Below are 115,215 nucleotides of genomic sequence, written 5' to 3' on the forward strand. Positions count from 1 at the left end.
ATTTACTCAATGCTTAATAAAAATATACATATTAATGATAAAAATATACATATTAATAATACAAATATACATATTAATAATACAAATATACATATTAATAATAAAAATATACATATTAATAATACAAATATACATATTAAATATAAAAATATACATATTAAATATAAAAATATATGTAATTCATAAATACAGCCAAGTTTTGGCACTCAAAATGAATATTAACCTTCAATTTTGTTAAGTGCTATTTTGTGATAAATCCAAGGTTCTGTAGTGTTTGAACTCTCAGAAGCTCGTGTGAATACAATTCTATATAGTTTATAATTAGCAGTGAATAGCATCACTGAACCAATCTCTTTGTGTAATAAAAAGAACTTTGATATTCCAAGAATACTCTTTTTATCCTCAAGGGGTCCTTTTTGCTTACAGATGCAAATACATAAAGGTATATGTGTATATATAGACAATCTATGATTTTTATGAATATATGAAGGTATGTGCATATATAGAAAATCTATGATTTTTATTAATACAAGAAGGTATTTGTATATATAAAAAATTTATGATTTTTATGAATATATGAAGGTATGTGTATATACAGATAATCTATAATTTTCAGGCATGCTGTATGATGTAACTGGAAACTATGATGCTACTTTCTACATGGGAGGAAGCTTCTACCTCCTCAGTGCACTATTTCACTGCACCTTGTGGAGCAGGAAACTCCAAACTTCACCAGTCTGAGGGTAGCAATAAACACGACGATACCAGTAGAAACAAACATACTAACTTTGAATTTTTTAGCTACATGTAGATTGGCTGTAATAATGGTGACGGGTGACTGTAGCAGATTTTAATTTCTATAATGCAATTTCGTTTTACAAAGTATGTGTCTAAAAACATATGAGGTACAATTCTTTGATTGTCAATTATTTTTACTGTGAATTGCTTCTAGGAAGCTGAGTCATGAATCAAACTATAGCTTGTGAATATTTTGAAATGCAGAATTCATATGCAAAATGTTTAGCATTCCTAAATGCAAGTGAAATGATCCTTGTTAAAAAACAATGGGAAATAGCGCCCAAGGATATAAAACTCAGATGCTACAATTTGTTTATCATATACAATTTATCTGTTTGTATTTAATACATGCACCTTCTTTTGCAACCATTATGTCTCTAGAAGCTAGCTACCAAACAAATTCATCTAGGACCTTGACAACAAAGCAATGATAAACTCCATTAAACTATGCATGCAGATGTACAAGGATGGGATTTGGCCTGACGATTTCTGTAAATGCACGCTAGCACCTTTTGAGAAAAAGAAAAATACACTCGATGAGAAGACCACTAAACCATCAGTTGGATTTGTATGTATCAAAGGTTATACGACAAATTCTCATACCTTGAGTGAAAAAAAGGCCAAATATCGGACGAGAAAAGATCAGTTTAGATTTAAAAGCGGCTGTGAAACCAAAGGTGCATTGAGTTTCAGCAGGCTATGTATGTGTGCTTTGTAGACTTCAAAACAGGCTCTGTTAGAGTCGATAGGACCAATTTGATGAAAGTATTGAAAGAAAGAGGAATAAACTAGAGGGACAGATGTCTCATAGCAGGGCTTCACCTGAAACAGACAGCATCTATGAAACAGAATGAAAAATAATGGAAGTCATATTTGAAAGAGAAAACTGATAAGGATGTCTCGTCTCACCCATTCTATTTAACATCTATGCAGAAGTAATGTTTAGAGAGGTTTCAGAGGAAGTGGAGGAAGGAGTAAATGTAGGAGTTCAGCTTGTCAAGTCAGTACGATTCACCGATGACCAGGCAATGAAAGCGAGTGTGGAGTGTTCTACAGCATATGATAGAATACACCAACGAAATTGTAAACAACTACAGGGTGAGACTCAATACTACTAAGACCAAGGTAATGAAGATTGACAAAAAACAAGGTAAAATTCACTTGATGATTCAAGGAAAATAACTAACTAGTGCACAGCTTCAAGTACTTAGCAAGTCTAATTGCTGAACATGGCTGTGAGAAAGAAACAAGAACAAGAAATGGCGAAGGCAGCATTTGTAAAGCATAACACACAGTTCAACAGAGGTCATTGCTTAGAACTGAAGAAAAGCTGGTCAAGTGCTCTGTATGGTCAAGTGTCCACAATAGACTGTCGTTTTGTTCATAGGGATGGACGAACAAGAAATGAGTAGATGCATTTAAAGTATGGGCCTGGAGAAAAATGAAAACTACCACTTAGAAGGATAAGATAAAAAATGAAGGTGTCCTACTTAGAGCTAATGGAGCACAGCTAAACCTTGCAGGTATAGTCAGGATGAAAAAAAGAGGTGGCTTGGACACATTTTACGACGCTAGAGCCTTATGGATGATGTGATAGAATAAAGAATTGGAGGAAGAGAACCAAGATAAAGGTAGAGAATGAAATGATGGATAAAATACAGAGTAGACGCTTCTACTATCTAATGAAGAGTGATGCAGTAAACCAAGGTTATTGGAAGTTATCATGAAATGTAGAGCTTGCCTAAGCAGAAGGCTCTAATGAATGTCTCCAGTAAGTAAAGCAAAGCTTAATCGTGTAGAGTGCTTGCAGGTAGAAAAAACCTTGTGCACTATCAATATAAAGATTGTGTGTAACTCATACACACAACTAATACAAAGTTTGGCACAAAGGTAAAATATTCAATAGTGTTGCCAGAGAAAACAAAACATTAATATATAAGAAAAATGTTGGTAAAAGATTGGAGCTTGATGTCAAAATCTTCACAAATCTTTTTTGCAATTTATTTAATCCCACTCTTGCAGGTATTCTATATATAAATCCCATATTTATACCTACAAAATTTATCAACAATTATATAATATTTGAGAGTCTGGTGGAAGAAATAACTTTGCCACTGCTTTTACTATACAGAATTCAACAAAGATCACCTGACTAAGCATACAAAAAGGCTATTTGAAAATGTAATGATGTAGAACGATCATTCAAATGATGACATACATAGAGTTTGCAAATGTAATGAAGCCTACATGACCAGCTGTAAGTCATGAATAAATAGCATGGCTAGCATATGTCATAATTTGTACATATCAAGGTTGAATGCAACTGAAGCAGCGTACTGAGTAGCCTAGCCTTCAAGTCTGAGTCATAGTATTGACATGATTCTGAAACAGGTTGCTGGCATGAAGCATAGGAACAGGTTGCTGGCATGAAGCATAGAAACAGGTTGCTGGCATGAAGCATAGGAACAGGTTGCTGGCATGAAGCATAGGAACAGGTTGCTGGCATGAAGTATAGGAACAAGTTGCTGGCATGAAGCAAAGGATAGGTGAAAGTTAGATAGTTCTTTTGAATTAATGTCTTAATAAAATAATATAATTATAACAGAAGTAAATGCTTTAACAGTTTATTGCCTTTACATAATGTGTATCATTTTACAGCCATGATAGCTTCTTGTTTTTTCCAATAAAAACCCTTGTAGGAGTGTAAGACAATATAGTTTTTACAAGAGTAAGTATTTAAGCAATGTACTGATTTTACTTACTTGTGTACTAATTTACAGCAATGATGGTTTATTTTATATTACTTGTTATTGCTTTGCAAATTTTAATAAAATCTAAAAGCTAAACTAAAATATGAAATTGGCAATAGAGAGTAAGAAAATTCTATATTAAATATATATTAAACTTTAAAGACTTGAAAAAATTTTGTTTTAAACTTAAAACTTAAACAAACTTAGGTTAACTAACAGTTGTGCAGAGCTTACAGGATAGCAACAATTTTTTTAATAACAATATTGCTTCAATTGTGACATTTTTGCAGTAAAAGTATGGAGTGGAAAAGGAGGCTTGTTAGATAGCTAGCTCCGCCCATGTAGTAAGTTGCATCATAGTTTCTTGTGATGTCATACAGCAGCCCTATCGTTAAATACAATGATACTTTGTTAAGTTCTAGCTAGTTTCTCAGTAATAAGACATAATTACAAATTAATTTCTCTATGAGTTATGCAATTGTAAAAAGAATAGTGGTATACCTGCTATTGTAGGCCCCACTATGGCAGCGATTCCACGGGTTAGGCAGATCAATCCAATTCCATTGTTTAATTTTCTCAAGCCCACAAGAACACAGATAATCAAAGGAGCTAATGAGTGGAAACCCACGAAAAACACAAGTATACATGTACGTAATCTTCTATGCTACGTTTAACGTGATCAGTATTATAACTGTCTGTAGTAGTTATTACTGTTATAGACTGTTATTACATTGCACTCATCATAACGGATGATGATGAATGTTATTATGTAACAACGGATGATGATGAAATATAACTGCTATCAGCATGTACATGAGTGGATATCTAAATAACTGAAGATGAAAGTTAGATACTAACTTTTAGATTAATTTCTCTGAGACAAACATTATTGATACAAAATACATAATTGTTTTTTTTTTAAATCAGCAAAACAGTTCATTTGTTTTTGACTTGGAGATTTTTTATACACACCTCCTGCTATATTGAATGGTTGACTGACCTACAGTGAGAGAAATTCTAGTAGCAGCAATAAATGGTATTGATTGTGTGGCACTCAGACATGGCAATCAAGGACACTCCTGCTACCAGAAGACATCCGTTATTCCACATCAAAGCACTGATTTTGGGTATTGCCACTATTGCTATTCCAGGAAGGATTCGTCCCACTATACCAATAGCTCCTACATAATAACTATTTTTCAATAATCATAATAAAAAGAGAAACAAAACAGCAGGTATATGTACTAGTTGACAAAAGCGAAAGCACAGGAGCCACTATTTTGGTACGCAGTATGATGGTGTATTAGTTAACCTTCTCACGTTCTTCATGAGAACATGTTAGTCGGTCTTTCCATACTTATTGTATTGAAAGTTTGTCAGGCTTTCTTACTCGGTGTGAAAGCATTTTAGTTGGTCTTCTTTTGCCTAGTGTATAACTCTTAATGACTCTCCCCTCAACCAGTACAGTGGCACGCTAGTTAGCCTTTCTCTGATTAGTTTAATGGCATGTTGGTTATTTATTTCATAACTATTGAAATGACATGTTAGGCAGTCTACCTATACCTATTTTAATGGCATGACTGTCAGCTTTTTCCCTAACAAGTTTAATGACATGTTAGTCGACACTTTTTCATGATAAAAAGAACAGCCAGACTGGTCGCAGCCTGCAATTACTTACTCTGAAAAATAAGGTCTATAAATAAGCCGTCAAATACAGTCATTACTGTGGCATGGTTCAAACAAGAGTTAGTTCACTGAAAGAAAGATGGCTGTAGTGATTTACTGCCAGTATGCATTAGAAAAAGTATCAAATAGTACCAGCTATTGTAATCCCTCAGCTGGCTCATATGTAAGTAAAATTAGCTACTTAAAACTTGTATCAATATTATCCTTAGAGGTTTTCAAAATCTCCTTCATTTGTTGTAAACAAGTAAACTCTAATAGTACGAAAAGTTGCAGCAAAAATGAGATGCTTATGCTATAGAACTTTGTACATAATTATGAGCATGTTAGGCCAACTTAAGTATTTAACTGTACTAACCTAAGAGTCTGCAATTTAAATGTAGCATTGATGGTATTATAAATTTGGTGTTATAACCCTATTTAAATATTATGCATTTTGGTACAAATTACCGTTTGAAAAACAAGTATTTGTCATATTATTCTGATAAATAAGGCAAAATATGTATTTGCGCTGTATGACTGGTCGGGCTATTAATTGATATGATTGCTTGCCATAGAAGCTGCCACTTACCCAGGTATGATACCAGCAGTGCTGCTTCCTTTTCACAGATACCCAGTCTTTTAGCCCTGTCTGCTGTGTACATATGATGTACATAAAAGCCCACAATTCCAAAGAGGTTGCCAATGCATAAGATTATCATTGACTTGTTTTGAAGTATCTCTATGTCTATGACATCAGCTAGAATGTTTGCTAAAGGTTTAGGACAGAAACTGAGGCATTGTAATCTCTTTCTGGGTTCCTGAAAATCACAAACAAAGATTTCATTACTAACATTCTAATTTAGCATTTATGAGACAGCACAGCAACTCCAGAGTTTGTACATCTATTTACTGAATATCTTTTTACCTCTATTTGTAATGGTAAACTAGTAGATGACTTTATCTCCACTTCTGTCGGTAAGCTTACCAATGATCCAGTGTTTGAAACAGGATATCTGTAAAGCAAATAATAACTAGCTATTTATCACACATCTCTTGCTTATGCTATATTGACTACTGAATAACTTACCGTAAAACCTCTAATTGAATGCCATGGCACTCTATGTTTCAACCCTTCTTTTATAGTGGCAGTCAGTTGGAGATGGCATTCAAAAATAGATTAGCGTGGTATTTTTCCAATGGCGCCGTCAGAATTTTGAGAAGATAAATTTAGCTCTTTTATGGGCACAGCTAATGTTGCCTATAATTTGCTATTTTTTCCGGTGGAGCGATGGTAATCATTTTGGATGCAATAAATTTGCTAACTTACCTCCAAGTTGTCAAAGATCTCTAAATAAAGTATGCATTGGAAAGCCGAGAAATATCTCTTTCATTTGATATCAATTGCTTGCAATTAACCTACATTGATATCATAGTCTGGGTCCTGCTTTGCAATTTGTTGGAGCTTTAAATTTTTATTTCATTCTAAATTTGAAGACATTTATATTTTACATCTATATTTACCAATGCTATATCTATATCTACCAATGCTATATCTATATTTACCAATGCTATATCTATATTCACTAATGCTATATCTATATTTACCAATGCTATATCTATATTTACCCCTTATGTTGCATGAAAGATCATTGCACTCATTGACATGTTTACTACAGTTTGCAGCCAAAACTAGTTTTTTATGTGCAATAGAAAAGTTACGAGCGTCGATCAATTGTAAAATCAGATTACTGCAATTATGCTATTAAATAATATGCTATAAATTTGCAAATTTATAAGTTATAGAATGATAGTCTAAAATATAAAAACATTTCTATCGTTAGCTCGGTTAACTGCGTTTTGATTGTTGCATTCGTTGGAATGAACATCTTCTGGTTGTCCAATATTTCCCGCAATGTTTTCTGACCTCAACTTTTCTTATGCACTCCATAACTAGTCAATATCAGCGCCCAAACATTTCTTTGGCAAAGAAAAACCTTTAGCACTTTTAGTTGCATTTAGCACAAGTGCAACGCATAAAAGTTTTGCTCGCTAAACGTAACTTTTGTACCATGTAGACCGTTTATTTAACATGTACCTCTTAAACAAGAAGCTACTATTAATCTGAGACAGATATTAATTATTTCTATGGTGTTGCTTTCAAAGCTTTAATGAAAAAAGCTAACAGCTTTAGAGTTGAACAATGAGAAAATTGTTTGTTTTTGATGTAAACGATTCATTATTAATACGATTTTGTGGACACTTTTCTACTGATCTTTGATATTATGGGTTCAAAAAGATCAACGATTGTCAAAGTGATGTTCAAATGGAGGTGGTGTTCAAATAGAGGGTGGGGCTCTATTTTTCAATGCTTCTCTCGTTCAATTTGAGGTTTTACGGTAACTGTGTACAAACTAGATAAATATTACAGCCAAAGTTAATACCTGATATTTAGTCTATCAAGTTTCAAGAATTCGGAGTTGTCTTCTTCATCCTCACCTTTTTCCTCTCCAGTATCATCTAACTCAATTAACTTGATGTTTTTCGATTTTGGAATTGCTCTCCATTTGGCTGGGAGAGGTCTGATTAATGCTGAGAATACACAGCCCTGCAGCAGTAAACCAGCTGAAATGGAACAGAGATTTGTCTCATTTTGTTGTTTGAGCTCATTTATTAAATGTAATACTCCATTTACTAAAATAGCTTCACATAAAAATCTCATGTCAGAAGTATTCAACCGAGTATTTTAACTCAAGCCTGCTTAGCACGTGCTTTCTTACAATACAACCAGTGCTTTGTAAGAGTAATTCAGTGCTTCTAACCTAAATTATTTTTACAACTTTTATAAGTTCTGCTTTAGCAACAATTGAACAAGTTGAACAGCAGAAACTAGCTGTTTGACAGCCTGCTGCTGTCTGCTACAGCCATAGCATGCTCTAACCACTGCTGTTGTGTCCAAGTCAAGCTTCTAACATCAAATCAAATAAGGTTTTGCAAGACTAAAAGCCAACGATTACCCAGTATGAAATGGGTGCCTCTCCAGCCATATGTGGCAAGCAGAAAGTCAGCGAAAGGTGCTACCTCCATCATTCCAAGTCCACCTCCGCACTGAGCAAGTCCATTTGCCAAAGCCCTTCTCTTATTAAAGTAATGACCAATGGAAGCGATAGCTGGTAGGTACATCATACCAAAACCAAGACCTGCCAAAGACAAAAGTTAATGATTGCTAGAGAGCTTCTGTGGTCTAATAAACTGTGTGTTACTTTTAAAATGGTGATTTAGAACATTGCCATTACAGATAAGTTATGAGATTCTTAGTAAAACTTTGTATGTCAGCCGTTTTTAATAGTTTTAATATTTTAATAAATGTATAGGGATGTTAGAATTGATTATTAGAATAGGGTTTAATTTTTAAAATTTTAAAGTCTTTTACAGATTTCAAACTCACAACCAAGTCAATTGCTTATGCAAAAGTTTTAATTTTCTTCAATTAACCCAATTCTAATAAAAGCAAAGCATTAGCATCGATTTAGTGACTAAATCCCTGAGTAAGGGTCAAAAGGTCAATATTTTTTATGAGTAGTCAATCACTAGCTGGTTTACATTCTCTCTGCATATTAGATGCTTTGAGAAGTCCTCACCTCCCAGTATACCGTATACAATATGAAACACTGCAACATTTGGTGAGAAAGAGCTGATGATGAAGGAGGCTGCTGCTGTTAGGCTGCCAATGATTCCCATGGCTCGACAGCCCCACTTGTTTATTAGAGCAGAAACAAAAGGACCTGAAATATGTAGATATATTCAAACATACATGTACATCATGGGCTGTATCACACCACAAAATTAACAATTTCTCTGACTCTTGAAAATGATATTATCATATTCTCTGCCAGCCTAATTTTTCACCTCTGCTAGTTTATTCCCTTCAACTCCGAGTTTGTTTACAACAGCAAACAGGTGCTCACTTTAGAATAGTGACAAACTCAACAAGTGATATATGGCATCCTGGTGGCCTTCAAAGAAAAGAAGTTTTTCCTATAAGATTTTTAAGTGAAATTAGGCTAACATGTGTCTTATTTCTAAACTGAAAGGGGTACATTTTTACCTTCACAGCTATAGAAAGGTAGATAGTATAAGCTTTGCTTTAAAATGCTATAACCAAAGTATGCAGTTGTGTATAGACATATACAGTTTTAATAAGCACCATTTACATACTCTGTTGTGGTTATTTACAGTTATTTATAGAAGTTAATGATGAAGTTAGCCTAAGGTACTACATCATATCAAGCTCATTCTCTTACGGACAGCTCTACAGGCACCGTTGTAGCGGCACAGGAACTCACTTTATACAAAACACTGCTTTCAAACACAAGCTAACTCCTTATACCAACATATCTAAATTATTCCTAAAGTCTCACAGTTGAAAGAAAATTGTCATACTTATCTATGCTTTTCATTGTTCAATTTTAAACCATAGATTAAACCATAGATTAAACCATAGATTAAACCATAGATTGTTGCCTGGAGTATAATTTGCTGTTATTTAATGTTGAAATACAAAAATATTAAGTTAAGGAAACAAAAATACATTCAAATGTACACACCTGTGTAAGCATATTAGAAATTCCCGTCATACATCCCACGACCAAAGTGATATTGGAAAAAAGAAAGGGTACTGATAGTTGAGAAATGCAATATTAGCAGTCAAATGGCATTGCAGTGCAATAGGATAACTGTAATGGTAGCTGTAATGTACTGGGTGTGATTATGTACAACAACCAGCAATAATGAAAGGAAAAGATTATATGTTTACATCTTCACCCTGCAATAGGAGACATGCAATATTAGAAGTAAAATGCAATATTATTATTAGAATAACCAATATTATTAATATAGTAATACAGTAATAATAGAAAACCAATGCACAATTTTGTTTACATTTCAAAACGTCATAGCAACCAATATCAAGAAGTTGTGATATTTATCTAGATTTTTAAAAAATCTATTTAATAAAATTATTTAGAAAAAATAATAACAGTAACATATTGCCCAACATCGGTCACTATATACTTCGATCTTGTAAATTCCAATGACTATTCTTATAATTAAATCTTATAAAATCGAATAATTATTCTTATAATTAAACAATGTTATAATCTTATAAGAATCGTTAAAAAAATATCATCGTCATTCCCTTTACTTTCACTGCTTTGGACATCAGTTGGAATACCAAAGTACTCATTATAAGTGTCCAAAATGTCAGTTACTTTGAAATTGGCAAAAAAGAAACGATTACTTTTCAGTACTTTTACATTTGTTACAGAAACCTTCGGCAATTGGACAATGCCATAGACTGGTGAAATGTGCACGTTTTTCTCGTGAAATTTGCACAACTTAATGTTTCTACTTTCTGTCACACGGCCTTGTCGGCGTTTCGTTGGCCGGTCTTAATTTTAATTAAAAAAGGCTTGTCAAAGTTTTAATAGCAATTTTAGGTCAAATTAATCTGGCTATTTATGTATAATCCGATCAGATGGGTAAGGTTTAGAATAATGTCGACAAATTTCAAAGACTTGGTAACATATTTAAGTAGTTTTATATGTGTTTTGTATCATTATTATACTTAAACGACTCCATTTAGAAATAGTTAAATTTGTTGATGAGATTTAAGTACAAGGGTGTGCGACGGCCGTTGATGAATAATTTTCGTGAGTTGTGTGCACATATGCATTTATCACAAAGCTCCCAAACAATCGTTTCGCTCGTGTTTGGTCATGGGATAAGTGAAGTTGAAGTTTGTGTCAATTCACTATATTAATCAATTTGTATTAATTATGGTTTCTTGCTTGCAACCTGCAGTCAGCTTGAAAAAGCTATAAAGCTTAATCAATTTAGTTTAAATTGTATTTCTTAAATTATAATAGGCTATGAATGTGCTGCCATCTCCAGTTTACAGGCATTTTCAAGAAAGGAAGCAAGGGCTTCCGGGCTTCAGGGCAAGGTATCAAGAAATGTAATAGTCAGGAACTTACCAATTATTTGCAGGATTCCAACCTGCACTGAGTTAGCAAGGACTACAGGTGCCACCCCTGACTTGAATGCAATGGTATAGTCTTCTATATAGAGGGTGAAAGTCTGGGACATACCCAAAACCAAAAAGTTCAGGAAGCATTTTGAAAAGACAACCACCCATCCCCATCCACCATCTGGTGGCCCAAGAATCCTGTTTTCACAGGCAGCTAAAACATGCAGAAACAGCTCTACATTTCTAACTGACAGCGCTGTTGATGAATAAGAATCATGCATAATGGTCGGTGCATTTGCTCAGTTCGCTATATTCTGATTCTTGATTAGTCAACGTTTAGCTGGTTAACCATGAGATATTTTATTGTTGAAATAATTTGATTTGTTTCAGAGAGGAACATGAAAAACGATTTTTCAGTTGCGAAGCTAAGGTCTTGCTGATACAAACAAGAAGTTAATATTCTATACAGTACTGAATATACTACTTGTGTGTACTCATAAGTGAATATCATATCTGAACCAATCTTGTAAATATGACTATTAGTATTTCAGATACTAATCCAGACAGTTACAACAAGGGAGAGTTTAAAACTAGAGAAGTCCTTTGAGAGGTCTTCAACAAATGACTCTTCAGTTCCTCTACTCACTCTGCCATCCGAATGCTATACCTACCTATGTGTACATTACTGCTATTTGGGTAAAGTTAATCAATTGACGCATGGCGAGGGCAAGAAAAACATCGTGTTTCACATCGCAAGGCAAAAAAATGTATAACAGAGTCATTGTAACCCGAGGGCGCACAGCTAAATTTAAAAAAAGGCAATTTTTAATACCATGCAATCTAAAAAGGATATATGGTATATGGTAAAAGCAATGGGAAGGATAAGAATGTCTTAGCCTTGTGATTTTGTGAGCTCGTTAGCAGACTTGTGAATTTAATGTTGTGAGTTCAAAACCAGTACAAAGGTTATTTTTCGTTGCTATAACTTTATCGTTTTAACTTGACAGACAAATGACAGACAAACCCTGAGATTTATATATATATATATATATATATATATATATATATATATATATATATATATATATATATATATATATATATATATATATATATATATATATATATAGATACAATGCATACCAACATACACCAGATAGGAGTATTTACATGTATGTTGTAAATTGACAATTTTTTGCTGCCTTCATACCTTCATCTGCTGGTGAAGATTCTTCAGTATTGAACTTGGAAAATGATCGGTTTGGCACTGGAGTGTCTCCATTTAAACTTTCTGTATCAAGGGTTTGAGATGCTCTCCTGTCCATTTATTTTAAGAAACAATGCCATAACATAATGCATCACATCTCCAAGCAATAAAACTTCTATAGATGATGAAAGTAGAAAGGCTTTACGTGAGCGTTCACATGAGCCAATATACATAGATATCACAACTTGACTTATCTATCTACATTAATGGTTAACAAATTGCACAAACTTAAACTGGTGAACGGAGTTTGAAAATTTCATGTGTAAGTCTACATAATCTCATATACTTCAATTTCACAACTTGACTTACCTATCTGTATGGAAGGAAAGAAGACAGATGTGTATGTAGCACTTAACCATAAGCAGATACACTAGTAGATGGATTAACAAATTGCTCAGATTTAGAAATACAGATCAGATATCAATCAGCAGTAAGAAATACAATGCTGACAGATAAGATACGGTTCAGGTTTGTGTACAAACACTGTTTATAGCCTTGTGCCCGTATGTTTGATAGCCAGTCAGAGTCAGCTAAGAACTTGTAGAAATGCAGTTGCGCTTCATAAACACTGTGGGCTGTACATGTACAGGCTGCTGGCTATTTGCTATAAGTAAACTGTGCACCTACCCTGTCTCAAGTCGTACCACTTTGTTTGGTTTTATGGGATGATCTGATCAGTTGTCAGTTGACTGTTATGGGATTGGCTGACGGCTCAATCAGAAACACAGCTAGCCACAACATTTGCTATGTTTGCTAATAAGCCAATGAGTGTTACGATTGTAGGCATTTACTTCTATCAATAGGCGCTATATCCAGGCCATTGCAAAAGGATTTCATGCGCTTGCTTGTATAACATTAATTTAAATTATCCGATGATATGAGCTAACAGTGCGTAAAAAACCAGTAACACATAGTTTTAATATTATTACCATACTTTGTATTTTTGTGTGAATACTTACTACAGATGCATTTAGTATATAGTTTTCACATGATGTATAGTAAGAATTTATCATATATAAACTGCTTGTCTCACACGTTCTACATGGCCAGCTTTCTGTTACTAATAATTCTGTTTTGGTCCTATCAAATCACTAACTAAAAACGAATACTTACATATTAATGTAAGAGTATGATTATGTGTATATACATTATAAGTATATAAGTATGTAGGCTATATATGCATACATATATATGCATGATGTGTATAAATACATACGCATGTATTTTTGACACTACAAAAATTAATGGATACCAAAAATGTGTAGCTGTCGTTCACAGTAAACAACTAAAACATCAATCATTATGATATGACCACTAACTGAAACCAATTGCTTACCTAAAGAATGCCATAAGTAGATGCATACAATCTGTGGCATTCATTTAGTACTGACGAAAGAAGTACTTACTATATATTCTGGCAAGAGGTATGAGGGAACACTCACTGCTTAACTTATTTTGAGCCATCACCATTGTCATCACCTACAGTAAGAAAAAATACATCAGTGTCAACACTTGTTCTTCATACTGTTGACACTTGCTATCGGTGTCTATTTAGTTGCTATCAGCATCATAACTAGTATAATTAAGTTATTATTGCTGCTAATATTACTCATAGTTACTATCATCATTACTTTGCATTAATAGAATTGACAGCAAGTAGTTGAGCTTTTGACTGAAAACGGTTTTAGATCTCATGTTAAAAACAGCTATCCTGAAAATCCTAAGTACTTTTTCTAAGTATTTTCACCAACTGCAGAGATGCAGAAAATTGCCCTTAGAAAATTTCCTTCTCTTTTGCATTTAAATTCATCAGTTTTACATAGATGGAAAGAATAGATTTGCAATGACTTCATCAAAACAAGCTCGGAACACAATATTTGAATGCATTTATGAAAAAACGCTCCACTGCTTCGTGGGTGTAACAGTAAAACAAAAGCGTTGAGAAAGATTACTCCTGCAAAACTGATCCTCAACCATGATAAACCGCAACAGAAAACAATCACTTGGTTTTGAGAGCAAAAACTTCTCAGGTCAGGCACTGCCACCAGTTGATAGAAATCAAGGCGGATGGAAGTTTCTCAACATATGTTAATGAAAACAACATAGGGAACTGAGTAGAAATACTGTAAAACCTCTATTTTAATGCCACCTTTATTTGAACGCTACCTCTAATAGAATGCCACTAGAATGCCACTAATAGAACGCCACCTTTCAACCTGTAGAAAAGTTGAAAAATACGGCACCATCCTTTAATTGAACGCCACTTCTTTTCACTACAATTTTGACATTCTTTGATCTTTATGAACCCATAATAGAAAGTGCTCGGTGGAAAAGTGTTCACAAATTGTATTAATTATGACTCGGTTATATCACTAACAGTTCATTCTTTCGCTGTTGCTGTTATGGTTGCCATAGTTTTAGTTACAGCATACCTGAGCAGATCAATTGTCACAATCATCAGAACTACAATCTGATTCGAAGTCACTAAGGTCGAAATCAAATTCATTGTCTTTAGATTTTTCCATAATGTGGTTCACAATCTTATCTGAAAACTTGAAAGTTTTTGATGAATGATGAGAATAGTCTCCAGGAACACAGTACGACTTAATAGCAGTCATTGTTATGGTATAGCAGAGTCTGTTTATATATATATATATATATATATATATATATATATATATATAGGGCAAATCGAAGATATTTATTTAGTTGTTACTCTTCTATTGGTCCCACTCGACTTGGAACCATACTCCGGTTCAATGACAGTATGGGCCACCCGGAAGAAATGTGACAATAACGAGGTCAGCAACAATAAAACTGGCAAGGTCAGCAAAACAGCTTAGTGTAACCAACAGGAAACCGGTTTTGCAGGAAACCGGTTTGACCACCACATATTTGTGTTTTATTGCTGAAATGACCATACAAACAGATGAAGTCATTTTGTTGTCAGGTAAATGATTCTATGAGTGAGAGAGTTTATGTGCAGCATACATCTACAATTGTCCTGAAAGTATACAACCTTTACAATAAATATTGCAAATAATTGCACACAGCAGAATAAAAAGGCGTTACATAAATCCATGAAAAAGCTGAATACAAAAAAGTGAATCATACAAAAAAAGTATATTGTAATGAATTTGCTAAGCCCAGATTTCCTAATCTTATTCGCCATATGCGGTCAGTTATTTTCGAATTAGCCCTGGATTGCAGAAGTCAGCTGGCATGGAAAACCAATGAACTAATTGTCAGCACTTGTTATATAAGCAACTGTGATCCTGTGCTGAAGGAACAACAAAGAGAACAGAACAAGGAACTACAAGGCAAAGAACTACGCTCTATATTAGCATAAAGAACAGCTTGGTAATGTTAATTAACCTCTGCACAGCGTAGGATATATCCCAATAAGAATATACTGTAGGCTACGTAATGGATTAATGTTAATATATGTTAACATATATAACATTATATATATATATATATATATATATATATATATATATATATATATATATATATATATATATATATAACTAAAAATTCCCCTGCCATACAGCCCACGACCAAATTGTTATTGGAAAAAAGAAAGGGTACTGATGGTTGAGAAATGCAATATTAGCAGTCAAATGGCACTGCAGTGCAATAGGATAACTGCAATGGTAGCTATAATGTACTGGGGATGGGTGTTATTATATACAACAAACAGCAATAATGGAAGGAAAATATTATATGTTTATATCTCTCCACTGCAATAGGAGAAATGCAATCTTGGCCAATATTAGAAGTAAAATGCACTGATATTATTAGAATAACCAATATTATTAATATAGTAATAATAGAAAACTAATGCACAATTTTGTTTACATTTCAAAAGGTCATAGCTAACAATATCAAGAAGTTGTGATATTTATGTAGTTTTTTAGAAAATCTATCTAATAAAACTATTTACAAAAAATAATAACAGTAACATATTACCCATCATCGATGTTGTTAGTGTGACTATTACACTTCAATAGTCTTCCAAACTTATAATTAAATATTGTAATAATCTCAAAAGAATCGTTAGATAAAATATCATCGTCATTTCCTTTACTTTCACTGCTTTGGACATCAGTTAGAATACCAAAGTACTCAAAAGTGTCCAAAATGTCAGTTACTTTGAAATCGGCAAAAAAGAAACATTTATATTTCAGTACTTATACGTTAATAACAAAAACCTTCGACAATTCGACAATGCTATAGACTGGTGAAATGTGCACATTATTTTTTCGTGAAATACGCACGACTTGATGGCTCTATTCTTTGTCGCTCAGCGTTTCATTTGCCGGTCTTAATTTTGATAAAAGTAAGGCTTGGCAAGTTTTAATAACGATTTTTGGCCAAATTAATCTGTCTATTTGTGTATAATCCAATCAGATGGGTAAGTTTCAAGATATTGTCGACAATTTACAAAGACTCGGTAACATATTTAAATAGGTTTTTATGTGTTTTTTGTATCGTTATTATACTTAAACCACTCCATTGAAAATTGGTTAAATTTGTTGATGAGATTTCAGTACAAGGGTTTGTGACGGTATTGATGAATAATTTTCGTGAGTTGTGTGCACGCGCATTTATCATAAAACTCTCAACCAATCGCTCCGCTCGTGTTTGGTCGTGGGAAAATGTTTCCTCACCCCGGTTAACCCATGTGGGTGGTAATTTCTGCTCTAACTCGGGTCTCCTACCAGAGACCTGGGAGTTTGAACACTCGCCTCAAGATCTTAGCTGTTCCCAATAGCGCACCTTTCTGCAACTCACTTGAGCTTATTGCTGTCGGTATCTGGGTGTAGTGAAAATGCCACGAATCGAGATGACAGCAGGTTTTGCAGTGGTTTAAACTGAACTGATCGTATTCTGGTAGATATGACTGTTTATTTTACTAATAGCCAGAATAGACCGTGAAGTCTACAAAAGTACATGTCACAATAAAACTACAGTGTAAAGCATAATAACGTAAAACAAACATTATATACTTGACTTGAAAGTCACATTAAAACAAAAGCATTCAATTTAGTCAAATAAAGTACATATAAGTATATAATAAAACTGACCTTTTGCCTCCGTAGGCCTGCTAGTCTCTCACTTATAATTTTGTCACTTATTGATAATAAAACTTTCTGTGCTGGGTTACATGCTGCCCACAGCACTAAAACTGCTACTGTGTGGCTAATCTGAAACTGGCGTATATATATGTAAAGGCAAATGTGGGTCAGCAAACAATGTCACCATTAAGGAAACCAGTGGAAGTCGTTTAGAAAAACCGTTCCCAGTACACGCAGCATGAGTATGTTTTAATAAGCAGTGTAATTATGGCATAACTGCAATTTTAATGTGTTTCGGCAAGATTAATGAGTTTCATGCATGGCCCAGCGGTGGCAGCGAACTATAGACATTACAATGAACTGTAATTTGCGAGTACATAGGCAATGGTACTAGCTGACTTTACACTTCACACTGGGCAAGCCACATTTTGCCACAGGTGTGCCAAAGTGTTGCACAAGCAAGGCACGCTACAGATGTTATTGCACTCAGTACCCCAATGACTACTGGAATTACAGTTGTTCTTACATCCCAGCATTTTTCAATCTCTTCTGCAAGAGGGTGATATTTCTTTACTTTTTCTTTTTCTTTGCTGGCTATATTTTAATCATTGGGTACTTTTATATCTGTTATAGTAGCCCTCTTGTTCTCCTTGCCCACCACCACTATATCTGGTTGGTTTGCTAAGACATACTTGTCAGTCCAGATGTAGAAGTCCCAGAGGATCTTAGCACGGTAATTTTCATTGATCTTACCAGGAGCTTCCCACCAGTGTTGTGGTTTATTAAGGCCATACTCATCAAATAAACTACTGTACTTGATCGTTATATATATATGCTTGTTGTTTATATACAGTATATATATAAAAAATTGGTCTAACACAGCGGTTAACCCATATGGGTAGTAGTTTCTGCTCTAATAGGGCCGTACCTTTTACAGAGAGCTCAACCAAACAGAAGTAAGGGAGCATATACTTATGCTACAGACAGTACTGTTTCGGCTATTGAAGCCTCATCAGTGCAGCTCAGAGCAGTCAAGGTGGACAAATCTCATTGCCAATGAAAGTTGACTTCCTGTCATGAAACAACTAAGTTGTCTCACAGACTTTAAGAATTTCGATGTACTGACACCAGAGTGATCAAATCACAAACCTGATGAGCTATGCACGAAGGCTAATAGCGCCGCCCCTCCCACAGAGTGCTCAACCAAACTGAAGTAAGGGAGCATAATTATAATCATGCTACAGACAGTATACTGTTACCGCTATTGAAGCCTCATCAATGCAGCTCAGAGCAGGCAAGGAAAACATATCCCATTGCCAATAAAAGTTGACTTTCGGCCATGAAACAACTCAGTTGCCTCACAGACTAAAAGAAAGTCGATGTGGTCAAAAGTCAAAACAAAACATTAATGTATAATAAACAGGTTGGAAAAAGATTGGCGCTCGATGTCAAAATCTGCACACATCTTTTTGCAATTTAGTTCATCACACTCCTGCTGTATCCTATATGTATTGTCCATATTTATATATCAAAAATTTATAAACCATTATATAACATTTGATAGAAAAAATAACTTTAGTCACTGCTTTTACTGTATGAAATTCAACAGTAATCATCTAAGCATACAACAAAGCTATTTGAAAATGAAATGATGTAGAACGATCATTCAAAGGATGACATACATAGAATTTGTAAATGTAATGAAGTCTACAAGACCAGCTGTAAACCATGGATCAATAGCACGGTGAGAACATGCCTTAATTTGTACATGTCAAGGTTGAATGTCATTGAAGCATGAGATGAGTAGCCTAGCCTTCAAGCCTGAGTCATGGTGTTGACGTGACTCTGAAACATATTGTCAGCCTGAAGCAAAGGCTAAGTAAAGACCAGATTGTTCTTTTCAATAAAAACCCTTGTAGAACTGTAAGACAATATAGTTTTTACAAGAGTAAGTATTTAAGCAGTGTACTGATTTTACTTACTTGTGTACTAATTTACAACCATGATGGTTTATTTTATATTACTTAGTTATTACTTTGCAAGTTTTAGTAAATTCTAAAAGCTAAATTAAGATATGAAATTGACAAAGGAGAGAAGAGAAATTTTACATTTGTTTAAGTAAACTTAGGCTAACCAACAGTTGTGTAGAGTTTACAGAAAAGAAACAATATTTTTAATAACAATATTGCTTCAATTGTGACACTTTTGCAGTAAAAGAATGGAGTGGAGTAGGAGGCTTATTAGATAGCTAGCTCCGCCCATGTAGTAAGTTGCATCATAGTCTCCTGTGATGTCATACAGCAGCCCTGTCAGTAAATAAAATGATATTTTATTAAGTCCTAGTTACTTGCTCAGTAATAAGACATAATTATTAACTGATTTCTCTATGAACCATGCAGCCATAACAATGGCGATATACCTGCTATTGTAGGCCCCACTATGGCAGCGACTCCACGAGTTAGGCAGATTAATCCAATTCCATTGTTTAGTTTTCTCAAGCCCACAAGATCACAGATGATCACAGGAGCTAATGAGTGGAAACCCACTATAAGAAACAAAGAGAGGTATACGTAATCTTTTACGCTATGCTTAATATGATCACTATAATAGCTGTCTGTCGTAGCTATGAATTTTAGATTAATATCTCTGATACAAACATTGTTGATTTAAAATAATTAGTTGTTTTTTTTTCAAACTAGCAAAACAATGCATTTGTTTTTGATTTTGAGACTTTTTATACAAACTTGTTGCTATAATGAATGGTTGACTGACCTGCAGTGAAAGAAATGCCAGTAGTAGCAATAAATATAGTACTGATTGTGTGGCACTGAGACATTGCAATCATAGAGACTCCAGCTACCAGAAGACACCCGTTATTCCACATCAAAGCACTGATTTTGGGTATTGCCACTATTACTATTCCAGGAAGGATTCGTCCCACTATACCCATAGCTCCTACATACATGTAATAACTACATTTCAATAATCTTCATATACTATACAAAATAAAACCACAACAGCAGGTATTGGTACTATTTGATAAGGGCACAGACAGTAGCCACTACTTCGGTGCACAAAATGATGGCGTATTAGTTAACCTTCTCACACTCTTCAGACTCATTGTTTTAACATGTTAGTCAGTTTTATTAGAATACTGAATTGAAAACGACAATACTTTTGTTACTCAAAAGCCGATAGCACGGTGAAAGGAAGCGAAAATTATAGTGAATTATGGGAAGGTATCGATGACAAGATAAGGTAAGGCAATTCCAAAACAAAAAAACAAAGCCATGTATAAACAAAATTCAAAACCTATTATTGACAACACTCCCCCTTAGTTGTAAAATTTTAATCAGGGAATACAAATTGATAACAATGTAAGATCCTGCTAACTAACCTACCTAACCGGCCAAACGTCTAACGACCTACGCTACACCTAGCATATCTCTGAGTTTCTCGAATCGATCACGACAAAGTGGTTTTGTGAAAATGTCAGCCACCATATGATCAGTGTAGCAGTGCTTGGTTCAAACGTGGTTGTTCATGATTTCCTGGCATATGTAGTGATACTTAGTGTCTATATGTTTGGAGCGTTTGCTTGTTTTGGTTTGCAATGTTTATAGCAGACAGATTGTCGATGTTGAGCTCGATTGGTTGTATTGGTGTGCTGTTGATGCACAGGTAAAGTTGGTGTAGCCAGGCGGCTCCTTTCGTTGCTTCATGAGTTACAATGTACTCGGCCTCTACCGTTGATAAGGCAACAACATTTTGCTGTTTGCTGATCCAACTAATGGGGCCACCACAATGCATAAACAGTACACCTGAAGTAGAGTGCCGACCCTCACTTTCTCCCCACTAGCATCAGAGTAGGCGATTGGCTGCTGATCTGCTTTCTTGTAACAGATGCCAAGATCTGGCGTTGCCTTGAGGTAGCGTAGAACTCTTTTCACCGCTGTAAGGTGCGTTTCAGTTGGGGCAGTGTTAAATTTAGACAACACTCCCACTGCGTATTGTATGTCTGGCCTGGTGAAAGTGGCAGCATAGAGAAGACTACCGATTATGGATTGATACAAGGCTTGGTTTACAGGTTTACTTCTATTGTTCTTCACTAGCTTGACGTCTGCAGCCATGGGGTAGCGGTAGTTTTGCAGTCCGCCATATTGTATTTGTGCAGAATTTGTCGAATGTATTGTTTTTGAAGCAGTTTCAGAGAACTCGGAATAAATTCTGCTTGAATGCCCAAGCAGAACTTAAGCTTTCCCAAGTCCTTCATCTGAAATCGAGCGCTGAGGGCCAATTTAATTTTATCTAGGACTAACTGATTGTCACAGATTAGAACTAAGTCATCTACATACACTTCTATAATGGCCTGGATATTATCATACTGGCGTATATACACACGTTGATCTGTGCTTGACTGGGTGAAGAATGTGGATTTAAGAGACTGGTCCAACACTTGGTTCCAGCAGCATGAAGCTTGTTTGAGTCCGTATAGAGACAGTTGCAAATTACACACAAGGTTTTCTTTATCAGGGAGGACAAATTCTTCAGGTTGTCTCATTTAAATTTGTATGTATGTATGTAATTTGGATGTAACAACATCCATTTGGTGAACAATCATGTCACGGCTTACTCCATATGAGAGCAGAGAACAAAGAGATGATCGCTGAATGACTGGAGCAAAAGTCTCATCGTAGTCTACTCCGTGCTGATGAGCAAAACCCTTCGCGACGAGTCTAGCTTTGTATTTTGTAATGTTGCCATCAGTATCGTACTTCACTTTAAAGACCCATCTGCAACCAATGGCTTGTCGATTTAGCGATAACTCTACCAGCGTCCACGTTTTATTCTTCATTTGAGCCTCATACTCTCTCTGGGCCGATTTCAACCACTCATCAGACTGAGGGCTAGACTGGGCTTCCTTGAAGGATTTTGGTTCAATCAGATCGGTTACATAGTTGGCGGCATGTCCCTTACCCGTGTAATCATGTATACCATATCTCTTGGGCTCGGTAGAATTGCGAGCACTTCAACGCAATGCTAATTCGAGTTGGTGATCGTGACTTTGGTTATCTACTGGTTCGATCTCGACTTGACCGCTGGAGTTGTGTGCTCTCACACAATCAATGTGTTTCTGTGGAAGGACCAGTTTTGATTCATCAAAAATAACATCTCTGCTCACAACAACCTTCTGGTTTACAGGGTCGTATAAGCAATATGCTTTGGATCTGAGGCTATATCCGACATGGATCATCGTTTCAGCTTTATCATCCAGTTTCTGCCTCAATTCATCTGGAACATGGGCGTAAGTGATGCAGCCAAAGGTATGAAGTTGGTTTAAATCTGGTTTATCACCATTCCACATTTCGTATGGAGTTGTGCACTCTTTGTGAGCATTGTTCGGAACTCGGTTGCATACATATACGGCTGTACTAATGGATTCGGTCCAAAACGACTTTGGCAGCTCCGATTCAATGATCATTGCTCGAGCGGCTTCACATGCCGTCCGTTTGAATCATTCTGCTAAGTCATTTTGTTGGGGTGAGTAACGAGTTGTCAGCTGATGCTGAATACTATGAGAACGAAGGTGTTGTTCAAGCTGTTTGGATATATATTCTCCACCTCCGTCAGTACGTAACGTTCCGATTGTTTGGCCAGTTTGATTTGTAACTAAGGCTTCATAATCTTGAAAAACTGAAAACACATCAGATTTATCTCGAATGAAATACACATGCACAAACCTACTGTAATCATCAATAAAGGTGACAAAATATTTACTGTTACCAATAGACTGATTTTGCATGGGGCCGCAAACCTCACTATGTACAAGCTCTAATACCCTCTTAGATTTGATATCACCGGTAGACTTGAACGGTTTACGCGCTATTTTACCCTTGATACATGACTCGCATTGACCTACTGATACGTTGGATAAATCGGCACCAGTTACTAATGATTCTCGGTTCATCTGATGGATAGTTGACTAGTTTAAATGAGCTAGGTGTTGATGCCATAAAGTGTTACATGATGCCAGACTCGTGCGATGATTTGATGATTCAAGATCTACATGTATATAGTATAGTTTACCAACACGTGTGCCCATAGCGTGTGTTTGACCAATATTATTCTTCACCTAGGCTCTGCTATGGCCGAATTGAATAATCATACCTATATCTGTTGTAGACTTGACCGAGATTAAATTTTGCTTCAGATCAGGCATGTGAAGTACGTCATAGAGGGCGGCTTTTCTAGTCAAACGCTTATTTACTCGCACTGTGATGTGTACATTACCGATAGCTATACCATCAACGGCGCGTTCATCAGCAATCATCACCCTTTTCGGTTCGTTTAGTAGTGTATAGGACTTGAAGGACGACTTGTTTAGTGTCACGTAACGCGTTGCTCCTGAGTTCATTAGCCGTTCTTGTACAAGATCACTACTGTAGCAAGCTGGGAAAGCAGATTCATCACTGTGATGGTTGTTATCAACTTCTGCTACATACTTTGCTCTGTGTGAGCATTGTGGGACGCGTCCACAACTCATTCCCCGTCGACCATAACTCATTCTAGATTTCGGACAGTCTCGGATGATGCTGAGTAGAGTTACAGTTATAACATTCACGTTTGGTGTATTCTCTGTTAGCGGAGAGAACAGTGGCAGAACTCGCTGAGTGTTTGACGTTACTTGAGACAGCTGTCTTGTCAGGTGCTCTTTGTTCACCATGCTTTTGTTCTTCATTCAATAACGCGTTTTGGACAAATTCGAAAGTGAGGCCTTCACCTCGAGCTTTTAGCGCTGTTACCACTGTGCTGTAACTGTCGGGCAAGCTGTCAAAAAGAGTTATGACCTGATCCTCCTCGGAGACCGGAGCTCTGATAGCAGCTAATTTGTCAGTGATGTTTTTCATGTGTTTTAGATGGGTTTCTATCGATGTATCCTATGACATCACCGAACGAAAATAACGGTTTTTTAAGAAATAGACGATTAGCCAGCGAGTCACGCCCCAAAATGTGATTGTAATCTGTCCTAGGCTGCTTTGAGAGTTTTGCATTCGGAAACTTGATATAGCACTTCATCACTTACCGATAGAATAATGTTACTGAGGGCTTTAGACTACTTAGATTTATACTCTGCTTTGACAGGGGCTTCAGCTGTGTTTGTTGGAACAGCGATACTTATATCTGTATAGCCATAAAGCTTTTTAGCTATGAGAAAATGCTTCATCTTTAATTTTCACGTTGTATAATTTGTTGTGTCCAGCTTAGATACAGTCCCTCTTTCTTCCATGATGGTAGGTTGGCTGATATTAATTTAAGAAGAGTGTCCTGGGCCCATAACCTATTAGAATACTGAATTGAAAGCGACAATACTTTTATTACTCAAAAGCCAATAGCACAGTGAAGGGAAGCGAACATTATAGTGAATTATGAGAAGGTATCAATGACAAGATCAGGTAAGGCAATTCCAAAACAAAACAAAGCCATGTATAAACAAAATTCAAAAACTATTATTGACAATAAGTCTTTCCTTACTGAGTGTAAAAAGCATGTTAGTCAGTCTTTTCTGGCACATTATACAAACATTAGCGAATCTTCCCTCACTCAGTATTGTAATTGTAGAAATGTGTTTATACATTTGTTGATAAACAAACCAACTCTAATAGTATGAAAGGTTGCAGCGAAAATGAGACGCTTATGCTCCACACATATTTATATTATTTAACTTCGTACATATTTATAAGCATATTAAGCTAACTTAAGTATATAACTGAATTAACCTTGAATCCTGCAATTTAGATACAATATTTATGGTATTATAAATTTGGCATTAAAACCATATTTGAATATTATGCAATTTTGGTATAAATTACTGTCTGACAAAGAAACAAGTATTTGTCATGTTATTCTGATAAATAAGGCAAAATATGTATTTGCGCTGTTATGAAAGATCAGGCAGTTATGTGTACTTGTTATAAAAGCTGACACTTACCCATATACGATACCAGCAGTGCTGCTTCTCTTTCACCAATACCCAGTCTTTTAGCCCTGTCTGCTGTGTACATTGGATGTACATAATAGCCCACAATTCCAAAAAGGTTGCCAATGCATAATATTATCATTGACTTGTTTTGAAGTATCTCTATGTCTATGACATCAGCTAGAATATTTGCTAAAGGTTTAGGACAGAAACTGAGACACTGTAATCTCTTTCTGGGTTCCTGAAAATCATAAACAAAGATTTCATTACTAAAACTTTACTTTAACATTTTACGAAACAGTACAGCAATTCTAGAGTTTGTACATCTACTTGCTGAATATCTTTTTACCTCTATTTGTGATGGTAAACTAGTTGATGACTTTACCTCCACTTCTGTTGGTAAACTTACTAATGATCCAGTGTTTGAAACAGGATATCTGTAACATAAATAATAACCAGCAATGCATTATATATCACTTGTTTATGCTATACTGACCAGCTGAGTGACCTAATGGCTTACAAACTAACTAACTGTACCAGCCACATTTGATACCTGTTATTTTGTCTATTGTCAAGTTTCAAGAACTCAAAGTTGTCTTCTTCATCCTCATCTTTTCTCTTTCCGTTATCATCCAACTCAATTAATTTGACAGTTTCAGGTTTTGGAATTGCGTTTCGTTTAGCTGAGAGAGGTCTGATTAATGCTGAGAATACACAGCCCTGCAGCAGTAAACCAGCTAAAATGAAGAGAGAGTTGTCTCATCTTGTTGGTTTCCATCAATGCTCAGGCTTATGTGTAGTATGTGAGAATACAAGTTTTTATTCCTGTTACTTTTGACTGATTGCTTGAGCACAGTCATTAGAATACTAATTTCCATTTACTAAAATGGCTTCACATAAAAATCTCATGGTAGGAATATTCAACCCAATATTCTAATTAAAGCCTGCTTAGCAGGTGCTTTCTTATTTTACAACTTTCATAAATTCTGCTTTAGCAACAATTGAACAGAGCAAGTTGGACAGTTGAAATTAGCTGTGTGGCTACCGGCTGCTGTCTGCTACAGCTGTAGCAAGCTTCAACTATTGTTAATGCATATAAGTCAAGCTTCTAACATCAGCTCAAATGAGGTTTTGCAAGACTAATACCCAACGATTACCCAGTATGAAATGGGTGCCTCTCCAGCCATATGAGGCAAGCAGAAAGTCAGCGAAAGGTGCTACTCCCATCATTCCAAGTCCACCTCCGCACTGAGCAATTCCATTTGCCAAAGCCCTTCTCTTATCAAAGTAATGACCAACGGAAGTGATAGCTGGTAGGTACATCATACCAAAACCAAGACCTGCCAAAGACAAGAGTTAATGACTACTAGAGAGCTTCTGTGGTCTAATAAACTGTGTGTTACTTTTAAAATGATGCTTCTAGAACATTGCCATTACAGAAACATTATGAAATCCTTTCTAAAATGTTGTACGTCAACTATTTTTGATAGTTTCCATATTTTAATGAAAGCTTAAAAGTGTTAGAATTGAACAGAGTTTTATACTGAGTTCCGACAGCTAAATTATTTAGGTCTAGTTTTAAACTTTAAACGTTTTTACAGGTTTGAAACTCACATGCCATATGTTTGAAACTCACATGCCATATGTTTGAAACTCACATGCCATATGTTTGAAACTCACATGCCATATGTTTGAAACTCACAACCATGCCATATGCTTCTGCTAACTTTTCTATTTCTTTTTTCAAGTGAAAGCAATACATTACATTCAATTTGGTGACTGACATTGAAACAGGGTCAAAAGGTCAATCCTTTTTTTATGGGTAGTACATTACTGACTGCTCTACATTCTCTCTGTATATTAGATGCTTTAAGAAGTCCTCACCTCCTAGTATACCGTATACAATCTGAAACACAGCAACATTTGGTGAGAAAGAGCTGATGATAAAGGAAGCTGCTGCTGTCAGGCTGCCAATAAGTCCCATGGCTCGGCAGCCCCACTTGTTTATAAGAGCAGAAACAAAAGGGCCTGAAATATGTAGATATATTCAAACATACACGTACATCATGGGCTGGATCATACAGCTAAATTGACAATCTCTCTGCCTCTGGTAAATAATATTATCATATTTACTGCCAGTCTAATTTTTCACCTCTGCTAGTTTATACCTTCCTACTCTGACTTTGTTTACAACAGCAAACAGGTGCTCACTTTAGAATAGTGACAATCTTAGCAAGTGACATATGGCATCCTGGTGACCTTCAAAGAGAAGCAGTTTGTTTATATATGCTTTCTAAGTGAAAGTAGGCCAACATACCATTTATTTCTAAACTGAAAGAGGTACGGACATTTTTTACCTTCCCAGCTATATAGTAGTAGATAGTATAAGTTCTGCTCTAAGATGCTATAACTAAAGTATGCAGTTATTTATAGACCATTTACAGTTTCAATAAGCACCATTTATACACTCTGACTCTGTTGTGGTTATTTACAGTTATTTATAGAAGTTAATGTTGAGGATAACCTAAGGTACCACATCATACAACACATCCTCTTACTGACAGTGCTACATGCATCATTGTAACAGCACAGGAACTCACTTTATACCAAAAAACTGTTTTCAAACACAAGCTAACTTGTTCTACTAACGTATCTAAATTATTCCTGAAGTCTCACAGATAAAAGATAATTGTCATACTTTTCTACAGCAATCAAATGTATTTCTTGCGCAATGCTTTTCATTATTTTATTTTAGACGATATACTGTTGCCCGGAGTATAATTTACTGTTGTTTAATGTTGACATACAAAAATATCAAGTTTCAGCTAGTTAAGGAGACAAAAATACAATATCGAAATACATTCAAATGTACAAACCCGTGTAAGTGCTATAGAAGTGAGGCTAAAGTTTTGGTCAGTTAGTCAATTCACTATAATAGTAATCTATATGTATTAGTTATGGTTTCTTACCGGCAACCTTCAGTCAGCTTGAAAAAGCTATAAAGTTCAATCAATGAAGTTTAAATTGTATTTTTTAAATTATAATAGGCTAGGAATGTGCTGCCATATCTAGTTTACAGGCATCTTCAAGAAAGGAAGCTATTAGCATTAGGGCAAGGTATCAAGAAATATAATAGTGAGGAACTTACCAATTATTTGCAGGATTCCAACCAGCAACGAGTTAGCGAAAACTACAGGTGCCACCCCTGACTTGAATGCAATGGTATAGTCTTCTATATACAGGGAGAAAGTCTGAGATATACCCAAAACCAAAAAGTTCAGGAAGCAGCTTGAAAAGACAACTACCCATCCCCACCCACCGTCTGGTGGCTCAAGAATCCTGTTTTCACAGGCAACTAAAACATGCAGAAACAGCTTTACATTTCTAACTGACAGCGCTGTTGATGAATAAGGATCACGCATAATGGTTTGCTCAGTTTGCTATATTCTGATTTTTGATTAGTCAACGTTTAGCTGGTTAATCATGAGACATTTTAATGTTGAAATAATTTGATTTGTTTCAGAAAGGAACATGAAAAACAATTTTTCAGTTGCAAAGCTAAGATCTCCGCTGATACAAACAACAGGTTAATTATTCTATGCAATACAGAATATACTCCTTGTATATGTTCATAAGTGAATATCAGTCATCTGAACCAATCTTGTAAATATGACTATTAGTATTTCAGATACTAATCCATATAGTTACAACAAGGGAGAGTTTAAAACTAGAGAAGTCCTTTGAGAGGTCTTCAACAAATGACTTTCTAGTTCCTCTACTCACTCTGCCATTCCAATGCTATACCTACCTATGTGTACACTACTGCCTTTTGGGTAAAGTTAATCAATTGACGCATGGCGAGGGCAAGAAAAACATCGTGTTTCACATCGCAAGACAAAAAGTTGTATTACAGAGTCATTGTAACCCGAGGGTACACCGTTAAATTAGAAAAAGGCAATTTTTAATACCATGCAATCCAAAACAGATATACAGTATATGGTAAAAGCTATGGGAAGGATAAGAATGTCTTAGCGTTGTGGTTATGTGAGCTCTTTAGCAGACTTGTGAATTTAATGTAGTGACTTCAAAACCAGTACAAAGGTTGTTTTTCATTGCTATAACTTTATCTCTTTAACTTGGTGAGCCAATGGCAGACAAACCCTGAGATTTATATATATATATATATATAGATACAATGCATACCAACATACACCAGATAGGAGTATTTACACGTATGTTGTAAATTGAAAATTTTTTGCTGTCTTCATACCTTCATTTGCTGATAAAGGTTCTTCAGTATTGAACTTGGAGAATGACCCGTTTGGCACTAGAGTGTCTTTATTTAAATTTTCTGTATCAAGGGTTTGAGATGCTCTCCTGTCCATTTATCTTAAGAAACAATGCCATAACATAATGCATCACATCTGGCTATCTCCAAGCAATAAAACTTCTATAGATGATGAAAGCTGAAAGGTTTGACGTTGACGTTTACATGAGCCAATGTACATAAATCTCACAACTTGACTTACCTACCTGTATGGAAAGAAAGAAGGCGGATGTGTATGTAGCATTTAATCATAAACAGATTCAATAGTAATGGATTAACAACTTGTTCAGATTTAGAAATACAGATCAGATATCAATCAGCAGTAAGAAATGCAGTGCTGACAGATAAGATACTGATCAGGTTTGTGTACAAGCATTGTTTATAGTCTTGTACCTGTATGTTTGATAGTCGCTCAGAGTCAGCTAAGAACTTGTAGAAATGCAGTAGCGCTTGATAAGCACAATGGGCTACATATACAGGCTATTTGCTATAAGTAAACTTTGCACTTACCCTGAGTGTCTCAAGTCGTACCACTGTGTTTGGTGTTATGGGATGACCTGATCAGTTCAGTTGTCAGTTGACTGTTATGGGATTGGCTGACAGCTCAATCAAAAACACAGCTAGCCGCAACTTTTGCTATGTTTACTAATGAGCCCATGAGTGTAATAATATAAGTGGATCTGCAGTGCTCTGTTGTTTACCATTCTAGGAGTTTACTTCTATCAATAGGCGCTATATCCAGGCCATTGCAAAAGGATTTCATGCGCTTGCTTGTGTAACATTAATTTAAATTGTCCCCTGATATGAGCTAACAATACCTAACAAACCAGTAACACATAATTTTAATATTATTCCCATACTTTGTATTTTCGTGTAGACATTTACTACAGATACATTTAGTATATAGTTTTCACATGATGTATAGTAAGGGTGTTTCATATATAATGTAAATTGCTTGTCTCACACTTTCCACATGTCGAGCCTTCTGTTAATAATAATGCTGTTTTGGTCCTATCAAATCACTAACTAAAAACAAATACTTACATATGTATGTAAGAGTATGAGTATGTGTATATATAAGTATAGGAGTATGTATACAAGCAAACATATGTATGTATGAAGTGTATAAATACACATCTATGTATTTTTGACGATAAAAAAATTGATGGTTACCAAAAAATGTGTAGCTGTGGTTCACAGTAAACAACTAAAACATCAATCATTATGATATGACCACTAACTGAAACCAATTGCTTACCTAAAGAATGCCATAAGTAGATGCATACAATCTGTGACATTCATTTAGTACTGACGAAAGAAGTACTTATTATATATTCTGGCAAGAAGTATGAGGTAGCGCTTACTGCTGAGGTTATTTTGAGCCATCACCATTGTCATCACTAGCCTGTCTTGACAAACTGTTGTTTTTTGAAATTTAGATGTTGAAAAATGTTGAAATAAACGTTCTTATCTAAATTTTTCTACATAAATTTTTGTGCGAAATCCGTTATGATTACCAATGGAGCGACCGACATAACATCGCAACCAAGCCGCGTAGACGGGAGATAACAACTCCTTATAAGTGCAGCTGATGTATCAGGTGCAGTACATCTTGTGACAAGCTGTTGTTGCTCGCCCACTCGACGAGGGACAAATCCGCAAAAAAACAACAGTTTGTCAAGACAGGCTATGTCATCACCTACAGTAAGAAAAAATACATCAGTGACAACACTATTTCTCTTCATACTGTTGACACTATAGCTATCGGTGTCTGCTTAGTTGATATCAGCATCATTACTAATATTATTAAAGCATCATCGCAGCTAATATTACTCATAGTTACTATCATCATTTCTTTGCATTGATAGAATTGACAGCCAGTAGTTGAGCTTTTGACTGAAAATGGTTTTAGATCTCACGCTAGAAACAGCTATGCTAAAAATTCCTAAGTATTTTTTCTGAGTATTTTCACTAACTGCAGAGATGCAGAGAATTGCCTTAGAAAATTTCCTTCTCATTTGTATTTAAGTTGATCAGTTCTCCAAAGATGGTAAGATAAATTTGCAATGACTTCATCAATACAATCTTGGTGCCCAATACTTGAACGCATCTATGAAAAAAACTGTCCATTGCATCGTGGGTGTAACAGCTAAAAAAAAGTGCTGAGAAAGATTACACCTGCAAAACTGATCCCCAACCATGATAAACCGCAACAGAAAACAACACTTGGTTTTGAGAGCAATAGCGTTTCAGGTCTGGCACTGCCACCAGTTGATGGAATTCAAGGCAGATGGAGTTGGTAAGTTTGTTAATGAAACCAAAATAAAAAACTGAGTAGAAAATATCGTATTCTTCTAATTAAAAATCTTCTAATTAATTGCACACAGCGGAATAAAAATGTGTTACATAAATCTAGGAAAAAACTGAATACTTAAAACTAAATCATTCATAAAAAAAGTATACTGTGATGGATTTGCTAAGCCCAGTTTTCCTAATCTTCTTTGCCATATGCGTTCAGTTATTCTCTGAGTAGCCCAGGATTGCAAAAGTCAGCTCGCATAGAAAATCTGAAGCTCGCATGAACTAACTTCCAGCACTTGCTATATAAGCAACTGTGATCCAATGTTGGGGAGACAACAAAGAAAACAGAACAAGGAACTGTGAACTATGAAGTCGAGAACTACGTTCCAATATAATAAAGAACAGCATGGTAACGCTCTTACATTTACAAGTGTAACCGTTTGAGTATTTATTATTTAAACTCATTTCGGCATTACGCCTGATCGCATTGAATTGCACTTAAAAAATGTTCTGTCTTTTCGTACTTGTAAAGCTTGCGTAATAAAGAGTTGTACTTATTCGCCAGTCACATTACTTACAACAATTACACTTGTGTATGAGAGCTATTACTCGCTCAGTATAAAAAAACTTGTATGCAGAACCCACTCGAACATGGCTAGTCAGCTTTGATTTCCACAACAGTATTTTTGATTTGATTTTGATTTGAGTTTATTTTCGTCATAAAAACAGATAATAATATTATATAAATATAATGTATTATAATGCACGCTCTATAATATAAAAACAATATTAATACAGCATGCATGCAGAAAGTTAACTAGACTAGCTTAGACATGGTAAATGCAGCTAATCTAGGCTGTTTAGAATCATCGTCTACACCTGCACATTGTGCAGTGTTCTAAAAGAATTCTGAAACTTGTAGTTGGTGCTACCCTGAGCACTGTATTTATATATGCAACTGATAACTGATAACTGATGGGTTATCAGTTATATTCAGTTAATTGCTGGTCTACTAGTTCAGGTCACCAGTTAATAAGTTCATTTTGTCAACACCGCTTCTCTCGGGTTTTTGGCTTTCAAAAAAAAAATGATGTAGGAAGAATAAGTCAGCTTACAAAGTGGTGAAATAGTTAAGCCAATACCAAGAGGGAACAACTCTAACAGACAAAGGTTAATTTTTGGCAATAAACCTGTAGAGTGCCCGTAGTTCGAGTGCTCCCACTGACTTATTGTCCTAGAGTAGTTATGACGTAAAAATGTGAAAACTACAAAACAAGATAAAATAACTCATTGTATGTAATTACAAAAAGGATGAAAAGAATGACAAACACATAACTTATAAATTAAAAGAGAGAAAGAGATATCCAATTAATATTTTCACCTTGTACTAGCTTCAAGGATCACTAGAAGGTGCAATATTCTGTAGTGTGAATTTAATGATACATATAGGGATGTTCGTCAAGATAGAGGCATAGGCTACAGCCTCGAAAAGAGAAACTAAATTAGATGAGTAATAAGAGTTCAGCGCAGTATTTTTCTTAGCATGAGTACCTATTAATGTTTTGTATGTATATACAGCATCGCAGGAGTATTTAAATATATGATAAGTCCCATAATGAATGATATTAGGCTAAAACAACAACAAAAAATAAAACCATCGGTGGTGTGCATCTGTAACAAACCTACTTAGGTGATTAAATTGCTGCCAGCTGTCCAAGATGTAGTAACATGTACTTTAGAGTTATCTTCCCACTATTGTACCAGTTTATTAATCGCTTGCTTTATCAGAAGTATCCACCAACAATACCACACAAGATAGACTGTTATTGCTAAAGGGTTAAAGGTCAAATAGATAACTAATTAAACATGTACTATTTTTTTCTAACAAAGACAGCACATTTGGTACCTTATTAGGAAACAACAACCTATTATTGATAATACATTACTAGAAAAACCCTCCCACCTTACGACTACAAAATGCTGTTACTCATGAGTTCCACCAAAATTTTGAACGAGGCATGACATTCACTTTAACAAATCTCGCACCTATGTTTTCTAACCAAAAAGCATAAAGCAACATGAATATCTTATCATAATCATGTTAACATGAATAGGCAATATTTGTAACAGTGTCTTCATTAATCCAGTCGCTGTGAGACATTTCAATAGCAGTTATCCTCTCATTGTTATTTTATTGGTCCTCATCGACGAAAGTTTACTTCAATGAAAGCTTCAGGTTCCTGAAAAAATGAATTTTTTGGCTGACTTTTTTTCTGCCCAATAAGCTGCTGAAATTTGTTTGAGTTGATATCATTTCTCCTCCCATTGCTTAAAATCATGCTGAATACCTTATTACTCATTGATTAGTGGTTGCTTCTGATTGGTTGACTAGTACTGAAAGTGGATGATTACTCATGAGTGGAGATTGTCTCTGATTGGTTGACTAGTAATCAAAGTTGATAATTACTCATGAGTGATGGTTGTCTGCTTGGTTGACTAGTACTCATAGCTGATGATTACTCATGAGTGATGGTTGTCTCTGATTGGTTGACTAGTACTCAAAGCTGATAATTACTCATGAGTGGTGGTTGTCTCTGATTGGTTGACTAGAAATCAAAGCTGATAATCACTCATGAGTAATGGTTGTCTCTGACATGCATTCAAAGCTGATTAGCCTCTCTGAGGACTCAACTTCACTGTCTTTAACGACAGTGAGTAAATTCTAAATGGTCATGTCAACTTGATGATAGCAGAAAGAAAACCAGTTTTTAAAAGCTTGTTACTTTTACCAAATAAAATGAACTGTTCGCAAAAAATAGGGTAACCAACTATTTTATACATTTTTGGGTTGTATTAGACCCTTTGAGGTATTCTATATTTAATGCACATATTTATATAAGCAAGATTTATTAATCATTATATATAGCATTTTATAGTTTGGTAGAAGTTATGAATCAAGAACTTTAGCACTTCAGCAGCTGTTTTTACTGTATGAAATTCAACAGTGACCACCTGTCAAAAAACGGTCATTCAAATGATTACATACATAGAGCATGCTAATATAGTGGCATCTACGTAAACAGGTGTAAGCTATGGATATATAGCATTGTTAAAATATGCTATAATTTTTATAGGTGAAGGCTGAATGTCATTGAAGCAATGGTACTGAGTAGCCTAACCTTCACACCTGAGCCATAATGTTGTCGTAACTCTGAAACAAGTAGCTAGCTTGAAGCAAAGGCTAGGTAAAGACCAGATTGTTGCTTCCAATAAGAACTCTTGTGGGCAAATATATTCTTTACAAGTGTAAGAGTTTTAGAAGTGTATTGTTTTCACTTACATAGCAGAAAACTCCTGGATCACTTCTATGAAATGAAATTCGCATCTAGTTAATTTTTCAACTTTATACATCAAGTACATCATATTCTACAATAGTTTCTAATACAATCAACAATTTAATATGACTATAAAATCATAATTTTAATAGCCTAACCCTTAAAATAGTATTTCAAAATGTGAATCTAAGACTACTTCTTTATGGACAACATTCTTTGTTTTTTTTTCTCGATGATTAAATTAATAGATTCTTTAGCTTTTTAACTCTTGAGCATCTGACTTGTAACTGACCTTGAAAGAAGCGTGGATCTTCTAAATGTAGTAGAGTGATAAAGAGGATTTGTCTTTGAGACCTATTTCTGGACAAAACACAACTGATCCTAATACAAATTATAGTTTTTTGAACTTGAAAAACACCTGAAGGAATATGAGGAACTCTTGGAATAAATACATCTCTCCTTTTTCAACATCCAGTGTAAATAATGATGTATCAGATGTAAATATTGGACAGTTTTGTTTATTACCATTTGCCTATGTTGTAGGTTCAAGATACATACATTACTGCTGAATTTTTTATTTGAATCAGACAATTATGATATAAGTTATAATGATTATTATGGATTAATAGGTTCTAAATCCAGTACTATAACCCAAAGATCAATATGTTTAAACCTTCCTTACATATATAGCAATTTCCTTTCAAAGGTTTGATTTAAATGTTACAAATATGACTTAAGTTGTAGTGGTGACTTTGAATTAATATAGTTTAGCCACCAAAGAGCCTTCAACTCAGTCATACTTCAGTTTTTATTCAGAATGTCAACATCTTAACAACATGTTTAAATTCACAGATTTTTAACTGCAAGTTTCATTCATATCTAAAACTTGAGGTTATGTTATAGCGGTAACAGTTGAATACATCTTAAAATGATGCAGTTGCTGATCCTGAGGTAGCCTCTAGCCTCAGCCCATTACAACTATATAGCTCAAAACCATCTCCGCATCCATAGAAGTTGTTACGCAAAAGTTTGTTCCCAATTCATTCACTGGCTTCAAAATGCTTAAAGGACAAACGAACAGACAAACAAAGACAAACTATATATAGATGAGTATCGTTTTACGGAAACGATGATTCAATTTGTACATGTATTGCTTAGTTATTGCTGTGCAAATTTCAGTAAACCCTAAAAGCCAAATTAAGATATGAAATTGACAAGAAAAATTAGAAAAGTTCTATATTTGTGAAAATAAACCTTATGCTAACTAACAGTATGGTAAAGCTGCTCACTGAATAAAAATAAATTTATTAGTAACGATGTCGCTTCAAGTTCGAAACTTTTGCAGCAAAAGAATGGAGTGGAATAAGAGGCTTGTTAAATAGCTAGCTCCGCCCATGTAGTAAGTTGCATCATAGTTTCCTGTGATGTCATACAGCAGCCCTGTCATTAAATAAAATGATACTTTATTAGGTTCTAGATAGTTTCTCAGTAATAAGACATAATTATGAACTAATTTTTCTATTAATTATGCAACTGTAAAAAATAGTGGTATACCTGCTATTGTAGGCCCCACTATGGCAGCGACTCCACGAGTTAAACAGATCAATCCAATTCCGTTGTTTAGTTTTCTCAAGCCCACAAGATCACAGATGATCACCGGAACTAATGAGTGGAAACCCACTATAAAACACACGTATACATGTACGTAATCTTCTACGCTACGTTTAACATGATCAGTATAATAACTGCCTGTAGTAGTTATTACTGTCATAGAAAGTTATTACATTACACTCATCATAACAACAGATGAGAATGAAATATAAATGCTTTCAGCATGTACATGAGTGGATATCTAAATAACTGAAGACAAAAGTTAGATACTAAATTTTAGATTAATTTCTCTGGTACAAACATTATTGATACAAAATACTTAATTGTTTTTTGTTTTTACACCAGCAAAATAATACATTTGCTTTTGACTTGGAGACTTTAATACAAACTTTTTACAAAATAGATGGTTGACTGACCTGCAGTGGAAGAAATGCCAGTAGCAGCAATCAATATAGTATTAATTGTGTGGCACTGAGACATGGCAATCAAGGACACTCCAGCTACCAGAAGACACCCGTTATTCCACATCAAAGCACTGATTTTGGGTATTGCCACTATTATTATTCCAGGAAGGATTCGTCCCACTATACCCATAGCTCCTACATAATTACTATATTTCAATAATCATAATAAAAATAGAAACACAACCGCAAGTATTGATACTATTTGACAAGAACAAAAGAGAACAAGCCACTGTGTTGGTACACAATAAGATGGCATATTAGTTAACCTTCTTGTAATTTTCATGAAAACATGCTAGTCAGTCTCTCCGTATTTATTGTATTGACATGTTTGTCAAACTTCTCTGACTGGGTGTGAAAGCATGGTCTTCTTTTGCCTAGTGTGTATAAACTCTTAGTGACTCTTCCCTCAACCAGTACAGTAATACGTTAGTCAGCCTTCCTCTGATTAGTTTAATGGCATGTCAGTTATTTATCTTGTAACCATTGAAATGTCATGTTAGTCAGTCTACCCATACTTATTTTAATGGCATGGCTGTCAGTTTTTTCCTTAACTGGTTTCATGGCATGTTAGTCAGCTTACAGCAAAAAACAGTCAGATTAGCTGTAGCCTGAAATTATTTACTGTAAGAAATAAATAAGCCTTCAAACACGCTCATTACAGTGGTATGATTCAAACAACAGTTAGTTTGCCAAAATGAAAGATGGCTGCAGTGTTTTACTGCCATTAAACCGTTTACAAAATATCAACCAGTACCAGTGATCATAATCTTTCAGTTGATTGATATGTAAGTAAAATTAGCTATTACAAACCTCTATCAATATTATCCTTACAGGTTCTCAAAATCTCATTCATTTGTTGGTAAACAAGTCAACTCCAGTAGTATGAAAGGTTGCAGCATTAATCATGAAACCCGCATGCTCCATAACTTTGTACATACAGTAGAAGCTTTTACAATGTAAGTTATTTGTTCAAGGAATGTTTAGGTTATGGCGATGTAACGCTGTACGAAGAGTAACATACATGTAAATAGTTTATTCCATTTCAAGATTTTCCCAAAATCACTCTTTTGATTCTTCAGAATAGAAAAAGCTAATCATAACTTGTTAATTTAATGACTGGACAATAACTGCAGTAATGTTGGCTTGTTTTGACCTTTCACCTCTTTTCATACAACTTACACTTACTCTCTTCATATCAAATACCCATGATTTATAGTCTATGATTTATAGTCTATGATTTATAGTCTATGATTTATAGTCTATGATTTATAGTCTATGATTTATAGTCTATGATTTATAGTCTATGATTTATAGTCTATGATTTATAGTCTATGATTTATAGTCTATGATTTATAGTCTATGATTTATAGTCTATGATTTATAGTCTATGATTTATAGTCTATGATTTATAGTCTATGATTTATAGTCTATGATTTATAGTCTATGATTTATAGTCTATGATTTATAGTCTATGATTTATAGTCTATGATTTATAGTCTATGATTTATAGTCTATGATTTATAGTCTATGATTTATAGTCTATGATTAAGGCAACTTTAACGTTAGATTAACAGAGTGCATACCTTTGATGCCAAAGTAGATGTTTAAATAGTGATATTTTGACTTTTTTTCTCTACAGCAAGGTGTACAGTGCAAAAAAGGAAAAAAAATTGTATATGTTTAAAATAAAGTAAACAAAATTTAATAAACACTTCAAATACCCTTATACAATGTACATTGTTTTGTCTCCCAAATGCAGCAAAACAAAAAAATTATACTTTTACTGCTAACTATAGAACTCTTGTTATTCAAATTGAATTTGAAAACTTACACCGACTTGATAACACATTATATAAAACCTCTCAAATAACGTGCTGCAAAAGATTCACACAAATTTCTTATGTGCCATGAATTTTATGTAAAAGGAGGTGTGCCTTACATGTGTACTGTATTTATAAGTATGTTAGGCTACACTAACTTAAATATTCAATACTAGTCAGCTGTGCTAACCTTGGAGCCTGCATATAGATGTATATAGTATTGATGATATGATAAATCTAGTATTACAACCATATTTACATGTGAATATTAGGAATTTTTGGTATAAATCTATCATCATGTCGGATGATAGTGACAAGGATTTATTACATTTATTACAAGCAGAGCTTAGGTTCTACCTTAGCTCTGTTTGGTGAGCATTAGTGTTTACGCCTTATGCTGTCGACTTGGGCCTGCGACCGGTTTAGCTCTGCTATTTTGCACTAGCCCCATCATCTCTGCTTTTGTTTGATTGTTGATATACAATTGTATGAAACTTTTCTTGGTTTTCTTTTTTGTATGTGTGCAATTGTATGTACTATGTATTTGATAAAATAAATTACACAAGCACGCGCACACACATTCTGATTAATAAGGCAGAATATATATTTGTGCTGTATGACAGATCAGGCAGTTATGTGTAATTTCCAGAGAAGCTGACACTTACCCATGTACGATATCAGCAGTGCTGCTTCCCTTTCACCAATACCCAGCCTTTTAGCCCTGTCTGCCGTGTACATCAAATGTACATAATAACCCACAATTCCAAAAAGGTTGCCAATACATAAGATTATCATTGACTTGTTTTGAAGTATCTCTATGTCTATGACATCAGCTAAAATATTTGCTAAAGGTTTTGGACAGAAACTGAGACATTGTAATCTCTTTCTGGGTTCCTGAAAATAACAAACATAGATTTCATTACTAACATTCTAATTTAGCATTTTATGAAACAGAACAGCAACTCCAAAGTTTGTACATCTATGTACTGAATATCTGTTTACCTCTATTTGTGATGGTAAGCTAGTTGATGATTTTATCTCCACTTCTGTCGGTAAGCTTACCAATGATCCAGTGTTTGAAACAGGATATCTGTAACATATATAATCACCAGCTATGCATCATTTATCACTTGCTTATGTTATACTGACCAGTAGAGTGACCTAATTGTTTACAAACTAGATAAATATACCAACCACGTTCAATACCTGATATTTGATCTATCAAGTTTTAAGAATTCGGAGTTGTCTTCTTCATCCTCATCTTTTCCCTCTCCATCATCACACAGCTCAACTAACTTGATAGTTTCAGGTTCTGGAATTGCTTTCCGTTTGACTGAGAGAGGTCTGATTAATGCTGAGAATACACAGCCCTGCAGCAGTAAACCAGCTAAAATGAAGAGAGAGTTGTCTCATCTTGTTGGTTTCCATCAATGCTCAGGTTTATGTGTACTATGTGAGATTACAAGTTTTTATTCCTGTTAATTTGAATGGTTGCTTGGAATCAGTTATCAAAATATTAGATTTTATTTACTAAAGTAGCTTCACATGTAAATCTCATGTCAGGAATATTCAACCCAGTATTCTAACTCAAGCCGGCTGAGTATTTCATACAGTGCATGAAATGCTTTGTAACGATCATATTGCAGCTGTTGAGGTTTATGCAACTGAAGAGATTGAGAAGAAAGAAAGGTAAAGGAAAAAACCAGAATGATAGAGAAATTTATTTTGTTTTTTAAAATTTGCGATATGCTTAGAGAGTCTCTTGCTGTTATAAAACCTGCATGATCAACAATTGAACCAGTTGAACAACTAAAATTAGCTGTGTCACTAAATGAATGCTTCATGTTTTCTGCCTACTGCAGTTTTAGCATGTTCCAATCACTGTTATTGTGTCCAAGTCATGCTTCTAACATCAGCTCCTTTCAAGGTTGACTTGCAATAAAATTCACAGTACAGTTATTTAGTATCAAAAGATTCACCATGTCTTACTCTGTTGTGTTGTAGGTGCAAAATATGTGGAAAGGTGATTACAAGCTCTTAAAATCTAAAAATCGAACAGTTAATTGCAGCCACACGAGACCGCCGTAGTTTGGATTCTCTTTTCAAAACGGTTCAAATGTGACGTAGCTGTGGTAGATGGTTTCTGTTTACACTTTCATGCAAACTTATTCGTCGAAATATTTTCACAAATATACTTCATGCATTCAATAAAACCATGTCTATTGTTCTTCCGCGTCTGTTTTATCGTCATTGTAATGCTGTCACTTTTAGCAGTGATATCTTATAACTTACCATAAAGATTCGTTTAGATTTTTAGCCTTACCTTGAATGAGTACATATCATTGTCTGATAATCATGCCAAGCCTGTTGGTCACTTGTGATAATCGAAAAGTGCTGCAGAAATTATTTGCGAAGTATTGGGTCACATGATCAGATTACGACTTGCCGATTTGACCAAACCGAAACAAAACTGTAAAGTAGCGAGCATCTATATTTGATACGTGGTCTTTGGTAAAACCCGAAGTGTTTGTCATAAACTAGTGCTACGATAAAATTTATATTGAGCTTTTTATTGGCCTTTCAACTCACGTGATAACATCACGTGACAAGACAATAAATAAATTTCATGACTACGTCAGATAAATAAAGAGATTCCAATCTACGGCGGTTTTTCGTTTTTGAGCTTTTAAGAGCTTGTAATCACATTTCCACATATTTGGCACCTACAACACAACAGAGTAATACATGGTGAATCTTTTGATACCAAATAACTGTAATGTGAATTTTGTTGCAAGTCAACCTTTAAGGTTTTCATGATTAATACCCAACAATTACCCATTATAAAATGAGTGCCTCTCCAGCCATATGAGGCAAGCAGGAAGTCAACGAAAGGTGCTACTCCCATCATTCCAAGTCCACCTCCGCACTGAGCAATTCCATTTGCCAAAGCCCTCCTCTTATTAAAGTAATGACCAACGGAAGCGATAGCTGGTAGGTACATCATACCAAAACCAAAACCTGCCAAAGACAAGAGTGAATGATTACTGAGAGCTTCCGTGGTCTAATAAACTGTATTACTTTTAAAATGATGCTTTTAGAACATTGCAATTACAGATATGTTATGAAATCTTTTCTAAAATTGTGTATATCAACATCTTTGATAGTTGTAATATTTTAATAAATGTGTAAGGATGTTAGAATTGAACAGATTTTCATATTGAGTTCAGGCAGCTAAAGTATTTGGGTTTAACTTTTAAATTTTTACCTTTAAAAATTTTCTACAGGTTTGAAACTTATAACCATGTCAATTGCTGATGCAAAAATGATAATTTTTTTTAATGCTCGCAACCAAACCAATCCTCGTGCGTGCGCGCAAGCAACACCAATGCAAGCAACAGTTTGGTGACTAAATCATAGAATAAGGTTCAAAAGGTCAATCTTTTTCCTACGAGTAGTCAATCACTGACTGGTCTACATTCTCTCTGCATATTAAATGCTTTAAGAAGTCCTCACCTCCTAGTATACCGTAAACAATCTGAAACACTGCAACATTTGGTGAGAAAGAGCTGATGATAAAGGAGGCTGCTGCTATCAGGCTGCCAATAATTCCCATGAGTCGGCATCCCCACTTGTTTATAAGCGCAGAAACAAAAGGACCTGAAATATGTATATTCAAACATACATGTACATCATAGGCTTTAGCATACCACTAAAGTGGTAATGCCACGTCCTCTTGTAAATAATATCATAATAATATCATATGCCAGCCTGATTTGTCACCTCTGCTGGTTTATTCCCTTCTATTCTCTCTTGTAAACAATATTATCTTGTTTACTGCCAGCCTAATTTGTCACCCCTGCTAGTTTGTACCCTTCTATTATCTCTTGTAAGCAACATTATCTTGTTTACTGCCAGCCTACTCTGTCCCCCTGCTAGTTTATACCCTTTTATTTTGACTGTTTGCAACAGCAAACAGGTGCTCGCTTTAGTATAGTGACAACCTCAGCAAGTCATATATGGCATCCTGGTGGCCTTTAAAGAGAAGAAGTTTTTCATATATAATACAAAGCGAAATTCTGCCAACATGTTTTTTAGTTTTAAACAGAAAGGGTACATTTTCTAAATTTACAGCTATGTAGAATTAGCAAGTATAAGGTCTGCTCTAAAATACTATAATTAAAGTCTGCAGATATTTATACACAGCTTACATAAAGTTCTAACAAGGATCATTCGTACAATATGGCCTAGTTGTGGTTATTCACAGTTATTCACAAGAGTTACTGTAGAGGATAGCCTAAGGTACTACATCATGCAACACATCTTCTTACCGACACTGCTATATGCGCCATTGTAACAGCACAAGAATTCACTTTATGCAAAAACTGCTTTCAGACATAAGCTAACTTGTTATACCAACATATCTAAATTATTCCTGAAGTTTCAGAAATAAAAGAGAATTGTCATACTTGTCTACTGTAATCAGATGTCTTGCTTGCGCATTGCTTTTCATTATTTTATTTTAGATGATAGATTGTTGCCTGGAGTGTATCTCAATGTTATAATAGACTATGAATGTGCTGCCATATCTAGTTTACAGGCATCTTCAAGAAAGGAAGCTATTAGCATTAGGGCAAGATATGTGAAAATGTATTGGTTTGAAACTTACCAATTATTTGCAGGATTCCAACCAGCACCGAGTTAGCGAGGACTACAGGTGCCACCCCTGACTTGAATGCAATGGTATAGTCTTCTATATACAGGGCGAAAGTCTGAGATATACCCAAAATCAAAAAGTTCAGGAAGCAGCTTGAAAAGACAACTACCCATCCCCACCCACCGTCTGGCGGCTCAAGAATCCCATTTTCTTTGACAACTAAAACATGCAGAACTTTATCGAATCTGTCACAATTTACTGCGTTTGTCATGAAGGACTCACGATCAACAGCAGTGGAAGTGCTGCTAGTTAGAATAGCACTCTGGCAAGTCAGGAACAGTTCTATATTTCTAACTTACAGATCTGGTGTTGTATAAAGATCACACGTGGTGGTCGGTGCATTTGCTAAATTTGATATATTTTAATCCTTGATAAGTCAATGTTTAGGTAGCCATTAGAGCTTTTAATCTTTTAGCAATTCGGTTTGTTCCAGAGAGGAACATGAAAAACACTATTGTAGTTGCACAAACACGAAAAACAATTTCCCTATAGCACAGCTAAGGTCTTCGCTGATACAAGCAACAGTTTAATACTCTATAGTGTACAGAATATACTACTTGTATATATATGATCATAAGTGAATATCAGTCATCTGATCAAATACAGTTTAATTGAGCCTTAAAAACCTGCTACTCTTCGTGTTTAAACTAAGTGTGGGTTATTCAGCACTAGAATAAAATGATGGTCATATTTACTACTTGTAAATATGACCATCAGTATTTCAGAGCCTGATCCACACAGTTATCCTAAGTTTAAAACTAGAGAAGGCCTTTGTGAGGTCTTCAACAAATAGCTTTTCAGTTCCTCTTCTCTATCTGGCATCCTATTGATATATCTACTTGTACACTACTGCTTTTTGACAAAAATAGTAAATTGGCGATACATGAAAACTAGCTTTGCTTTTTTATAATTCTACTTGACCTGACACAAATAGTAGCTAACCAATCAACAATCATGAGATCATAAACTTCTAGACCATTAATTTTTTTAAGTGTCAAGATTATTTTCTACATAATACTTTTTTAAAATGTTCTGATTATAAGTGGATGTCCAGCAATTCATCACAGATGTTTTAGCATTGAGGAGTGGTAAAAATAGCAGATTTATGGTGGGATGACACGATGAAAACTGCTACATGCATATAAGCTTATACAATGCCTAGCCAGCACTACACAAACTAAATGAAATACATGTTATATTGGCAGGAAAAATACTTTATTAATAATTCAATGTTGTCTTTTTACCTTCATTTGCTGATGAAGATTCTTCAGTAGTGAACTTGGAGAATGATCTGTTTGGAACTGGAGTATCTCCATTTAAACTTTCTGTATCAAAGGTTTGAGATACTCTCTTGGCCATTTTTCTTAAGAAACAATGCCATAACATAATGCATCACATCTACACTAGCTATATACGAGCAATAAAACTTCTATAGATGATGAAAGTTAGAAAGTTTTTTATGGAGATCTACATGTGCCCATACACATTGATTGCCCGACTTGGTTTGGAAGGAAGGATACATTAGTAGATGGTTTAACAACTTGCTCAGACTTTTAAATACAAATCAAATATGAACCAGCAATAAGAAATGCAAAGCTGACAGATAAGGTACTGATCAAGTTTGTGTACGAAAACTGTTTATAGTCTTGTACCTGTATGTTTGATAGTCACTCAGAGTCAGCTAAGAACTTGTAGAAACGTGTCAGCATGTTTATAGCCTTGTGCCTGTAAAAATGAAGCTTCATAAACACAGTGGGCTATATAGAGACCACCCATATTGTGCTAATAGTGAACAATGAGAAGGTTCTCTCTGCCTCATATACATTGCTGTAGATCCTACCTTTTTTCTGTTTCAGTTCATGCCACTGTGTTTGGTGTTTTGCAGTGCTTTGATGGCTGACTGTACAATCAATGGAGCAGCAAGTCGCTACTAGTAGCACATTTACTAATACGCCAATGAGTGTGAGCGAGTCTGCGCGCTCTATTGTTTACGATTCTAGGCTTTTACTGTGTCAATAGTTCAGGCCAACACAAAAGGACTTAATATCCTTGCTTGTGCAGCAATGACTTAAGGATATGAGCTACTAATATATGACAAAGCAGTAACACATTGTTTGTATTTTTGTGTGAACATTTGCTACAGATTTACTTAGAATGTAGTCTTTACCTGATCTGTAAGGCCTTCGATATATAATAATGATAACCTCACACTTTGATAAAATAGTCAGCCTTCTATGATGCTGCTCTGGTCAAATAACATTATTTTCATTTCAAATACTATTATTTCATTTGCTTGTTGTAAATCTCAAAAACTATTTCTATTACAAAAACTCAAACTTATACATGTTTTTGCTAGTTTATAGGTTCATCTAAAGACACTGTTGCCTTCTGTTGTACTTGTGCAGGTCTGTCAAATATAAGAGAGGTTGAGTTTTGCTAGTTTATAGGTTCATCTAAAGACACTGTTGCCTTCTGTTGTACTTGTGCAGGTCTGTCAAATATAAGAGAGGTTGAGTTTTGCTAGTTTATAGGTTTATCTAAAGACACTGTTGCCTTCTGTTGTACTTGTGCAGGTCTGTCAAATATAAGAGAGGTTGAGTTTTGCTAGTTTATAGGTTCATCTAAAGACACTGTTGCCTTCTGTTGTACTTGTGCAGGTCTGTCAAATATAAGAGAGGTTGAGTCACTAAATCTGGCAGATCAATCAGTTATTACGGTGTCAAAGAATTTCATTTTGTAGTCAGAGCTTATATAAAGTTCCAAAACTTAGAAATTTATTTAGCATTAATCGCTTCTTGACTTCAGCTACCAGTTGCAATTTAACTGTTGCTTCCATTTTGGCATTTCAGCTTCATTTCATTTCCCAAATTTTTCTTAACTTTTTCTACCATAAAAAAATCTTTTTCACTGCTGTGCTAATTAATATCAGCATTCAAATGAACTTTTTAGGAGAGCAGGAAATTTTTTAGTAGATTTTATGAACACTTTTCACTAAACGGAAGAGGTTTTATCAAGCTGCAGAGCTTGTGTATGTGTTCTAAGACAAATATTAGCTTTAAAATAGCAGTATAGATTGTGTAGTGGTTGTTGAAATCGATGGTTAGCTGCTTATCACACAAGTTTATATATGAATTAAATGATCTTAAAAAGGAAGATTGAAGAGTGTGTGCTGGCAGGCTGTGTTAGAATTGGTCTGTTAAGGGTTAAAAATAGAGGCACCCATTCACATCAAACCTCAATTCTATACCAATCTTTGCAGGCTGGATTGAAAAGAAAAACTAGCCATATCTGGTCCACTGGCCATAGTTTGCCAACCTATGCTCTAAAAGAAACCCACCTAGTTTCTATGGGAACCTAGGTGTGCAAAGGATCAGTGAATCTTCAGTGACTACAGGGAACCTACAGACTATTAGGCTGCAAAGGAGAACTAGTCCTCCCGGGATCTACCAAAATTCAAATGTGGGCACCATCAAATGAAAAAGCTGCTACTGTTAAAAAAAGAGAGATGGGATATACATGTAATCGACTTGTTGTAACTCTGCCCTTGACTTTGACAAAAAGCAAAAAAACAAGATCAAAAAAGCAGGATTTTTAACTCGCTCTCTTACATCTTCTAGCTCGGTAAATACGATAAGTACGGGCGGGTTTATTTTGTCTTTTGACAGTAGCGGCTTGTAAAAGACTCACTGAACTAAAACCCTTTGAGTTCAAATGGTACCATGAGTGTTTACTTTCAGAAAAATAGTTGTACAGTGATGTAGTGTTAAGTAATAAAGGCTGGTTTACAAACAGATACACAACACACCTTATTCTCTGTTAAAGTACGTAGTCGCACCAAGTTATGATGTGGTGGCTGTTTTTATTGGCACTCTAGTTGGTAGCTAGTGTTGAATTAATGTTAAGTTTGTAGTTATATTCACTGTTGTTTAATGCTGAGTGGTACGGGAGTTTGATTTTATCAAGCAAAGGAACATTTTAAATGAGGATTAAATTTGGCTTTTTTTATATAAGCTTACCTATTCACCTGTTCAATTTAATATGAGTCCTTTCTTTAACATCTATTATGTCTCTGGTGAGTTAAGCGATGTTTAACCATGTTGATTGCTTGTACATAAAACTAAACTTGCACACCATCAATGGGAAGATTACTCCCAAATCTTATACACAACAACTAACAAAAGTCTGACATGAAGGAAAACTATTCATGAAAAAGTTATGTCAAAATGCAAAACAAAATGTTTATGTTCACATCAACAAATCTCACAACCACTCTTTTAAACAAAAGACATACAACAACATATTTATCTAACCACAGCTATGTTAAGACGAATACATGGATAAAAATGGATTTATTGATAAAAATGATGCTTCAATTGCGACACTTTTGTAAAAAAAGCAGAGAGTGAAATAAAAGGCTTATTAGAAAACTAGCTCCACCGAAGTAGTAAGTTGCATCATCGTTTCCTGTGATGTCATACAGCAGACCTGTCATTAAATAAAATAATACTTTATTACATCATAAATAATTTTTAGTAAGAAGATATAATTGCAAATTACGGTAATTTATCTGTGAAATCCACAGCTGAAAACATAGTGGTATACCTGTTATTTTAGCCTCCACTATGACAGCGATTCTACGAGTAAGGCAGATCAATCTAATTCCATTGTTTAGTTTTTCAAGCCCACAAGATTACATATAATCACAGGAGCTAATGAGTCGAAGCCTATAAAACACTGAGATAGGTGTAAAAAATCTGCTATGCTATATTTAATTTACATCTAGTTGTATAAATTAAAGTAGTTGTCTGTAATATTATTATTTGCATGTATTATACTCATCATAACAACACACTGATGAAATGTAACTGCTCTCAGCATGTGCATGAGTCAATATCTAAATAGATGAACACAAAAGTTAGATCCGAGGTTTTAGATTGATTTCATTCATACAAGCGTTATTAATATAGAAATACAGAGTAACCTATTTACTGTAAACAAAATATGTAAGCTTTTTACTATATTGACTGGTTGAATGACCTGCAATAAAAAAATGGCCAGTAGCAGCAATTAATACTGTGCTAATTGTGTGGTACTGAGACACTGCAATCAAGGACACTCCAGCTACCAGAAGACACCCGTTATTTCACATCAAAGCAGTGAACATGGGTATTACCATTATTAAAATTCCAGGAAGGATTCGTCCCACTATATCCATAGTTTCTACATAATTACTATATTTCAATAATCTTCATATTCTATACAAAATTGAAACACAACAGCAAGTATTGGTACTATTTGACAAGAGCAAACGTGCAGGGACCACTAGATTAGTACACAATATGATGGCGTATTAGTTAATATTTTCGTATTTTTCATGAAATATGTTAGTCAGTTTTTCCTGTACTCACTGTATTAACATTTTAGTCAGCTTTTCCGTACTTATTGTATTAACATGTTAGTCAGTCTTTCCATACTTATTGTATTAAAATGTTAGTTAGCCTTTCCATACTTATTGTATTAAAATGTTAGTCAGCCTTTCCATACTTATTGTATTAACATGTTAGTCAGTCTTTCCATACTTATTGTATTAACATGTTAGTCAGTCTTTCCAAACTTATTGTATTAACATGCTAGTCAATCTTTCCATACTTATTGTAGTAGCATGTTAGTCAGTCTTTCCATACTTATTGTATTAACATTTTACTCAGTCATGTCAGTCAATCTACCTGTATATTGTAAAATCATCAAAGATCCTTGAAGTTGTCTTCTGATATTTTTGCTTTGTTATAATCACTGTACATTAAAGCTGTGATGAATCTTCTTATAATTGCGTAATCTCAGTGCGTATTTACTTACTGCGTGTAGACATCTGGGGGTGTCGCTTTTTGCTCTTGTAAAAAATTAAAAGTACTAGATAATATGTAAAAGAAGTCAAGAAGCCAAGACCAAGTGATTGTGTGCTTTTAATGTTTGCTTTTTATTTATCATTTTTGCTTGAATATCAACGTATTTCTTTGAACACGTAATTTACCGTAGGGACTGCAAGTAAGCAATTATATTTTTAAAATTTTGTTGTTTCTTCGTTTTGGACAAACACTAGTTTGTACAAATACACTACATATAACTAAGAAAACAGTAAACCATAGATGAGGTCGTAATCACAATTATATGATATTTTATAACTTGATGGTAAAATTATGAATAATGGTCTTTAATACATTAGGAGTGGTTTTTATTATATGTAATTTAACAGAGGTCATTTGTCTGTGTATACAAAAAGACTACTTGAAAATAACATAATGTAGAACGCTCATTCAAATGGTGACATACATAGAGTTTGCGAATGTAATGAAGTCTACAAGACCAGCTGTGAGTCATGAATATAAATGTATAGCATGGTTAGAATATGTCATAATTTGTACATGTCAAGGTTAAACGCCATTGAAGCAGTGTACTGAGTAGCCTAGCCTTCAAGTCTGAGTTATGGTGTTGACGTGACTCTGAAACAGGTTGCTGGCAGGAAACATAGGAACAGGTTGCTGGCATGAAGCATAGGAACAGGTTGCTGGCATGAACATAGGAACAGGTTGCTGGCAAGAAGCATAGGAACAGGTTGCTGGGAAGAAGCATAGGATAGGTAAAAACCAGATTGTTCTTTTGAATTAAAGTCTTTTTAAAATAATATAATTATAACAGAAGTAAATGCTTTAACAGTTTGTTGTCTATTCATAATGTGTATCACTTTACAGCCACGATAGCTTCTTTTATATAACTTAGTTATTGTTAAGCAAATTTTGTAAATTCTAAAAGCCAAGGTAAAGTATGAAATTGACAATAGAGAGTAAAACAATTTTATATTTGATAAAGTGAAATTAGGCTAACCAAGTGTTGAGCTCAAAGGAGGAAAATCAGTTTTTTAATAAAAATGATGCCTTAATTGCGACACTTTTGCAGCAAAAGCATAGAATGGAATAGGAAACTTGTTAAATAGCTAGCTCCCCCCATGTAGTAAGTTGCATCATAGTTCCCTGTGATGTCATACAGCAGCCCTGTCATTAAATAAAATGATACTTTATTAGGCTCTAGATAGTTTCTCAGTAATAAGACATAATAACAAACTAATTTATCTATGAATAATGCAAATGTAAAAAGAATAGTGATATACCTGCTATTGTAGGCCCCACTATAGCAGCGACTCCACGAGTTAGGCAGATAAATCCAATTCCATTATTTAGTTTTCTCAAGCCCACAAGATCACAGATGATCACAGGAGCTAATGAGTGGAAGCCAACTATAAAACACCAAAATAGGTGCATAGAATCTACTATGCTATATGTAATATAATTGTATAATTTATAGTAATTGCCTGTAATATTATTATATGCAGGTATTACACTCATCATAACAACACACTGATACAATGTAACTGCTTCAGGATGTGCATCAGTTAATATCTAAATAGTCAAACACAAAAGTTCGATTCTAAGTTTAGTTTGATTTACTTGATACAAACATTATTGATAGGGAGATACAACGTAATCCATTTGTTGTCACCACAAACTTCACTGTAAACAACAACTTTAAAAACCTTTTACAAAATGAATGGTTGACTGACCTGCAGTGAGAGAAATACCAGTAACAGCAATCAATATGGTGCTGATTGTGTGGCACTGAGACATTGCAACCATAGACACTCCAGCTACCAGAAGACACCCGTTATTCCACATCAAAGCACTGATTTTGGGTATTGCCACTATTACTATTCCAGGCAGGATTCGTCCCACTATACCCATAGCTCCTACACAATAACTAATTTTCAATAATCTTTACACTCTAGAAAAAATTGGAACACAGCAGTGAGTATTGGTACTATGTGATAAAAGCAAAAGCATAGGAGCCACTATATTGGTACACAATATGATGGTGTATTATGTAACCTTCTCATACTCTTTGTGAAAACATGTTAGTCAGTCTTTCCATACTTATTGTATTAACATGTTTGTCAGGCTCCCCTTACCAGGTGTGAAAGCATGTTAGTCGGTCTTCTGATGCGCTATGTACAACTCTTAGTGATTCTTCTTTATCCAGTATAATGGCATGTTAGTCAGCCTTCCTCTCGTTAGTTCAATTGCTAGCTATTTGGTTAATTATCCGTTACTTATTGAAATGGTATGTTAGTCGATCGTTCCATATCTATTGCATTAACATGCTAGTCAGTCTTTCCTTACTTATTTCAATGAAATATTAGTTGATTTATTTATAATTGTTGCATTAATAAGTCAATCTTCTCTTACTCAATGTGAAAGCATGCTAATTAATCATCTATTACTAGTGTGAAAACCTTAGTAACTCTTCTCTTACCCAATATGTCGGTTACATACTATTTCAATGGGTATCCTTTACTCATTGAAATAGAATGTGAGTCAGCTTACTCATACCCATTTCAATGCCATGTATGTCTGCCTGGTCTTAATCAATTTAATGGCATGTTAGTCAGTGGTGTTTAGATAGTAAAAAACAACCAGACTGGCTGCAGCCTGAAATGATTAACTGTGAGAAATAAGTTTTGTACATAAGCCTTCAAACACATTTATTACAGTGGCATGTGATAAGATAAAAAATGACTGCAGTTTGACTGCAGCTTGTGTTTTATTGCCACAGCATCAGTTATTGTAACTTTTCAGTTGGCTCCTTATGTATTGTTAAACAAAACAAGTTGCCTAAATTTTTTTTCACATATTATTTATAGCAGTTTTCAAAATTTTATTCATTCGTTGATAAACAAACTAACTTTAACCGTATGAAAGGTTAAAGCATAAATGAAACACTCATATGTTACGCACTCATATGTTACGCACTCATATGTTACGCACTCATATGTTACGCACTCATATGTTATACACTCATATGTTAAGCTAACTTGAACATTTAATGCACATTTTTCCTAGCCTTAGAGCATGCAATTTAAATATACTATGGAGGGGGTTATAAATCTAGTACAATAATCTGGTAAAATATGTTTTCTCAATTAAATTTTTATCTGATGCTAATAAACAAAAATGACTTCATTGTATTATTTGGTCAAATAAGGCAAAATATATACGCGTAGCTGTGCTGTAAGTCTGTGCAAGTATGCACAGTCTACACAGTCTATGCAGGTAACTGCCGTGTGTATTCACCATAGAAGCTGCCACTCACCTATGTATGATACCAGCAGTGCAGCGTCTCTTTCACGAATACCAAGCCTCTTAGCCCTGTCTGCGGTGTACATCACATTTACATAATAGCCCACAATTCCAAAGAGGTTGCCAATGCATAAGATTATCATTGATTTGTTTTGAAGTATTTTTACGTCTATGACATCAGCTAGGATGATTACTAAAGGTTTTGGACAGAAACGGAAACATTGTAATCTCTTTCTGGGTTCCTGAAAATCACAAACAAAGATTTCATTACTGAAATTCTGGTATGGTGTTTTATGAGACAGCACTGTAACTCCAGAGTTTGTACATCTATTTACTGAATATCTGTTTACCTCTATTTGTGATGGTAAACTAGTTGATGACTTTATCTCCACCTCTGTCGGTAAGCTTACTAATGATCCAGTGTTTGAAACAGGATATCTGTAACATAAATAATCCCCAGCTATGCATCATATATTACTTGCTTATGTTATACTGACCAGCTGAGTGACCCAACTGTTTATAAACTAGATAAATATACAGCCACATTTAATACCTGATATTTAGTCTATCTGATAGGCTCTGAGTTTTTGAAACTTGATAGACTGTATCAAGTTTCAAGAATTCGGAGTTGTCTTCTTCATCCTTATCTTTTTCCTCTCCATTATCATCCAACTCAACTAACTTGATAGTTTCAGGTTTTGAAATTGATTTTCGTTTAGCTGAGAGAGGTCTGATTAATGCTGAGAATACACAGCCCTGCAGCAGTAAACCAGCTAAAATGAAAAGAGAGTTGTCTCATCTTGTTGGTTTTCATCAATGCTCAGGCTTACACGTACTATATGAAAATACAAGCATTTATTCCTGTTACTTTTGAGTGGCTGATTTGGCTTATTTTTTAGAATATTAAATTTAATTTACTAAAAAGGCTTCACATAAAAACTTCGTGTCAGGATTATTCAACCAAGTATTTTAACTCAAGCCTGCTTAGCAAGTGCCTTTAACATATAAGCGCTATGCAGTGTAGTTGTCAAATTGCATCTGTTATGGTGTTAATAAAAAGAGCAAAATGAAGGAGAGGGAATGAGATAATGGAAGAACAAATGAAGGAAAGAAAAGGGGCGAAAGAGGGAAGAAGCGGAATAAAGAAGGAAAAGGAGGTAAAAAAGAGAGGGTCAAAGGTCAAGAGAGGGTCAAAGGAAAAAGAAATAAAAGAGGTTAATGAGGGAGAGGGATTGAATGAGCGAAAAGTTGGCAAAAGAAGGAGGGAAAAAGAGAGAGGATAAAAGGAAAAGGTTTAAAATAAATAAAAAGTAAAGGAAGAAAAGAATATGACAAAAGGAGAAGGTGTGAAGAAGGCGTCACGAAGTTTCGTACATACATTTTAAACACTTATTTTCCTTTTTCAAACGTGTGATACGCTTAGAGATTCTCATGTTTGCATAACTTCTGCATCATCAACAATTGAATAAGTTGGACAACATAAATTAGCTGTGTGACTAAATGCTTCATGTCTTCTGCTTACTACAGCCTTTAGCTTGCTCTAATTACTGTCATGGTGACAAAGTCATGCTTCTAACACCTCCTGTAGATTTTTCCAAACTCATGCCTGAAGATTACCCAGTATAAAATGGGTGCCTCTCCAGCCATATGTGGCAAGGAGAAAATCAGCGAAAGGTGCTATCCCCATCACTCCAAGTCCACCTCCGCACTGAGCAATTCCATTTGCCAAAGCCCTCCTCTTATCAAAGTAATGACCAACGGAAGTGATAGCTGGTAGGTACATCATGCCAAAACCAAAGCCTATGAAAGCAACAGTGGTTTCTTGTTAAAGAGCTAACATTAAAAATATCTTTTTAGAGCATGGAAATTACCTTAATGTATAAAACATATGACATTCTTACATTACTATGTCATTTATTTTTGAATAGCTTTAACATTTTAATAAATGTTTGTGAGTGTTACAACGGTGCATATTTTATATTGAGTTCAAGCAGCTAAATTATTTGAGTCTAGTTTCAAACTTTAAAATTTTTTAAAGGCTTTAAACTTATAACCATGTCAATTGTTTTTCATAAATGTCAATTTTTTCTGTAATGCTTGCACCCAAAACAATCCTTGTACATGTGAAATGCAAGCAGCAATTTAGTGACTAAATCACTAAATAAGGGTCAAAAAGCCAATATTTTTTATGAGTAGTCAATCACTAACTGGTCTACATTCTCTCTGCACATTAGATGCTTTAAGAAGTCCTCACCTCCCAGTATACCGTATACAATCTGAAACAGTGCAACATTTGGTGAGAAAGAGCTGATGATGAAGGAGGCAGCTGCTATCAGGCTGCCAATAATTCCAATGACTCGGCAGCCCCACTTGTTTATTAGAGCAGAAACAAAAGGACCTGAAACATTTGTACATCATAGAACTTTGCATTCAACTTAGGTGGCAATGCCACTTATAGATTTTGCAACAAGTATATTTTACTTCTATTTAATGTTGAAATAATTATATGAATATGAGTGGACAAAAATGTAATTTTATAAATACATTCGAATGTACAAAGTTTTGTAAGCGCTATAAAAGTGGTGCTTAAAATGGGGTTAGTTCAATCAACTCCCTATAGTAATCAGTAGTTCAGTCAACTCGCTTTAGTAATCAGTAGTTCAGTCAGCTCACTATAGTAATCAGTAGTTCAGTCAACTCACTATAGTAATCAGTAGTTCAGTCAGCTCACTATAGTAATCAGTAGTTCAGTCAGCTCACTATAGTAATCAGTAGTTCAATCAACTCACTATAGTAATCAGTAGTTCAGTCAACTCGCTTTAGTAATCAGTAGTTCAGTCAACTCACTATAGTAATCAGTAGTTCAGTCAACTCACAATAGTAATCAGTAGGTCAGTTAACTCACTATAATAATCAGTAGTTCAGTCAACTCACTGTATAGTAGTAGTCAGTAGTTCAGTCAACTCACTATAGTACTCAGTTTTTAGTACTGTAACTCTGTTCTTTTCTCCCCTGAAACATCTAGCCAACTCAAAGCAATCAATTGCTGTTTAGTTCTTTATAGTATTTCATAAGTTGTATTAATTTCTTCTAATGTGTATCAGTTGTACATTAGCAGAGGCTATGAATGTGCTGCTATCTCCAGTTTACAGGCATCTTCAAGAAAGGAAGCTATTAGCATTAGAACAATGTATTTGGAAATGATGTGATAGTCAGGAACTTACCAATTATTTGCAGGATGCCAACCAGCATCGAGTTAGCAAGAATTACAGGAGCCACCCCTGACTTGAATGCAATGGTATAGTCTTTTATATACAGGGCGAAGGTCTGGGACATACCGAAAACCAATAAGTTCAGGAAGCAGCTTGAAAAGACAACCACCCACCCCCATCCACCATCTGGTGGCATGAGAATCCCCTTTTCGCTGACAACTAAAACATGCAAAAATTTATTGAATTGGCTGTGACTAAAGATTCATGATCATAGATCTGAAAGTGCTGGTTCCACAATCAAACACGAGTGAAGCAATTGTTTGGGAGCTTTATAATAAATGCATATGCGCACACAATTCCTGAAAAATTATCCATCAACGGACGTAACCAAACCCTTGTACAAAAATCCCATCAAAAAATTTAACCATTTTTGTCTAGAGCCGTATAAGTATAATAATGATACAGAACACATATAAATCTTTTTAAATATATTACCAAGTCATTGAAAAGTTAAGACAATATCCTAAAACTTACCCATCTGATCGGATAATACATAACTAGACAGATTAATTTGGCCTAAAATCGCCATTAAAACCTGACAAGCCTTTTTTAATCAAAATTAAGACCGGCAAACAAGAAACCAATAAAGCCGTGCGACAGATAGTAGAACTATTAAGTCGTGTGCATTTCACAAGAAAAACGTGCACATTTCACCAGTCTATGGCATTGTCCAATTGCCGAAGGTTTTTGTAATAAACGTAGAAGTACTGAAAAGTAATCGTTTCTTTTTTGCCAATTCTACCGGACTCTGACATTTTGGACACATATAATGAGTACTTTGGTATTCCAACTGTTGTCTAAAGCAGTGAAAGTAAAGGAAATGATGTTGATATTTTTCTAACAACTCTTATAAGATTATTACAATATTTAATTGTAAGAATAATTATTTGATTTTATAGGATTATTATAAGATTTAGTTATAAGAATAATCATTCGAATTTACAAGACCGAAGTATATAGTGACTGATGGTGTGCAATATGTTACTGTTATTATTTTTCTAAAGATTTTGTTGATTTTGCTGTGCCCAATATCGAGGTACTGCCAAGCCGTTTTTAATATCTGAAAAATTAAGTAATAGGCCTACATTTTTTTATAGATATACATCTATTTCTATGACAACAAGCTAAAATCTGTTTAGGTTTTTAAATTCAGCATAATTTTTTAGATATAACATCAGAAATCTAGATAAATATTACAACTTCTTTATATTGGTTGCTATGACCAATGATATACACCCCCCTCCCCAGCCTGTGTATATTACACAGCAGCTGGCCATTTTACTTCTAATATTGCATTTCTCCTATTGCAGGGGAGAGATAAACATATAATCTTTCCTTTTATTATTGCTGTTTGTTGTACATATTAACACCCGGTACATTACAGCTACCATTGCAGCTACCATTGCAGTTCTCCTATTGCACTGCAGTGCCATTTGACTGCTAATATTGCATTTCTCAACCAGCAGTACCCTTTCTTTTTCCATTATCACTTTGGTCGTGGGCTGTATGACAGGGGAATTTTTAGTAATAAGAACAGCACTCTGGAAAATCAGAAACATTTCTACAATTCTAACTGACAGATCTGGCGCTGGATATAGATTAGGCATAATGGTTGGTGCATTTGCTCGAGTCTCTATATATCATACAGTTACAACAAGTGAGATTTTGAAGCTTGGGAAAGGCCTTTGAGAGGTCTTCAACAAATGACTTTTTAGTTTTTCTACTCACTCTGCCATCCTAATGCTATACCTATGCGTACACTACTGCCTTTTTTGCAAAGTTAATCAATAGACAATATATGAAACTAGCGAAGTGCTTTTTAAGTCTACTTGACGCGACACAAATATTAGCTAGCCAATCAAAAATCGAGAGACATTGCACTCCTAGACTAAATTTACTAGTGTTAAAAGTTGACTTGCAACAAAATTTACATTACAGCTATTTGGTTTCAAAAGGTTCACCATGTCTTACTCTGCTGTGTTGTAGGTTCAAAATATGTAGAAATATGATTGCAAGCTCTTAAAAGCTCAAAAACAAACAGTTAAAAAAACGGCAGTAGGTTGGAATCACTTTATTTTGATAACGTACTCAACTCGATGTGGTTATTGTTTTGACACGTGATGTTATCACCTGAAATGAAAGGCCAAAAAAGGCTCAATATTATACGTCTCACAGCAATAGTTTATAACAAACACTTTAGGTTCTACCGGAAAGCCCTTATCAAATATAGGTGCTCGCTACTTTACAGTTTTGTTTCAGCTTGGTCTAATCATCTAGTCATAATATGATCATGTGACCCATATTTTTTGCCAAATAACACGACAAATTTTTGCAGCATTTTTTGACCATTACAAGTGACCAGCAGGCTCTTCATGTTTATTAGAAAATGATATGCACCCCCTCAAGCTAAGGTTAAAAAATTAAACTCCTTTTTAAGCTAGGTTTTGAGATATTAGTGTTCAAAGTGACAGCATTACAATGATGATGAAATAAATGCATAAGGACTATAGAAATGGTTTCCTTGAATGCATGAAGTATATTTGTAAAAATATTTTGACGAATGAGGTTGCATGAAAGTGTAAACAGAAGCACATCGTGTTCAACTACGCCCCATTTCAGCTGTTTTGGAGAGGGATTCCAACCAGCGGCGTTTTCATGATGGCTGCGATTAACTGTTCGCTTTGAGATTTTAAGAGCTTTTAATCACATCTCCACATATTTTGCACCTACAACACAGCAGAGTAAGGCATGGTGAACCTTTTAATACCAAATAACTGTAGTGTGAATTTTGTTACAGGTCAACTTTTAAGGAGCCTTTAAGGTCATTTTATGCATCGGACTCTTTTAGAGAAGTTCAAACCATAAATAGATGTTTTGTGATTTATCACAGACGTTCTAGCGTTTGGACCTGTAAAGAAAGCGCGTATCGTAAAACTTCTAATTGAATGCCACCTCCAATTGACCGCCACTATAGAGGAAGGGTTGAAAGATAGAGTGCCATAGCATTCAATTAAAGGTTTTACGGTATATGGTAAGACACTTGACAAGCTAAAAAACGCTATATAAGCTTGTGCAATGCATTCATCACATTAGATTATTCACATGTACATTATAAACTGACAAGGTTAATTTATCAAGTAATTCTTTGATGCTTTCTACCTTCATTTGATGATGAAGATTCTTCAGTATTGAACTTGGAGAATGACCTGTTTGGCACTGGAGTATCTCTATTTAAACTTTCTGTATCAAGGGTTTGAGATACTCTCCTGTCCATTTATCTTATGAAACAATGCCATAACATAACACATCAGTTTCAAGCCACACTGCTATCTGCATGCAATAATACTTATATAGGTGTTGAACAGAATTTGGAAATTTCATGTGTAAGTCTACACGAGCTCATATATTTCAATTTCACAACATGACTTACCTAATGTATTTGTATGGAGGAATAGAAGACAGATGTGTATGTAGCATTTCACCATAAGCAGATACACTAGTAGATGGATTAACAACTTGCTCAGATTTAGAAGTACAGATCCAATCAGCAATAAAAAATGCAATGCTTACATAAGATACTGATCAGGTTTGTGTACAAGTACTGTTTATAGTCTTGTGCCTGTATGTTTGATAGCCAGTCAGAGTCAGCTAAGAACTTGTAGAAATGTGTCAGCATATCATAAACACTGTAAATACTTCATAAATGCTGTAAGATTTACCTTGTGTCTGTTTTGTATCATGTCTTCGAAGTTCTGATCAGTTGTCAGTTGACTACTTTGGGATTGGTCGACTGTAAAATTAACGGTACTGTTAGCCACAACTTTTGGTATGTTTACTAATGTGCCAATGAGTGTAAGGGAATCTGCAGCTCTCTGTTTTTCATGATTATAGGCTTTTACTGCTATCAATAGTTGTTATAGTCCAGCCAACACAAAAGGACTTGATATCCTTGCTTGCGCAGCATTAATCTGAATTAGCTGAAGATATGAGCTACCCATATGTGACAAAACAGTAACACGTCATCATAATTTCATGACTTTTTATTCTCATGGGAATGTTTACTACAGATTTATTTAGTATACAATTTTTACTTGATTTGTAGTAATGTTTCAATATATAATATTGATAGCCTCACACTTTTCACATGACCAGCCTTCGATTGATAATCTAATCAACTATTGGATACCCGATATCGAATATCTCAGATCAAATATCTGCACCAACTCCTACAGTATTTGCTGGAGATCCATTGGAGTTTATAGACTTGAAGTTCTAGCTTAAGACTCTACCACAGAATAGAGGCATTCCCCGCAGGATCGCATTTTCTACTTGAAAAAGTTTGTAAGTAAAGGAGCCAAAAAGGCGATCAGTGGAGTTTTATACACCCATTCTAAAGACAGCTGTAGCTTAGAATATAGCTTTTGTAGCTTAGAATGTAGCTTTTGTTCTAAGCTTCCTAATATAGCTTAGAACAAAAGCTACATTCCTAATGTAGCTTTTGTTCTAAGCTACATTAGGAACAAATCAATAAGGTTGAGCACATAGGTATGGGGCAAACAGGGTTAAAAAAAAACTTGGCCATAAGCTTGTGGCAGGTGGAGCACAGTTCTTGGGATCACATCTATGGGTGATCGAGAGAAGTATTATAAACACATTTTAATGATGAGTTTTCTTTCTTCATATCATTATTATCATCTCGCGTAGGTACAGTTGTTTCTCATATCTTCATCGTGTAATCATCATAGGCCTATATCCTTAAAGATGTCTTCCCCTGTTTTTGCCATGTTATAATCACCGTACATTAAAGCTGTGATGAATCTTATAATTGCATAATCTCAGTGCGTATTTACTTACTGCGCGTAGGCATCTGGGGGTGTCACTTTTCGCTCTTGTAGAAAATTAAGAGTACTAAGTCATATGTAAAAGAAGTCAAGAAGCCAAGACCAAGTGATTGTGTGCTTTTAATGTTTGCTTTTTATTTATCATCTCTGCTCGTATATCAATGCATTTCTTTGAACACTTAATTTACTGCAGTGACTGCATGTAAGCAATTATGTTTTTAAAATTTTGGTTGTTTCTTTGTTTTGAACAAACACTAGTTTGTCCAAATACACTATGTGTATATATATAACTATGAGAACAGTAAGCCATAGATGATGTCGCAGTCACAATATATGAGTATATTATACTAATATACAAGTCACCTATATGATATTTTATAATCTGATGGTAGAAATTATGAATAATAGACTTTAGTTCATTAAGAATGATTTTTGCTATATGAAATTTAACAGAGGTTATCTGTCTGTGTATATAAAAAGGCTACTTCAAAATAACATAATGCAGAACATTCATTCAAATAATGACATACACAGAGCATGTTAATATAGTGGCATCTACAAGACCAGCTGTAAGTCATGAATATATAGCATGGTTAGAATATTCCATAATTTTTACATGACAAGGTTGAATGCAACTGAAGCAGCGTACCGAGTAGCCTAGCCTTCAAGTCTGAGTCATGGTGTTGACGTGACTCTGAAACTGGTTGCTGGCATGAAGCATAGGATAGGTAAAAACCAGTTTGTTCTTTTGAATTAAAGTCTTTATAAAATAATATAATTATAGCAGAAGTAAATGCTTCAACAGTTTTTTGTCTTTACATAATGTGTGTCACTTTACTGCCACGATAGCTTCTTGTATATAACTTAGTTATTGTTAAGCAAATTTTAGTAAATTCTAAAAGCCAAGGTAAAGTGTGAAATTGACAATAGAGAGTAAAACAATTCTGTATTTGTTAAAGTAAAATTAGGCTAACCAATGGTTGCATAAAGCTCACAGAATGAAAATAAGTTTTTTAATAAAAATGGTGCCTCAATTGCGACACTTTTGTAGTAAAAGCATGGAGTGGAATAAAAGGCTTGTTAGGTAGCTAGCTCCACCCATGTAGTAAGTTGCATCATAGTTTCCTGTGATGTCATACAGCAGCCCTGTCAGTAAATAAAATGATACATTATTAAGTCCTAGATAGTTTCTCAGTAATAAGGCACAATTACTAACTAATTTATCTATGAATAATGCAGCTATAAAAATAGTGATATACCTGCTATTGTAGGCCCCACTATGGCAGCAACTCCACGAGTTAAGCAGATAAATCCAATTCCATTGTTTAGTTTTCTCAAGCCCACAAGATCACAGATTATCACTGGAGCTAATGAGTGAAAGCCAACTATAAAACATCAAGATAGGTGCATAGAATTCACTATGCTATATGTAATATAATTGTCCCACGACCAAACACGAGCGAAGCGATTGTTTGAGAGATTTATGATAAATACATATGTACACACAACTCCCGAAAAATTATCTGTTAACGGCCGTGACCAAACCCTTGTACCGAAATCTCATCAACAAATTTAACCATTTTTGTGTAGAGTCGTTTAAGTATAATAATGATACAAAACGCATATAAACCTATTTAAATATGTTACCAAGTCTTTGAAAAGTTTCTGCAATATTCTAAAACTAACCCATCTGATCGGATAATACATAAATAGACAGATTAATTTGGCCTAGAATCAAAATAAAAACTTGACAAGCCTTTTTTAATCAAAATTAGGACCGGCCAACAAAACACCGATAAGGCCGTGCAACAGAGAGTAGAACCATTAAGTCGTGTGCATTTTACGAGAAAAGCGTGCATATTTCACCAGTCTATGACATTGTCTAATTGCCAAAAGTTTCTATAATTAACGTAGAAGTACTGAAAAGTAATCGCTTGTTTTTTGCTGATTTTACTGGACTCTAACATTTTAGACACTTATAATGAGTACTTTGGTATTTCAACAGATGTCCAAAGCAGTGAAAGTAAAGGAAATGACGATGATATTTTTTTTTAACAATTCTTATAAGATTATTACAATGTTTAATTATAAGAATAATTATTTGGTTTTATAGGATTATTATAAGATTTAATTATAAGAATATTCATTCAAATTTACAAGATCGAAGTATATAGTTACTGATGGTGTGCAATATGTTACTGTTGTTATTTTTCTAAAGATTTTGTATATGATACTGCGGCTGTGCCCAATATCGCGGTACTGCCAAGCCGTTTTTAATATCTGAAAAATTAAGTAATAGGCCTACATTTTCTTATATATATACATATATTTCTATTTCTATGACAATCAGCTAAAATCTGTTTAGATTTTTAAATTCAGCATAATCTTTTAAATATGAATACAGAAATCTAGATAAATATCCCAACTTCTTGATATTGGTTGCTATGACCAATGATATACAGCCCTCCGGCCTGTGTATATTACACAGCAGCTTGCCATTTTACTTCTAATACTGCATTTCTCCTATTGCAGGGGAGAGATATAAACATATAATCTTTTCCTTTCATTATTGCTGTTTGTTGTACATAATAACACCCAGTACATTACAGCTACCATTGCAGCTACCATTGCAGTTCTCTTATTGCACTTCAGTGCCATTTGACCGCTAATATTGCATTTCTCAACCGGCACTACCCTTTCTTTTTCCATGACAGAGAAATTTCTAGTATAATTTATAGTCATTGTCTGTAATATTATTATATGCAGTTATTACGCTCATCATAACAATACACTGAAGAAATTTAACTGCTATCAAGATGTACATGAATTAATATCTAAATAGCCGAACACAAAAGTTAGATTCTAGGTTTAATTCAATTTATTTGATACAAACATTATTGATAGGGAGATACAGAGTAATCCAGTTGTTGTTACCAAAACCTTACTGTAAACAAAAACTTTAAAAATTTTCTACAAAATAAATGGTTGACTGACCTGCAGTAAGAGAAATGCCAGTAACAGCGAGCAATATAGTACTAGTTGTGTGGCACTGAGACATTGCAATCAAGGAGACTCCAGCTCCCAGAAGACACACGTTATTCCACATCAAAGCAGTGAGCTTGGGTATTGCCACTATTACAATTCCAGGAAGGATTCGTCCCACTATACCAATAGCTCCTACATAATAACTACATGTATATTTTGATAATCTTCATATACTATACAAAATAAAAACACAATAGCAGGTATTGATACTATTTGACAAAAGCACAGGAGCCACTATATTGGTTTACAATATGATGGCATATTAGTTAACCTTCTCATACTCTTTGTGAAAACATGTTAGTCAGTCTTTCAACGCTTATTGTATTAGCATGTTTGTCAGACTTCCCATACTGGGTGTGAAAGCATGTTAGTCGGTTTCTGATGCACAATGTATAACTCTTAGTGACTCTTCTTCACCCAGTATAATGGCATGTTAGTCAGCCTTCCTCTTGTTAGTTCAATGGCATGTTGATTAATTATCCCTTACCTATTGAAATGGTATGTTAGTCGGTCTTTCTATACGTATTGCATTAACATGCTAGTCGTTCTTTCCTTACTTATTTCAATGAAATATTAGTCAATTTTTCCAAAACTATTGCATTAATAAATCAATCTTCTCTTATTCAGTGTAAAATCATGCTAGTTACTCATCGATTACCAGTGTGAAAATCTTAGTAACTCTTCTCTTACCCAGTATGTTGGTTACATAATATTTCAATGGGTATCCTTTACTCATTGAAATAGTATGTAAGTCAGCTTACCCATACCCATTTCAATGCCGTGTCTGTCTGCCTGGACTTAATCAATTTAATGGCATGTTAGTCAGTGGTGCTTAGATAATAAAAAAACAACTAGACTGGCTGCAGTCTCAAATGATTAACTGTGAGAAATAAGTTTTGTAAATAAGCCTTCAAACACATTTATTACTATGGCATGTGATATGATACAAATAACAATTAGCAGTTTGAAAGTTTGACTGCGGTTTGTGTTTTATTGCCACAGCAGCAGTTATTGTACCCTTTTAGCTGGCTCCTTATGTATTGATAAATAAAACAAGCTGCCTAAATTTTGTTTACATTTTATTCATAGTGGTTTTCAAAATCTCATTCATTCGTTAATAAACAAACCAACTTTAACAGTATGAAAGGTTGGAGCATAAATAAAACACTCATATGTTACGCACTCATATGTTAAGCTAACTTGAACATTCAATGTATATTTTTGCTAGCCTCAGAGCATGCAATTTAGATATAGTATTGAGGGTGATATAAATCTAGCACAATAATCTGGTAAAATATGTTTTCTCACTTGAATTTCTGTCTGATGATAGTGAACAAGAATAAGTTTATTGTATTATTTGGTTAATTAAGGCTAAATATATAGCTGTGCTGTATGACAGTTTATGCAGGTAACTGGGGTGTGTATTTACCATAGAAGCTGGCACTTACCCATATACGATACCAGCAGTGCAGCGTCTCTTTCACCAATACCAAGCCTTTTAGCCCTGTCTGCCATGTACATCACATTTACATAATAGCCCACAATTCCAAAGAGGTTGCCAATACATAAGATTATCATTGACTTGTTTTGAAGTATTTCTATGTCTATGACATCAGCTAGAATATTTGCTAAAGGTTTAGGACAGAAACTGAGGCACTGTAATCTCTTTTTGGGTCCCTAAAAATCATAAACAAAGATTACATTACTAAACCTTTACTTTAACATTTTATGAAGCAGCACAGCAACTTCAGAGTTTGTACACCTATTTACTGAATATCTGTTTACCTTTATTTGTGATGGTAAACTAGTTGATGACTTTATCTCCACTTCTGTTGGTAAGCTCACTAATGATCCATTGTTTGAAACAGGATATCTGTAATATAAATAATCACCAGTTACGCATCATATATTACTTGCTTATGTTTTATTGATCAGTTGAGTGACCTAATTGTTTATAGACAAATTAAACCAGCCATAATAATAATAATATATCAGCCACATTTAATACCTGATATTTAGTCTATCAAGTTTCAAGAGTTTGGAGTTGTCTTCTTCAGCCTCATCTTTTCCTTCCCCACTATCATCCAATTCAATTAACTTGATAGTTTCAGGTTTTGGAGTTGCTTTCCCTTTGGCTGGAAGAGGTCTGATTAATGCTGAGAATACACAGCCCTGCAGCAGTAAACCAGCTAAAATGAACAGAAAGTTGTCTCATCTTGTTGGCTTCCATCAATGCTCAGGCTTACATGTTTTAGGTGACAATACAAGTATTTATTCTTATTCCTTTTGAGTGGCTGTTTTGGCTCATTTATTAAAATGTTAAATTCTATTTACTAAAATAGTTTCACATAAAAACCTCATGTCAGGAATATCCAACCAAGTATTTTAACTCAAGTCTGCTTAGAAGGTGCTTTTAACAAATACGTGCAATGCAGTGTAGCTGTCATATTGCATCTTTTATGATATTAATAAAAACAGCAAAATAAAGAAGAGGTAATGAAGTAATGAAACAAGAAATAAAGGAAAGAAAAGCAGTGAAAGAGGGAGGAAGAGGAATAAAGAAGGAAAATGAGGTAAAAAAAGAGGGTCAAAGGAAAAAGAAATAAAAGAGGAAAAGAGGTTAATGAGGGAAAGGGATTAAAGGAGAGCGAAGTTGGCAAAGGAGGAAGGAGTGAAGAAGAGAGGAGATAAAAGAATAAGGCTTAAAATAAATAGAAAGTAAAGGAAGAAAAGAGTGTGACAAAAGGAGAAGGTGTGAAGGAGGCGTCACACTGTTTTGTACATACATTTTAAACATTTATTTTTCTTTTTCAAACTTGCGATACGCTCAGAGATTCTCATGTTTGCATAACTTCTGCATCATCAACAATTGAATAAGTTGGACAACATAAATTAACTATGTGACTAGATGCTTCATTCCTGCTGTCTACTACAGCCTTAGCATGCTCTAATCACTGTCATTGTGTCCAAGTCAAGCTTGTAACATCAACTCCTCTAAGGTGTTGCAAGATTAATACCAAAAATTACCCAGTAAGAAATGGGTGCCTCGCCAGCCATATGTGGCAAGCAGGAAGTCAGCGAAAGGTGCTACCCCCATCACTCCAAGTCCACCTCCACACTGAGCAATTCCATTTGCCAAGGCCCTTCTCTTATCAAAGTAGTGACCAACGGAAGTTACAGCTGGTAAGTACACCATACCAAGACCAAAACCTGTAAAAGCAAGATTGGTCCATTGCTAGAGAGCTTCTGTGACCTTGTGAACTGAGCGTAACTTTAAAAATATCTTTTTAGAGCATGGCAATTACCTTAATGTATAAAACATATGACATTCTTACATTACTATGTCATTTATTTTTGATAGCTTTAACATTTTAATAAATGTTTATGAGTGTTATAACTGTGCTTATTTTATATTGAGTTTAGGCGGCTAAATTGTTTGAGTCTAGTTTCAAACTTTCAAAGCTTTTTTAATGGTTTTAAACTCATAACCATGTCAGCTGCTTCTGATAAATGTCAATTTTTCAATGCTTGCACCCAAACCAACTCTTGTATACGTGAAATTCAAGCAACACTTTGGTGACTGACATTGAAACAGGGTCAAAAGGTCAATCCTTTCTCTTTTGAGTAGTACATCACTAACTGCTCTACATTCTCTCTGCACATTAAATGTTTTAAGAAGTCCTCACCTCCCAGTATACCGTATACAATCTGAAACACTGCAACATTTGGTGAGAAAGAGCTGATGATGAAGGAGGCTGCTGCTGTCAGGCTGCCAATAATTCCAATGACTCGGCAGCCCCACTTGTTTATAAGAGCAGAAACAAAGGGACCTGAAACATGTGTACATTATAGAACTTCACATTCAACTAAAGTGGCAATGCCACTTATATATTTTGCAACAAGTATACTTTACTTCTATTTAATGTTGAAATAGATATATAGATATGAGTGGACAAAAATATAATTCTAAAAGTACATTCAAATGAACGAGCTAATGTAAACGCTATAAAATTGGTGCTCAAATTTAGGGTTAGTTCAGTCAACTCACTATAGTAATCAGTAGTTCAGTCAACTCACTATAGTAATCAGTAGTTCAGTCAACTCACTATAGTAATCAGTAGTTCAGTCAGCTCACTATAGTAATCAGTAGTTCAATCAACTCACTATAGTAATCAGTAGTTCAGTCAACTCACTATAGTAATCAGTAGTTCAGTCAACTCACTATAGTAATCAGTAGTTCAGTCAACTCACTATAGTAATCAGTAGTTCAGTCAGCTCACTATAGTAATCAGTAGTTCAGTCAACTCACTATAGTAATCAGTAGTTCAGTCAACTCACTATAGTAACCAGTAGTTCAGTCAACTCACTATAGTAATCAGTAGTTTAGTCAACTCACTATAGTAATCAATTTTAGTACTGTAACTTGGTTCTTTTTCTCTCCCCTGAAACATCTAGCCAGTTCATAGCAATCAATTCCTGTTTAGCTCTAATAGCATTTCATAAGTTGTAATAATCTTTTTCAATGTTGATCAGTTGTACATAAGCAGAGGCTATGAATCTGCTGCCATCTCCAGCTTACAGGCATCTTCAAGAAAGGAAGCTATTAACATTAGAACAATGTATTTGGAAATGATGTGATAGTCAGGAACTTACCAATTATTTGCAGGATCCCAACCAGCATCGAGTTAGCGAGAATTATAGGAGCCACACCTGACTTGAATGCAATGATATAGTCTTGTATATACAGGGAGAAGGTCTGAGACATACCAACAACCAAAAAGTTCAAGAAACAGCTTGAAAAGACAACCACCCATCCCCACCCACCGTCTGGTGGCATGAGAATCCCGTTTTCACTGACAACTGAAACATGCAGAAATTTATTGAATTGGCTAGTACTAAGGATTCATGATCATAAATCTGGAAGTACTGGTAGTGAAAACAGCACTCTGGCAAGTCGGAAATAGCTCTACAATTCTAACTGACAGATCTGACGCTGTATATACTGTAGGTTAGGCATGATGGTTGGTGCATTTGCTCAATTTCCTATATTTCAGATAGTTACAACAAGTGAGAGTTTGAAGCTTGGGAAAGGCCTTTGCGAGGTCCTCAACAAATGGCTTTTTAGTTCCTCCACACACTCTGCCATCTCAATGCTATACCTACCTATGTGTACACACTGCTTTTTGGGCAAAGTTCATTCATTGGCAATACATGAAACTAGCATAATGCTTCATAATTCTACTTGACGCGACAAATATTAGGTAGCCAGTCGAAAATCATGAGACATTGCACTCCTAGACTATAAATTTATTAATGTTGAGGTCATTTTATGCATTGAACTCTTTTAGAGAAGTTCAAACCATAAATGGATGTTTTGCAATTTTTCACAGACGTTCTAGTATTTGGGCCTGTAAAGAAAGCATATACCGTAAAACCTCTATTTGAACGCTGCCACTAATTGATTGCTACTATAGAGGAAGGGTAGAAAGATAGAGTGCCATAGCATTCAATTAGAGGTTTTACGGTATATAGCAAGTCACTTGAATTTCTAAAAATCGCTCTGTAAGCTTATACAATGCATAGCCAACATACATCACATTAGATTAGATTATTTACATGTACATTATAAGTTGGCAAGGTTAATTTATTCAATAGTTTTTTGATGCCTTCTACCTTCATTTGATGACGAAGATTCTTCAGTATTGAACTCGGAGAATGACCTCTTTGGCACTGGAGTGTCTTCATTTAAACTTTCCATGTCAAAGGTTTGAGATACTCTCTTGTCCATTTATCTTAAGAAACAATGCCATAACATAACACATCAGTTTCAAGTCACACTGCTATCTGCATACAATAATACTTCTATAGGTGTTGAATAGAATTTGAAAATTTCATGTGTAAGTTTACATCAGCTCATACACTTCAATCTCACAACTTGACTGACCTATCTGTATGGAGGAATAGAAGGCAGATGTGTATGTAGCAATTAACCATAAACAGATACACTAGTAGATGGATTAACAACTTGCTCAGACTTAGAAATACAGATCAGAAATCAATCAGCAATAAGAAATGCAATGCTGACAGATAAGATATTGATAAGGTTTGTGTACAAGCACTGTTTATAGTCTTATGCCTGTATGCTTGATAGTCACTCAGAGTCAGCTAAGAACTTATAGAAATGTGTCAGCATTTCATAAACACTGTAAATACTTCATAAATGATGTGAGTCTTACCCTGTGTCTGTTTCGTATCATGCCTCTGAAGTTCCAATCAGTGGTCAGTTGACTACTTTGGGATTGGCCGACTGTAAAATTACCGGTATTGCTAGCCGCAACTTTTGGTATGTTCACTAATGTGCCAATGAGTGTAAACGGGTCTGCAGCGCTCTGTTGTTTCCAATTATTGGCTTTTACTGTTATCAATAGCCGCTATAGTCAAGCCAACACAAAAGGACTTGATATTCTCGCTTGTGCAGCATTAATCTGAATTACCGGTATCTGAAGGTATGAGCTACCCATATATGACAAAACAGTAACACATCTTCATAACTTTACGACTTTGTATTTTCACTTTCTGACTTTGCATCTGCGTGTGCATGTGTGTGTATGTGTGTGTGTATGTGTGTGTGTGTGCGTGCATGCGTGTGTATGCATGCGTGTGCACATGTGTGTGGGTGCGTGTGTGTGCGTGTGTGTGCACGCGTGCGTGTGTGCGTGCGTGCGTGTGTGTGTGCATACGTGTGTGTATGCATGGGTGTGTGTGTGTACGCATGGGTGTGTCCGTGGGTGTATGCACACGCGTGTGCATACATGTGTGTGTGCATGCATGCGTGCTTGTGTGTGTTTGTGTGTGTGCATGGGTGTGCATGTGCATGTATGCGTCAGCATGTGCGTGTGTACGTGCGTGCGTGTTTGTCTCCCTGGAAAATTTTTTATTGCCACGTCTACAAGTTCCATTATATTGCCATTTATTGTTATAAAAACTTTTATTTTTTTCCATGAATCTCGTCGTATTTTTTACCAAATCAGTGAGTTTATCATTTTTAGTGTCCAACAGCGAAGTAGCGAGTTTTAGGCACCTTTATTAGGCTATCCATCCCATAGCTAAATCAGTATGTTTTTAGTAGTCGTGCAAAATTGCTTGATCTAACATCAGATACTTTTTAGTAACATGATTATTTCTTTGATAGCCTAGGTTCCTCTTCAATCACACATTATGTTTCATAAATTTAGCCTAAATCAGATATAAAACTATTGTAAAGCTAATTATTTTATGAAAAGCCTATGCAACTTCAAAGTAACGTACAGCATTCATGAGAGTTTAGCCCCACTTCTCCGTTTCATTAAGTTTTTATCAACACTTGATAGTGTTTTGTAGTTTTACTCTTTTAATTTTTAATAATGTTTTTGTTAAAGCTTAGGAAAAATATCATGACATGTTTGGCTGGTGCAGTAATAGTAAAGTAACTCTATTACATAATTCAATTACCTTTTACACTAACTATATTGAATTTACCATTCACATTTCGATTTACTATTCATACAAGGTACTATCGCAGAGAGCAGATAATTCCACTTTTCACTTGCAGTGTTCTATACGTACCTGTTTATTGAACAATCAATAATTTGTAGTTAAAGCAATAGACTGGATACCTTTTCAACTCTAGACAGAGTTTGGAGGTGTTCTTTGGGAAGCGAGTTGTACAACACAGGCTACGGAGCAGGAAAGGAGTTGAGGGTGGTTGAGCATATTGACCGTATTCTTCTTTATTATTCATTCCATTCTATATCATTTTCATGGCATATTATTATTCATGTTTTACTTCTTATCATTTCATACAATATTTTTTTCAATCATTTTATACGGTGTATATGTATATATACTATGTATATATACTGTATATTTAATGTTCTATTATTTTTCAGATGTTTTATATATTTTTATTTTTTACAGACAGTGTCTACAGCTTGTTTGAGCAAAATACAAAAATATTGGAGCTGTTGTGTTTAAATAGAGGTAAATATGCATATCCATCATTTAACTAGAAGAAAAAGAATTATGTAATAGCTATACCGCTGAGTTTGTTAGATTCAATGAAATCATATAGCGTTTTTTAGCTTGAAATAAGTAAAGAAATTGAGATTTTCACAACTTGTGCTCCTTACATGTGATTTCCCAAGCTCAAACAAAGTCTTTTATTCTCTACTCAATCACATTATGCTGCTCTGCTCCTTCCTCAGACCTGATTAAAATCTGTTATTGTCATCCGGCGCGTGTAACTCAAGATGGTCCCACTATAAGCCTTTGCTTAGAGATACACAAAATGCAAGGTGATCACTGACTTCTTCAATTGCATTTATATTTTTCAAGTTGAAAAATATAAGTGCAATTGAGTTTGCGTAGCGGACACTGAGGAATGTCTTTTTATGAAAGAAGTCTGAGAAATCATCTGATAGGAGTCATACACTTGCATCCAACTTCGTGATTGATTTGGATCAGCAGATCAGGTTACTCATGCATTATAAGCTAATTTTGTTCAGCATGTTCAAAGGAGAATTTGTGTACCGGACGTCTGTAGGAGAGGGTCAGCTGTTTCACTAATGCCAAAGTGCTATGTGAGTATTATTTGGTTCTGTTAATTTAGAGATTGCCAAACAGAATTGTAAAGATTTTTAACAACAATGTTTGTTTGTAATACACGCAACATAATCAATATAGCTCTCTTACGTATAAATGCAATTTTAATAATTAACAGACAAATTACCAGATAAACATTCAAAGTACCAGTAAAAGTTTACAGTTTTTTTAAAATGAAAAATAAAAATTTTTTATGTTTATGCACCATAATGCTTGAATCATTCTCTGAGGTTATAAAACAGTATAAAATTCTGAATAACGCATTTTGAACTGACCTCATTTCATACATGACCAGAATTTTGTTCTGAATGGGAGTTTAATGTAAATATTATCAATGGATTTTTTGAGCGGCAATCTGTTTGCAGTAGGGTTTATGTTCAATTATACAAATTTACAATGCAAGCAGCTCAGCTATTTCTTATACCCACACAAAAGAAGTTTCACAAGCACAAGCTATGATATGGTCTTTGTAACATAACCAGCTAAAGTATAAGATTTTTATATATTAAATTATAATAATGCACACGCTGTGTGAGCTTTGTTTCTACAAGTTAGATAAAACTTTTGAGCACATGGCTGTCGGTTTAAAAGAAAATGACATATTTTTATTAGTCGTGACAGGAGGAAATCCGTACAAATGGCAGAAAACAGAGAAAATCATGGTCTGGAATCAAATGATGCAGGTAATATGCAGCTATCATAATTGTAAAATAACCATTAAAGTCTACAGATTACAGGTAATAGCTACTTCAATGAACAACATTGATATACATGTATTTTTTTAAGAAGCAATCATAAACTATATACGTACATCAAATACCAACTTATTCGACAATACAATTTTCTCCGGGTTTAATAAGTTGCAGTTATATTTGCATTTTATCTCCAACATTGTCTTTTTTAAAGACCAGTCAAGCATATTTCATATTTCAAAGACATTTCAATTTAATCATTTTTCCTTGTCTGTAATGTTGCATTTTTGGGCATGCCTCACTAAAACATTCTTATTGAATTAGATAAACAGTATTCTATTAAGGTTATATATAAGAAATACTGTAATTCCAGTAGTTATTAGAGATTTGGGTGTAATAGCATCAACACAGCAATTTGACTTGCCCAAAGATCGGTAACAATCAACGCAAGTCAGTTTCAGAAAAAAAAATCTTTGAGGTGAGTACACAAACTCCCAGGCTTTTGGTAGGAGGCTCGAGCCTTGGCCTTAACGGCCAATACAGAGTCACTAATCATGGCAGCCCAGGAGCAAGTGCTCCCAACAAGGCAACTACAAACAAAAATCTATCCCACTAGAGATGATCCTAGATGCAGACTGTGCAAAGATGCACCTGAGACCATCCATCACATCATCAGTGGATGCAAGCAGCTAGCAGGAAATGCATACACTGAGCGGCATAATCATGTCGCAGGTATTGCGTATAGAAGTCTATGTGATGAGTATGGCCTTAATAAACCACAACACTAGTGAGAAGCTCCTGGTAAGGTCAATGAAAATGACCGCGCTAAGATCCTCTGGGAATTCTACATCCAGACTGACAAACATGTCCTAGCAAACCAACCAGATATAGTGGTAGTGGACAAGGAGAACAAGAGGGCTACTATAATAGATATAGCAGTACCCAATGACTATAATATAGCCAGCAAAGAAAAAGAAAAGGTAGAGAAATATCTCCCTCTTGGAAAAGAGATTGAAAAATGCTGGGATGTAAGAACAACTGTAATTCCAGTAGCCATTGGGCCATTGGGCGCAATAACACCGGTGCATAAAATGTGGTTTGCCCAGATACCGACAGCAATCAACTCAGGTGAGTTGCAGAAAAGTGCGCTATTGGGAACAGCTAAGATCTTGAGGCGAGTGCTCAAACTTCCAGGTCTCTGGTAGGAGACCCGAGTTAGAGCAGAAATTACCACCCATATGGGTTAACCGAGGTGAGGAAACAATTTTTATATATGTGTGAGGGAAACTCATCGCAAGCAGAGCCGGTGCCAGCGTGACAGCCAAGCGACAGGCTGGGCCAGGCCTCCCCCTCTCGCCCGGAGAGTGGGCCGGCGATAAGGCAGAGTGACGCGGGTCATGTGGCCACTAAACATACGGTGAGAAGCGAAGCTACAAGTGGGCGAAGCCAACAAGAACGAAGCAGATAAAAGAACAGACGCGACGGAAAGGCAGGCAGAGCAGCGCAGCTCCCTGCATACGAGAGACACTTTATCTTTATACTGTGTAATATTTATGTATGTATTGTTATATTAATACAACTATATTTATTATGTAAATACACATTGTATGCTCAGATAACAACTTGGTCTTCGTGATTACTCGGCTTGTGGGAAACTGTGAAAGTGGCACGATAAAATCCACCACACTGGCGGCAGCGGTAGGATACTTAGCCCGAATCCACAACAACCGAGTAAGCACTACGAGGAGCAAACCTGATCTCGGCTGCCGACCTTGCTTATAAGCATCGATTGAGCACACCGGGGTTAGCTAGCACTCGGACGGAAAAAGCACACCGGATCCGGCTGCCGACTTTGCTGTAGCATCGCTCGGACACACCGAATTGGTGAAGGCCTCGGAATAAGAAGAAATTACCGAGGCGTTATTCCCTGCTATTGGCCGACCATGCTGATGCACGGCATATATACCAATAACAGGCATACTTTCGGCTAGGAAAGAACAACGAGACGTTATTCCCTGCTACTGGCAGACCGTGCTGAGGCACGCAGTCGACCCCCAGTAAACAGGCATACTCTCAAACAAAATGCAAAGGAGGGCGCGGAGCGCAGAGCGCGGCACCGACCAATTGGTCAAAGTACTGGAGTGCCTAGCAATGGCCCCACGAACTGATGCTCCCGGGCCACAGTTCAAGACCCCTCAGTACAATGGGATCGGCGACATGGAGTATTTCATCCGCCGGTTCCGAGAGGTGGCGGAGGCCAACCGATGGACGAATGGAACCAGCCTGTTGCATCTGAGAGAGGCACTCCAAGAGGATGCCGAGAACTGCGGAGAGGCAGGCGAGGTGGTAGTCATCTTTGAGATGCTCTGGGCTCGGTTCGGTCTCTCTCCTCGACAGGCAAGGACTCGGCTAAACAGCCTTCGGAAGACGGTGACCGCCTCGCTACAGGAGCACGCCTGTCAAGTAGAACGCCTAGTTAAGATGGCCTAAGGGGACTTGCCGGTACCTTACCAGGCCGATATGGCAAAAGAATTATTTTGCAACTCGCTTAATGACACCAATCTGCATCGGCATCTGCTGGCTGTGCCCACGGTGACCTTAACAGACGCTGTGCAAGCAGGCACGGAATTTTTGCAGATTCGGCCGGAAAGGAAGAACCAGCCGAAGGTGCGAAGCATCGAGGAGCCCGCCAGAGACCAGGCTGCAGTGTTTCAGGATGCCACGCTGGACCAACTCACTCAATCGGTCCAACTTCTCACCCGGCAAGTACAGAAGATTACGGAGGAACACACACCGCGTGAAGATGTTCCCATAAAGCGACCCCTGCAATGTTGGGGGTGTGGGAAGATACGGCACGTCCGAAAGGGGTGCCCTCGGAGTAGATCCGCTGTTCCGGAAAATGGGAAGGGGCCGTAGCAGTAGGGCCAACTACTGCCTGCACCATGGCCCTGAAGTCTCCACCACTCGGCAAATACCAGCAGGCGAGACCCGGCCACTCCGGTCGGGCCTCAGCCCCTAGAAGCCGACAGGAAGAGGGACCAATTCCAGGACAGCGAAGACAGGACAGGCAGGGTCGTGCTGTGCCACCCTCATGGCCAGACCAATCCGGACTTGTCCCTCTTTGGAACTACTGCGAGTCTTTGGAAGGATTGGACCCAACTCCTGTTCACAAAGAAAAAGAGACGGACCCCGGTGCCCCCAGACACCGAGGAGGTCGAAAACCGAGGAACCCAGGGAGACAGGAGAAGCAGCTAGCCAAACCTGCTGGTATCCCTGCAACCCGGTGAAAAGACACAAGAACAAGTTCCCACTTGAGAAACCTTGGACGCCCCTGTAGGGCGGATCAAAGGAAGGGACCCCCTTCGCCCGATGAGAAGCCTGCCTTAAAGATGGCAGGGCTCACCCCAGTGAAGCACCAGAACCCTCCTTGCGGATATCTCAGGGCTCGGGCCCAGGAGTATCCGGACCTGTGGCAGGTACCTGTAATGGCGCCGAGCTGATCAGAGCCCGGGCACTGAGCCGGCCTCACTCCACGAGCTACTTTCTTCCTGGAAAGGTGGAGGGGAAGCCCGTCCAGTTTCTGATTGACACAGGGTGCACCACGAACCTCCTGAGCAAACAGGTGTTCGATAAGCTCTCTCCGGCTACGAGAAGCTTGTTGGAAGAGAGTGACAGCTACGGTCTCATGGCCGATGGGACCCGGCTGACATTCTACGGGGTTGTACGCCTGCCAGTACGACTCTGGGATATAAAGACCGAGGAGGTCTTTGTGGTGAGTCAGATAAGCGAAGACACTATCTTAGGGATGCTCTTCCTGGTGGCTCACCAGTGCGCAATGACCTTCGAGCAGCCCGTCGTGACCATGCGGGGTCGTCCCTTGACCTGCACAGACCGACAGGACTGGTTGCTCCTAAGTAAAGTTCAAAAGTACCCGCGAGGACAGAGATGACAGTGCCTTGCCGAGTCACCACGGAGAACCACTGCCCGCTCGGATTAATAGAGAGTTGCCTCGATAGACCACCCTTGGCTGCCAGCTTAAACCGGCCTGAGCCAAAGGGAGGCGTGACAGCTAGATGTCTCAACCTCACGAACCAACCCTATCACTTGCGGGCTTCCACCAAGTCTTATCAGTCGCCGCCATCTCCCAAGCCCAGCAGAAAGCCAATCGTAAGGACTGAACGTTTCGTGGACGGACCACTTGGGAGAAGACACGGGCCGCCATTTCTGCACCCGGAACCTGTAACCTCTGCCAGATCGAGACAAGCACGTGGAGGGTCTGGCAGCATGTCATGCAACACTTCACTGTCTTTGTGTGCCCCTGCCGATGTCAGCATGTGTCACGCGACCAGCTGATGTCACACAGGAGGACCCCCGGAGGCGGTGAATGCGGAAGCACCATCTACCTGGTGGACGGACCACGCTGGCAGTCTTTCTTGCACCTCTGCTGATGGCCGGCAGACCTGCCCATGCGAGAGTGTTGGCCCACACTCACCCCACCCGAGAGGCCGGCCAGGGCCTTGACCATTCGGGCAGAAAACAACTACCCCCGGGAGAAGCCACGACGAGAGAAGCCAGGACGAAAGCAGCCCACATCTAGAGAAGAGAAGGTTGGACTCGCAGACAGACGGCCTTCCCGCCCCTATAAGGAAAAGGAGAACTTTTCGCCGGTGCCAATCCTACCCACTAGAGCAGACCGACTTCGGAACCTGTTGGGAAAGCGGTTTGAGGAGGAGGAGCTTCGGCGACTGCGAAAGGGCCACTGCGACCGGTTACAAGAGGATGGTTGCCGTTGGCATCGGATGGCCATCCGGGCTCGAGGACTCGTTAGGGGTGCCCGACATTGAGGCCAGGATGCCCTGTTCCTGGACGACACAATCTCCCAGTGGGAAGAAAAGGCTTGAGAGCACCGGCTCTGGGCCCAAATGTTCTCTCCCTCCGGCGTCAATCGGATGGCCCCCATGGCCAGTCCTGGGGGGAGAGTGTGAGGGAAACGCATCGCGAGCAGAGCCGGTGCCAGCGTGACGGCCAAGTGACAGGCCAGGCCAGGCCTCCCCCTCTCGTCTGGAGACTGGGTCAGCGATAAGGCAGAGTGACGCGGGTCACGTAGCCACCAAACATACTGTGGGAAGCGAAGCCACAAGTGGGCGGAGCCAACAAGAACAAAGCAGATAAAAGAACAGACGCGATGGAGAGGCAGACAGAGCAGCGCAGCTCCCAGCATACGATAGACACTTTATCCTTGTACTGTGTAATATTTATGTATGTATTGTTATATTAATACAACTATATTTATTATGTAAATATACATTGTATGCTCAGATAACAACTCAGTCTTCGTGATTACTTGGCTTGAGGGAAACCGGGAAAGTGGCACGGTAAAATCCACCACATATGTATATATAACGTATATATATGTATATATATATCTATACATATACATCTTATATCTATACATATATACGTATGTATATATACATATATATATATATATATATATATGCATAGGTATATATAGATATATATGTATAGATATATATATATACGTGTATATATATATATATATATATATATATATACGTGTATATATATATATATACATATAAATCTATATATCTATACATATATATCTGTATATATATATATATATATATATATATATATATATATATATATATATATATATATATATATATGTGTAGATATATATAGATATATATGTATAGATATATATACGTATATATATATACATTATATATATACATATATAAAAATTGTTTCCTCACCTCGGTTAACCCATATGGGTTAAAACTGCTATATAAACGGCAATTGTTGTCTGTGTGTGTGTGTGTGGTGTGTGTGTGTGTGTAGTGTGTGTGTGTGTGTGTGTGTGCGTGCGTGCGTGCGTGCGTGCGTGTGTGTGTGGTGTGTGTGCGTGCGTGCGTGTGTGCGTGTGTGGTGTGCGCGTGTGGTGTGCGCGTGTGGTGTGCGCGTGTGGTGTGCGCGTGTGGTGTGCGCGTGTGGTGTGCGCGTGTGGTGTGCGTGTGTGCGTGGGTGTGTGTGTGCGTGTGTGCGTGTGTGTGTCCGCCTTATAGAGTACCGAACTTTTCAGACTATTAGCTGCTACTAGGTATTTAGGGCACATTAACAAGAATCTCCTGTTAGTGCGCCTCTATACATAACCTATTCATCGTTTTCAGTTTTCACACACAAATGACGTCATATTCGGTTAGTTATCTCCGCCTCTTTCCAGTGCCCAACGTTACTGTTCCGTTTTAAACAGCAAAGTTGCTGCCGTGTTAAAAAGCACCGTCCTGAGTTCTGTGGCCTATACAAAGGTGCCCATACAGGTATACAAATGTACTACTCATTAAATAAATTAATGAGTAGTAATTTACATGTAATTAATATTTACTGCCAACTTGTACCGAGAAGGTCATGTGAACGTTTGTTTCTTGGGGCCACTGGAAAAAACGCTGTTCTCACCTACTAAATTTATACATCAGGTGAGTGCTTTAAAAGGTGAGTACTTCTCATTTAATGATGTATTGTCTATGAATTGCCACACCTCCACTACATAACCATTTCACTTGCACCCGTGTACAAATTTAGCTATCGGCCTACTTCCAGCCATTTTGCCGATATTGCTTCATGATATGTATACAACATTTTTTCAATTTCAAACTCCATTTAGAACGTTTGTTTTGGTTATATATTTCAGTTTGCCAACATGTTAACAAACACTGCTATGCAAAAAATTCATTGTATCTATACTTTGTGCATTGATAAAGCGATGTGAAGCTACGAAGCTAAAACGGTCCTCTACAATGTTCCTTATTCTTACAAAACTATTACTTCCACCACCATCAGAGTCGGCGCTGCTATTGCTATTTTAATTATCTGTGTAATCACAAAAATCTGAATCGGCTATAATGTCATCAACATAAGTAGTTGTTTTCTAACTCGGAGACGTTTGATGAACTTACACAAAAAATCTTCGTTTTTAAGTTGGAAATTCTCAAACAAAGATTAAAATATTAAACTTTAGGTTAATTTTATAGAGAAATCTTAGGACAACACTGCCACTACCATAAAAGTTCTAAAGACCGTTGGTTATGTTATCAACGAATAATAAAATTCAGTTACTAGCAATTGCTGGTAAAGTCGCAAAAATGCGTTTACGCGGTCGATCATAGAAAACGCATAAATGAGTCTACTTCAGTGAAAGGGTTTAAAACGTTGGATTTGCCACTGTTTTTGATAGTAAACATGTTCATTTCCTTCCGCAGCCGAGTTACTTTTACTTTTTTCAGCTACAAGTGCTACATAACTACAGCTACTACAGAACTTGCACGGGTACTGCTACTGCGTATTACCTACTAAATTTCTACTTCAAAAAGGTAAGTACTTCTCATTCAACGTCGTAGGGTATTGTCTATGAATTGCCACACCTCAACTACTCAATAACGTTGGATTTGCCACTGTTCGTGATAGTGGGACATGTTCATTTCCTTCAGCAGCTGAGTTACTAATTTTTTTTCCAGCTACGAGTAGGCCTACTGTAACTTACTACTACAGAACTTGCATGAGTACTCCGAGGGTTGCGATAGGCGATGGTGAAAAGAAAGAGAGCAGCTGGTATTGACTTACTGTCACTCTGCTTTAGCCATGAACAGCTGTACGTCCCCTGCTCAAAAGTATAGGCACAAGCCGAAAACTGTTTGTTCATACACCCGACAGAAAAACAAAAACTGTTGTCTATCCGCAAGTGTTGCGTTGAACTAACATTGTGTTATTTTTATGTCATGTTATGTCCTTCATTTTTTGCTATACCACATGCAGCATTTTCTAACTTATTTTTCAGTATATATATATTTTCATGCATCCGTTTTACTTATTGTATCTCATAAAAAGGCTATCATGTTGGCGTTATGTTTTATTATTGTAACGTGCTAATGCTGTATCTGCCTTGACATCATACTGTCTGTGCTGTTATACATATAAATTTTATCGACACAACCTCATTACTGTTTGTATATACCATGTCAAAACACAGGCTATAGACGAAGAACTGGTGAACCATAATTAGTGTTTTAAGCATGTAGAAGTCTCCATTCAATAAATCCTGGTGATAGCAAAATATTTTGTATAATTTTTTAAAAGATGCAAAATTTTTTAATACTGCCCGTTTGAAGAACTTCAGTTTGTCTAGCAATGTCAATTTCATTATCAGTTCTCTGTACACAAATAGGGCAACTCCGATTTGAGTGGTTTGAGACTGATGCATTGTAGACTAGCTGTAAAACGTATTGCAGATTTCTATTGTTCTTCCCAACATTATTGACATATATGACTGCATATGTGTATGCATAGTGTGATCAGGGCAAAAAAATTCAGTAGATTGTATATTTGGAGTTGTTTTACAGTATGAAAGACAACTCTCAATAAACCTCTTGCTGTACATGAATCTGTTCCCATGGATGGGTAATGCAGCTAGCGGGTTGGGGCTGTGGCATCACTCGGGGATGGGCGGGAGACCTTTTTTGCCCTGAGTGCAGCAAGAGTCTCCAGATGCGGCTTTTCGGATGAATGAGTTGGCAAGTGCGAGGCGATTGATTGCAAAGCGATTGAGTGCTAGGCGATTGATTGTGAGGTGATTGATTGCAAGTGCGAGGCGATTGGTTGCGAGGCGAATGATTGCAAGGCGATTGATTGCGAGGCGATCGATTGTGAGGCGATTGATTGCAAGACGAGTGCAAGGTCATTGATTGCGAGGCGAGTGCAAGGCGATTGAGTGTGAGGCGATCGATTGCGAGGCGAGTGGGAGGTGATTGCGAGGCGAGTGCAAAGCGATTGATTGTGAGGCGAGTGCAAAAGCGCGATTGTCAACAGCTCAGCAGGTAAAGACTGGTCAGCTGAGGCGGGGGCTAGGCGGCAGAAGTGCGCGATTGTCAACTGCAAATATAGATGAGTATGAACGAATGCATGAATCTAGAATATTTACTAGATTTTACACGCATCTAGCTGTAAAACACATTGCAGATTTCCATTGTTCTCTCCAACATTATTGACATGTATATGTGTATGCATAGTGTGATCAGGACAACAATTTCAGTAGACTGCATATTTGGAGTTGTTTTACAGTATGAAAGACAACTCTCAATACACCTTATGCTGCACGTGAACCTGTTCCTGTAGGCCGGTAATGCAGCTAGTATATATATATATGTATATATATACATGTATATATACTAGGGGAATGTATATATCACCTAGTATATATATACATATATATATACTAGGTGAATGCTTGGCATTGCCCTGGTAATAAAAAAGTCTTTGAACAGAAAATGTATTTTTATTTAACATATACAACATTTACCATTCTATCTTTTAAACTTCATATCATGAGAAAAGTGTTTTTGTGCAGTTCAAATGAATTAAGAGAAAAAATAAAACAACTGTCAAGGTTTTCAAACTTTTTCAAACAACTGTAACTCTTAAATCTATATCATGAAAAAGTGTTTTGTTGAAATAAATTAAGAGGAAAAATAAAACTGTAAAGGTATTTAAATGTAAATGGGAAATTATTAACAAGTAATGGCTAAGTATGGTCTGTTTTGCTATGATTACAAGGAAAAATTATTTGGTATACGACATAGACCTATTAACTATACTAGACTGGGCAATGCGAAGCCACGGTGTCCTACATAAATAGCCACATTCTTCACGACGTAACGTCAACGCTTTGTTCACTCGCAGCTGGTCAGGCAAGCGAGTCATCATTGTTTACATTAAAAGAATGACAGAGACAGCTTTGTTGCTACATGTAATTTGACATCTACTATATAAACGGCAATCGTTGTCTGTCTGTCTGATTGATTGATTGTCCGCCTTATAGAGCGGTCTTTCCTTTTATCGTCGTACGAATTTCGGTCGTACGAAGCGAACTGAATTAATATGTGTAGTAACGGTAAATAAATTATAGAGCGGTCTTTCTTTTTCCATTCGGTCGAACGAAGCCAACCGAATTAATATGAGTACTAATTATCGTAATTTCGTAATTTCGTAATATGGACTATTAGCCGCTACTTTTCTCTGACGATTTGAGCCAAACGGCTTATATAAAGGTGTGGCGATTCTGTTGTTTTTCTTTCACCGCTCGGGCGCATTAACCGAAATCCCCGGTTAGCACGCTTTTTAAACGGCAAATTTTCTGCCGTGTCAAAAAGCACCTTTCCTGAGTTCTGCGGCCTATACGAAGGTGTCTATAAAGCTATACAAATGTACTATTCATTAAATAAAATAAATTAACGAGTAGTTATTTACATGCAATTAATATTTACTGCCAACGAGTACCGAGAAGGTCACGTAAACGTTTGTTTCTTGGAGCCACTGGAAAAACGCATTTCTCACCTACTAAATTTCCGCAACAAAAAGGTAAGTGTTTCTTATACGATGTTGTATTGTCTATAAATTGCCACATCTCCACTACTTAATAACGTTGGATTTGCCGCTGTTCGTGATAGTGGGTCATGTTCATTTCCTTCAGCAGCCGAGTTACTAATTTTTCCCAGCTACGAGTAGGCCTACTGTAACTTACTATTACAGAACTTTCACGAGTACTCTGAGGGTTGCGATACGCTGTTGTGAAAAGAAAGAGAGCAGCTGCTATCGACTTACTGTCACCCTGCATCAGCCATGACCGGCTATACGTCGCCTGCTCAAAAGTAGGCACACGCCGAAAACTGTTTCTTCATACGCCCGACAGAAAAACCAAAAATGTTGTCTATCCGCAAGTGTTGCGTTGAACTAAGGGAGAGAAAGAGAAAGGGAGAGAAAGGGAGAGAGAGGGAGAGCGAGGAGGAGAGGGGGGGGAGAGAGAGGGAGAGAAAGAGGGGGAGAGAAAGAGGGAGAGAGAGAGGGGGAAGAGGGAGGGGAGAGAGAGAGGGAGAGAAGGGGAGAGAGAGGGAGAGCGAGGAGGAGAGGGGGGAGAGAGAGAGGGAGAGAAAGAGGGGGAGAGAAAGAGGGAGAGAGAGAGGGGGAAGAGGGAGGGGAGAGAGAGAGGGAGAGAAGGGGAGAGAGAGGGAGAGCGAGGAGGAGAGGGGGGAGAGAGAGAGGGAGAGAAAGAGGGAGAGGGGGAAGAGGGAGGGAGAGAGAGAGGGGGGAGAGAGGGGGAGAGAAGGAGAGAGGGAGAGATGGGAAAGAGGGAGAGAAGGAGAGAAGGAGAAAGAGGGAGAGCGAGGAGGAGAGGGGGGAGAGAGAGAGGGAGAGAGAGGGAGAGAGAGGGAGAGAAAGAGGGAGGGAGAGAGAGAGAGGGGAGAGAGGGAGAGAGAGGGGAGAGAGGGGAAAGAGAAAGAGATGGAGAGAGGGAGATGTAACTGCATATTTGGAGTTGTTTTACAGTATGAAAGCCAACTCTCAATAAACCTTATGCTGCACGTGAATCTGTTACTGTAGGCGGGTAATGCAGCTAGTAACTACTAAAGTACACAAGATATTGGTTTAAAATTTTAGATGCAAAGCTTATACACTATGCATTTCCTGCCCTGAAAATTTGTAAACATAAAGTTGAATATTTCATATGTAAAGTACGAGTAAAAATGTATATTGATCTATTCAAAAGGTATTGCAAAATTATCAATGTTGCCCTATGCTATGGGCTAACATGTCAGATAGCTAGGTGTACAAACTGATTTCAAATTCATACACACTGGTGAATGGCACACTGATCGCAGTCTGCCATGAACATAAATGTTGGGTCTTAGGTGTTATGCAAACAGTATCAGCAAAATCGTCGAAAACAAATTACAAATGGTGCAATTTTCTAGACATATTGTGACAGGCTACACATGACTAAGGACGACCAGTCGACTGAGCTTTGATCTAAGATTACTTTTGTTAGCTGCTACCTTTGTAGCCTCATGGTAAATTCTAATTCTGACATATCTGGATGTGATAGTTTTAAATAACGCTGCGAAAAAATTTTTATTCTTGTCCTGCAAAATAATCAGTAAATAATTGCATTCTTATGCAACCATCATAAAGTAAAAATCTTTTCGTTAGGTTTAGCTACACTTCTAAATATAGCACAGCCATCACCATACTCATTTACTAGCCTATGTCCACCTGCCATGGTGATGAAAAACTTCATGAAATGGGCAGCACTTCGTCTACTCCGGGGTTGACACCTCTTCGTGCGAAACAACTTTTCAAATATTAGCGCCAGCAATGAACTCTAAGAAAAATTTTTGAAAAAAACTATTATTTGTATGCATATCTCAGAAAAATCCGCAAGATTTCTTGCTCTTCATATCTAGGTACCTCTCACAACCACACTTGACAACAATTGGAGTAAAATTTACCGTCGAATCATTTCCAGTGCTGGTAGTTGCTCCACTCTCAATGGCTTCCTACTTGAAACTATGGCCTGGACTAGGCAAAGTGAACAAAGCAACAAAGTGAACATAAACATATTTTCTGATGCTGTTTGCATGACACCTAAGAGCCAACATTTATATTCATGCCAGACTGCGATCAGTGTACCATTTACCAGTGTGTATGCATTTGAAATCAGTTTGTACACCTAGTTATCTGACATGTTAGCCCATAGCATAGGGCAACATTGATAATTTTGCAATACTTTTTGAATAGATCAATATACATTTTTACTCGCACTTTACATATGAAATATTCAACTTTATGTTTACAAATTTTCAGGGCAGAAAATGCATAGTGTATAAGCTTTGCATCTAAAATTTTAAACCAATATCTTGTGTACTTTAGTAGTTATGTCAAATTACATGTAGCAACAAAGCTGTCTCTGCCATTCTTTCAATGTAAACAATGATGACTCGCTTGCCTGACCAGCTGCCAGTGAACAAAGCGTTGACGGTACGTCGTGAAGAATGTGGCTATTTAAGTAGGACACAATGCTGAGCCGTGATGCATTGGATTGCCCAGTCTAGTATAGTTAATAGGTCTATGGTATACGATGATATGATTTTAATTTATTTCAGTGTTGGCATCATAAGACGAAAACATCGTAAACCTATAGTAATTATCTAATGCAAACACCTCCTGGTAAAAATCATCAAAATCATCACTATTAAAAAATAGTAACAAAACAATAAGTTAACCTTAGTTACTATAGTTACCTACAATAACTTTAGTGTATTTAATAGTTATGATCTACAAGAAAATGTAACATTACACTGTACTACGTGCAGTACGTACCATGGAGAGTTCTTACCTTCGAGACATACTTGTAACCTAAACGTTGAATCTAACTTAAATGAATTTAGCTTACTCAACACATACTTAAAGGCAGTTTTAGTATGTATTTTACTAAACTTCAAGCTTTTAACTAAAATTTTATCTCTCATCTGTTTGCAAATTTGTTTTTACCATAACAATTAACTCTGAACAGAGATAGCTAGCAAAGTATATCTATTTCCAGTGTTATAAAAAGTAATTTGGCGTACATACAAATAGCATACAAACATTTTTGTTATTTCGCCGTAATCAGTACAACAATCGCCAAATTTTAAATCCGAAAAAAATTTTTGTTGATATCGAGAAAACAAATTTGCTCTAGTATGGCAAAGACAAAAATGCGTCATGTTTCATAGAGTTAAGCAAAAAACTTTTTATAACAAAGGCATTGTAACCCATGGGCGCAATGTATCAATTAATACGTCATTTAGCGTGTGCAATCAAAAAAAAGGTATACAGTATACAGTAAGAGCGATGGAATTGTAAGAACCTTCATAGACTTGTGGTTAGATGATTGAATTAACAAACCTGCGTTTGCGATCTTCGTGAGTTCAAATTCAGCAAGAAGCTAGCTTTTCATTCCAAGATTGATTTTAATAGCTATAACTGAACAGACCAATTCACAGAATAACAGATGACACGCAAACACTGAGATTTATACATGTATATACATGTATACTACCTGTGCCTTCCGGCGTTGCCCGGTATTAAAAATCAGCTTATAAGTAATGAGAAGTGGTGAGAGTTGTCTACCACTTGCTATTAGCCTGGCACATTGCCAATGGAAAATTCTAGTAAGCTTACTAATAAGCGCTAGGCTTCTAATGATGGTACGCCTTGACATTGCGTCAGCATTGTCCCGCTACAGCTATTCTAATAATAGCTATAGCTAGACATACCGAAGGAAAACAGACGACAGATTTTGAAAAATAAATATATAGACTAGATGGATGCCCAGCGTTGCACAAGTAGTTAAAAGCTTTTTCTACAGAAAATTTACTTTTAATCAATATATTCAACATCAACATTTACCATTCTGACTTTTAAATAAAAGTCTTTGTTGATTTCCGTGTACTGTGATATTTTTGTTTACTGTGTTTATTGTTGTGTAATTTAATACCGTATCAGCTGCAGTGCCTGCTATAAATCTATACTGATTGCAATAGTTTTGTTGGCTATATGAGTTTATGCGTCTTTTTTTAATTATGGGCATGCATTTTTCTTCTGGTATGGCTTCTCGGATTTTTCTTCTGGTATGGCTTTACGCATAACGCTAGCTGCAGTGTTTAAAATGAAGTCATGAAAGACTGGCATGTATTCCAAGTATGTGCTAAGTTAATTCCATGGTATAGCCAGTTGGACAGTGTAGTGTATTGGATAAATGGATGTCCGCAAAATTGGAGGTTGTGAGTTCAAAACTAGTTTTCCGCGGATTTCTCATTCTTAAAACTTTATCACTATAGCTGAACAGATAGAAGTACAGAAAAAATGTACAGACGAAAAAACTTTAAGATTTCTATAAATATATTTACATATATTCATTTCTATATAAGATTCTCATTACTAGAGTACACATGTATTATAGGTGGCGCATTAGTCTGTACTTAATGCTGGGCTTCAATCTTCTTACTTATTTTCAATGCTACGGAGAGATTTCAGTTGTTTCTATTTTTCAGAATGTACAATAAACTACAAACCTGCTCCCCCTGATGGTGGATGGGTTTGGGTTGTAGTCGCCGCTTGTTTCGTAAGCAACTACATAGTGACAGGTATATCTAACACTTACAGTATATACATGCAAGAGTACGTCTCTCACTTTGGGACAGGGCTGGCCAGTGTTAGTCTCGCCAACTCTCTTCTCATCGGAGGACTCAATATCGTCGGTAGGATGAACCAATCACTGTTTTATTCTCAATGACCCTTGTCAAATGTAGCAAACAATTAAGTTTTTGTCTTCCTAATTCCCTGAAAATATCTGAGGTAAAATTACAAACTTGGCATTGTTAGAAATGAGATAGTTTAAATAAATAGATATAAAATCATAAAACTAAAATAAAATCATCAAAAGCCTTAATCCTTGAAATGCAATCAAGATTCTTAAAACTATTATATCGAGTTAACATAAACTGTTAACTATGCGCACAGTTATGTGTTAACAATATATAATCTTTAAAATGTATGTTATAGTATGTAGATTTGTCTAACAACTAAAAGGTTATGCGTCTAAAAATCAGCATGCATCTACTTTATTTAGCAGGGATATACTTTTTATGCAGGCGTATTTTGATTAAAGAATAAAGCTGGTAACCAAGGCACAGTATTTGTATTGGCCAAGATTTCAGCTATTTTAGGACCCCTGTAGGCTTGTTAGTATAAAATACATTCCATGCATCCTACCAACATGGGTGGTATTTCCTTTTGTTATCCTACTAAAACTTTCAATTCGTGAAGCACCTGCTTCCAACTGCCATGTTTGCAATTATCTTGTGTTTAAGCATGCGTCTTTTAAAACAACGCATGTTCCCATAAGTGTTCAGGTTTGTACTTACTTTTTTGTAGGTCCAATTGCGGCAGCTTGTGTGAACAGGTGGGGCTGCCGCTCTGTAGAAATTGCAGGAAGTGTGATAGCTGGCAGCGCTTTTATAATCAGCGTCTATTCGCCAAACATAATCTTTTTCCAGTTTAGTTACGGAGTGATCGGAGGTGAGTTTACTTATGGAGCGATCGAAGGTGAATTTACTTTTGGAGTGATCGGGGTGATTTTACTTATGGAGTGATCGGGGTGAGTTTACTTATGGAGTGATCGGAGATGAGTTTACTTATGGGGTGATCGGAGGTGAGTTTACTTATGGAGTGATCGGAGGTGAGTTTACTTATGGAGTGATCGGGGTGAGTTTACTTATGGAGTGATCGAAGGTGAATTTACTTTTGGAGTGATCGGGGTGATTTTACTTATGGAGTGATCGGGGTGAGTTTACTTATGGAGTGATCGGAGGTGAGTTTACTTATGGAGTGATCGGGGTGAGTTTACTTATGGAGTGATCGAAGGTGAATTTACTTTTGGAGTGATCAGGGTGATTTTACTTATGGAGTGATCGGGGTGAGGTTACTTATGGAGTGATCGGAGGTGAGTTTACTTATGGGGTGATCGGAGGTGAGTTTACTTATGGAGTGATCGGAGGTGAGTTTACTTATGGAGTGATCGGGGTGAGTTTACTTATGGGGTGATCGGAGGTGAGTTTACTTATGGAGTGATCGGAGGTGAGTTTACTTATGGAGTGATCGGAGGTGAGTTTACTTATGTAGTGATCGGAGGTGAGTTTACTTATGGAGTGATCGGGGTGAGTTTACTTATGGGGTGATCAGAGGTGAGTTTACTTATGGAGTGATCGGAGGTGAGTTTAGTTATGGGGTAATCGGAGGTGAGTTTACTTATGGAGTGATCGGGGTGAGTTTACTTATGGGGTGATCGGAGGTGAGTTTACTTATGGAGTGATCGGAGGTGAGTTTAGTTATGGGGTGATCGGAGGTGAGTTTACTTATGGAGTGATCGGGGTGAGTTTACTTATGGAGTGATCGGAGGTGAGTTTAGTTATGGGGTGATCGGAGGTGAGTTTACTTATGGAGTGATCGGGGTGATTTTACTTATGGAGTGATTGGAGGTGAGTTTAGTTATGAAGTGATTGGAGGTGAGCAATGCTTGCATGTAGGAGTTATACTACATTCTAGATTTATAGAAGATTTATAACTCCTAGACTGAACCTAGGAGTTATACTATCATTCCTAGATAACAATATTATTTATTATTTGGAGTCATGTCTTTTGTGCTATTGCTAATTTGTGATTTGTTTTGTGTTCACCCGCTCACGTACAATCATGTCATTGCATGCTTACATGCCAACACACTATCAAGAAGTTTTATGCTAACACCGAGAAAGCGTCCAAGCATAAGATACGTCGACTCTTAAAAGAGGCTTAGTAGGCCTAGTGCCATTAAAAGTTGCCAAGGTACGTGCAAATGTTTGTGCATACTTGCATGTGTGTGTTGCATGCCTGTTTGCGTGTGTGTGTGGGTGGTTGGGTGGATGGGTAGGTGGATGGATGGGTGGGTGGATGGATAGATGGGTGGATGGATGGGTGGGTGGGTGTGTGCATGCGTGTGTGTGCATGCGTGCGTGCGCATGCGTGCGTATGCATGCGTGCGTATGCATGCATGCGTGTGCATGCGTGTGTGTGCATGCGTGTGTGTGCATGCGTGTGTGTGCATGTGATGTGTGCGTGCATTTGCGTGTGAGTATGTGTGTGTGTGCAGTTTGTGTATGCGTGTGAGGGAGCATGTCCATGTGTCAGCACAAGTGTCTGTCACGAATGACATTGCTTGGCCTCAATATTCATTCATATCTATGGCGACTTAAACGTGACCAAGGTGTAGTCTGGATAATATACATGTAGCATATTATTTCTTTTAGGGTTTGGGTTTGGCTTGATGTATCTGCCTGCTATAGTGGCTGTAGGTCATTATTTTGACAAGAGAAGAGCTTTAGCTAATGGTATAGCTCAATGCGGAAGTGGACTCGGGACGTGTACAATGGCACCCATCTCAAAGCAGATGCTGACTGTCATGTCATGGCAAGATACACATTTTGTTCGCGGTAATGCTGTTTAAAGATTAAATTGAGTTTTTCCTTCGGAGTAGACTTAGCAAGATAAGCTTTAGATCACAAATTACAGTTATCTCTCTCAATAGCCATAACTAACTCGTACCTTAATGGATTTTTGTAAAGAATATTTTTTAAACCCTGTGTAGTTGTACCAATTTTAATAGTGGTTTTCAAAAGAAACTTATTAAAATCTATTTACGGTATTACATGATAAATACCAAGCATCATGCTTTAAAATTCAGTGCAGAACATGAATTGGAAGTAACCATTTGAAACAATGGCAGATGACTCTAAACACAAAAAAGTTAGTACCCTGTTACTAGCTATCTGTAGTTATTTAGTGACTGTATTAATATTGAAAGAATTACCTAGGCTGCTGGCAGCTCTTTTTAGCCTTGTTTTTTTCTAGTGTTCTTTCTAAAAAAGATTAGAACTAGCTTTGTTTTCACTTATTGTTAAATCTAAGCCAACACTTTTAAACTTTAACAGGCTTTGCTTTGTTGACTTGGAGATTCTCGTCTTGAGCTGCCCAAGCTAGAGATATATTAATTAAAGAACACTTTTGGCCTGTTTGATTTAACTTTAAGTGTCACCTTTTAATTTTATAGTCTGTGTAAGACTGTAGCAGGTCTGTTTGTTATAATTTTGTGTCACTTCTTACAGTGTGTTAATGCGATTTTTTAATATTTATATGTTCACTTAAAGCTAATAAGTTCTCTGGCAATATTTTACCAACAACTGTATTTTTCAATTGTTTTTATTTGTTTGACTTATTTTGTAAAATTTAACGCAGCAGAAAAACATAGTTTGCGTACACACAAGCATAAAAACACAAAAGCATACAAGCATATTAACAATTTTTCTTTATAGCAATATTCCTACGGTGTCTGACGCTTTAAGATGCTATGTTTATACCCTTGTTACTATGTTCAGCTGACCATAGTGTTTATAAACATAACTCAAAAGTGGCTGACTGGTGTAACACTTTCTTAGCTGGAATGCTGCTACAAGGCTGCGTGTGTGCAGCACTGATGCAGCCTTTAATGGCAAAAAGGAAAATCCCTTCAAACTTCCATCCTGCAAAACTGAAAGAACAGGAAGACAAGCTCGAGTTGGATGATTTACTAAAACTGGCCCCCGTGTCATCATCAAACAAAATGACAAGTGAACGGTAAATTTTAAAAATTTGATGAAGTTAGCTTTTGCATTATTGGAATCTTTTTTACTGAACTTAAGCTCTCACGCATAATAATTGGAGTTGTTTTTTAAGCAAATTTATTAAATATCCCCTTTTGCCAGTTTTTAAAAACAAACTTGTAAAAGTATGTAACCTGACTTTAATTTATATTGCGCTAAAACACAAAATATCTTGCAGAAGTCTATCATCAAGGACACAAAAGACTACAGCTAGCGCCTCCATGCTATACGCTAGCAACTTTAGTTCTTTTCTCAGCCTTCCTGAACAAGGATCATCTAAAGGCAGCAGCGACTCATACATAGAGGTATGATTGTCATTTTATGGCAAGCATGTTTCATTTGCTCTCTTGTTCGCCTATATACCTTGACTTGTTAGTAATAATTAACAGCCTCACTGCAAGTCAGACTAGCTTGTATTATAGAGTACTAGATGAATGTCTGGTGTTACTCGGGTAATAAAAAAGCTTTTGCACAGAAAATTCATTTTCATTTAACATATACAACAATTATCTTTCCAACTTTCAAACTCATATCATGAGAAAAGCGTTTTGTGAAGTTCAAATAAATCAAGAGAAAAAATTAACAATGAGTACATAGAAGTGTCTGTATAAAAAAGGTTACTGTTGTAGAAGCTATCTATCAAAATTTTGAACACAACTGTACTGGTAGAAATGAAAAAATGAGATATCCGATTAAATACATCAGTGAAGCAGGAAAGCGCACAAGGTTACACTCAAAAATATAAAGGCAAGTACTATTCAAAATAACACAACATACAATTGTCAGGTGAAAAGTTTGTAGTTTTCACAGCTTTTACCGATTGACCTTTGAAATAGTTCCTAGTAGAACCGGTAATTGAAGGCACGTAAATTGAAATAGCACATTTGAAAATGACAAAATAAAAAATAGGTAATGTATATAAGGCTTTTAAAACACTTTCAAAAAAATAACAAACACAAAGTTAATATTAACTATTAATATAAAGTTCATACTAAGCTAGTAACTTGCAGTTGCAGCTAAAAGTAAAAGTGGTAATACAACTCCGATATGCCGAACTGATGCAATGCAAGAAAACAATGCCGAACCAAGAGATTTTAGATAAGGATAAGATATATAAGAGAGATAAGGACAACATAAGTAGTGGTTAGTTTGCATGTCTGAATCGGTGGTGGTTACAAGTGCAAATCCAGTGCGAAGCGGTCTTTTCGTTGTTAGATTTAAATTAAATTAAATGTTAAATTGGTATAACTGGACAGATGAATGACAGATGAAAGACAAACACTGAGATTCATATATGTAGATAGAAGCTTCATAATCAACCACTTTGCACAATTATATAATTAGGAAACAGCTGTTCCTCTTTACACATTTTCTATATATTTTTATCGGCAGTTATTGTTGTCCAATTCAAAACGTTTTCATTTGGCCAATAATAGAAGCAGCTTTGAATGCTTTGGAGCGGTCTACCAATGATTTAATGGTTTATTGACTAACAAATTACAGTAACGAACCTCAAATTTGGACTTGGACAATTTGATATATTTGAAGGAACTCTTAGTGTAGTGTAGCATAAAACGAAACCTCGAGATTCCTATTGATATTCAAAATTATTCAACTAAAACATTTTTTTCAAATATGGCGCACTGAAACCCTAAGCTTGGCAAAGGTAAAGCTTTGGTTATTCAAGCATCAATGTGAGTCATACCCTAAACTATCAGTGTGTAATCCGAGTCATACCCTAAACTATCAGTGTGTAACCCGAGTCATACCCTAAACTATCAGTGTGTAACCCGAGTCATACCCTAAACTATCAGTGTGTAACCCGAGTCATACCCTAAACTATCAGTGAGTAACCCGAGTCATACCCTAAACTATCAGTGTGTAACCCGAGTCATACCCTAAACTATCAGTGTGTAACCCGAGTCATACCCTAAACTATCAGTGTGTAACCCGAGTCATACCCTAAACTATCAGTGAGTAACCCGAGTCATACCCTAAACTATCAGTGTGTAACCCGAGTCATACCCTAAACTATCAGTGAGTAACCCGAGTCATACCCTAAACTATCAGTGTGTAACCCGAGTCATACCCTAAACTATCAGTGTGTAACCCGAGTCATACCCTAAACTATCAGTGTGTAACCCGAGTCATACCCTAAACTATCAGTGAGTAACCCGAGTCATACCCTAAACTATCTGTGTATAACCCGAGTCATACCCTAAACTATCAGTGTATAACCCGAGTCATACCTTAAACTATCAGTGTGTAACCCGAGTCATACCCTAAACTATCAGTGTGTAACCCGAGTCATACCCTAACCTATCCATGAGTAACCCAACTCATACCCTAAGCTATCAATGAGTAACTCAAGCCATACCCTAAACCATCTGTGTGTAACTAAAACCATACCCTAACCTATCCGTGAGTAACCCAACTCATACCCTAAGCTATCAGTGAGTAACCCAAGCCATACCCTAAACTGTCTGTAAAACTGTAAAACTTCTGTAGATAATATGTTTTGCCTAATCACCAATGTTGTAGGTATTTGAGTTTAAACCTTCATGTAATAAATCTGAATGCTTAGCCTAATTCAAAATGAACTTCAATTGTTCAATTAAATTTTGCTAATTATAAATAATTTAGTCATATTATCATAAGACAGAATTTAAAAGTCGTTTTCAGAGAAGTTTTGAAATATATTTAAAATTGAAAATGAAGACCAATTCGATGCGTGATTGTAGCTGTTATTTTTATTTAATAGATTTAAAGCTCTTAAAGCACATAAATTACATATTTTTTATTGTATACTTCAATACATCAGAGTCTTGGCTTTCGAATGAGCTATTGTTTGCCATGGTGAGACAGACATTGGTTAGTGTTTATAGGATTTCCCCAGAGCTCTACCGCGAAAAAGTTTACTGGCATAGTCTCGAAAATTGTGGCGTCACAATTCTCATATTCGTTGTTGTGTGCTCTTACGGCTTATTTATCAACTACGAAAGTGACGACAATGACGCTAGTGGCAGGCGGAGGTAGGACAACTCCAGAGAATGAATGAAGATGACAAAGGAATCAGTGTCATTAGTTTTCCATGTACATATTATTTCTATGATAAGTACCTCAAACTCCAAGAACCATACTATATTTTCCAGATGATATTATGCACTTGCTCTTTATTTTTAATGCGATGTTAAGTGTGACGACTGAGACTAATTAATTTTAAGCATTGCATGACCTCGCGAAGGTGTGATTGACATTTAGTCCTAGGGCCACGCAACCACAGGTCTTAATTTAATCGATGTAATTTCACTACCTTTATCAACGACAGTAAATTTATTGAAGCATAATTAATTAACCCAAAACATGTGTTTGTATTGGTCGCGGGCATTGTTGATTATCCAGAATCTTAGTTTATTATTAGCGCTTTCCGGGTTTAACAGCACCGATTGTCACAGAACAATGCAGCCTCGATGGCAGCGAAAGGGATCGACGACCGAAGGCTAAATGAGAATTATGACGCCACATTTTGAGTACCCGAACCAAGTGTTTTTTTGTGGGACGTACTTTTGACACCCCGTTTTTCATAGTTCTATTATTCTTTGTGTATTGAATATAGGCTCATTCGAAAGCCAAAACTCTGATGTATTGAAATATATAATAAAAAATTATGTAATTTATGTGCTTTAAACCTTCTTTAGTTTGATAAAATCTAATCTAAAATGTAATCAATATTATTGTAACGAGCGCTCTGGCAGTCTCGAATGCCATGAGAGATTGCCAAGTGTGCAAAAGAAACATGAGAATAACTAAATCCAAAACAGTTACAAAAATCCTGAAAGGCGAACAATTGATACAGGTAGTTGTATGCCGTGTGGCGGTGTCGAATTTCATGGGTTCAAATCTTGTATGAAGCATCTTTTTTCCCAACCTACAGCGGCTTCAAACAAACTGGCATGTCTCTTATAATAAGAAAGGTTATTATTGTGTATGATTGCTGTCAACAAACATTTAATGTATTATATTATCATGTGTAATGCTATTACTACCTTATAACTTTATTCGTGCAAGTAGACGATCAGATTTAAAGCTCTAAAGTTGCTATGAAATCTAACCGCATCTGTTTTGAAAAATTTCCCTTCTTGGTTGGTTTCCTGCAGACAAAGAGTTATAGGTCAGCGTGTCTAAAAGTGATTCCTAAACCATTGGCTGACCCCCTTCTCAAGCTGTTTGATGGAGATGCTTTGAGCGTGAAGATGGTAATCCTCCTCAGCATTGGTAACTTCATGGCTATTATCGGCTTCTATACAAATGTGTTATTCTTCTCTGATCGTGCGGTCAAAGTTGGCATAAGCGAAAGCAACGCTGCCTTTCTTGTTTCTCTTATGGGTAAGCAGATAGGCTATATTGTATGAATCATTGGTTCTGACAATGATCAATGGTTAGCCATGATTTTAAGAAAATAGCTCTTATAATTGGTGAGGAGGGGATATTGCATTGTAATAGAAACTCCTAAATACAGTTGGCAGTGTGAAGCCTAAATCGGTCTTAACTTTATTTCATTGGTTAATTCAAACAGCATCAAACCAAGCTGTATAGAAAAAATAAAATAATAGCGTGGGAATTCAATAATATTTCAAAAAGAAATTGTTAACATGTAAGGATGTTCTAGATAATTATAGAACAGGCAAGCTGTTTGTCTCGTGTGCTAAGTGTTTCCTGTTTGTGGGGTGTAGCTATGAAGAGAATGGTTGGGTATACAGGATAGTTTGTTGGAGTATTTTACACAGGTGACATTGAAAAATACTGAAAGTTCATTGGTTCATTACTTCACTCATTGGTCATAATATCACAGAACTTTGAAAAATATTTGTACATTGCTTAGCAACGTTACAGGCAAAATAGAATTATCACTACTGTCTTTGCAAAATATAAACATCATCAACTCGCTCTTGGCAGTGTTGTTCTGTATTTAATATATCCTTTATTGCTATAAAATTCAATAAACCTCAATTAGTATTGCTTGTATATGAAACTGCGCCCAGCTCCCTAAACCATAATGTTGTTAGAGTAGGCTTTGGAGGGATGGTCGGGAGAGCCGTACCAGGCCTGTTTATCTCATTCATACCAAAGCTCACTCCCCTAGCATGGAACAACGCTTGCATGGTCATAATGGGAGTCAGTCTTATCCTCACCCCACACACACACACTTTTGGTACCATGATTCTGGCGATGATTGGAATCTCTACAGCAGGAGGTGAGAGTTTTGTTATCTTGAACTAAAAGACTATTTGAAGAAAGCTTTGCTTTAGGAGCAGATAAACCTTTGTTGAAACAGTTTTCTTGTAAAGAGGGACACTAACATCTATAAATTAATATGATAGGGTGTGTATTTATTTGTTCATTTGCTGTGTTTCAATTTATTTGGCCATGATTTGAGATAAAATGTTGTTATAAGTGAGATTTGAACTCATAACATTCAGCTTGGAAGCTCGAGGCTCGACCACCAGCTCTATTTGACCAACCGCTGGTGTTGCAGAATTACTGAGCAGCTATTGAGACATTACAAATTTTTATTGTATTTACTAAAGCCTCCTTATTGCCAGTCGTCTAATTCTATAAATCTATCGATGATAGTCGGTTATGTTTAATTCTATTGTTTTATGTCCTTCTCGGCATCAGCAAATATTGTTACATCGCTTCTAATCGAGTGCCAATCATAAACCATCTCATCATTATGTTTGTTTTCTTTCACAGTCTCGTTCATAACATTAGCTCCTGTAATCATCTGTGACCTGATGGGAGTAGACAAGTTAAACAGTGTGTTTGGGATCATCTGCTTCATTCGAGGAGTCGCAGCTATAATCGGTCCTCCTTTAGCAGGTTTGAAAAACATTTCATTACCATCACAGTTCATCTGACATATAAACTCATCATACAAAGGTAGTTTACTCTGATAACATCCACTTCTTATGTCAAACTCATCATGCATTGGAGCAAATTATCTTAAAAGCATAATTTGTTCAAATTATCTGCAGAAAAAATTACTTACAATATAAAAGCAAGTTTACATTTTATTACATAAAATTATGTAAGAAAAACTAAATGTCAAATACTAATTTATGAGAAAGAAAGTAAATAATAAAACAGTAAACTATTGAAAGAGTTGATGTTTGTGACTCATTAGCCAGACATTGCTGCTAGAAATACAGAACTAGCTTAACATAAACTACATGAACCGTCATAAAAATTCCCTATTTAGTTTTATATCAAAATGGTTTTTTCTTTCACTGTTAGTGATTACAGCAAGCCTCTTCCCTTTCTCTAGTATCACATTCTTTATTACCTACTTAAATTTGTTAAATGTTTTTTAGATGTTTAAAAAAAAATTAATGCACTCTTATTTCACCACTGCTATGACTTCTACTTATTTACTTGAGATCCATAAGCTTAAAACTAGAAGAGAAGGTATGAAGGACTGTAATGCTATTCAAACCCTGTAGAATCAAACTATTTCAAATAGGACTGTGTGAATATATACAGATTAACAAAACTACAGAGTTCTGACAAACTTTGGATGAGATATGTTAGAAAAAACTTTGTATGTCAAGACAAATCTCTGTTAAAATTTTATTTCGTACATTAATCGTGTGTATGTTAAAGTGAAGGTCAGTTTGACTATAGAATGCAAATTTACTTGAAGTATTTTAATTAGTTTTTTCATCACTACTAAAGCGGTTAGTCGATATTTAATATTAAAAATATCAAAAGGTTAACGCAGATTTGATGGTATTAAAATTTTTCTAACGGAAGCAACAAAACTAGCATACATAGTTCTCTAGTTAGTCATGTGGAAACAACTACTAAAACTAGTCGCAATGGATTTAAATTCATGCACAGGTTTTCTACCTTATTGACATTCATGCACAGGTTTAATGTTTATTGACATTTATGCACAGGTCTACTCTATGACGTTACGCAAAACTATGATGCTACGTTCTATATGGCTGGTGCCTGCTTCTTCGTCGGTGTGGCTTTCCATTTGCCTTTGCACCACAAGTCTTTCCAACGACAAATGGTCTCAACTTCATGAAAGCTAGGCTATAACTTGTAGAATCTGCAGGTGTGCTGGATTAATATCTGAGGCAGTTGATAATTGTTTATAATGATCAAGTAGCTTCGTGATTGACCTTCAGACTTGGAAATATTGTTTTTGGTTTGCAGTTTACTAGTAGAAGTAGTATTACTACAGCTATACAGGTCTAATGATACAAACATCTAATTTTTACATGTATTTACAATGTAGATGCTGTGTAGAGTTGCAACATACTAAAAAGAATTTTGATGAAAATCTTGCTGCATTCGATTTTGTATAGTTTTATTCTAGCTTGCAGCTGTCTTCGTACGCAAAAATCTTTTAGTTTCTGTATTACTAATGAACAATGTATCACTTACTGTACATGTTCTATTATATGAAAGTTGTTGAGTTATTTAAGTTGTATTCTTGCCGAGCTTAGCATAATATCATCGAGTATAGACTGAGAACTACTAACATCATATCTATAGAAAAACACTTACTTATGCAGCTTTGTTGTGTATATAATATTTGCATTATTTGGGTTTATTTACTCAAGTCAGGAACTGAGTTGACATATAAATGAAGGTAAAGACTCATATTTCGGCAGTAATGCTGCCTCAAGTATTTCTAAACTAGTTTGCCTGAGTGATGGGTCATCGCAATGTTTCAAAAGCAGAATTTCTAGCTGTTAGTTTTTCCTCTTTACGAGCAAATCGTTAAAGATAACATACATTGCCATGATAACATCAAGCTGTAAAGAACATAAAACAATCACATTGTGTACTTATAAGATTATATTTCAATGTTTAGCCATTTGTTAGTTTTTATAAGACAACCATTTTCAGCAACCTTTTGAAAATGTTTTATTGTTGGTTGAGTCTAGTGAGAGAATAATACTGCAGGTAAAATTTTGGCCAAAGAAATAGTTATTTTATATGTTCTTCTTTTAGTTTATAAGCATCATTAAACAATCTTAAACAGTTTTAGACTAATATCATAACAGTGCTGAAGCTGATATATATTGTTTACTAAAAAGATTATGTTAATAAGTACATTTAATATGTCACATGATCTAGTTGTATTAGAGGAGTGAAAGACAATGTCAGAAATACACAGAAGCTCACAGGCACTGAACTACATATAAACAGTGGTATGCATACTCTTGTGCCCTAAAAGCATGTAGACTGACATAAAATGCTGCAACAACACGACTTTCAAAATATTCATAATGGCTAAACAATTTTTCATTTTCTACAAAAAGAACTAAGAGTAGCAACAAACAATAGTAATAATAATAACTTGTGAGTAACAGCATAATTGACAGATATTTCACTGAACAACAGTGTTGCCCACATTAGAGTGTAGTAAAACAGGTATGGAGGAGATAACTTTTAATTTTACACAAAAACGCAGAAAGCACTGTTTCTTAGTTACTGTGACATCGTTTGAAATGGAGAAAGCTGAAAAAGATAACTCCAGCTAAAAAGCAAGTACCTCCAAAATAGAAAGTTCCATCATAATCTTCAGTTATATCAAACAGCCAACCTTCAAAAGCCAATCAAACCAAGATGTATTACTGCATCGAAACTACTAGATGTTTTAAAGTTAAGAAAATTACGAATAAAAAGAAGATAAAATTAAAACATCTACATGTATAATATTGTGTAAATGGTCACTACATTAGTGGTCACTGCATCAATGGTCTCTACACTAATGGTCACTACATCAATGGTCACTACATCAATGATCACAATATAAGTGCTCACTACATCAATGGTCACTACATCAATGGTCTCTACACAGATGGTTACTACCCTAATGGTCACTACAACAATGGTCTCTACACTAATGGTCTCTACACAAATGGTTACTACATGTACATCAATAGTCACTACATCAATGGTCACTACATCAATGGTCACTACATCAATGGTCACTACATCAATGGTCACTACATCAATGGTCACTACATCAATGGTCTCTACACAAATGGTTACTACATCATTGGTTACTACTCCATTGGTCAATACATCAATGGTCACTACACCAATGGTCACTATATCAGTGGTCACTACATTAGTGGTCACTACATCAATGGTCACTTTATCAATGGTCTCTACACCAATGGTCACTATATCAGTGGTCACTACATCAATGGTTGCTACATCAATGGTCTCTGCACTAATGGTCACTACATCAATGATCTCTACACAAATGGTTACTACACCTAATAGTCACTACATCAATGGTCACTATACCAATGGTCGCTATATCAGCAGTCACTACATAAATGGTCACTACATTAGTGGTCACTACATCAATGGTTTCTACATCAATGATCGACACATCAATGAGCACCAGATAAATTAACCCTCCTAAACTCTTATCGACAAAATCATCGCCTACACCAAAATAGTCAGCACTACTTACATGTAACTGGTATTACCCTAACAAGCGAGCAAATAGAAAAGTCCCACATAAATGACCATCTGCCAACTTACATGTATGAGCACTAAATGAAAGGTAATCTATTACTTTAACGGTCTATGCATACCTCCAATAGGGGGACCAATAATAACAGCGATACCTCGGCCTAGCATGATGAGCCCAAATGCACTAGCGAATTTTTCTACTCCGACTAATGTGCAGGTGACGACGATTACCAGAGATACGAAGGTGGCTGCAATAAAGAAAAACTTAGAAATTATATAGAAATAAAGGCATCACTCTCTAACAGCTCACACATTATAGCAGCATGTGCCTTCTGGCTGGTTAATAAAGGCAAACCTCATTTTGTATCTCAGCTAGCCATGATAGCCTTAGCTTATGCAGATGTATGTGATTACAACCTGTTCATAAGGAGAGTGACTGATTTATTTATTGGTTGCCTAAGCTGTCACTTTTGTTTTGAAAAGATGGCTGCTTATAATCAGTAATAATACAGAGTGGTTTAACACTCTGTATTAAATGACAATCATGATTTTGTTGGCATTGGCTGCTCAAAATTTCTTTGAAAACAACCATTTTGAAAATTGACTTTTTAAAAGTCATTTTTGTCGTAGAATGCTCACTAATAATATATAACATATACAATAGGTAATATATACTATATGGTATATTATTAATTATTAATATTATCAATATAATTAAAATATATGGTATATAATACTCTAATATATATCGTTACTCTAAGGCAAAGAGGATATTATAAGCACTTTTGATCGGTTTGTTGAGCATACAAATGTTACACGTAAATTGGAATTGATAAAATCAAGTTCATAAAATTCAAAGAACTGCTATATACCGGACACTTACACACGACTAGACCGTAGGTAGCCATGATGATAGCCATCGATAGGTAAGAGGTGCAGAGGGGAATAAGGATTACACACAAACCAGACAAGACTAAGCATGGATTATGTAATCCAAGGCCAGACACATTGGGTACGCAGTCAACCACCAGCCCTGACAGAATCCTTCCAACCGTATTGCTGATTCCTAAAAAGGGAATGTTGAAGGTTTAAGCGTAGGCCTGTGTTGATTAGTTGGAGACCTGCTACTTATGAATGACACATTTCATATAATAGTCGCTGTTACTGAGAAAGAAAGGTGAGCAATATTTCAAATCATGTCTTTTTCTCCAGGATCATGTGTATATGTGGCATTTCATAAGTTTAAAAAGGTAAAGCGTAATATCTATCGTTCAAGTATATGATTATTATATACGTTGAGTAAAGAGAGGATGAGTTTATATGCCATAAAGAAAATCCAGATTTACCGTATTTTTGGGTCAAAAATTTTTAGATATTATTTGCTAAGGTCTAAACTATAAGTTTTGTATAAAGCTCTTAACTGCCACATTATATCAACCACCCTCACAGTTTAGACAGTTGTCTTGATCATGAGAGAACTTGTTACTGGGTGTCATACAAGTCCTAATACAACTATTTCCACCAGCATACTCACCAAATACGGAGATAAGGAAAGACGATTCTTCCTTTGAGATGCCCAGTTGTTGAGCTCTGACAGGCAAGTAAATGATTGGGTAGAAATAGCCAACCGTGCAGAAAATGTTACCAATTCCAAACAAGACAAATTCTTTTTTCTTGAACAAAGAGAGGTCTATCAGTCTCATGAGGCAGCTAACCAGCTTCTGCTTTGTAGACACCTGCTATTAGCATCAAATCATTACATTGTAATAAACGTTTATGTTTTTTATTGAGCATTCATGATGTTTATGGTTATATCTAATTCTAAGTTTGTTGGAGGGTGAGGTAAGAAAAGCAATGGATCACAAGCTATAATAATTACATGTCAATTTATAGTGCAAAGCCTACCGATATGTGAAAATTTATTTGTAAATGAACCTGCATCCATTTTGCTGGTTACAACATAAAAGAGGCTAGGCAAAATAGACAAATTGATTAACATCAAATCACCTGCTCATATCAACTAAAACTCAACAACTTTAATCACTTGAAGTGTGCAAGTCTTGAGCTGTTTAGTGATTAGGAAATATTAAACCAACCACTGAGTACCGAACTGATTAAAAAGCAGAACAAATGTTCAACAAGACAGACTAGGGTCATCCTCTCTCTCTGTCTCTCTTTCTCTCTATCTCTCTCTCCTATTTTTTCCTAATCTTAAGCTGTTTAGTGATTAGGAAATATTAAACTAACCACTGAGTACCGAACTGACTAAAAAGCAGAACAGATGTTCAACAAGATAGACTAGGTCATTCTCTCTCTCTCCTATTTTTCCATATTTCGAGTAAAAAACTATATTTTTAAGCCGCTTGTTCTATTACTGTTAAATAATTAGTATGAAAGGGTCAAAACTATTGAAAGTTTATGCATTAATATTGATGTAAATATTTTGGTCTGATTTGGAATTATAGCTAGGTTTCTAAACCAGCAGTCACTTAGATGTTTCTCATACCATTTTAAACTTTCAAGTAGTCAAGCTTTGAGCTTCAGCACAAGTACACACCGCCTGGAGCTATGTGGGGAGGTACATGCCTATGCATCAAACACATCAGAGTATGTATTCTGTACTAGTAAATTAAGCTGCCATAGTTTTTGCTAGGGTTCATTTTTACTAAAACCTGAAACAAGTAATTTTAATGAGCATGAACCCTGTTGTTTCAGAATTCTGATAACTATCTAACCTGACTATGCAATAAAATTACCTTATTTTAAAGCTAAGATAAAACTTCTTTGTTCAAAACCATGTCAGATCACTTGCTAGAAGAGAGAATGCAAAGATATGAAAAGAAAGTAAATCAAGGCATAGAACTCAATATTAATACCCGTTTAGAAACAAAATGAATTTGTCAGGATTCTAATGAACTAACCCTTTTTAGAGAATCGTTATCTTTTTCTTCATCTTTTGCAAAGCTCTGAAGAGAAAGATGATAAAAGGAGCCTCCATATGCCAAAGAGCTCATTTTGAAATTGTCTTTTTCAGACTGGATACTAAACCTTTGGTTGACACAACTGCTAGCATATAATCTTTCTTCAACGTGTGAGCTCTTATCTGAAACTAAGGCCCCTGTTGATTTAGACTGTTCTCTACAAAACAAGCATCAATATTACCTGCGGTCAATGGGCTACAGCTATAATATGAGTTTGTTAAGGTCTGTAGTACACAACTATATGAGATGTGCGTTTTTATCATAATTATAGCTAGCTCTGGCAATATCTTACTCAAAAGTTACAAACAGTTGTATCAAATTCAGATTAAACTAAAAAATTAATAAAAAATGTGTAAAAATAGAAAAGCAAGGTTGAAATAGAGCTATTCAAGCTAGAGCAAAAATAACAGGACCACAGGAGAGGGAAGAAAGGGAAAAATTAAGAGAGAGAAAGGGAGAGAAGGAAAGAGAGAGGGAAAGAGAGAGGAAAAGAGAGAGAGAGAGAGAAAGAGAGAGGGAAAGAGAGAGGGAAAGAGAGAGGGAAAGAGAGAGGGAAAGAGGGAGGGAAAGAGAGAGAGAAAGAGAGAGGGAAAGAGAGAGAGGGAAAGAGAGAGGGAAAGAGAGAGGGAAAGAGAGAGGGAAAGAGGGAGGGAAAGAGAGAGAGAGAAAGAGAGAGGGAAAGAGAGAGAGGGAAAGAGAGAGGGAAAGAGAGAGGGAAAGAGAGAGGGAAATATAGAGGGAAAGAGAGAGGGAAAGAGAGAGGGAAAGAGAGAGGGGAAGAGAGAGGAAAAAAGAGAGGTAAAGAGAGAGGGAAAGAGAGAGGGAAAGAGGGACAGACAGAGAGGGAGAGAGGGAGAGAGGGAGAGAGGGAGAGAGAGGGAGAGAGGGAGAGAGAGAGAGAGAGAGAGAGAAAGAGGAAGATTGGGAGAGAAGAAAAAAAGAAAGATCTGATCATCTGTATTGCCAGTGTTATCAGACTGACAGTTTCTAAATGCATTTCTTCTGAGACTTTAGCTATATGGTACTTCCATAACAGCTGCCACTAAACATAGGACCTCCCATTATGCCTCTTCAACACCTACAGTAGTTGTATCAAAACTGTGCAATAAGACAAGAGCCACATTCACTGAATGTAACAGAAGAGAGAATGCCTTCACATAAAGAATCCTTATAGCTATCAAAGACAAGCTTTTCCAAATAAAGAGATCGCAATTTCCAATTTGTTTACGCTTAGGCATAACCATATAAAAGTTCAAGAGTAATCATGACAATGAGGTGGGCTTGAAGAGATAAGGCTTTAATACAACCACATTTATTATGGTTACTCTAAAGTTGATAGTAGTGAAAATCTGTTTGTTTTATACTCGGGTAAAAAATAAAAATTATGACTGACAAAAGGTTTGATCATGTGAAAATGTTGTTTTTGTTTTACAACAGTTTTGCATATTGTAACGGAAATACAAGTATACGTATATACTATATATTAATATAAGTACATGTATATCATTAATCTGAATTATCAGAAGTTCATATTTAAAAACTGCACCAGTTCTTACTTATTCCTGAGTATTTTAGCTATATAATAAAGCCTTAGGTTCTGTATTTCTACTTGTTCACTATGGGTCATGGTGATAAATGTTCCCACTTGTAACCATTTTGTATTCTAAAACCGCAGAATCCAGGGTAATTTAGATTAATTTAGTTTTTAAAAGGAAAGATCCATTTATTTTTCACCCTAAGATATAAAAAGTTAGCAACATTATATAAGGCTTAAAGACAAAAAAATAAATACTATATATAAGTGTGAAGTGATGTAATGAATGAGTAACTTGACTGGTATTATAATAATATATTGCTAGTAGGTTAGCCTACTCTCTATTGCTACAGACTTTCTATAGAGTTATCAATACCAAATATAATCTGTTCTTTTGCATCAAATTCTCTATAACAATAGTTTTCATAAACCAGATGGTATGTGTACATAATATATCATTTATAATTGATATTTAGAGAAGGTAAATGTCATTAATTAATAATGTCTATAGATCATGTGTAAATACATAACTGTAGATAGCTAATATACTAGGTATATTCACAGTTTTACATTTAGTTCCAGCTTACCTGTTTTTCGTTGTGAGCAACAATGTATCAGTTGCCGGCTCATTCAGTTTTGTGACCTCTACATTTTCTTTGGCTTTGGAACATCTAGTAGTGTTGAGAGGCTTCAGTAATGCCCCTAATGCACAGCCGTGAATGAGAAGTCCCGCTAAAGCACAGTACACAGAACTTAGATGCTACAACATTGATTGGCAACAAGCCTTTCTTTGCTAGAACTTTCCAGAATGTCCTCTGTGAGTAAAAGTTTAAAGTTCAGGCTTGATCAAAGGCTGGCTCACACTATATCGCCGTATGTCGCAGTTGTCCTCTCGGCGATTATTCGTCAACCATGTCCACCATAGACCAGCAGCACTGTCGAGACAACGCAAATACGTGGGTAAAGGTTTTAGCTAGTCAGACTTTCTCGGCAACCTGTGCAGAGTGCATCACTTCGGCAATAGTGATTGGCTGTAGCGGATAGCTTGATCTATGGTCTCTTCTACGACAGGCGTTGCACGACTAGTATATCGTAAATTTTGCAAGCCCATATTATTGTATGAAAATGTTATGCCATGGACTATTTGCCGATGTAAACATAGAGGAGTTTGTAATAAATAGTGTGAATAATGTTATCACGGGCGAACACCAAAGTATTGTGGGATTAACTCCGACATATGACATACAGTGATACAGTTTGAACCAGCCTTCAGTGTTGTATCTACATGTAGTTACTTCTTCATTTGGCTTGCAGCCCTATAACCAAATACTTGCACCTTATATAAAACTCTCGTTTGAAATTTTTTGCACTTACATGGATTAGCTGGTTTGGTGGGCTCATTTATGACTTTAAACTATTAGGCTATGTGGTTGTCATATCCCTCAACAGTTATGTGTTGTGTTTATGAATGCAGGCTATTTGCTACCCATCTTCTACTGCTTATATAAGTGAGACTTTTAGAGTCTTCTAAATTAGATGCTAGCTAGAAGCACGCTGTGCAAAGCAATAACAATTCTTCCTACTTTTGGTTAATAACTGAGCACAGAGCAAGATTCTGCTATCATCTCTGTGTGCTTTATTCCTTTGTTGTCTCACAGGCTTTGGAGGAAACTGCATATACTGGTACCATATTTTCTGTGCTCACTTACTACTAAATAGTACTAGTTGATATGGTGGCTGTTGTTATAGGTAGGAAACCAGTTTTTATAGGTAGGAAACCAGTTATTATAGGTGGGAAACCAGTTTTTATAGGTAGGAAACCAGTTATTATAAGTGGGAAACCAGTTTTTATGGGTAGGAAACCAGTTTTTATAGGTGGGAAACTAGTTATTATAGGTAGGAGACCAGGTATTATAGATAGGAGACCAGTTTTTATGGATAGAAGACCAATTATTACAGGTAGGAAACTAGTTATTATAGGTAGGAGACCAGGTACTATAGGTAGGAAACCAGATTTTATGGGTAGGAGACTAGTTATTACAGGTAGGAAACTAGTTATTATAGGTAGGAGACCAGGTATTATAGATAGGAGGCCAGTTTTTATGGGTAAGAGACCAGTTATTGCAGGTAGGAAACTAGTTATTATAGGTAGGAGACCAGGTATTATAAGTAGGAAACCAGTTTTTATGGGTAGGAGACTTGTTATTACAAGTAGGAAATCAGTTATTATAGGTAGGAGACTAGCTACTATAGGTGAAAGAATTAGATATTATAAGTAGAAGTCACCATTCGTGGGATATATTAATATATACTAATGTACTAATAATATACTGTCTTTAAAAGACCAGATGTTGCACATTGATGTAGGAATATGCCTAAAAACTTTACCATAGATCCAATGAGCTCCTCTCCAGTCCATTGTTTTGTGGATATACTCTATTATGGGTGCCATGACCATCATACCCACACCGGCACCAGCAGTTGCTATACCCATAGCAATAGCTCTTTTCTTCTCAAAGTAGTAACCAAGCTCAATGACTGCTGGCAAAATCATCATTCCATAGCCCAGCCCTGCAAAAACGTTTTTCTATATTACGTGTATATACATTAGACAGCCGGAACATTTCAAACTACACGAATTCAGAGTATAGACTGGGGCTGACTTCCTTTAGCTATTACCAATTATTTATAAGCTGCTGGAGATTCTTTCTTACATAAGCTTGAAAAGTTGATTGAGAAGCATCATTGGCTACCTTTTCTAATTGCGCTGTACAAAGAAGCTTCGATTTTCTAAGCTATTGATACATGTACAATATGTAGTTGGTGGTGAGAGACATCAAATAGCATATTATTTTAAACCTTAAATTTTTATGGGCAAACAACTTCTTACACCTAATCATTCTGTATTCATTTGTATACAATATTACTAAAAAACTTTTAGAATCCTTTTTTTACAAAGTTGGTAGTGACCAACATGTAGTTAGCTAATTACTGACATGCATGATAAACACATGTAAACCTACGCGAGCTCAAGTTAGTTTTGAAAAAAATATTCATCTAGACTCTAGAGCATTCAACTTCCTTACCTCCCATAATTCCATAGGTCAGATGAAAGACGGCAACAGTTGGAGAAAAAGTACTCAGAAAAAACGCTGATGATGCCAGAATTGAGCCAATCATGCTGATTGGTCTGCACCCAAAACTGTTGACCAACACACTGACCAGCGGTCCTAAAGAAACCGAAATGTGAGCTAAACAGCTGGCAAAAAAAGAAGATGTCAACATTAGATGAGATGAAGACTTCTACCAGTTTATAGATAACGAGTTCTCAAAGCTCTAAAATATCAAAAAATAGTGTTTTATAACCTCGGCTTTGTCTTTAACATCTCATGCACCATCAAACGTAACAAGACAAGGCTTCGATAGATACCTTGAATTATGACAACTCCGCAGAGTAGCGCGTTTGCTAAACTGATGTTAGCTACCGTAGTATCAAAGTACTGTTGATAGTCTCTGAGGTAGATAGCAAAGCTGTTTGCTACACCATCTAATAGAAAGTGCATCAAGAATGCTGTGAAACATATGACCCAACCGTATCCGCCGTCTGGAGGAATTCCTACAAGACCAAGTGACCAAGTCACCAACATAATGTACTTGCTGTTAACAAGAAATTCAAGATGACAGATTAACTTGCTTGCTTTTGTAGTCTGGTGACAGACACTGAAACTCACCTTTTGATGATTTTTTCTAATACTACAGTAGATACTTGCTATCTAGAATTTTGGTTAAATGAACATCATGGTAAGTGGTCAATTTCTGTTTATGCTAAAGCAAATTTGAACATAATCCTAATTCTGACATACCTTGAGCCATGACGATTGCTAGTTCTCCGATGACTGTACCTCAAATCACCTGTAGGATTACTGAAATACATTGTAAATATCCATAGAATTAAGCATTACTTAAAGCAATCTCTGAACATTTGCGCGCGGATTTTAGCGCCAACAGTATGTACAATGAAAACATGTATGCCACAATATTTGATACAGTTGAAATCTAAAAATGATCGACGCAAGATATTTCTACACCCTTAGCTGTCTTGCCTCAATATGCCTGCAGGAGAAGGCCAAACCAGCCCAGAAGTCGTGTGCCTTTTCTCTGCCTTGTTAAACAGCTAACTTTATAAAATTGAATAAATTTAATGCTTTTTACAGTTGTGTAACTTAATCAAAGCCTGGCAGCTGTTTTCAATAAATACCTGCGGTAGAAATAAGACCGAAATATAACTGGATTAAAGGGTGATGACTCACACCCTAGCAAGTACTTATAGATATATGATTGTCACCTCGACCTCCGAGGGGCGAAACGACGCAGAAACAGATGCATGTAATTATTGAGATGGAAGACAAATCTTATTAGATTGTGAGGTCAAAAATTGGTAGCTAAAGAAGCTCGTGTTACCCGTCCTTGTAGATAAGAGTTAAAGCATGAACTCAAAGCATCTTAATGTTATATTGCTATCATCTCGAAATTGTTCAGAACATTAAAGCAGAGCAGGTTTTATTCAAACATAAATGTATAAATATACATGTACAGGCATATACATTTATGTATTCATACACGTACACATACATGTATGCATATGCATACACACACATACACACATACACACAAATGCACATGCACGTGTACGTGTACACATACATGTACGTGCACACACGTATGCATATGTGTATACATACATGCACACATACAAGTATGCAAATGCATGTACTAGCATGTATATACAAATATACACATTTGTATCAAAACTTGATTAAGCCAAACCAGATTTACAAAAGCTAAAATAACTGCTATGAACTTTTTTAGCAAAATATTTTTAGGTACAATAAACTTAGTAAACACTATAATATAAAAGATAGATGAATCAGCAGAGTAATTACTATGATATAAGGATGAGTTTATCAACTTAGTAAATAATATGATATAAGGTTGAGTATATCAACTTAGTAAATACTATGATATAAGGTTGAGTTTATCAACTTAATAAATACTATGATATAAGGTTGAGTTTATCAACTTAATAAATACTACGATATAAGGTTGAGTTTATCAACTTAATAAATACTACGATATAAGGTTGAGTTTATCAACTTAGTAAATACTATGATATAAGGTTGAGTATATCAACTTAGTAAATACTATGATATAAGGATGAGTATTTCAACTTAGTGAATACTATGATATAAGGTTGAGTATTTCAACTTAATAAATACTACGATATAAGGTTGAGTTTATCAACTTAGTAAATACTATGATATAAGGTTGAGTTTATAAACTTAATAAATACTATGATATAAGGTTGAGTTTATCAACTTAGTAAATAATATGATATAAGGTTGAGTATTTCAACTTAATAAATACTATGATATAAGGTTGAGTATTTCAACTTAATAAATACTACGATATAAGGTTGAGTTTATCAACTTAATAAATACTATGATATAAGGTTGAGTATTTCAACTTAATAAATACTATGATATAAGGTTGAGTATTTCAACTTAATAAATACTATGATATAAGGTTGAGTTTATCAACTTAATAAATACTATGATATAAGGTTGAGTATTTCAACTTAATAAATGCTATGATATAAGGTTGAGTATTTCAACTTAATAAATACTACGATATAAGGTTGAGTTTATCAACTTAGTAAATACTATGATATAAGGTTGAGTATTTCAACTTAATAAATACTACGATATAAGGTTGAGTTTATCAACTTAATAAATACTATGATATAAGGTTGAGTTTATCAACTTAGTAAATACTATGATATAAGGTTGAGTTTATCAACTTAATAAATACTATGATATAAGGTTGAGTACATCAACTTAGTAAATACTATGATATAAGGTTGAGTATATCAACTTAGTAAATACTATGATATAGGTTGAGTTTATCAACTTAGTAAATAATATGATATAAGGTTGAGTTTATCAACTTAGTAAGTACTATGATATAAGGTTGAGTTTATCAACTTAGTAAATACTATGATATAAGGTTGAGTATATCAACTTAGTAAATACTATGATATAAGGTTGAGTACATCAACTTAGTAAATGCTATGATATAAGGTTGAGTACATCAACTTAGTAAATGCTATGATATAAGGTTGAGTTTATCAACTTAGTAAATACTATGATATAAGGTTGAGTTTATCAACTTAATAAATACTATGATATAAGGTTGAGTACATCAACTTAGTAAATACTATGATATAAGGTTGAGTATATCAACTTAGTAAATACTATGATATAGGTTGAGTTTATCAACTTAGTAAATAATATGATATAAGGTTGAGTTTATCAACTTAGTAAATACTATGATATAAGGTTGAGTTTATCAACTTAGTAAATACTATGATATAAGGTTGAGTATATCAACTTAGTAAATACTATGATATAAGGTTGAGTACATCAACTTAGTAAATGCTATGATATAAGGTTGAGTATATCAACTTAGTAAATGCTATGATATAAGGTTGAGTACATCAACTTAGTAAATGCTATGATATAAGGTTGAGTTTATCAACTTAGTAAATACTATGATATAAGGTTGAGTTTATCAACTTAGTAAATGCTATGATATAAGGATGAGTACATCAACTTAGTAAATGCTATGATATAAGGTTGAGTATATCAACTTAGTAAATCCTATGATATAAGGTTGAGTACATCAACTTAGTAAATACTATGATATAATGTTGAGTTTATCAACTTAGTAAATACTATGATATAAGGTTGAGTTTATCAACTTAGTAAATACTATGATATAAGGTTGAGTTTATCAACTTAGTAAATACTATGATATAAGGTTGAGTTTATCAACTTAGTAAATGCTATGATATAAGGATGAGTATATTATACTCACTGCCGATAAATCTCTCTGGTAGATGGTTTTCTCAACCATTTACGATAAAAAGTCGCATCAGTATTGTATTATGTTGTTTGTCCTTTTTCTGTGATGCGCAAAGCAAACAGAGATGACAAATAGATCACACATTCTTACAATGAACCCTAACACCCCCTGAGTTATTTAACAAAGCAGGTTTATCAGTGAAAGTTTTTGTAAAAGTTAAATTCCTATAGCTTTGTGTATTCGCGTGGCTGATTTGGCTGAAAAGCTTTTTCAAATGCCAAGGTTTAACAAAGAAATGTCACGCATAACGCTGTCTAAATTTTGCAAATTGGGGCTTCATAACATCAAGTAATGTCTCACCCTAAATGTTAATCTCACATTGATATAAAGTTTCTACAATGTTGTCACCTATTGTCACCCCTCTAACCTTCTAACTGTGGTTGCCTTGCTCTAAAGTTTTGCTCTTGTAGCAGAAACACATTATCAACTATAAAGATTATGTAGTCAAGTCTAGGAAGAATTTGGTTGATCTTGCCGTTTTTAGAAGCAGCCAAACTTTATCCCCTAAATTATCTTTTTGTTAATTTTTTACTTTGCACATTAACATGAACAACCAAATAGATGAACTTGCAGTTTGTTTATTTCACATTAATTTTTCAATAGAAAGGTGAGAGAATGTTATTTTCATTGTGTTTTAACTTTGTCTAGAGTGCAGTTCTCTTTTCATTGCACACTAACTTGGTTTAGAGTGCAGTTCTCTTTTTATTGCACACTAACTTAGTTTATAGTGCAGTTCCCTTCTCATTCATTGCCCACTAACTTATTCTAGAGTGCAGTTCTCTTTTCATCGCGCACTAACTTGGGTCAGAATGCAGTTCCCTTTTCATTGCGCACTAAATTGGTTTAGAGTGCAGTTCTCTTTTTATTGCACCCTAACTTGGTTTATAGTGCAGTTCCCTTCTCATTGCCCACTAACTTATTCTAGAGTGCAGTTCTCTTTTCATCGCGCACTAACTTGGTTCAGAATGCAGTTCCCTTTTCATTGCACACTAACTTATTCTAGAGTGAAGTTTTATTTTCATTGTGCACTCACTTGGTTTAAAATGCAGTTCCTTTTTCATTGCGCACTAACTTATTCTAGAGTAAAGTTCTCTTTTCATTGCGCACCAACTTGGTTTAGACTGCAGTCCTCTTTTCATTGTGCACTAACTTGGTTTAAAATGCAGTTCCTTTTTCATTGCGCACCAACTTGGTTTAGAGTGCAGTTCTCTTTTCATTGTGCAATAACTTGGTTTAGAGTGCAGTTCTCTTTTTTCATTGCACACTAACTT

The 115,215-nt window shown here is 35.9% G+C and overlaps 5 protein-coding genes across 6 annotated transcripts; all 5 read right to left on the minus strand.

Moving 5' to 3' along the window:
- Nucleotides 1–1,762: 1,762 nt before the first annotated feature.
- Nucleotides 1,763–13,153, minus strand: LOC137385725 (monocarboxylate transporter 3-like). The gene is made up of 10 exons (XM_068072261.1): nt 13,133–13,153; nt 12,449–12,555; nt 11,246–11,452; nt 8,852–8,995; nt 8,228–8,410; nt 7,655–7,835; nt 6,139–6,226; nt 5,803–6,031; nt 4,549–4,729; nt 1,763–1,848 (listed from the first exon to the last, which is right to left on the minus strand). The coding sequence occupies exons 3-9, from the start codon at nt 11,355–11,357 to the stop codon at nt 4,566–4,568; spliced, it is 1,101 nt and encodes a 366-aa protein (XP_067928362.1). The 5' UTR covers nt 11,358–11,452; nt 12,449–12,555; nt 13,133–13,153; the 3' UTR covers nt 1,763–1,848; nt 4,549–4,565.
- A 5,926-nt stretch (nt 13,154–19,079) lies between these two features.
- On the minus strand, nt 19,080–30,528 carry LOC137385723 (monocarboxylate transporter 3-like). Its single transcript, XM_068072257.1, has 11 exons — nt 30,402–30,528; nt 29,835–29,953; nt 28,713–28,919; nt 27,449–27,592; nt 26,722–26,904; nt 26,118–26,301; nt 25,914–26,001; nt 25,577–25,805; nt 20,359–20,541; nt 20,006–20,131; nt 19,080–19,892 (listed from the first exon to the last, which is right to left on the minus strand). The coding sequence occupies exons 2-11, from the start codon at nt 29,947–29,949 to the stop codon at nt 19,777–19,779; spliced, it is 1,575 nt and encodes a 524-aa protein (XP_067928358.1). The 5' UTR covers nt 29,950–29,953; nt 30,402–30,528; the 3' UTR covers nt 19,080–19,776.
- A 5,796-nt stretch (nt 30,529–36,324) lies between these two features.
- On the minus strand, nt 36,325–68,961 carry LOC137385724 (monocarboxylate transporter 14-like). Of its 2 annotated transcripts, XM_068072258.1 has the most exons (12): nt 45,977–46,086; nt 45,789–45,861; nt 45,381–45,499; nt 44,089–44,295; nt 42,936–43,079; nt 42,258–42,440; nt 40,629–40,809; nt 40,425–40,512; nt 40,088–40,316; nt 37,555–37,737; nt 37,082–37,207; nt 36,332–36,967 (listed from the first exon to the last, which is right to left on the minus strand). In XM_068072258.1, exons 3-12 carry the CDS (start codon nt 45,493–45,495, stop codon nt 36,852–36,854), a joined length of 1,572 nt encoding a protein of 523 aa, XP_067928359.1. In that variant the 5' UTR covers nt 45,496–45,499; nt 45,789–45,861; nt 45,977–46,086; the 3' UTR covers nt 36,332–36,851. The 2 variants fall into 2 exon arrangements, with proteins under 2 accessions (XP_067928360.1, XP_067928359.1); XM_068072259.1 differs by lacking the exons at nt 40,425–40,512; nt 40,629–40,809; nt 42,258–42,440; ... (3 more) ...; nt 45,789–45,861; nt 45,977–46,086 and adding exons at nt 53,672–53,759; nt 66,488–66,668; nt 67,507–67,689; nt 68,166–68,309; nt 68,876–68,961 and having other exon boundaries at nt 36,325–36,967.
- Nucleotides 62,465–65,994, minus strand: LOC137385423 (monocarboxylate transporter 14-like). The gene is made up of 4 exons (XM_068071879.1): nt 65,928–65,994; nt 64,429–64,611; nt 62,694–62,819; nt 62,465–62,580 (listed from the first exon to the last, which is right to left on the minus strand). The coding sequence occupies exons 1-4, from the start codon at nt 65,992–65,994 to the stop codon at nt 62,465–62,467; spliced, it is 492 nt and encodes a 163-aa protein (XP_067927980.1).
- Nucleotides 68,962–102,547: 33,586 nt separating the features above from the next.
- On the minus strand, nt 102,548–110,836 carry LOC137390680 (monocarboxylate transporter 12-like). Its single transcript, XM_068077008.1, has 7 exons — nt 110,827–110,836; nt 110,394–110,579; nt 109,352–109,534; nt 107,551–107,695; nt 105,370–105,586; nt 103,983–104,121; nt 102,548–102,696 (listed from the first exon to the last, which is right to left on the minus strand). Exons 1-7 carry the CDS (start codon nt 110,834–110,836, stop codon nt 102,548–102,550), a joined length of 1,029 nt encoding a protein of 342 aa, XP_067933109.1.
- Nucleotides 110,837–115,215: the final 4,379 nt, after the last annotated feature.

This window comes from Watersipora subatra, chromosome 1 (assembly GCF_963576615.1).
Source record: "Watersipora subatra chromosome 1, tzWatSuba1.1, whole genome shotgun sequence".
Lineage (NCBI taxonomy): Eukaryota > Metazoa > Bryozoa > Gymnolaemata > Cheilostomatida > Watersiporidae > Watersipora > Watersipora subatra.

Excerpts from the sequence above, each read along its gene's own strand:
- LOC137385723 (XM_068072257.1), bottom strand. The coding sequence starts at position 29,949 with ATGGACAGGAGAGCATCTCAAACCCTTGATACAGAAAATTTAAATAAA. Across the intron at positions 28,920-29,834 it reads ACCTTTATCAGCAAATGAAG|TTGCCTGTGAAAACAGGATT; the intron begins GTATGAAGACAG and ends TGCATGTTTTAG. Across the intron at positions 26,905-27,448 it reads TGTATACGGTATACTAGGAG|GTCTTGGTTTTGGTATGATG; the intron begins GTGAGGACTTCT and ends TGTCTTTGGCAG.
- LOC137385725 (XM_068072261.1), bottom strand. The coding sequence starts at position 11,357 with ATGTCCCAGACTTTCACCCTCTATATAGAAGACTATACCATTGCATTC. Across the intron at positions 8,996-11,245 it reads TGGAATCCTGCAAATAATTG|GTCCTTTTGTTTCTGCTCTA; the intron begins GTAAGTTCCTGA and ends TACATATTTCAG. Across the intron at positions 6,227-7,654 it reads CTTGATAGACTAAATATCAG|ATATCCTGTTTCAAACACTG; the intron begins GTATTAACTTTG and ends TTTGCTTTACAG.
- LOC137385423 (XM_068071879.1), bottom strand. The coding sequence starts at position 65,994 with ATGGCAGACAGGGCTAAAAGGCTTGGTATTGGTGAAAGAGACGCTGCA. Across the intron at positions 62,820-64,428 it reads TGGCATTTCTCTTACTGCAG|TTGGCTTTCACTCATTAGCT; the intron begins GTCAGTCAACCA and ends GATGTTTTATAG. Across the intron at positions 62,581-62,693 it reads AGTGGGGCCTACAATAGCAG|GGCTGCTGTATGACATCACA; the intron begins GTATATCACTAT and ends ATTTACTGACAG.
- LOC137385724 (XM_068072258.1), bottom strand. The coding sequence starts at position 45,495 with ATGGCCAAGAGAGTATCTCAAACCTTTGATACAGAAAGTTTAAATGGA. Across the intron at positions 43,080-44,088 it reads TGGAATCCTGCAAATAATTG|GTCCTTTTGTTTCTGCGCTT; the intron begins GTAAGTTTCAAA and ends TACATATTTCAG. Across the intron at positions 37,738-40,087 it reads ACTGCTGATATCGTACATGG|GAGCTATGGGTATAGTGGGA; the intron begins GTAAGTGTCAGC and ends GTAATTATGTAG.
- LOC137390680 (XM_068077008.1), bottom strand. Across the intron at positions 107,696-109,351 it reads AGGAGCTCATTGGATCTATG|CGGGACTTCTCATTCACGGC; the intron begins GTAAAGTTTTTA and ends ACTGTGCTTTAG. Across the intron at positions 102,697-103,982 it reads TTTCCTTATCTCCGTATTTG|CCACCTTCGTATCTCTGGTA; the intron begins GTGAGTATGCTG and ends TCTTTATTGCAG.